At 40.7% G+C, this 143,600-nt stretch overlaps 3 protein-coding genes across 8 annotated transcripts; 1 reads left to right on the top strand and 2 right to left on the bottom strand.

Annotated features, from left to right (window-relative positions):
* Positions 1 to 33,408: 33,408 nt before the first annotated feature.
* Positions 33,409 to 53,423, bottom strand: ANAPC4 (anaphase promoting complex subunit 4). Its single transcript, XM_068402803.1, has 28 exons — positions 53,262 to 53,423; positions 52,464 to 52,569; positions 50,806 to 50,938; positions 49,461 to 49,535; positions 49,292 to 49,318; positions 49,140 to 49,184; positions 46,759 to 46,843; positions 46,299 to 46,409; positions 45,636 to 45,719; positions 45,296 to 45,382; positions 44,518 to 44,582; positions 44,382 to 44,424; positions 44,195 to 44,271; positions 43,650 to 43,750; positions 43,519 to 43,570; positions 43,177 to 43,232; positions 41,952 to 41,998; positions 40,958 to 41,014; positions 40,739 to 40,795; positions 40,505 to 40,598; positions 38,705 to 38,802; positions 38,126 to 38,187; positions 38,003 to 38,041; positions 37,816 to 37,917; positions 36,633 to 36,710; positions 35,705 to 35,875; positions 34,353 to 34,476; positions 33,409 to 33,964 (listed from the first exon to the last, which is right to left on the bottom strand). Exons 1-28 carry the CDS (start codon positions 53,367 to 53,369, stop codon positions 33,749 to 33,751), a joined length of 2,400 nt encoding a protein of 799 aa, XP_068258904.1. The 5' UTR covers positions 53,370 to 53,423; the 3' UTR covers positions 33,409 to 33,748.
* A 1,068-nt stretch (positions 53,424 to 54,491) lies between these two features.
* Positions 54,492 to 100,375, bottom strand: LOC137664733 (phosphatidylinositol 4-kinase type 2-beta). Of its 4 annotated transcripts, none has more exons than XM_068403129.1 (20): positions 99,997 to 100,375; positions 93,730 to 93,887; positions 87,539 to 87,739; positions 85,850 to 85,981; positions 84,373 to 84,526; positions 82,459 to 82,526; positions 81,863 to 81,962; positions 79,200 to 79,333; positions 78,046 to 78,105; positions 67,696 to 67,778; positions 66,704 to 66,979; positions 66,123 to 66,203; positions 65,736 to 65,808; positions 63,947 to 64,121; positions 63,355 to 63,455; positions 61,940 to 62,061; positions 61,158 to 61,233; positions 60,622 to 60,673; positions 59,738 to 59,882; positions 54,492 to 54,730 (listed from the first exon to the last, which is right to left on the bottom strand). In XM_068403129.1, the coding sequence occupies exons 2-20, from the start codon at positions 93,862 to 93,864 to the stop codon at positions 54,607 to 54,609; spliced, it is 2,292 nt and encodes a 763-aa protein (XP_068259230.1). In that variant the 5' UTR covers positions 93,865 to 93,887; positions 99,997 to 100,375; the 3' UTR covers positions 54,492 to 54,606. The 4 variants fall into 4 exon arrangements, with proteins under 4 accessions (XP_068259230.1, XP_068259232.1, XP_068259233.1 ...); XM_068403131.1 differs by having other exon boundaries at positions 100,137 to 100,375; XM_068403132.1 differs by lacking the exons at positions 78,046 to 78,105; positions 79,200 to 79,333; positions 81,863 to 81,962; ... (4 more) ...; positions 93,730 to 93,887; positions 99,997 to 100,375 and adding exons at positions 69,152 to 69,270; positions 69,583 to 69,697.
* Positions 100,376 to 100,460: 85 nt separating this feature from the next.
* On the top strand, positions 100,461 to 129,493 carry SEPSECS (Sep (O-phosphoserine) tRNA:Sec (selenocysteine) tRNA synthase). 3 transcript variants are annotated; one of them, XM_068404051.1, is made up of 11 exons: positions 100,461 to 100,707; positions 102,061 to 102,215; positions 104,504 to 104,622; positions 104,707 to 104,865; positions 107,470 to 107,623; positions 111,584 to 111,686; positions 113,842 to 113,971; positions 114,099 to 114,190; positions 122,519 to 122,612; positions 123,257 to 123,347; positions 126,540 to 129,493. In XM_068404051.1, exons 1-11 carry the CDS (start codon positions 100,594 to 100,596, stop codon positions 126,787 to 126,789), a joined length of 1,461 nt encoding a protein of 486 aa, XP_068260152.1. In that variant the 5' UTR covers positions 100,461 to 100,593; the 3' UTR covers positions 126,790 to 129,493. The 3 variants fall into 3 exon arrangements, with proteins under 3 accessions (XP_068260152.1, XP_068260153.1, XP_068260154.1); XM_068404052.1 differs by lacking the exon at positions 104,707 to 104,865; XM_068404053.1 differs by lacking the exons at positions 113,842 to 113,971; positions 114,099 to 114,190.
* The last annotated feature ends 14,107 nt before the right edge of the window (positions 129,494 to 143,600 follow it).

Below are 143,600 nucleotides of genomic sequence, written 5' to 3'. Positions count from 1 at the left end.
CAAGTAGGACTGTAAGAAAAATTGCTTCATGAGATTACAGTGAAAGTGCCAAGGAGCACATCTTGTTGAACAGCAGTGTGAGTCTCAGGCTCCTTGCTTGCTTACATTGGTCTCCATGAACTGCCAAAACAGAGCATGGATACCTCTGAGGAAGCAGAATTCAGAGGGATTAAGTGGTGCCCCCGCATCAGTGCTAAGCAGTGTCTGAACCACCAGGTGGTACGTGATAGGGTGCAGCATTTCTCTAATGCAACTACCTTGATTTTGAATCCAAGCACACAGTTCTGTGCAAAGGCACTGTTTAGGAATAGATGAGCTTCGGTTGGCACTACTTCAAGTCTTTCTTGTGCCATCTTCTAGTGGTTGGTGCAGACCTGTCGTCTGTGAATTAGAAGTCCAAATTCCACACACATCTAATGAGACTGTTTTTGACAATACCAAGGGGGCTTCATTTTACTGTGACAAACACTCCTCTTCTGGCCAACACAGTCAAGTTACAGGCACGCATGAGGAACCGCAATATCCCACATTCCAGGGTACTTCTTCAGTGTCCCTTATTCTCATAGCTGTTCGTATGTTTGATCACCAACAGCCTTCATGTCTCTGAGTATAATTAAAAATATACAATAAAACAGTATCATAACAATAATGTACATATAGCATAATAAAAAGAGTTTCATATTTAAAAAAGAATAAAAATAGATTCTAGCCTTGTAAGAGGAGAGACATGGATGGGACTGCAAGCCCCATGCCTCTGTTGCATGGGCAGCAGTACTCCAGAGTCACACTTTGCAGTTGTGCAGTTTCCAGAGCAACAGAGAGGATGCTCATAATTAGCTGATGAAAGGCTTAACCTTTGAGGTATTGGTGGTATTAAATACTAAAAACTAGCCTCCATACCTTTGCTTGCACTTCAGCACAAAAACCTTTGAGAACCATCCCTTTCCTTTTCTGTGGCCTGATAGCCCTGCTATTCCCTTGTTAAGCTTTTCACCAAACACAGATAATAAATTTTCTCCATCATTTATAACACTCATGTTTGGAGGGTTTTGCTAAGAGCTACTTGCTTTGCTCTTGTATTTTATCCTCTGTGCTAATAGCCTCGTAGCCAACATGTTAATGGATTCCCCCATTTCACAGAACGGGAGAAGAACAAAGGTCTGTCAGAATATATTTTTTTCACATCAGTTCTACTTCTATTCTATTTTGCAGTATCTGAATGACCAAATGCCTCCAGCTGGGGTGGCAATGAACCGCAGATAAAGACAGACAAAGAAGCTGAGAAGCCCAGATTTTTTCTGACCTCTGAAAAAGTCAAATTCTGCAGGCAAGCCTCTCTCGAACACTTAACATTGCTTCATTCCTGCAAAGTATCACAGAAGACAGATTTATGATGCAATTAAAAAAAAAGTGGTTTGTTTGAAAAGCTTGTTAGCCTTTCAGATAAAGTCAGCTTAGCTGTAAACCTGTCTATCAAAGTTTCATTTGATTATAAATAAAAAAATCCAAATAAAAAGGCCAAACAAACGACAGCCAAACCTGAAGACTTACATACTCAAGGCTCCCGGATTCTCTCTTGGTTTCCTTTGGCATTGTAGTCATGATTATTCGTTACTATTTTTAGCCCCAACAACGTGCTTCTCTGAATATTAACAAAACAAGCAGAGTCACATTCCTGCAATGAAAGGAAAGCCAAACAGACAATAGAGTGCCCCAGCCTGGTTCTAGGAAGGCTACAGACTATGGAAAGAGTAAGTAAGTCCAAGTAAATGAATAACACCCCCTGCGAAGTTCGCAAGTGCTATGCCTCGACCAGGCATGTGCAGGCCCAAGCTGGCATTTAACAGGGCCCAACCATCTTGATTCCTGGGCCAGCGATCAAAAGGCGTGTTTCCCTGTCAGCAATGCAGGCTCATCACCCACAGGCTTCTCAGGGAAGAGCTGAAGCTTCCGTCTTTGCAAACAAAAAGTAAACAACACCCAGAGAGACGGCTCTGGATAAAACAGCCATTGCAAGAGATGAGTTACAGAACAATAACAAGTGAACGCCGAGTTTTAAAGCTGCATGACGTCCAGAGCTGCAGGTATCCGCAACACTGACTGATTTAGCACTGCACGCTCTGGATGTCTATAGAATACGTCTTATTTTGGAAAACTGAGAAAGTTGAGAGAGTGCAAACCAGTGAGCACTGGTTGGTAGAGCACACATGGCAGGTAAGGGGGGCAAGGAATGGGCTGCATTTTCAAGTCCTCGCTCGCAGTAAGCAGCGCCTTCCGCACTACGGAAGGCCTGTTTAAATCACCTGGCCTATAGAAAAGACTTCTCAACATCAATATCAGAATCTAATGGATGTATTTTCCATTTATAGACCTGGACCTGCTCCAGAAAGACAAGAGAAAAGACTCCCCCCATAACTCAGAGAGGGAGAGCAAGCAAAACGTATTTAGGTGATTTGTCCCTGGTAGAGAAAGAAGCAACGGCACTGGCATCGGTTTAATAGGTTGGAGACTGCTGCCTGCTCTGCTTTCTCCTCCAAGCCAGAGACTGCAGCTGCTGTACCTTGTTGCTTAATTGTGATGTTAATTTTCATTGTTTCAGTACCTAAGAACATGCACTATATTCTTGAAATACATGCGAGAAAGAGTAGAGCTCTATAAAAGCAACAACCGAGGAAAAATTTTGTACCAATACAAGAGGGAATGATTATTTATCATCTCCTCTGATTTGCGCAACTGCAGTTTCTACATTTGACCAAATGACTTTGCATCAAACCCACAATTTTAGATTAAGTTGAAACATCTAGCTTACAGAAAACACTTAGTCTTGGTTTAAAGAGACCAGATGATGAGAAAGCCAATACATCCCTGAATTAACTGTTTCCAGGGTAAATGATCCTCACAGTTAAAAACGTGAACTGTATTCCAAGCCTCTCTCTGTCCACCCTTAAGATCTTAAATATTTTTCTTGAGGCAGTGAAATTAAACATCCGGTACTATTCAAGTTCTAGCTTGAGCATACTTAAAATTGTGTCTGCTGACCTGCCAAACCGAAAAATTCACAGAGGAGTTTAAAAATCAAGGATTTTAAGGGCTGAGCAAGCAATTTTTCCAAGATGATAACATTTTACTTCAGAACTGAGTATTATAGTCAAATTCATGCACAAACCAATTTTTCATTTTCTCTATTCGTCCTAACATGTTTATAATTAGAAGATAAATTTAAATGGGTTTAAAATGGCAAATAGACTTTCACATATAAGAAATATAAATTTTGCTATCATGTGGAAGAAAAAACATTGAAAAATTAAAGTATAATTTCTATGTCTATTTGTTTTGTTCTATGGTTTCTCCTCCATTATTTATTTACCTTGCATATTCTTACTACCAGACCTTTCCCATGTCAAGTAAAATTTTAATTAATCTTGGTCATGTATTTACATGGAAGACTACCACAGCAGTGGCTGAAAATCGGTATGTGTACTAACACACTTTTTCCACAGCTGGTAAAATTTTAATTAATCTTAACTGTGTATTTACATTTGAAACTGCATCACTTGGCACTGACTGACACCAGCTATGCTGGACACATTTCCCAGTGAGCAAGCAGCCAAATCAGAGAAACCTTATTCACATTCAGTTGTTTACCATCCCACCGAAAGACTACATTGTTCCTCACCTACAGAAGTGGTTCCTCCCAGAGACAGCAGATCAGTATCATGGCCATGGAGATAGTGCAGTCCCTCTGCCTAAGAGCAGATTGCTGTAAATCCACAGATGACAACCAAGCGTCTTTTTTTTGTTACTGTATTTCCTTTATTATTATCTTTGTTCTTTAAATAAAGTATTTACAGATATAAAAACAAAGGGGAGTTTAGTGAGTGCTGGGTTATGCACAGGTGCCCCAGAAAAGACAAAGGGTGTGAGAGGTCCCTCCCCTGTCCCCATGCAGGAGGGTGATGTGGCTGGAGACCTATGGGTGCTGCAGCTCTGTACCCACCAGCACAGCCCAAGGCAGGGACCCAGGCTCCACTGCACAGTGCCTGCCAAGGGCCGTGCACCCCCAGACATTGCAGTAGGAGAGACCAAAAAATCCCCACCACACACCACAGAGCAGCCATCCACTTCTAACCCCTGCGATGGGTGAGCAGGCCAAGGGTTTCTACAGGGGGTCCCGTCCTGCCAGCCCACGCCAGCCCAGGCTTGTGAAAGGTTGGCTATTTCAGAAGCAGGATTTCTCAAACTCATTGCTGCTTTGTCTATACTTACTAAACAAAAGGCATTGGGCCACACCCTATCTCATGCTAGGTGACATTCAGATATAATGCAATATTTAATTTCATGAAATCTGTCTTGCCAAAGTTCGCAATGATCTCAGCCTCGGGGCTGCATCCTCACCTTCCTTTGACACAGGTGCTTGCACTGTTCTGCATAGAGTGTTGCCTTCCTTTTGCTTCACTGCCAGCCTTCTGCTTTTTCTTTTCATTCGCTTACAGTTCTGAGGAAAGATGTTTGCTTTTCTGAGTCTTCTGCCGCTCTCCTTCACTTTGTATGAGCATCCTACACTCTTTGACCTTGGTTTCTTTCTCTTCACCTTCAAAATTTCCTCCTAGAATCTCAAGTGGAAACAAATTATTGCTACAATTTCCATGCCATTGAAGTGCTAAGGTAGAGAAGGTCTTATGATTTCTTTTCTTTAAAGTTAGACTCATTCACAAAATAAAAGTAGTGTCTTGTGTTAGAGAAGCTTCTCCAGTGTTTTGGTGACTGGTTTTGTATGTGACTTCCCTAAAACTTCATATATAGTACAAAAAATTAATCAAGCCAGAGCTACTACAGAGCTGAATTCATTCATGTTCAGTCTTAAAAGATGCACTTCAATTTCATAGAATCATAGAATATCTCAAGTTGGAAGGGACCCATAAGGATCATCAAGTCCAACTCCCAAAATACCTGGGGAAAAAAAACTGACGATGCATTATTTGAGAAATGGTATGTTCATAGAATGGTTTGGGTTGGAAGGGACCTTAAAGATCATCTAGTTCCAACCCTCCTGCCACAGGCAGGGACATCTTCCACTAGACCAGGTTGCTCAAAGCCCCATCCCAATCTGGCCTTAAACACTGCCGGGGAGGGGGCATCCACAACTTCTCTGGGCAACCTGTTCCAGTGTCTCACTACCCTCACAGTAAAGAATTTCTTCCTAATATCTAATCTAAATCTATCCTCTTTCAGTTTAAAACCTTTACCCCTCATCCTATCACTACATGCCCTTGTAAAAAGTCCCTCTCCAGCTTTCCTGTAGGCCCCCTTCAGGTACTGGAAGGCTTATGTTATATAACAAAGACTTACAAATAACAAGAGGCAGCATAAATTTTACACATGCGGGCTTACATGGCTATATTGTGACTTCTGAGCACTTGCTATGGGGTTTTTGTGCTTTCAGTGAATTCCTTGAGAAGCACACCCAGAGGTTACCTACAGAGATAACTGCAGTGTGAGATGCTTTGAGCGGTATGAGCGTGGGAACAAAAAGCTATGACTGTTGTGAGACAAATCTTGGCCCTTCTGAAACAAGTGTTAAAATCTCTCCTGACAGCTCCAGCTAGCCTTTCAGCGTCATGTTTAAAACCAACGTAGCCTATTTTTGACGCTTGATAGAATATGTACAGTGTGCACTAGATGAGAGTATTGCTATGCTTACAGTAACCATAAGCACTCCCAAAGTGAACAGAACAACACAAACAAAAAAATAAAAATACCAACAATAAAAAGAAGTAATGGGTTTTATACTGAAAGTCATCAGAGCTAGCTCCATCTCTGCACAGCTCTGGACTCTGTGAGCTCCAGCATTGCAAAGGACACATCAACCCCAAGGGGCAGGAGCTGACAGCAGGTGGAACCAATGATGGAGCTAGGACTGGGGAAGCCTGGTCTCCTATACCTGTGGTGGCCTCAGTGACACTGCCCACCACCGGGGCAGGGAGTGTTATTTAACCTGAGCAAAGGTGTGTAGAAACAGCAGATTGGGAGAGGAAACAAATTAGAGTCTGGCAAGAACTGATTATCTAATAGTGAGGAGTTGCACTCATAGCTGCTCATCAGGGTTGGAGAGATAAGGAGATTAGGGTTTAGAAATTAATGAATTGTCTAGGACAAGCAAGAAGGGAGACAGACGTGAGGAAGAGTACCTCCTGGTAAAGAGTGTGAGACAGAGCCAGGAAACAGGGAAGCTTGGAATGGAGGAGGACACTGGGGAAAGAAATTATGCTTGAGAGGGAAGGAAAGATTAGGAAAAAGGGCAGTTAGGTGCAACAGGAACCAGCTAAACAAGTGAAATGGGAAAAAGCTATTGGGGCGCTGACATGGGACAGGACCAGGGCACCCCAGAAAGGAGAGTGGTGTCTGGGGAGGGGGAGAGGTTTGCAGGTAGGAAGCTCAAAGATCTTGGGTAGTGATTTCCATAGCGAGCTCAAGGGGACATCTGGGACTGGCTGGAGAAGGAGACGGGTAGATGAGCAGAGGAGATGACAAAGCAACCAGGGTCCACAAGGGACAGGGCTAGGTCAGGCTCAGGTTGGAGAGGTGGCGAGAGCCGTGACCAGCTTGGGGAGAAGGGGGAGATGAAGGAGCAATTGAGTCTGTGCCACCAAGTACACACTTTTCTTCAATCTCTGGGATGCAATCCAGGGCTTAGGAGCCTTTTCAGCCTTTCCCACATCCCAGCTACAATGCCACTTTCTATCTTAAACAGCAGCACACTTGCTTTGAATGGGAGTGCCTGCAGGAGATAGGAGTTCATGCCGTGTTATTAACCACCACCTAGCCCAGAAGCAGTTATGGATCTGTTACAAGAAACTTGAGGTTTTTTGTATGTCACTTTCTGATCTTTGAGTTCGAGCAGTGTTTTTTAACCTAAGTATAATGCTGTTTATCATACTAATGCTTATTACAGCAGGTGAGAACACAGAACTTGAAAAATTATAAACAAGAACCATCAACATTATTTAATGATTCATCTAGCTTGGTGAAGTAAGCTGTGTAACTCATTACGTGTATTTTGGGAACTGGTTCATCATGAGAGATAACACCAGACAGTTGACTTCTACAAGGAACATTTTTTGTCATTATTTTAATCTTAGAAAAATATTAGAATTACAGAAAAGTGTGATTAATCAAATCTGTTTATTAATTTCATTAGTGTGGTAATGAATTAAATAAAGCACTTCTAAATCACTATTTATCAACAAAGATGAAGTTGAGCTCAGAAGAGATCATCTGGAACCAGACAATTAGACATTAGCTTGATGAATTTGTTGATTGTCTTTCTGGTCTAGCCACCAGCAGCTATCAACATCTAGCTACAGGGTGAGAACATACAGCCAGTGCAGTGGGAGGAGGACAGGGCTGCACCTTGGTGACAACCTATTCTCAGATCAGTTTACATCAGCAATGAAGACTGACCCTTTTGAATATATCAACCGACTGCAGACCTGTATTCCAATAACTCTTATTTGTGCTTCAGCGAGCAGGTGTTACATAAAACTGTTCCACTTGCAGAAGAAACCATTTCACTTGCATTTAGGAAAAAAAAATACAGCCTTTTTTAAGACCACACAATGACAATTTGAGGACCCAGTTTTCCTGTTATTCTTGGGATATATAACTTCTATCTAGCTGGCTGGCAAATAGGAACAGCGTTGACAAAAAAGCAATTAATTTTTTGGGGTGTGAATCAAATTCTTTTTGTTACGTGTATGCTTAGATATACATGTGCATACATTCTTTGCAAAAGGCAGCTTGACAGATGCATGTCCAGATTGTTATCTTTCACAAAGTACAAAAACAAACTGAACCTACAGCAACCATAAAAAAGCGTTTACTCACTAACCTGCACTGATATGTTTATGCCAAAACCCGATGAGGATCGTGCACTCCTCTCAAAGAAGGCATTCATTATTTCAGGATGCCCTGTAAAATTGCAAGTTGTATTTCCTACCTTATCTTCATGGACTTTCCTGCCCCTCCCCTACTTACCCCAATATTTAAAATGCCTTCCCCTCAAGTGGTGGTTTAAAGTTTCCCCCAGAGCAATGGGGAGTCACTCTCCTGCCTGTCCCTTGCAGGACAGGCATTCATTTTTGGTCTACCCCAGTGTTGTCCTTTGCGCTATGATCTAGAACTGCCTCAGGTCTTGCGTTCCCCATGCTTACCTGACCGTAGCCCTCTCACAGGGGTGTCTGAATATATCTTTTTTTTTTTTCTTCCCTGATCTGCTGCCCCTAAAGTTTTTTGATATCACCCTAAGAGTCCTTGTCCCCTGTGGTACCAAATGATCTTAAAGACAAAACAAACAAAAGCTTGTTTAGGAAGATTTCAGGTGGGGGTAGGGAGACTGAAAAAAGTATCACAAGTATGGAACACAGCCCAGCTGATATTTAGCTGGATACCTTCTGAGATGCTTTTGCTTCCCTTGCCTGAGAGTTCCCAGATGTATCTCATTAGCTGGAGCTGGGAACACAAGTTTTACAGCACCAACGTGTCAGCCAGGTGTGGGCTAAGTTCTGAAATTTTCTAAAGCAAGTTGGAGGAGAAGGGAAGGTTGGGTCCCATCTTCCTCTCCCTCTATCAATTTTACAATTAGCATTACAATTCTCATTTTCATTTAGTACCATCTTCTCAGTATAAGTGGCCTTAATATTGATAAAGCTTCTTGGCCACTAATTCTATGTCAGCTTTCAGTGTTCTCTTACTGTGTTTGGGGTTAACATCTTAAAAATAAGATAAACAAGTTGTTAGTTTTGCTTTGTGAGCAAGAAGAAACTCCTTAGGTAACACCCTATCTCTACTTTATGACTGTTAACTAATGCCTTATCATCACACTGAATTATCTGAAGACTGAACCCTGACCTCATGTAGAAGATATTATTAGACTTAGCTTCTGTTCTATGGGTCTGATCTTCTCATTTAATGGCAAAAATTCTGATATCCTAGATACACGGCTTCATCCTACACCATTTGGTCATCTCACAGCAGTTATGGGTTCAAAACATCAGTAAAATTATCTGTGAATTTTTCCATGTTTAACTATCTTCTTCCAGTGATGAAGTTTTCAAACTTGTATTTATTTATTTATTAAATTATGGCAATATTGTGAAAGTTTTCATAATCAGTCATTAAAAAAAATAATTTTCCTTCAAGGGAAACACCTGGGTTAGGATGTGTATTTCCAGCAGCAGAGTCTTTATAACAGCAAATAAAACAAATAGAAATTAGTAGTATAAATTCCTAATTCAGTTTCCTTCCTGCGACACGCCTCACTCCAGTCAAGTTCCTTCAGACTGAGACCTCGAAGTATGGGATAACGCATAGTGGCTTCCTCCCCAGAAGAGCCAGAAAACAAAAAATAAAAATTACTCTCATTTGTTCATTCTCCTCCTATTTGCAGCGCCCTCTTCTTCGGTAACAAAGCTCTTCTACCTTGTAGATAGGACCTTGCCATCATCTCTCCTACATACTGGAAGTCCCTACTCTTCCTCTGGTACCAGAGCTGCTAAAATCAAATCACATGTAAGGAGAAGACTAGGGAGCATTGGCCCAGACACAGAAATCTGAATAAAGTTTTGTGCTTGGGCTGTCCGTTTGACATGTACCAGGAAGTTGCTAAAACGTCCTAAGAAAGGTTAGCCACTTCTGGATGCTATTACAGGGAACCAAGGGCATGACTTTGTATTTTGACTGCTTTATAATTAATAGCAACTTCTTTTCAGCCTGCACTTGCACCCACCTGTAGGTATCTATGAGCAACCCAAAACCAGAGCTAAAGAACATTGTTAGCTTCATTCATGAATTCACCACTGTATCAACAGTGCTTACCAACTCTGGAAAATCACCTCTAGAACAAACGATTTATAAAACTCGTGGTGTTCGGAGCTCCATATTCAAAAGGACACACTGATTACTTTTATCAGTTACAGGAGGGACTCAGTGTATACACTTGCTGAAACACGCACCGTAAACTATACAAAACAGGCAGAAGGGACTCAAGTGCTGTGCTGACTGGCGTGCTGAGGCTTTTGTTTTTACCTCTATAAAATGAATTAATTTTGGTCTACTTCTCCAACACAGCTACATCACTTTCATGCACATGCTGTGTTTATGCTCACTCTCCTACCTTTTACTTCAGCAGCGCTTGCCTCCTTCGTGCCTGTGCTTCAGGGATGTTGCAGGGCTCAAGAACTTAAATACCAGCAGTTTAGTATTCTAAGGAAGCATCAGGAACTGAGGATACTCACTCAAGTAACATTATGCATCTTACTGTCTGCAGCCTCCTCTGGAGAACTGTCGTCCTCCACCTCTTCCTCTGGGACCACTTCAAGAAGATGAATTGACTCATAACTTGACACTCCTAATTATTACATGCTGCTAACATTCAAGGATGCTGTCAGATAACAAAGAGGGTGTAGCCTTCATGTGAACATGCTTTCCTGCTCACAAATCAAAGGCTTTCCTTTAGAGTCATCTAATTAATTTAGGTCCAAATGAAGCTTCACGGGCAAGGGCAATTCCAGATGAGGCATCATAAACAAGCAATACAAATCGCTCATTCATCCTATAATTATCAGATGTTTTCAAAACAAGCCTTACAAGGAGGCTAAGGTCCCCTATTGTTTCTATCAGGAAAGGAAGAAAGTTCTTTAATCACCTTACTTTGAAATATATTTATACAGAAGATGACTAAATGAATTTTTTAGTAGCCTAAAAAATTTAGAAAGCAATTAAGAGAGGTTTTAAAATTATTTTAAACAGCTAACGCTCTTAGAACATTGGACAATCAAATCCTTCCCCTTGAAACAGTTCTGGCAGTTAGCCTGTATTTCCTGATTTCCTGATTATGGAAAGATTGCCCATATTTTTAATTTAGGCATTTCTAACAGAGGGAATCATTCATCTACCCCAAACATCATATTTTACTGCATTCAGAGGTTTGTACTGGATAAGTTTACATGTTAAATGCAAAATTCAGTGGTATTCCGGTACCAAGTGATGGGTCGGCTGTCTAACCAATGTTTAGCTACCGGTTTCCCATTTGCTTTGGTCCAAACTACCCTTCAGTACACGCTACCCACTAATCCTGGCAGGAAAGGACTACAGAATGAGTCCAGCATTATTTTTCCAATCTTTCTTTTTTGGAGCAGCAAAGAGATGCAGCTGAAGGGTGCTTTATTCTTCCAGCTACACCAGTGACATAAGGCGAATGAGATGAGGAGAAAGAAAGAGCTGCAACAGCGTGGAATTTCTGCAACAGGAAAACTGCCTTGTCTCTTTCGCATATGACATGATTACTGACACTGGCCGACCTACACACCTTCGTATCAGAAGAGTCCCAAACAAAACCATGAAGTCAGTAGAGAAAGCGTAATGAGGCCTCTGGCAGGTCATTAAGCAGAAGACATTGGCATTTGAAGCACGCATCTGATATAAAGAAAAACATTGCTTGAAGGTTCCCAGGAATAAGTATTTACTTAAGATGAAGACAAACAGAAATTCAATAGCAGCTTTTACAGTTAGAGAACAATGAATGTTGTAAATATTTTCCACTCATTTAATTTAAAAAAAAATCCACTTAATCTGTGTTCTCATTTTCTGCATTTGCTCTCTCTTATTATTATTACAAACAATTTGAATAGGTGGAATATTCTTAGAAACTGACTTTTAAGCAATTACTACAAAAAGATCACTTTGAACATAGGGTAGTAAATATACACACTGAAGGCAGACTGAACAAGTGTAGCCTAAACAAGCAGAGGGGAAAAAAAAAAGAGAAGCAATTCTGTGTAGTCAAAATACATAAATAATAAAAGTAATTGGTAGAGTCGGCTTCCTAAGGCCCATATTCACGCCAGCCACATGCTCCCCCATCTCCTAATCTTCCCAGTAGCACAGTAAACCCACAGAATGTTTCTGAAATCAAACTTCACAATATAATTCCTCCTTTTACCCCCGCTCCTGTTTCATACAAAATAGTGGATCTCATAGCTTCTTAAACAGCTTCATCTACTCAAAGAGAAAAATGCTTCTGTCTTCCTTCTCCAGTTGAGCTCTCACATTCGTAACGATCCCAGATCTATTCCTAGCTGGGTCTAACAACTGAAGGACCAGCCAAGGCAGCAAAGTAATATTGAGGCCTTCTCCAGGCAGCTGAGAGCAGTCTCGCAATTACAGGGCCTGGTTGTCATGGGGGATTTCAACTACCCTGATATTTGCTGGGAGGCCTACTCAGCCAGCCATCCTCAGTCCAGGAGGTTCCTCCAGTGCATTGATGCTAACTTTCTGATGCAAATGGTGGATGAGCCAACTAGGAGAGGAGCGCTGCTGGATCTTATCCTCACTAACAAGGAGGGTCTGGTTGAAGCGGTGAAGGTTGAGGGCAGCCTTGGTTGTAGTGACCATGAGATGGTAGAGTTCAGGATCTCATGTGGCAGGAACAGAATAGCTAGCAGAATCGCAACCCTGAACTTCAGGAGGGCCAACTTTGGCCTTTTCAAGCAATTGCTAGGGGAAATCCCATGGGACAGGGTACTAGAAGGTAAGGGGGCCCAAGATAGTTGGTTAGCATTCAAGGACTGCTTCTTCCGAGCTCAAGATCAGAGCATCCCAACAAGTAGGAAGTCAAGGAAGGGTACCAGGAGACCTGCATGGTTAAACAGGGAACTGCTGGGCAAACTCAAGTGGAAGAAGAGGGTGTACAGTTCATGGAAGGAGGGGCTGGCCACTTGGGAGGAATATAAGTCTGTTGTCAGAGGATGTAGGGAGGCAACTAGGAAAGCTAAGGCCTCCTTGGAATTAAACCTTGCAAGAGAGGTCAAGGACAACAGAAAGGGCTTCTTCAAATACATTGCAGGTAAAGCCAACACTAGAGGCAATGTAGGCCCACTGATGAATGAGGTGGGGGCCCTGGAGACAGAGGATAAAAAGAAGACAGAGTTACTGAATGCCTTCTTTGCCTCTGTCTATACTGCTGGAGGCTGTCCTGAGGAGCCCTGGACCCCTGAGGCCCCAGAAGAAGTCAGGATAGAGGAGGAATCTGTCTTGGTAGATGAGGGCTGGGTCAGGGACCAATTAAGCAATCTGGACGTCCATAAATCCATGGGCCCTGATGGGACGCACCCGCGGGTGCTGAGGGAGCTGGCAGAAGTCATTGCTAGGCCACTCTCCATCATCTTTGCTAAGTCATGGGCAACGGGAGAGGTGCCTGAGGACTGGAGGAAAGCGAATGTCACTCCAGCCTTCAAAAAGGGCAAGAAGGAGGACCCGGGTAACTATAGACTGGTCAGCCTCACCTCCATCCCCGGAAAGGTGATGGAACAGCTTGTTCTTGGTGCTGTCTCTAGGCACATCAAGGATAAGGGGATCATTAGGGGCACTCAGCATGGCTTCACCAAGGGGAAGTCATGCTTAACCAACTTGATAGCCTTTTATGAGGACGTAACCCGGTGGATAGATGATGGTAAAGCTGTGGATGTGGTCTATCTCGATTTCAGTAAAGCGTTTGACACGGTCTCCCACAGCATCCTCGCAGCTAAACTGAGGAAGTGTGGTCTGGATGATCGGGTAGTGAGGTGGATTGTGAACTGGCTGAAGGAAAGAAGCCAGAGAGTGGTGGTCAATGGGACAGAGTCCAGTTGGAGGCCTGTGTCTAGCGGAGTCCTTCAAGGGTCGGTACTGGGACCAGTACTATTCAATATATTCATTAATGACTTGGATGAGGGAATAGAGTGCACTGTCAGCAAGTTCGCTGATGACACCAAACTGGGAGGAGTGGCTGACACACCAGAAGGCTGCGCAGCCATTCAGAGAGACCTGGACAGGCTGGAGAGTTGGGCGGGGAGAAATTTAATGAAATATAACAAGGGCAAGTGTAGAGTCCTGCATCTGGGCAAGAACAACCCCATGTACCAGTACAAGTTGGGGGCAGAGCTGTTGGAGAGCAGCGTAGGGGAAAGGGACCTGGGGGTCCTAGTGGACAGCAGGATGACCATGAGCCAGCAGTGTGCCCTTGTGGCCAAGAAGGCCAATGGCATCCTGGGGTGTATTAGAAGGGGTGTGGTTAACAGGTCAAGAGAGGTTCTCCTCCCCCTCTACTCTGCCCTGGTGAGGCCGCATCTGGAATATTGTGTCCAGTTCTGGGCCCCTCAGTTCAAGAAGGACAGGGAACTGCTAGAGAGAGTCCAGCGCAGAGCCACGAAGATGATTAAGGGAGTGGAACATCTCCCTTATGAGGAGAGGCTGAGGGAGCTGGGTCTCTTTAGCTTAGAGAAGAGGAGACTGAGGGGTGACCTCATTAATGTTTATAAATATGTAAAGGGCAAGTGTCATGAGGATGCAGCCAGGCTCTTCTCAGTGACATCCCTTGACAGGACAAGGGGCAATGGGTGCAAGCTGGAACACAGGAGGTTCCACATAAATATGAGGAAAAACTTCTTTACGGTGAGGGTGACTGAACACTGGAACAGGCTGCCCACAGAGGTTGTGGAGTCTCCTTCTCTGGAGACATTCAAAACCCGCCTGGACGCGTTCCTGTGTGATATGGTCTAGGCAATCCTGCTCCGGCAGGGGGATTGGACTAGATGATCTTTCGAGGTCCCTTCCAATCCCTAATATTCTGTGATTCTGTGATTCTGTGATTCCTTTAGCATCACATCACAAACAGTCAGAAATGGGAAAGTACAGGTTCAATCAGAAATCTTAAGTCACAAATACAGTCTTCAGCTGAAATAGAAATGACACAAAGGAAAAAGGACAGTATCAAAAGCCTTCCCTGGTTTCTGTCCCCTGGTACAAAGTCAAAGTTTGGCTTTGAGAAAGTCATGAATGTGCCAAACACCTGGATCTTTAAAATAATTGTAGTGCTTTATGTACTAAAACAAGCAAATTATCCAGCAGTCAGGAAGTAGCACCACCAAACTTCTAAGGGTTTCGCCCCACATAGACCCTCTTCTTCCCCTCTAGGTGTTTTGTTTGGCCATTTCTCCAGGTAACTCCTGCTCTAATGGGGCTATCAAGTATCTAGAAATCCTTGATAAAGGGCCACTCTGCATATATAGACCAACCCTACAATGTGTGCACAGTCACTACAGCAAGCAGGTTGAAAGTCGGCAATTTTTTATCCAGAGGCAGTAAAGATAAAAATCATACCTTTCACCGAAATCTACACCAATCTGTTGTGAGCATGCATCAGGTCCACATATATACCAGATGTGCTCGTGACAATAGGAGTACATGCCCAAACGCTTCATTCCCATTCTCAGGAAAACATTCCTGACTGAAGCCCAGATTTTTGGAGTTACCTGCCTGGTGTGCAGAACCTCTCACAGACACGTGAAACATGCAGTTAGTCCTGGTGAACCCAGGAATAGCTAGAACCACTGTAGATTTACATCATCCGACAAAACTTGAGCATTTTTTTCTGCACATACACTCCATGGGCTCATTAGAATTATATTAAAAAGAAGGTTCAGGTTGTTCTTTTACCAAAAACAATTCTATTTGAGAGAAAGATATGAAGCCATGAGTGTCCACATGAGTTGCTGTAAGCTAAGGTAGGGTGTGGATTTATGGCACAGTAGGCATTTCACAAAAACAGCCCTTGAGCATGCCCTTATCACCTGGTGCCAGTGAGCTGACTCCACTATCGCTGCACAGTAGCTACCTCACACGTGCTACCAAATGAGAGTTGTGTGCGTAGGCACTCGCCAGCCAGTAGCTTAGTTTTAGAAATCCGAACACTTCCACCACCATGCTGTATCTTGTTTATGGATCCATACACACTGGTCCAGATTTTTGAAGGAACATAGGCATTTAACTTGGCCATTAGGCATTTAACGGATTGGCACAAAGCAAGACTATGTTGAGTCACTGCATATACTACAACGAGGACAACTGTCTAGATTTTATTTTTTAACTAAGAGATGCAGCACAGGACTTTTTAAAGCACAGCCCCACCAGCCTATGTGAACTTTTTGAGTTACCCAGAGCTAAGCTAATACCAGATAGCCTTATTAGCATGCAGAAACAGTACTGGGCAGGTATTGGGAGACACAAAAAAGATGTGCTCTATTTTAATTCACATTTTTCCACATAGGCTAAAAAACTCAGTTAGATTTTCAAAAAGAGGCATTACATATTTGGCATTGCATTAGTATTATCAGCATTTGCCTACAACATTTTGAAAATAAACCTTTCATTATGTCCAAACATGATTTACGGATACACTCCTTCAAATAGAAACACTGTGTTAATTTTAAGACAAACCCTTTCTTATGTCCAGATCTGATTTACAGTTAATTTCCTTCAAATAAAAATGTATGACGCAGATTTCCATTTTCTTTCTGCCAAAACCTTCTATTTTTAGATGCAGGGCAACTTTATACCCCTTTAATGCGCCTACCACTCCTATATAGCAAATAGCGCACCTTAGTAAGGGCTGACACATTCCATTAGATAAATTCTGCAGAATTGCTGACAAAATTGTATCAACATTGATAAGAACAGCAGTGTGTTTGGACCTCCTACTTGATGGAAGTCTGCTAAAGAAAATTACTTAACTACTTTTTTTTCTTTCTTTTTTTTTTTCTTTTATTTTCTTTCCTTTTTTTTTTTTTTTTTAATTGTCATTTTTGTATGTGGAAATAAACCAGAAAAAGAAGTAGCTCTCCAGGTACACTTCATACTGGAACCAAATTGCTCTGACACAAAAAGTCCTTCTGCATCTGCCAAGTTGGGGCTGCTCTAGAAGTCTTCACTCACTTCCTTTTTCAAGGCACAAGGTCTCATGTCATCAGCTTTCCCCAATATTGTCTCCACCTATGTCTCTCCCATTTACTCCCACTCTCTGTGCTCTGCCCAAATTACTGGTGACTGACCCTTTTGGATTCTTTATCCACTCCCAACTCTGGACCGTCTTATATCCCACCCATGCTAACTAGAAACAAACTCTCAGACAGTATCTTCCAAATATTTTCCCTCCATCAAGAGCACCCAGAAAACTCCTGTTCTGAAAAACACTCCATTGTTAAAGATTACGGGGATATGTAGAAAACATTGAATGATACGTACCATACCTTGTGTGTGACTCTGTTTGGCGTATGTTTGGTAACATGCAGACAATACAGATAAATACTTTGTTAGCTAAAGGAAAGTACTGAAATAGTTTTCTTGGTTTGCTTTTCTTTTTCCCCAACTGACAAAGCTGGGTTTAGTTTTTCAATAAAAGTGAAAATTTGGCACACATTTGAAAAACACACATATGGGTTTTTCTTTTCCCTTCCCTATCTCAATATCAAGTCAAATGGAATTTTCCCAATTAGAAAAACAATTTTTCTATCTATCTTGTTTTTGTGATGGCCTGTGTTTTATATTTTATGAAATGATGACTTCAAAAACATGCATTTGAATGTATAATGCAAGAGGAACACGCATTTACTGCTCTTCCTGAAACTAAACAGCTTATTATCCAAAGTGCGAAAACACAAAAGAAAAGGACTTCGTTTACTAATTTCATTCTCCAGAAGGCCTCTGCAACATGCGTAATGGCAGAGTGGAGCGAAGATCATGCAACTCAAATACTGTGTTTCAGGGATCTGTGACACTCCTTGCTGCAAGCTTCTGGGAAAGAATCAGCTTCTGGTAAGAAGTCTGCCTTCTATTAATTAAATGATTTTGAGTTATTTTAAACTATGTGTATTTGTCCAAATGTTTACATTACTGAGCAAATGTTAGGTAAATTCCATCCAAACAATGAAGCAACTTCCAGCAACGAGTAACAGAAATAGTGCCTCCCTTACATATTTACTTCAGTACATGTCTAAAAGCAATCCCATAATCAGGTATTGCAATGAGAAATGAAAGATACAGGGAGGATAGCAACATTTGGAACAAAACCTCTTTCATCATAATGTAGATAATGCCTGTGTAGGAAGAGAGACTTTGTTCTCACTTTCATTTCTCATGGATGTTCTCACTTATCTACTCTTCTCAACATTTCCAAATTATTTCCTGCTTTGACAAAACAAAAATATTTTTAGAGAATTTCTCAACTCTGCAAAAATGTTTTAAAATAACACTTGGAAAGCCTACTAGAAAGAAAAAGACTTCCCCTGCCACTTAGTCTAACCAGCACTTTCAAATATTTCCCATTTTATTTAAAACACTTCCATAAACTGAGAAAACAACATCCTAGAAATAATTATACTTAAAATAACCCCCAATTCTGATTGAATAGGAAGTCCTACAAATGTAGTCTCCCTCGTGTTAATGACCAGCTCCTTCAAAATCATGGCGTTTAAAATTAAGCATTAAATTAAGAGTTTTGTCAAGGATACAGTTATATAAGCATGTCCTTACTATCACATGGGTTAAAATTGGAGAACATGAGTATGGAGTACGCAGAAAAAAATCAGAACTGAGTTTTACCTGTAACCAAAAGTTTAAGTTAACTAAGCAACCTATTAGATTACAAAAGTAGTTTACTTATTTTTGCCATATGACATTTTCTCAATTTTCTACAGAACTATTGAACAAAGTTGAAACAATAGTGTCACCTATGCAGCTTACAGAGCCATCTGCAACACTGTGAATATTTTTTTCTAAGTTAGTGCCTGAAATTTTTGCTGGCTACCTATGACTAATACATTCCCTCACATCTCAAAAAAGACCTCCAACTATCATGGAGCTACAGCACCTGGTGTCAGCCCCATATTTTCAGAGGGCTTCTAGATCTGCAGGATGAGCACTGAGATTTTAAATTAATGAAAGGTCTTCCTTCTCTAAAACAAACAATCACAGGCCATGATCTATGGCATTAACAGTAATGATATGTGGTATTTAGGAACATAACTGTAAATAGCTATGGAGTTTGCATTAGAATTAAATAAGGTTATGACAGACACAGTGGAAGCAGTGCCCAAAAATTAGATCAGAAAACAGCAACCCAGTGCCCTGATTGCAGAAACCAGTACAGGATTTCCACCACTGCTTGTTTCCCTATGGGCAAATCCCAGGCCCTTAGAGAAGGCAAATCCCCACCCCACATTAAGAGTTGGCTTGAGAAGCAGACTTTCACTGTAGAAGTCTGCTATACGAAAGCAGCAGTTGGAAGAATAGAAGACAACGAAGGTAACGTGAAGCGTGATCCGTGTCCTGCCACAGTTGTTTCTCATGCTGCAAAACATAATAATACTTCCTGACCTCAACGTGTTGCAGAGCAATGGTATTTTCAGATACTGCTAAAGCGCTGACACACAACGCTACTAACTCACACTGTATTTGGCAACGAGATTGAATTTAAAGCAAAACTCTCTCTTGGGAGAGGAAGCTTCAGGAAACAATCTCAACTGACATCACTTCCCAGTGCTGACACATTAGTGACATAATACCATGATGAAGCTTTATTTTACTGCCAAGTCTGGTATCCTCTTGTGAATCTAAATTCAGCAAAGAGGTCGTCTTCCCCACATGCTTACTACTACTCTTCAAGCACAGGCAGCAGCAAAGTTCTTGCGAGCAAAGACACCTGGATCAGCTTATGCTGGATAGAAAGTGGTATAAGCAATACTGGCTTTGCAATAGATCAGTTAAGGACCAGTCACAAAATCCATCCCAGCAGTGACGGTAACAAACAAGAGGGCAATAATGAAGAGCTTGGAAAGATAATATGGTTACCAAGGCAAACATATGTCCAACCTTTAGTGAGGACTCAGGTAAAAATACTATCACAGAATCATAGAATGTTAGGGATTGGAAGGGACCTCGAAAGATCATCTAGTCCAATCCCCCTGCCGGAGCAGGATTGCCTAGACCATATCACACAGGAACGCGTCCAGGCGGGTTTTGAATGTCTCCAGAGAAGGAGACTCCACAACCTCTCTGGGCAGCCTGTTCCAGTGTTCGGTCACCCTCACCGTAAAGAAGTTTTTCCTCATATTTAAGTGGAACCTCCTGTGTTCCAGCTTGCACCCATTGCCCCTTGTCCTGTCAAGGGATGTCACTGAGAAGAGCCTGGCTCCATCCTCATGACACTTGCCCTTTACATATTTATAAACATTAATGAGGTCACCCCTCAGTCTCCTCTTCTCTAAGCTAAAGAGACCCAGCTCCCTCAGCCTCTCCTCATAAGGGAGATGTTCCACTCCCTTAATCATCTTCGTGGCTCTGCGCTGGACTCTCTCTAGCAGTTCCCTGTCCTTCTTGAACCGAGGGGCCCAGAACTGGACACAATACTCCAGATGCGGCCTCACCAGGGCAGAGTAGAGGGGGAGGAGAACCTCTCTCGACCTGCTAACCACACCCCTTCTAATACACCCCAGGATGCCATTGGCCTTCTTGGCCACAAGGGCACACTGCTGGCTCATGGTCATCCTGCTGTCCACTAGGACCCCCAGGTCCCTTTCCCCTACGCTGCTCTCCAACAGCTCTGCCCCCAACTTGTACTGGTACATGGGGTTGTTCTTGCCCAGATGCAGGACTCTACACTTGCCCTTGTTATATTTCATTAAATTTCTCCCTGCCCAACTCTCCAGCCTGTCCAGGTCTCTCTGAATGGCTGCGCAGCCTTCCGTTGTGTCAGCCACTCCTCCCAGTTTTGTGTCATCAGTGAACTTGCTGACAGTGCACTCTATTCCCTCATCCAAGTCATTAATGAATATATTGAATAGTACTGGTCCCAGTACCGACCCTTGAGGGACTCCGCTAGACACAGGCCTCCAACTGGACTCTGTCCCATTGACCACCACTCTCTGGCTTCTTTCCTTCAGCCAGTTCACAATCCACCTCACTACCCGATCATCCAGACCACACTTCCTCAGTTTAGCTGCGAGGATGCTGTGGGAGACCGTGTCAAACGCTTTACTGAAATCGAGATAGACCACATCCACAGCTTTACCATCATCTATCCACCGGGTTACATCCTCATAAAAGGCTATCAAGTTGGTTAAGCATGACTTCCCCTTGGTGAAGCCATGCTGAGTGCCCCTAATGATCCCCTTATCCTTGATGTGCCTAGAGACAGCACCAAGAACAAGCTGTTCCATCACCTTTCCGGGGATGGAGGTGAGGCTGACCAGTCTATAGTTACCCGGGTCCTCCTTCTTGCCCTTTTTGAAGGCTGGAGTGACATTCGCTTTCCTCCAGTCCTCAGGCACCTCTCCCGTTGCCCATGACTTAGCAAAGATGATGGAGAGTGGCCTAGCAATGACTTCCGCCAGCTCCCTCAGCACCCGCGGGTGCATCCCATCAGGGCCCATGGATTTATGGACATCCAGGTTGCTTAATTGGTCCCTGACCCAGCCCTCATCTACCAAGACAGATTCCTCCTCTATCCTGACTTCTTCTGGGGCCTCAGGGGTCCAGGGCTCCTCAGGACAGCCTCCAGCAGTATAGACAGAGGCAAAGAAGGCATTCAGTAACTCCGCCTTCTTTTTATCCTCTGTCTCCAGGGCCCCCACCTCATTCATCAGTGGGCCTACATTGCCTCTAGTGTTGGTTTTACCTGCAATGTATTTGAAGAAGCCCTTTCTGTTGTCCTTGACCTCTCTTGCAAGGTTTAATTCCAAGGAGGCCTTAGCTTTCCTAGTTGCCTCCCTACATCCTCTGACAACAGACTTATATTCCTCCCAAGTGGCCAGCCCCTCCTTCCATGAACTGTACACCCTCTTCTTCCACTTGAGTTTGCCCAGCAGTTCCCTGTTTAACTATGCAGGTCTCCTGGTACCCTTCCTTGACTTCCTACCTGTTGGGATGCTCTGATCTTGAGCTCGGAAGAAGCAGTCCTTGAATGCTAACCAACTATCTTGGGCCCCCTTACCTTCTAGTACCCTGTCCCATGGGATTTCCCCTAGCAATTGCTTGAAAAGGCCAAAGTTGGCCCTCCTGAAGTTCAGGGTTGCGATTCTGCTAGCTATTCTGTTCCTGCCACATGAGATCCTGAACTCTACCATCTCATGGTCACTACAACCAAGGCTGCCCTCAACCTTCACCGCTTCAACCAGACCCTCCTTGTTAGTGAGGATAAGATCCAGCAGCGCTCCTCTCCTAGTTGGCTCATCCACCATTTGCATCAGAAAGTTAGCATCAATGCACTGGAGGAACCTCCTGGACTGAGGATGGCTGGCTGAGTAGGCCTCCCAGCAAATATCAGGGTAGTTGAAATCCCCCATGACAACCAGGCCTTGTAATTGCGAGACTGCTCTCAGCTGCCTGTAGAAGGCCTCATCACCCTCCTCATCCTGATCTGGTGGCCTGTAATAGACACCCACAACAGTATCACCCCTGCCAGCCTGCCCCTTATTTCGCACCCACAAACTCTCAACTCGCTCCTGATCCGCCCCTGGACAGAACTCAATACATTCTAGCTGCTCACTCACATAAAGAGCAATTCCACCACCTCTCCTTAGTGGCCTGTCTTTCCTGAACAGGACATAGCCATCCATGACCACATTCCAGTCATGCGAGGCATCCCACCAAGTCTCTGTAATTGCCACTAGATCATAGCCCCCCGACCGAACACGGATTTCCAGCTCCTCCTGTCTATTGCCCATGCTGCGTGCATTGGTGTACAGGCATTTCAGGGAGCGAGCTGAGCACACCGATTTCACCCCAGGGGGATGGGAGGCCTCCTGGTCTACCTCAACACTAGAGCGTTGCCCCAGTGGTGCAAGCCCAGCTACTACCCCATCCCCCTTCGAATCTAGTTTAAAGCTCTCCGAATGAGCCCTGCTAATTCCTGTCCCAGAACCCTTTTGCCCCTACGACATAAACCTTTCCCATGTATTACCGTCACGCCTGGTGTCTTATAAAACCAGCCATTATCAAAGAACCCAAAGCCCTGCCTGTAGCACCAGTCTCGTAGCCAGGCGTTAATAGAGAGAATCCTACTATTCCATCCCACGTCATCACCTGAAAATGGAAGGAGGGAGGAGAAAACAACTTGTGCCCCAGACTCTTTCACCAACCGTCCTAGGGCCTTGTAGTCTTTCTTCATCCCCCTCAGACTACGGGATGCAGCTTCTTCCCCACCTGTCTGGAAGATCAGCAGGGGGTAGTAGTCTGTGGCCTGCACCAGGTTGGGGAGTTTCCTGGTGATATCCCTGATTCGGGCTCCAGGCAGGCTGCAGACCTCCCTGTGATGCTCCTACAGAGCATTGACGATAACTTTTTGACACAGGTGGTGGAGGAGCCAACGCGGAGAGGTGCTCTGCTAGACCTTGTGTTAACAAATAATGAAGATCTGGTTGGAGATGTGAAAGTTGGGGGCAGCCTGGGTTTTAACAACCACGAGATAATGGAGTTCAGGATTCTGCGTGGACGAAGCAGGGCAATAAGTAGGACCACAACCCTGGACTTCAGGAGAGCTGACTTTGGCCTCTTCAAGGACCTCCTTGGGGGTATCCCGTGGGTTAGGGCTCTAGAGGGCAGGGAAGTCCATGAGAGCTGGTCAATATTCAAACATCACTTCCTCCAAGCTCAAGATTGGTGCATCCCTATGAGTAAGAAATCAAGCAAAGGGGGCAGGAGACCTGCATGGATGAGCAAAGAGCTTCTGACAAAACTGAAATGGAAGAAGGAAGTCTACAGAATGTGGAAAAAGGGACAGGCTACTTGGGAGTAATACAGGAAGGTTGTCAGAGTATGCAGGGAAGTGACAAGGAAGGCCAAGGCCCGCTTAGAATTAAATCTGGCAAGGGACATAAAAGACAAGAAGGGCTTCTTCAAGTACATCAGCAGCAAAAGGAAGACTAGGGAAAAGGTGGGCCCGCTGCTGAATGAGGAGGGTACCCTGGTGATGAAGGATGCAGAGAAGGCGGAGTTACTGAATGCCTTCTTTGCCACAGTCTTTACTACTAAGGCCAGCCCTCAAGAATCCCAGACCCTGGAGGTACAAGAGAAAGTCTGGAGAAAGGAAGACTTTCCCTTGGTTGAGGAGGATCAAGTTAGAGATCACTTAGACAAACTGGACACCCACAAATCTATGGGCCCCGATGGGATGCACCCACGAATGTTGAGGGAACTGGCAGATGTTATTGCCCAGCCACTCTCTATCATCTTTGAAAGGTCATGGAGAACAGGAGAGGTTCCTGAAGACTGGAGGAAGGCCAGTGTCACTCCAGTCTTTAAAAAGGGTAAGAAGGAGGACCCAGGCAACTACAGGCCGGTCAGCCTCACCTCCATCCCTGGAAAGGTGATGGAACAGCTCATTCTGGATGCCATCTCTAAGCACATGGAGAAGGTCATCAGAAGTAGTCAACATGGATTCATCAAGGGGAAGTCATGCTTGACCAATCTGATAGCCTTCTATGACGACATGAGTGGCTGGGTTGATGAGGGGAGAGCAGTGGATGTTATCTACCTTGACTTCAGCAAGGCTTTTGACACTGTCTCCCATAACATCCTCATAGGAAAGCTCAAGAAGCATGGCTTAGATGAATGCACAGTGAGGTGGATCGAGAACTGGCTGAACGACAGAGCCCAGAGGGTTGTGATCAGCGGTGCTCAGTCTAGTTGGAGGCCTGTGGCTAGTGGAGTTCCCCAGGGGTCAGTACTGGGCCCGGTCCTGTTTATCTTATTCATCAATGACCTGGATGAAGGAACAGAGTGTACACTCAGCGAATTTGCTGATGACACAAAACTGGGAGGGGTGGCCGATACACCAGAAGGCTGTGCTGCCATTCAGCGAGACCTGGACAGGCTGGAGAGCTGGGCGGAGAGAAACCTCATAAAGTTCAACAAAGGCAAGTGTAGGGTCCTGCACCTTGGGAGGAATAACCCCATGCACGAGTACAGGTTGGGGGCTGATCTACTGGAGAGCAGCTCTGCAGCGAAGGACTTGGGAGTTCTGGTGTACAAGAAGTTCACCATGAGCCAGCAATGTGCCTTTGTGGCCAGGAAGGCCAATGGTGTCCTGGGGTGCATTAGGAAGAGTGTGGCCAACAGGTCAAGGGAGGTTATCCTGCCCCTCTACACGGCCCTGGTGAGGCCACACCAGGAGTACTGTGTGCAGTTCTGGGCCACCCAGTTCAAGAAAGATAAGGAACTGCTGGAGAGAGTCCAGCGAAGGGCTACAAAGATGATCAAAGGACTGGAGCACCTCTCTTATGAGGAGAGGCTGAGGGAGCTGGGTCTGTTCAGCTTGGAGAAGAGAAGACTGAGAAGGGATCTTGTCAACACTTACACATACCTTAGGGGTGGGTGTCGAGAGGAGGGGACCAGACTCTTCTCAGTGGTGCCCAGTGACAGGACAAGGGGCAATGGGCACAAACTGAAACATGGCAAGTTCCATCTGAATATGGGGAGGAACTTCTTTACTTTGAGGGTAGCAGAGCACTGGAACAGGCTGCCCAGGGAGGTTGTGGAGTCTCTTTCTCTGGAGATATTCAAAACCCACCTGGATGCAACCCTGTGCAACATGCTCTAGGTGAACCTGCTTTGGCAGGGGGTTGGAGTAGATGATCTCCAGACATCCCTTCCAACCCTTAACCATTCTGTGATTCTGTGTAAATCCACAGACCTAGACCACAAATGAAAATATAATGGCCAACAAAAAGTGATTTGAGTTTAAAACCAACAAAACACACACCAAAAAAAAAATGACACACAACATTCACAGAACAGCTCCATAAAGTCGAGTTGCTCTCATTCTGTACTTCAAGCTTCCTATGTTCAAAACCACATGACATCCAAAGGTAAGAAAAAATATTGACATAAATGGTAATACTCAAATGAAGGCCTGAGTCTGGACCTTGCCGAACACCCATCAAGTGCTGGTTTTGCAAAAGTCAAGCTGATTCAGTCTGAATGTGCATGTTCTCCTTGAAGCCCTGTGGAAGGGAGGCAAGTAGTTTCCATGTTTAAACCTTTCTCTGATTTCAACTCAATGGCTTGTTTTAAAATATCATCACTTGAATACAAACTTTGGCTACCTCCCCAAGGCACAAAGTGTGCAGAAATAGAAGTATGTGTCCATTCTCCAGTTGTGGAAGGATCCCAGCCTGCGAGAGAATTAAGAACAGTGAAGACAAGTTTCTGTTAAAAGCATTTGCAGATGTAAGTGGGCTACTTCATTCACTAAAAGTGACCTGCAGCTTCTCAGAAGATCAAGATATAACACTCGAGAACAGTCTGAGGATACAAGAGCTCCCTTGTGAGTTCAGGCTGTTGCTAGCACAACTTCGGAGCTGCAGGGCAGAGGACAGCAGTTTAGCTGCAGCTACACAAGTCTCACCCATGAACCAGAGCTTAGGACCACATATATGGTGAACAAAGGATGAGCAAGAGAAACACTGACTGAAGGATAAAGTTGTTCAGTTAAAATAGGCTTCGCCTTGCACAACTTGGAACATAATATGACCTAAGGAGCAAGCAATGCCACTTCCAGCAGATGACTGCACTGAGAACTATTCTTCCTATATAAATAATCCTTGTCTAGACTTTGTGTAGTAGAAAGGGGACGCAACCACAGCAAACTGAATTAACCTTGCTGGTATTTTATCGAAAGTGGCTCACTGCAAACTGGACAATCCCACTCTAGGAAGTCAAGTTCAACTCAGATTACAAATTCAATGCAGCAACAACTGAGCCGCATGTGCTGTTGTCATGAGTACATGCATGTTAGCATGTCTGAGGGACGTTATGGAATAAAAAGTATATATAATGCAAGCAGAAAACTGAAAGGGAAGTTTGGGTCTGTTACAGAACCTTTAATCTGAAAGTCTCTAGCTGTAACACAGAAAAAGAAAAAAAAAGTCAATAAACATTGTGGGAAAATAGAAGGTGTAAATCTCACCTACACTTGTTCAGGACTCCCTGTCAGATTATAACTAGCAGGGATGCACTTGTTTTGAAGTTCTGCCTTGGTTCACTTTGAGATAACTTAATTCCAACATGCCTACAGGGACTTTGGCACAGCTTCACATCAGTAAGAGACAGCTTTTGCAATCAGAGCTCCTGATGGATTTTGTTCTACAAAATGTGTAATTGGTGTTTTTGTTAATGCACTTTATTTCAACAAATTGTAAACATTTTTTCTTGTATTTATTTACTACTCCTCTTTGACTCCTATTGACTGTAAAGACTTGCATATTTCTGCTAATGTTATGAAGTGAATCAGATGAGGGTGTTCACTGACATCTTCTAAGCTCTGCTTTTGTAGCTGTTCAGTATTAAGATAGGAGGGAGGAGAGGAGGGAAGCACTCTCCCCTTGTTGGGACCAGGACTTTAGAACCAAAGGCTGACCCTGGAGCAGCTTTGCTGGGTTAAGGACAGGGTGGCACAGGACTTTGGCTAGAGCTGAGATTGTGCCAGTAAAATGTCAATATACTTGACCATGACAGATAAGGTTGATCCTTCACTCAGTACTGAGCAATCAAGCTTCAGGTCAAGGAATTACCACTAATATACAAAGATAAAGTATACTGGGGAGACAGGAAAGAGGGAACAAGAGTGTCTCTTCGCTCTCCTCCAGCTGCAATTTGTTTAAAATCCCTTACACTGTGGTCATCTCAATCTATCATCTCCCTGAAAACCAACTCAAATCAACTCTCAGAGTGTCATTCTTCCCAAGTGAGCCATCAGATCCCTTGATTTAAATCAGATCCTACTTTCTCGCAACCTTCAGTAACTTCAAACTTCTCCAAAATACAGACAGCATCTTTATAAGAACATATCACATCTGTTATTTGACATGTGATCATTTCAATACTTCTGCCAACTACAGTGATTCTTCACATAAAATATTCAATTTTTTTAACGTATTTTCAAATTTAATAGGTAGGAAAAGGCAGAAAACCAAGACACTTTGTAACTAGCCATGTATTTATGGACCACCAGAAAAAGTCCTTAAACGTGAATCTCCAGGTACAAACCATGTCTTCTTGTTTGGGAGCACAGCACACCTAGCATAGTAGATCTCCCTGCAGTTGAAATAATTCTCAAAATTTGTAAGCAACAAAGTCATCTGGGTGTGAAGTAACTGAAAAGTGAAAGCCCAGTCATGTAGTCATTTCTGATTTCAGATTAGTGGCTGCTTTTATTAGAAGGCAGTGATCAACTCTGACACTTATCTACTAAGCAGGGAGCTTCAACTTATAATATAGGTAGAAGTGAAATGTGCAGTTGGAAAACTGAAAGCTTTTGTCACTTGTTACTTGTAGGGTACCATTTTAGGAACAACAGTGTCTTTTTAAATTCATTTGAAGCACTCAGCTCTGCTGGTTTTATCTTTTTCTACCGTAGTATGGACATCAATACCAAGTACAAGGAACTCTATGCATTTATTGTAAGTTGTGATATCATTGACCCTGCATGACCACCAATCTCTGTCATAAGTTCTGGTGAGAAACCAGACCAAGAAGTAGGTCTGATCTAACTGTTGCCATAAACATAGTAGGAATTTAACAAAAAATTCTGCTTTTAATTGTGTCCAGGAGTCTCCAGTGACCTTTTACAGGGATAATCAAAGGTGGAATTTGGCCCAGAGCAATTTGCTTTTAAGTTGCATTCAAACATCAAGATGATTAATAGATACCACAGAGAAATAAACATACCCCTAAACTCTGGACTGGTATTTTAAGTCTTCCAAAATGATCTCTGATATCAGATACATTGCTGAAAATCTTTCCATCCAGTTCTTGCTCTCCACTTTCTCTTCATGCTCTCTTTAGACCAGATTCATCCTTTCAACCTTTAAAAAACACCTGGCTTCATCCATCCCTCCTCTTCGCCATTATTTCTTATGTAATCAACACTGCAGCAGCAGCATAGCAAACCATAAAGCCAGGAAGTGTAAGAAGGAAAGCTGATTTCATTTTAAAACAAAACTGATTTCATTCACTCACACCCTCATATCCACATACTCACAAGCACCTGGATGTGTGTGTTCAAGTAGCCTGGGCAAAATTCAGCTGCCAAGACTCCTGAATACAGGAGGTCTGTCTAGGACTCCTTATGACAACACAGGGAAAAAGGGACACCAGCTATTGAGTTCTTACCACTTTGGGCTTTTCTTAGGCTGGCAACCATGTGCTGGTCTTGGATAGCCTTTTTGTACCCTTTAGGAACTGTCAATAATCAGTCTGTCCATCTTGTCCTGCCTCCAAGAGTCATCAGGATTTGCTCACTTGCTCAGGTCCTTTGCCTCCTGACCACGTAGACACATGCTAGGATTTTGATGACCTGCTAATCTAAGCAACTTCAACACATGCCATTCTTACAGCCCTTCTGCTGTTGTTATTCATTCTGGTACCTCTACTCCCAGACATCCTCATTCATACCAGTCTTAATGTGTTTATTACAATTCTCCAAAATTTCAGTGACCACCAGCTATGGAAGAGAACTACAGAAATTATAAGCCTCTGCAGAACAAAGCAGAGAAATTGTTTCAGTGCACAGCAGAACTGCACAGTATTTTAATGAAAGAAGTGAACTAACCATAATTTGGCCATAGGTTATTAACAAGTTTTCTTCTAATATTAGTTTCTTCAACAGTCTTCTAATAAGACCATATGCATTCCATGTTATCTCTCAAGGCATTACTATACATTGAAAAACATTCTAGAAAATAAACTAAATTTAGAAGAGATTTATTTCTGGGTACCACAAAAAAATCCACCACTCTCATCTGCTTTACTCACTAGTTCATCTTCCTGCCATACTACTACTTTTAGAAAAAATAAAATAACTAGAAATTAGGGCAAATAGTACTTTGTTTCTCATGCAACTGACAAAAATAAAATCACCTCAAAATTAATATATACTATCTGGAAACCACAGTGCCCAATGATGCCTTCCATCCTCCTTCTGCATTTCAATATTCTGAACATTAGCTAAGTAGTTGGAGCGTTGAGCCTAGTATAGATTAGCTGCAAGAGAGGGGACATCACAAATACCACACATTTCTAAAATAGAAAGCAAAAAGCATTATCCATTTGCTTCTAGTCTAGTAGGATTCCACTATGAAGGGAATACTGTTTATTCAACATATGGAAAGATACAGTTTATTGTTCTTTAGATGACTGCAACATTTGAAAGCACTGGTCTTTGTGCTATCCTCAGGAAACCATAGGTTACCTCAACAGTCTAAAATAAATATATGACCAGATGAACAAATTCCTTACCCTTGCCCCTGTGGGTCTTATCTGTAGTGGCTGTTTTAAGAGACGATTTTCAGTGCACCTGAGGGCAAGTCTTCATCTTCATTACAGAATTTATATATGAATTCTCTTGAGAATTACAAGAAGCAAAATCAATCTCTGAAGACTTTATTTTAATAACTAATTTAAGAAAAAAATATACAGGGGAAAAATGATTGCACTGCTAAATCTGTAAAAGAATCACTAGGGTAAGAAAAAGAAGGGTTTTTTCAAATGCTATTTTCTGGCCACTTTGGAAGAAGGCCTTGAACCTCACCATCTCAGGTGGCTAGCACGTACTCTAATCTTCAAACTGTAGAATCAAATATTTTTACAACTCCAAGAGCAACAGCTAGTTTAAGAAGCAAGAGAGATCTTCTCAGATATTACTGCAGTATGTAACAAGACACATGAGCCAACTCTGACTACAGATATTAACACAAGCCACAGAAACTTACCAAAGAACTTAAGTACTTACATAAATGGCTTTCCCATTCTGTCAAGGTTTACATGGAGGCTTAAAGCTTTTTTAAGTAGGTTTTTCAAAGCCAAGCAGCATTAGGACAAACTGTAGGTACTATTACAAAAATACACCTCCCTCCTCCCCTCTGCAAAAAGAAACAGTTAAGTAAAGCAAGCTTTTGTTCACTATTTCTCTCCATCCACCTCCTGTCTTTTTGAGAAGCTGAAGTGGTTGTTTATGCAGCCAGATTTGAGTGTGAAATGAAATCCATACAAGTGGGAGGCAACAGTACCACAGCATGCCCAGGTTGTGGAGCAGAACAGCACCAACTGGTGAGAGACTGAAGCAGAAAAGTTGGCAATGTGGCAAGTTTTCACATCATGGAGATCAGGCAGAAAAGGCCTGGACAAAAGGTCTAGAAAAGGGATTACACAATGTAAACAGCAGGAAAAAAAAAAGCTTCCCAAGATCTTTAAAAAATTAGAAATGCCACATACAAAATCGGTAGATATTAAAGAAAGAGGCAGCAGTAAATGATTCTTAGAGACTTAAAGATTAGTATTACAAAGAGCGGATTGTGTGCACACTTGCTGAGAATATACAAGTTCTTTTGACTACAAAACTATCAAGAAAGAATGAGAACTCACAGCAGAAGAAGGTTGAACGAGCCTTCAATTAGCATAAAAAAAAGGATGACGAAGAAGGGATCAAAGTGGCAAGTGAGATCAACACATCCAGACACCACCAAAATCCTGAAAAACTTCTAAATCAAGTATTTCCTATCACTCTTTTAAAAACTGATGCATAAGCACAGTACTGACACATTTATTATTACAGAAATCTCGTAGCAAAATAAAAGTAAGTTTGACATAAGGCATCAGCAATGCATTCAGAAGCACTAACCTAAACTGGTGCATTCATATCGTGTCACTGTGAAATGTAAAAAGTGCACATGTACTTACGCAAGCCAGAAACAAAACTCCCCTTGACTCAAGTATACTCAAGATTGGACTAGAAAGATGCACAGAATAACCTCAGGAAGATTTCTGAAGGGCATGCCCCTGTGACATGGGACACACCTGCTATGAACACAAATTTAGAAACAATTATGGTCAGGAGAGATCAGATTTCCATACGGCCATGGATTAAAACTACTTAGCAGAAAGCACAGCAAAACAATTGTTTCCAAGCTCTCTAGTGTGACTCTACTGATGACACCAAACTGGGAGGAGTGGCTGACACAACGGAAGGCTGCGCAGCCATTCAGAGAGACCTGGACAGGCTGGAGAGTTGGGCAGGGAGAAATTTAATGAAATATAACAAGGGCAAGTGTAGAGTCCTGCATCTGGGTAAGAACAACCCCATGTACCAGTACAAGTTGGGGGCAGAGCTGTTGGAGAGCAGCGTAGGGGAAAGGGACCTGGGGGTCCTAGTGGACAACAGGATGACCATGAGCCAGCAGTGTGCCCTTGTGGCCAAGAAGGCCAATGGCATCCTGGGGTGTATTAGAAGGGGTGTGGTCAGCAGGTCGAGAGAGGTTCTCCTCCCCCTCTACTCTGCCCTGGTGAGGCCGCATCTGGAGTATTGTGTCCAGTTCTGGGCCCCTCAGTTCAAGAAGGACAGGGAACTGCTAGAGAGAGTCCAGCGCAGAGCCACGAAGATGATTAAGGGAGTGGAACATCTCCCTTATGAGGAGAGGCTGAGGGAGCTGGGTCTCTTTAGCTTGGAGAAGAGGAGACTGAGGGGTGACCTCATTAATGTTTATAAATATGTAAAGGGCAAGTGTCAAGAGGATGGAGCCAGGCTCTTCTCAGTGACATCCCTTGCCAGGACAAGGGGCAATGGGTGCAAGCTGGAACACAGGAGGTTCCACTTAAATTTGAGGAAAAACTTCTTTACGGTGAGGGTGACCGAACACTGGAACAGGCTGCCCAGAGAGGTTGTGGAGTCTCCTTCTCTGGAGACATTCAAAACCCGCCTGGACGCGTTCCTGTGTGATATGGTCTAGGCAATCCTGCCCCGGCAGGGGGATTGGACTAGATGATCTTTCGAGGTCCCTTCCAATCCCTGACATTCTGTGATTCTTAAAGTTAGATCAGAAGCAAAAGTTTCCTGGAACACAAGGCCAGGCTTAAGCTGAGTGGGTTCTGTTGTAGCAGCGATTTCTCATCAAGAGTAACTGCTGTACACAGAAAATCCACAGCACTTTTCAATAGGCATTTCTGCCCCTCCTGTCCTGCAGCCTCATTGTGCCTTCAACTGTTAGCATTTGTTAGAACACTGAACAGCAGGCAGCTTTCAAGGAGGTTGGTACGGAAGGGGAAAAAATAAGAAGTCTCCCCCAAACAGTCCAAAAACTTCAGAAGTCCATTTTAAAAAACAGTTACTTAAAAATTGCATATTTCAAAACAAGAGAAAGAGGATAAATCTAGTATTTGATTTTTGCAATGCCAAATAGCAATTTCAGAAGATTTATTTATTTTTGAAGTACAGAATGGGGTACATGCATAAGACCTCGTCCTCTTCACAAACACAAGGTACGCTCACTGTTCTGAAGGAAGAGATCATGCATTTAGCTGCACAGACTGAAATACCGTGTTACTGAGGACAGATGTTATCAAAAGAGTTTTTAAAAGTATGTATTTAAGTAATAATTGCTAAATTTTGTTGATCTGCAAGCTTGTTGTTGGCCATAGACACTCTTAAATTTTGCCTCTGTACCCATTACTAGAACACAAAGTCTGAGAAAAAAAGAATTCGGTCCAGAGTTTTGTTGTTTTCACACACAAGTTCATTTTATCTTAACAACAGTAGTCAGAACTGAACAGGTTAACTACAAAAACGTCAGTTGGTATTTTTTTTTTCTCCTCACCTATAAAAAATTGCAAATGAAAAAGTTCTCAAGGAAATTCAGTTCATACCAAACCACATGCCAGACAAAAAAGGGTCAAATAAATGTACTCTAGATCACAGTCTTAGCTGAGAAGCAATACAGAATTCTGACATACAACATCCTCCTACAGCTCCATGAGTAGGTACAGGACACATCACCTCAGCAGCCTGACATTCGATCACAGTCTTGTCCCTTTACCGGTATAAAAGCCTATGTCAAGGATCCAGACTTGATTCATGTTCTTCAGTTTCATCAGGTAGCTCTTCAGCAGATGCACCGCACACATTGTCCTGGTTATCTGCAGCCTGATTTAGCTCATTAGGTTCCCCAGATGCAATCTGAGTTGTTTCTTCTTCCTCTTCTTCCTCAGCTTCCCCATCATCCTCTACATCCATCTCAAACACCCTCACATGACGGAGATTTGAACTTAGCTACGGAGACATTAAGACATTTCTGTTAATAAGTAAATAAATAAAAGTACCAATACCATTTTACACGTCGGCCAACAGCTTTGAAAATAGTCTTTATCTTTGAAATGGAGGTATCAAGGAAATTAGCAACTTTTTTTATTGCTCTGCAGGCTGAAAAGTAAAGCAAGTAGATCTATTAACTTCTGTTAAAGTTTTTCCATGTTGTGTTACGAGAGGTATGACTGTATCCTGACACACTTATAACAGATTATGAGAGAATAATCTATTTGTTAAAAAAAAAAAGTTTTGCTAAATCTCACTAAATTAGCAGAAACAGGTTATCACTCTCTCAAATCATAGCATGTTTTCTTTAATGGTTTACAGGTTTGTTCACAGATACTGTACTTACCACACAGGAAACTTTTCTAATGCCATTTACAGCAACATACTGAGCTTTCATATTCTCCAGCACTCTCCACTGATTCTCCAAGAAGACGGTACGTGTGGATATCTCACCAATTTGCTCATCCAGCCTGCATATAGCCAAGAAGAAAAGCACAATACCAGTACAGAAGAAACAATTTCAGTACTAAGAAAAACCTGTCAGTCCATTTTTTTATGTCTAAGTTTTATTATATCATATGCAATGAGCAGATAAGCATTTGAAACCACCATAACTCTACTACAGATAATTCTAGAGCAAGGGATCCAACGGTGGAGATACAGCACGTTTCAACTTAAGACAAAAGATTACAGCAGGTGAGAAGTGCATTGTAAAGCCTGATCTTCCCCCAAGTAACAGCTACAGCAGGAGGATGAGGATGGCCTTCCTGCAAATCTCTCCTCTGCAAGAAGACTTTCTGAACAAAGTCCTGGAGATGATGCCTCCACTCACACAGAAGTTTGGCCTCCATGACCTTTCAAAGATGTATCACTCCAGTTCACCCCCACTCATAGGGTCCATATGAAGGAACTCCCTGTCTATTACAGCGGCCAGGATTAGTTTGAATTCGTTTTTAATATTTTCTGTTCATTCTTCAATACACAATTTGTGTCATTGAAAAAAAAATATTTACAATTCAGTATGGCTCTTTATTTTGAAGTAAAAATACATCTTAAGCATTCCAACAGAGAGGCATAGGGAGAAAAAAAAGAAAAAGCAAGTGAGGCAAAACAACTAAAAGACTGGATTTCCCTGCTTGAGCTACACTGGCCTTTTTTGTGCGTGTGTTCACTTCCCTCAGATGCTCTGCTCTCATCTCCCTATGCCAACAAAGAGAGAGGTACCAATTCTGACGTTTCAACACTAAGTTGACAGCAGTTGTGTGACTACCATGGGAAAGATGAAGAAATATCCGTGTACTCTTACCACAAGGCAGAAGTGTATGAGCAAATACGCTGAAAACATCCTAAATTCAAGTATTCTGACCAGCAAAGTTAGCATCCTCTAAAGAAAAGATTTCTGATTGAACAGGATGTCTTGAATTGGTCCTCCCATTTCACAAAAGCCATGTACACAGGTAGTACTCAGTATCCAAAAAGCAAAACCAACCCCAACCCAACCCCCAAAAAAACACAAAACAAACTGTTTAGGAAGCTTCCATCTCCACACCCCACTCTCCCTGGCACAAAAAAGAGTTTTTGTCTTTAAAACATTTAAACACACACACACAAAGCATGAGTAACTGTACACAATTAGAATATTTGCTTAATCTGCTTTTCAGTTCTGCATTTTCAGACTTGCTCAAAGTTTGTCAGTACCTTTTACTAGAATCCCAGATGAATTCCCTGTCTTGGTCCTCATCTGTGTATACAGAAGATAAAGGCAGCTGAGCCAAGACTCTCTCCTTGCCCTCTTGTTCCACACTCTCCTTCAGAACTACAGTTACAGTTTCATCATCATAGAAGTGTGCATCTAAACAACTGTAGCATCTACAGGAAAAAAATTTAGAATGCATCAAGGAATAAAAGTGAATACAAAACTAAAATATTTTTAAGTTGCACAGCATTCATGCTAAAAAGTATTCAGTAGTTAACAGTGAGCTTCACTGCAAATGATAAGAAAGGTCAGTCATGCAGCTAAGACACTGAAAGACAGCCATAACCATGGCAGACTGCCGTATCATGCAGGAAAAATTATTCTGAAGAAAAAAAACCCAACTTATTAGCAATCTTACTGTTTCCCATTTCAGGTGAAATGAAAGAAACAGGAAACAAACTCCAAAGAAAATTTAGAAACACAACCAAAGGTACTGAAAGCAATCACATCTGGCCTTCCTACATGAAAAGGATGAGCTTAGTCTGCCAAGCCTTCTAAGATGCCTTCATTCAGGCATATCGAGTCTCACTCCATCTTACTTAAAGAATATCATAGAAATAAGCAAGAGCTGTTGTTCCTTGCATGTCTGCTAAAGCTCTAATTTTCAACAAGAAAACTAACATTTACTTGACCTTGAGATGGAGTGCAAAATAAGACTCCCACAACCCTGCAGCTTCACTTGCTTGTGCCATTTCTTACAGCCTGACTCACTTGGGGACTTCAAACCGCTCCAGCATCTGAAGTAGAACTTGTAGGATAAAAGCCAAACTACAATGCCCGAGAAGTTAATCTAATGTAAAACAAACACTAGAAAACACAGTCTTCAATTCAGCAATCTGCAATTCTGGAAGAAAAATCAGATATACCAACCTGGAGTCTGAGCTCTCATTCACACTGTTGTTCAAGAAGTTCCCAAACTCTACTGCAAGAATTCCATTACTGACAGACCTAGAAGAACAGTGTTCATTATCTCAGTGACTAATTTCTTTTCCATTCATAGAGAATCCCAAATCTCTAATGGCAACTGTGGTAAGAGACGGTGTAAGCCTGTCTAAGCTTAGCACAGCACACAGCTACATCCCAAGATGATGTAACTGGTGGATGGGAGCCTTTTGATTTCTTCTCGCCCTCAGTAAAACGTGACTAATGGAGTCAAATGGAAAATGGAGTCTGGCTTGTGGGATACAGCTTGTCTTTGCTGAACTCTTGGCTCAATTGTCCTCATCTCAGGTCTCCTAAATTTCTTGCTACTCAAATCTACAGAAAATGAGTTTAGACTATTTTAGATATCAATGAGGGATGCAATAAGATAATTTTGTTAACAGTAGCTCGCAACTGTAAACACAAAAGATAGTTTCACCATGTGTTTTATTAAGCAGTAAAACCGCTTTAAAAATTCCCACCCCTATCACAGTTATCTCCTCAAATTAAATGAAACATTATAAAAATCAGTACTTTACAGAGAAGAGGAGTTTTTGTTGTTTTCTAAACCCAGGTCATTTCAGTGATCCCACTGAAAGAATGCATCTTAAACAGTTGTATCAGCAGAACCGGACAGTGACAAACTGCATCTTGGACACAGAAGCTCCTGAAGGTACAGAAAACTACACCCCAAAGAGATGTATTCTATTTGTTGCACCTATGAGTCCACCTCTCATTTTTCCTTAGAGTATTAAATTACAGGCTGCAAGGCGTTAATCGAAGAATAGTACTTACAGTAAGACAAAACACTGAAAGCATGACTCCCTGTAATTTTTCACAAGTTTGCACAAGCAAATAATTCTGTGAAGAGCAAAACTAAGGGAGTCTTATTTTTTTCTGAAGCCTAAAACCATCTTGGGTCTTGTGATTAGATTTTCTGAGTCTAATACAACACAAACTCCTGCTGCAGTTTCCTACCACACTTCCTAATGTCCTCCTCATTTTCTCTAGTATCCAAGAAATACTGTATTCATGCTTCTCGTTACTTCTTTTTACAAAAAGATTCAAATTGTATTTGTCTCTCGACATGTGCCGAAGCTCACAAATCACTTTTTCCCCCTTTTTGTCTTACCTGGAAGTATCAGTATGTCTCTTCAAAATGTGTATTTTACAAATTGAATTTTCTAATATGGTGAAGAGAACATAATGTATATTGGATGTTTTGTCATTCCACCTGTAACATGGAAGGAGGAAACGAAAATTTAGGTCAAGTTTTAATAATTGGTAAATGATAGAACAAGGAATAGCAGCATACTTACAGAAATGGTAGTTTAAATAAATGAGGTGTGGAATCTTCACTGAAAAGGAAAAATTCAAGCCAGTTTATAAAATGCTACTGCAATTTTGTGCAACTGAGCTTTAGAAATAATGTAAAGAAATACCTTTGAGAAGTTTTGTAGAGAGACATGCAGACTGCTTGATGCACTGACTTTCCAATTACATCCTAACAAATATAATGAAAATAGGCCAAAAAATGCAGGCAGTTATTCATAATTATATACCTTTTTAAGATTAAAAAACTCCAACAAACAAACAAAACCACCTGAGTACATCTGAAAGAAAAATCCACCAATATTTATGCTGGAATAAACATCCCTATTGCAAACATTACTGTCACTTGATACACTTGTCTAATGTTTCTTCATAATATACAGACTAATATATTGCCAACTAACACAGTTATCTAGTACATAGTGCATATACCAAGCTAATGAACGTTAAAAATAGATCCCAATAATGTGGGAACAGAAGATGCAAAACAAAAAAATCCCCCCTCACACTCTCCCTAGCCAAAGGCTTGAGACATCCCAGCAGTGGTGAAGCTGGGCTACATGTTACCACCTAAGTTGTAAGCACTCAAAGGGAAAGATTAAAACTTCAGGCCTTACTAAGCATGACTGCTATCTTCAGTTGACTGCTACCCCTAAAAGAAAGTTATCATTTACATAAATTGAACTCACCGCTGGCTTTTGCAAACACTGATCAATTACTCCTTCCATTTGCCTTTTGACAAAATGCAGTGATTTCTCAGGATAGTAGGGAAACAAAAGTGGACTTTCTGTAAACAGATAAAGTTCATTTTAAAAATGCTTGTATCTCTATAAAAACATACTGCACTGTTATTACAGTGACAAATTGGAATAAGTCCAGTGGACGGTCAAGACGATGGTCACAGGGCTAGAGCACAGGCTTTACAAGGAGAAGTTGCAGGGCTGGGTTTGTTCAGCCTAGAGAAGCGAGGGCTAATATGGAGGAACCTATTGGTCTCTTCAGCTGCCTAAAGAAGGAGTTACAGAAGACATCCCTTTCAAAGCTGCACACAAGGACAGGAGAAAATGTAACAGTCATAAGCTCCAGCAAGGGAAATTCCAATCAGACGTAAGGAAAAAAGTTTTCACAAGGACTGGTTAGTCACAAGCAGGGTGCCCAGAGAGGCTGCAGGGTCTCTATCCTTGCAGGCACAGAGGACTCAGCTGCACAAAGTCTTGAGCAACCCAGCCTAGCTTCAAAATTAGCCCTGCTTTGGCTGGATTAGGTGACTGCCTAAATTATTCCCCAATTATAAATTCTAACTCAAGTAACCAACTGGATTACAATATGAAACGAGATAGATGAATGAGAAATGGAGCCCTGCCTCCCCCTTCAGCTTTTCTTCATAGCCCATTCAAAATTGCAATGAGGTGGAATTGCATTTACCCAAGAGCTAGAAAGACAGTTGTCGTAAAATATCTTGTTTAGGCAAAACAATTTCCATAGTAGCTATGATTTGGCTTCAATAGGACTGATTGGTTCTCATGAAATTAACTACTCTGTAAGAAGACATTTAGCTTTTGAGATAAATCTCACTACTTATTTTAAGTAGATAACCTGTTTGTTTTCCAATGTTTAGCTGGAAAAATGATAAAAATTACAACAACCAACAAAGCAATATAAAAAAACAAAGGGTAGAAAGTGTCAATGACAGAAGCATTATTTGTCCTATAAACCTTACAGTTCTGAGAGTGAGATAAACATCTCAATACTTACAAAATTAATACCAAAACCACTTACAAATCTACAACAGATTCTACAATCACAAATCTTGGGTAGTAACAGAAATGACCAGTCAAGTAGTCTACACATTTACAGTATCAAACATATTTTCAAAGTATGTTTAAAAACACATTTTCTAAATATTACTTTGCCAAACAAAAATGCTACCACTTCCCCCTTTTTATTGAATTAAATAGAAAAGGGCAGCTATAGCAAATTCTACTGCAAGACAGCTTATACTGTAGAAGTTTTACAGTCTATGGCTTCTAAAGTGAAACAAGAATAATTTTCACCATCAGCCTGTTATAGTCTCTTATTTCTTTTTCACCACTAATTAACAAAATGATCTGACTCCAGTCAAAGAGAACAAGTTAGGACACTTCCCCCAGGTATGATCTAAGCATAATTATTACTTCCTTGAACTGGAATTAAGATCTCCTAAAATAGACGTCTCTTGGGATTCCTTCCAAGCCAACATTTCTGAGACTGGTACATAAAAGGTGGGAAACTCCTAATACCCAGGAAATGGTAATTGACTGGGTAAACAGCTGCATAAAAAAATGTGTAAAATAACAAGACCCATTTATTTTATTCTACTGTGGTGGAAACCCATGACTAACACTATGGAAATAACTCGTAAGCATGAAAAAACAGATTACTCTTCTACATTTATTACCTTCTATGTATATGTTAGTAAACAGTAAAAGTGAATCAAAAGCACGCGTTACCTTTAAGATGAGTACTATTTTTAAGAAAGTTAAACCACTGGTTTCCCTCTGTATTAGGTGGTGATACGAGGTCATCATCTTCATCTTTCAAGTACTAGAAAAGAAACAGACATTCGTAAGATTGTGTTTTAAGAATAAGGGACATTAGAATTCACCTCCAACAACTGCCCCTCACAAGTCTGTTAACCATTTCTTTTTAATTTCTTCTTTTCCATGTATTCCCTAGTTCTTTACCTGGCCAACTCTCTCCACATTGAAGTATTTTCCTTTACGATTGTAAAGTTCTGGTGCCTGAAAAAATAATGCAAACAAAACAATTATTTAAAAACAAAGTTAATTAGAAGTAGTGTACAAAAAGATGAACAAATTATTTTATTACAAGATTTTTCAGATTCAGTTCTTGGCAGTAAAAATACAGTCAGATGCTGTACTTGGCAAACCTCTATAACTTACCTCATTGAAGTGTTCAGTAAGAAAATCAGCAACAAACGTGATATCTTTTTGAGTCATCTAAAAGAAAAAAGAAACAGTGAGAAAAACAAAGGATAAGAAATACATTTCAATGAGCACAGAACACATGTTCTGTAGGCTGAAGAAGCACAGCTCCCTCAGCCTGTCCTCACAGGGCAAGTGCTCCAGCCTCCAAGCTGCTTGGGAGCCCTCTGCTGAACTCAATCCAGTTTATTCATGTCTGTCTTGTATAGGAGGACCCCGAACTGGAGCAAGTATTCTAGATGTGATCTGATGAGTGCTAAATAAGGAGGGTAACTACTTCCCTTGACTTCCTGGCCGTGCTTCTGTTAGTACAGCCCTGGTTACTCTTGGCCACCTTTGCTGTCAGAGTGCACTGCTGGCTCATGCCCAGCTTGCATCCACCGACATCCCCAAGTCCATCTCAGCAGAGCTGCTCCCCAGCCAGCTGGGGCCCTGCTGTGCAATTGCAGGAGGTTACTCTTCCCCAGGACAGAACCTTGCATTTGTCCTTGTTGAACTTTAGGAAGTCCCTATCTGTCCATTTCTCCAGCCCATCTATTTACCTCTGGAAGGCACCTCTGTCCTTGACCATATTAACTGGTTCGCCCAGTGTGATGGTGTCTGCAAATCTGATGCAGGTGTATTCCATCTCCACTACCAGGGGCACTGGTAAAGATGTTAAAATCCCATTCTGGTTAACTTAAGCTGTTTAGGGCATATAAAGAGCTGCTATGCACAGAGGTCTCGCATTCACATGCAGTGTAGTAAAAAGAGCAATATTAACAAAGAAAACAGAAAAAGTAATTCATGCGAGACAGCATATTAGTGTGAATCTGCAGGCATCAACTTTCTCAAAGAAATTACACAGATGCTATCCTTTAAGTTTTGGAACAAAAAATAAACCTTTAATCTTACGCTCAAGTCAAGCAGAATACAGAATGTACCACCATTTATTAGAAAACGTTACTACTACCTTGTTCAGCTCTGGAAGCACGTGATCTTCTGACATCCTCAACATGGCTGAGGGAAAAATTATATTCTTACTGCATTAATATTAATATGTTTTCCTAATATTCTTAATTTTCCATGGCTATGTAATAAGACACTGCTGATAAGACTGGAAAGATTAATTTGTCAGAAGCAAGAGAGTCTGGAATGAAGAATTATGAATTGAGACTGAAATTAAGCTTCACTTGCCCCATTAGCTTATAATACAAATCTTGGAGAATTTTTATATTTATTTTTTTCCAGCTGCATTGTACCCTGTACAAGACTGAGATAAGATTATTATAAAAAGTGTTCATAAGAATTTATTCATGTACATACTAAGAGTAGTAAAATAGATATATATAAAATACAGTAATACTGTCATGCCCAGAACAATATGTTTTAAGAGAACTGCACAGAAGTAATTTTAAATCAGTGAGGCTTAGATACACAGTTCTCTGTTTAGTCTCAACACAATCAAACACAGTGAACATTTAAATAACTAAAGTTCTAATGTTATGATAGACAACTCTGACAGTTAGGCTTTCTGTAATTTTTAATTTTAAAGTTATTATACTCCTGATAGTAAGTGCTGACACTGCATTTCTGGTGCTTTTACAGTATCTGGCAAGACTGCTTACTTTTTTGCAAAATAGTTCTAAAAAGATCAATTAAAAATTATAAACCTATTCATAACCACTTATAAAAACAAGCAGGCTAAAATATAGCATTCTGCACTTCCTGCTAACACTTTTCCTACAGCTACCCAGCTACAGTGGGAGGTGGCTACTAAGTGCATCCAGACAGAGGCTGTTTACATCTGTGCATAACCTTACAGCTAACTAGGTCTCCACAGGAAAAAAAAACCAAGCGACAGAGTAAAGGAGAGCTAGACTATACTTCACCTTTGGTGTAAACAAAATAAAGTCCTTTAATTTCTCCAAGCAGACAACAGTTTGGAATAACATTACAGTATAAGTATACACACTACCCACTGTACACACACTAAGTTTAATTGAGAACTATCAAATTTATGATCTGTGTGTTTAATATTATAATTATTCTTGCCTGTAATCTTTTAGATGTCCAGAAATTTTCTATGACAGAAATAAATAGATGGTTGTAACTAAGACTGGCTTAATTACTTGCCAACATTTCAATGCTTAGAATACAAAACAGATAGTGGATGCTTACTATGTCATCAAGCTTACCAACATACAGCCATCGAAAAAATGCTTTGAAGTTTTTCATACTACTGTCGATAACTCTGAGCAAGAAACAAGAAAAGAAATTACCAGATCTAAATGTCACAAGCTGCTCTAAGCTTAAGTCCCATCTTTACTACAGAAAGGTCTGCAAGCACTATCAATGCAACCTTTCAAGTAAGACTATTCCTGGGGTATGAGTCTATGAGATGCAGTGAGACAAGATAAAAGCTCACCATCAACAGAGGAGCCTTGCTCTCCCAACCTCCTCTTTCCCAGCCACATGCTCCCCCTTGGAATGAGACTCAATAGGCACGTTTTTTTAAACTCTCCAGACTTCATACTTACTGAAGCAGTTCATTTGCTTTCAGGATGAAAGAACCAACAGCAGTAATAGCCTCTGCAAAAAGAGCTAACCATTATTATTAAGCTTCCAAAAGTGAAATCAGAGTGGTTAAGTAGCACACAAACTACCATACCTTCAATTCCAGATGCATCTAATCCCAGAGACTCGTATTTTTGTTTCCATAAAGCCATTCCTTTCAATTCACTCAAGTGGTATAACAGTGCCTCAGAGCCACTAGGAAGGCAGAGCAAAGAAGTATAATCTTTTAGTCACCTTTTAGAAATTCACTGCTTCACTACATGCTACATTTTTATCATTCAATGCGCAAAGTGAAGGGCGTTATTAAGGTGGTCTGGCATATAAGGGTTAAAGTGTCACTTCACAGAAAAGTAAATATTGTCCTAATGATTTTAACGACCACACAAAGTTGGTGTGAATATTTTGCATATATCCTATAAACACACCAGGCAGTGATATATAGGTGATGTGTCATGGAGATTGTTCAAAATACTTCAATAGTTCTCCATTACCAAAAGTAAAATAGTACATTTTGCCATCATCACGGTCTCTGCATCAGCACATCTATATGCGAAGAACCACCAATACAGCATGCTGTCTTTTAGCAAAGCATATAATATGCCATTTTATCTATAATTCATTGGACATTCTGTGACTTACCTCTGCAAATGACTTATGACCAACTTTTGTATACTGGAATAGGAAGACTCTATGGACTGACCGAGTTTTTTCAAACCCTGTTAAAAAAGAAATACAAACATATAATAATGTTCTGTTAACTTAACAGAACAGTGATTAAAAGATATTGAAACAGATTATTATAATATGTTAAAACATATTAACATACCTTTACCGTCAGTTGGTTCATTAGTAATGCCTGAAGTTCCGGACTAAAGGGGGTGGGGGAGAGAACCAAATAAGCGTTCATTTTGTGTTTCAATATCAAATGCAAACACATACTCAGATAAAACAACAGTAACTACCTTGCTTTGCCCCATAACAACAGCTGCATAAACTCATCCTGAACAGAAGTGGTTGTATTCTTTTCCTGTCAGTCAAAATGATTGAAATAGATTGGTAAAGAGATTAAATCCAGGCTACCAAATAATCTCACAAACACTTCAATTAAAGCATATCTGAAAACCCACCCATATCCTTGAATGCTGAAATCAGACTATTGATCGCTGGAAATTTTCTAGTATTTTAAGTTATTTTCAATTGTATTACCCAGTAAAAATTCTAAGCAGTTTGCCATCAGCAAGCATCTATTTAAAAAAAAAAAAATAAATTACTTGATTCAGTTAACTTCTAGCCATGGTCAATGGACACAAAATTTAAGCAAATCCAAGAGCATCTTAATCATGGCTGTTATACATGCTCTATTGAATTAGGCTGTAAGTGCTGGTGGGCTGTTACTCAACAATTACAGTATTCAGTTTATTGATGACTGAAGTACAAAGAGCACAACCTTAAAAAGAAAGCAACTAATCAATAGCCATGCAAGCTGAAACAATCATTTTTTTAATAACTTCGAATAACAAAAATAACGAAGTATCACAATACAATCATGCTTGACTGTACTCAGATATCTTCAGCGTCCAAGCACTTGACACACAACAGCTTCCAGGCTGCCTCTGAATTTAGAGATTGTTATCTGGAGGCATTATGCTTAAACAACATTAAGATACGCAGCATGTTAACATGAACAACAGAACTACTGCAAAAAATGTTTTTCCAAAAGAATGGTTAATACTACAGTACCTGAACGAACTTTGTTAGCCGTGAGTCCATCTGCATCAATATTTCTTCCCACGCTTCACACATACACGTCAATGACAACTTTATATACTGTAATACAGACATTAGCGTTATTCCCTTTTTCCCTTCTTCAAAACACACTCAAAAACTGTATGTTACAATACAAAGGGAAGACATATTGTAGATATTATGTAAAATTTATTATCAAATTCCAAGTTAGAGCTCTACATTTACTTAAAACCAACTTAAGCTTTCTACTAGAAAACATTTATTTTACTTGCATTAAGAATATCGAAGCCTGTAAGAACTGTGATATTAAAAAGATGTCATAACACAACTGTACCTGTAACAGAGTTGAAATGTGAGTAAACTTTCGGGCCATTCGAGTCACCTCGGGTAAGTAACTTGATAATAGACTAGTGTCAAGCTATAACAAATGAAACAAGCAACAGTTAAAAGATGATTTGTCTTTTAAGAAATATTAGATTACAGAAATAAAAAGACAGATTGGGAGGACCCACAGAAAAACGGTCATTTCTCATTTCCTTAAAGTTGATTTTAAGAGGGAAATACATTTAATTCAAAGGGGCAGTAAATATTTTTAATACAGCTATAAAAACTCCTGATAAAGTTCCTCTTTTTGGAGTTCTAACAGTAATAGTTTTAAAGATGACTGTTCTGGATAGACTCAATCAACAGCATTGCCACTATGCCTTTGTGTGCAGAATGAAGAAAATCTGAATAACTGTAACTGTAATTGAATAAACAAATGTTACATTTAAAGTAGTATTTTAAAAGAATGCCTCAGATCATCATTATCAGTTACATCAGTGAAACTGCATGTTAACGTGATAAATCCAAAAGCTAACTCAGGGTCAATTTCAGAAAGGCTGGAAATAGTAGTTTGTAGTTTTTCTGAAAATAATGGGAAAGCAATAAAGCTACCAGAAATTAATTTAAAAAGTAGCTTTACTTTTAAAGAACATTTTAAAATTACTTTACTTGCCTGAAAAAATGTGATCTCTGCTTCACTGTCTGAAGAGTCTTGTATCTCTGTAATAACCGATAGTGATTTCAAATCACTAGACAAACATAGTCCACGACAAGAACCTGCCACCTGAAGGATTCCAGTTTAAAAGTTAATGAAATATTGCAGTTCCTTTAAGATACATTTACCACTCTAGCACATTCACATGCAAACAAGGTTGCAGTCAACAACACGAAAAAACAAAGTGGAATTTTCAGCTACTGTTCAGGAACAAAAGCACCTTTTTTACTGTGGATTAGTGCTGAACATTGTTTCATTTGAAAAAAGATGTTAAAATTGCCAGAGTTAGAATGTCTTTCCAACAATAACCACACAACCCAATCGACAGAAACAACTATTCCTTTCTTTAAACTTCAACAACCCAGTTTCACTTATGTGGTGTATTATGAAAAAAAATGTGGAAAGTAACAGAACGTACCCCAGTTACTGTAGCAATCTTGAACATTCCATAAGCATAAATCTCAATAAATCCTGAGCTGCCACCAAGGACAAGAGCATTAAGCCTTTAAAAATAGAAGAATATGTGTTGATGAGCATACTGAAACAAATTCTAATGCATATAAATATAATTCTTAATACTTAAATTCCATTCCTTTATTAAAGATCCTCTAAAGAATCACTGAACAAAAAGAAACACTGTGCTACTCTCTACGATTCAAGAAATATAAAAAAAAATATTAGCTTGGATTTCATTGATAAGACCTGCCTCTAACATTTACAGAAAGAGTATCAATTAGTAAATTAACAGAGAATAGTAAAAAAATAACACAATTTAGGCATGGAAGTCCTTCCTCACTAACTTTACACCTCTGGAAAAAATAGGTGACAGTTTCTAGCAACAGCCCACCTACCAATACAGGCTAAAAAGCATTCTTACAAAGCTACTTTTGTATTCCCCTGAGTTTATCCTAACTACGTGCAGAGTAAGTTTGTCGCAGTCACTCAGTGGCACCCCTCAGCAAAACCTCAAAGGAATTAAACATTTGAAATGGATGCAGCAGCAAAGAACAGCCACAAGTAACAACAGCATCAGAAAGAGCAACACAGTTCAAAGAATAGGGTCTGGGACAGACAGGTCTGTGTTTTACTCACTTATTAAACCCAACTTGCTACAATGACTTGGGGAAAAAGCTTCTCTGTGAGCCCTCCCTTTTTGTCTATGTTTAAAACATCAAACTTTGAACAGGAAGACTGTCTACTGCTGTCATAGACCCATACATCTCCAACTACACAATTTGCTTACATTACAGTGAGCAGTAATGCTCTCCAACATAAAACATGAGAATGTTTTACATGTCCCTTTATAAATACATGAAAATTAACTGCAACTTCTGGCTGTTATACACCCAAATCTATGTTAAATTACAGAATGGTAAGGGTTGGAAGGGACCTCTGGAGATCATCTAGTCCAACCCCCTGACAAAGCAGGTTCACCTAGAGCATGTTGCACAGGGTTGTGTCCAGGTGGGTTTTGAATATCTCCAGAGAAGGAGACTCCACAACCTCCCTGGGCAGCCTGTTGCAGTGCTCTGTCACCCTTAAAGGAAAGAACTTTCCTCATATTCAGATGGAACTTGCCATGTTTCAGTTTGTGCCCATTGCCCCTTGTCCTATCGCTGGGCACCACTGAGAAGAGTCTGGTCCCCTCCTCTTGACACCCGCCCCTAAGGTATTTGTAAGTGTTGGTAAGATCCCCCCTCAGTCTTCTCTTCTCCAAGCTGAACAGACCCAGCTCTCTCAGCCTCTCCTCATAAGAGAGATGCTCCAGTCCTCTGATCATCTTTGTAGCCCTTCGCTGCACTCTCTCCAGTGGTTCCTTATCTTTCTTGAACTGGGGGGCCCAGAACTGGAGACAGGACTTCAGATGTAGCCTCACTAGGGCAGTGTAGAGGGGGGGATAACCTCCCTCGACCCGCTGGCCACACTCTTCCTAATTAAAGGATAACGTTTCTGTTAAAACCAAGACAGAACTTAACAAAACAGTATCTAGAAAACTTTTGGTTTGATTAATCGAATGGATGAAGAAGCACAGAATCCAGACAGCTCCTATACCACCATCAGCCACCACATGTCTCTTCCTAGCAAGGAAGTCCTACTGTAAGAAGAGACATCAAGTCTTCAAAAGGAATAACTGCTGATAGACAGAGATGCAAATTTTGAAATAGGGAGGATGACTCTCAGTGGTGAGACTGTAAGGAACAGTGAAAGAAAGCAAATGGAAAAACAAGGCAGAGGTTAAGCGTCCTCCTCCAAAATGCACCACAAGCACTCCACAAAACCAGTCTCAGCCTGCTAAACTATACCTCCTCCAGCTGCTCCTCCTGTGTTTCCTAATAGGAGATGTTTACTTTATTTTAAAGTAAGCCTAATACAGCTGATTTCAGAGCTAATTTTAAGTTTAGCTTTGTCACACTCATGCAAATCCACAGGGACTCCATGCCTATAACAGGCACCCACAAATGTGTCCAAGACCAGCTTAAGTAACACATACAACATAGCCTTCAAATGCAGCCCAAGAAATCTTCTTCTAAGGAAAAGAAGATACAGCATCAACAGCAGTTGCTGATAAAGTGCCTTATAATGCCTCTAAATTGAGCAAAAAAGTTATAAACTGATGGAGACTTTAACATATTCTTTGAACTTTATACATGAAATAAGAGACATTCCATATCCTTTCTCCAGATTATGAATAACTTAAAAGTAAACCCACTTATCCATTATTTTATAGCTTTAAAATAAACCACCAACAAAAAAAACACCAAACAAAAAACACTACAACAATCCACATACAGAATTTACCTTACATCACCCAGAAGCTTCATAATCTCATCTGACTTTTCTTCACTGAAAACACAAAACATGATTGGGGTTTACGTAGCTTGTCTCAATACCAGAAAAAAAAAATAAACCAAAAAAAAAAAAGAGACAGACAGAAAATGACAATTTCTTACCTGAAAATTCTTGCAGTGGTACTGTAACTGAAAACAAAATAATTATTCTCAATAACAATGACCAGACATCTAATCCAAAGCATCTGTAGAGCATTGAAGATGAATAACTGAAACAATGACAACAAATGACAAATTGTATCTTCTCGAGCTTACTGGTTATAATGCTTACTTTTTTGGTAACGCCGGTAATTTAGGCAAAAGGAGATTAGATTCATCCTCAGCATTATAAAAGGAAGTGAGAACACTGAAAAAGAAATAAGACTGTTTTTACCACCCAGGCTGTAAAAACGGGGCGGGGGGAAGAGAATTTCTTCCTAACATCAAAGTTACAATATAGACTCAATATGTCATGTATATTAAAGAGTTACAAATATCAGAGGGTAATCCTTTATGGGGCCTTTAATAATTTATCAAATGATCACATTAATAAAAGAAGTCTGAAAATATTTTTTTATTTCCACCAAAAGACAATATAAAGTTTGTCTCTGCTGGCTCAGTAGCTTGCCACCAAATCCCTCATTATCTGTAATGCAGTTACTGACTGAGGCTGTTTAAACCCTGTACAACCCTGCAGTACAGCCTACCTACACCTCAAAAAAAAGCTTCACTCTAAAGACACATTACAGTGAGAGGAAGACTGAAGTGCAATACTTAACACCATGCCTTAGACATACAAGAAGGATAAGATTCCCCATAAGGAGATGTCTATCTCTATAAGGAGAAGAATGCTAGAGTGATTTAAGATGCAGTTATTTTCTTGCTATTTCAAGACTGGTGTTTTCTGTGGGGGGTGGGGAAATCCCCAAGTCAGGCTTACCCTACCTCCCTTTTTTAAGTACATGTTTTATTTAATTATTGTCTTGCACTGCAATAAGGTCCATATCAGAGGGTTTTGCAAGACCACAGAAACAGGGACCACGATGTCCTCCAGCTCATAAGTGCTGCCGAGAATTGTCTAATGCTGCAGAGCTCATGGTCACTAGTGGCAACCTGACTTCCTGAAGCAAGTACGCCCACAACAGAACTGCCACTGGGGTTGGTTGTAACACCAAAGGCACGATGTGAAAAACGTAAGCACCAAACTAAAGATCTCAAAAACAGAAGTGAAGAAAGTTTTAAATATAATACTTATTCTGACTAACAAAATAGATTAACATAATAACATTATTATAACCAGTTTAATAAATTAATTGGTATTGAAGTAAACTGGATAAGAAGATAGGCTGTACAGGCTAGCACTAGATTAAGCAGCTCTTAAGTGGTGGGCGCTCAAGCTCATGCTGAAACTTTTGTGTATAACCTAAAGAACCACAAAACTAAGATACCAGCACTCAAAATAAGCATATGAAAAGTGCCTATTATAAAAAGGAAAATTCTAGCCAAGTGGCAAGAAAAGCCACAGCTACATAATATTATATTATTTTATACAACTGCTTGTTACATACGAAGTATAAATTATTAGTAAGGTGGGACTATGTAGCCCATAATTTACTTCTAAAGTTTTTCGGACTCACCTGCTTTCCTCAGTTACTTCCATCCAATGCATGTATGTAATAGATGAGTCCACAGAGAAGGAGTGCAAGCTTTCAGGTTTTTCTACATCACACAGAATAATCCGCTTGGTATCAGTAAGGCCAAAAGCCAAAACTAGAGAAAGATGAGTAAAATGTATAAATAACCAATGTGCAAAACTTTGTACTTTATAATAAACTAGAAAATAATGTGTCTTCAAATCCAACTACTGGACAGAACTTTGTCTATTTACAGTCCTTCCAAATTCTCACTTGAAATCTACTTATTAGAATTAAAGTTTGAACTCCTATCATATTTTAAGTGATAAACTTAAATCAAAGGCCTGATTTCACAGCTATTTATCTACATGTTGAACTGAACATGCTTCTAACACTTCTAACAACAGTTCTGATAAAGTGGAGGCTTCAGTTTTTGCAAGTTTGAGGCCAAAATTATATATAAGGACTGTCCACCAGGAAGGTTTGGGTTTTATTACAAACTACAATTTAAGACTGGCTGAACAACTTTTGCATCACTGCCTTCTTAACTTTATTCATCTATAAAAGTATATGGCAGGCATAGGTTTCCGTGCTTACTTCCTTGTAATCACAGGCAATCAGCTTAAAAAGAAATTTCTTAAACTCCTCAGATGCCATCATATAACAATATAGGTAGTTTTCACCCATATGTCATGGAACAAGATTGTTCTCCCACCTCTAACAAGTCAAAAAAATTGAGTAATTTCCAGCCTAGGTTTATTAAGCTACTAATTTCAACATTATTTCTGTTGATAAGTGTCTACATTTAGCCCACACCCAGGGCTAACCAATAACAGTTTTTCTCTTACCCAATGTCCCCTCCCCAACCGAAGAAGGAAACTGGGAAAAAGAGGGAGACTCGTGGGTTAAAATTAAACAGATTTAACACAATAAAGAAACAAATATAAATGATAATACAAAACACACAAAATTATACTTAGCTATAAATTTGCAACAACCTGCTCCAGGAAGAGCAATCCTTAGGAATGAGAAAAAGGGAGGCTAGAAGAGAGGAGAGCACAAACAGCCCCATCTCACCCTAGCAAGCCCTCCCTTTTATAGTGAACTTGATGTTAATGATATAGAATACACCCGTGGGCCAGCCTGGGTCAGCTGCCCTGGGTTTACCTGCTAAGGGCCTTGATCACCATAGTTGGCCACAAACTGAAACAAAATCCCAGTGAAACCACTACAATAAGGAAAAGGCTTTTTTTTTTTTTCCTGGTGTATTATCAGAGCAACTTTAGCCTCTGAAGTTCAGCCTATGCTAAATAGGCTAAGCTCTTCAGTCAATCCTGATCACACAGCCTCTTTCTCTCCCAATAAATTTTGTAGTTCATACAAAAATATTCTGCTTAGTTAGGAACTTGAAGTTTCGCTATACCTTGAAAAGCGGTATTTTGGACATAAATCTGCCTTGCAAATCTTTCCTGCAATTGCTCTAAACAGTGTAAATCTCTCTATTTCTTTGAATACACCTACATAAAATTAAGCCACCCTTCTCTTCAAACACAGTTTACTTGAAAATTTCCTTCACAGATAAGAGGTATCATCACCACAACTTTTGCTGTTTTCTCATGGGATTTTTATTGCACCGTATCACCTCATATACTTGACATTACTTTTGCCATCTGGTCTCCAAGCAAGAGCAGTCACTTCTTTTCCTGTACTTTCATTTGGAGGCAAACTCCACACTCGTTGAAAGTTTGCAAGCCGATGAAGTAAAACCTACAAAGCAAACACATCAAAGACAAAAATAAATCGCACTCCCCCATTAATACCACTTTGGAAATCAGTTTAAGATGCATTTTTTTTACCATTCTTTAAATAACTCCTGAGTCTTAAATATCACCCGCTCCTCTAGCAGATGATTCGCTCCTATGTCTTTTTAGAGGACAATATACTGTGTACTATACAGCAATACAGAGAAATAAGTCGTGCCTTGTACAAGCCTAGAAGCCTGTAACCAACAGGGGCTACCCATGCTTCTCCAGCAAAGATGGCCTGAAAAACAACAGTCTGTCTTCATGCGTGATCACATACAGCGGTTCCAGGAAAAAAAACACCTGAAAATAGATTTAATAGGAAATTTCACACGCTTTAAAATCCTACAGATGCAGGCACTGAGAGTAGCATCAGTGAATTTGTTCGGAAATTACAAAGTAAAAAGGGAAGGGGCAATAAATATTGAGAAGCTTGATAAAAAAATTTGCTATTCCCAAACGCTTGGGTGAGCTTACAAGAATTACACCACTGATGACAGCAAAGGCATCTCGGCGACCGCACAGAACGGGCAGCGTTTCGCTGCCAGCAGCAGCCGCTCTTCTCTGCGGAGTCCTTCCCGTCAGCCCACCGATGCGACCCAGCACCGCGCCGGGCTCCCGCTGCCGAGACCTGCGGCTGTACAGCCCCGCACTCACCTCCCCCGCTCTGTTGGCCAGGGCGATGAGGTCCCTTTTAGGGGACCAGGCCATGAAGACAACCTCCTGGGGCAGCTGCTTCTCGCCCACCTGCCGGAAGGCGGGCATGGCGGCGGCGCGCTCCGGCCGGGCGCCGGCGCTGCTGCAAGCGGGTGCCGGGGGGGGCTCTTTCCTCCCACCAGGCACCGCCTACCCCACAACGCCGCCAGCCTCCCGCCCTCCGCTCCCGGCTTCCGGAGGCGGCGCCTTCCGCCGCGGCGCGGACCGGGCCTCGTGGGGAGCGGGGCCGCTGCGGCCTCCTACGCCTCGGCGCCGGGCCTGCGGAGCGGGGCGGCGGGTAAGGCTCTTCCCGCCCTGCCCGCTAGGACACGGGCTCCCCCCGGCGGGGACGGCTCCCTCCCCTCTGCCCCACACGGGGCCGAGAGCAATGCCCGCGGCCGTGAGGGCCTGGCGGAAGGGAGGCGGCGGGGCCCGGGAGGCGGCGGGCTGGCCCTAGCGCCCCTGGCAAGGCCCGGCCGCAGCTGGGGGTGGCCACGTTTGACAGCTGGTGCCGGTGGAGAGCCCGGGCTCGCCTACCTGCCGTGCAAAGCAATGCTGCTTTAGCGGCAGCCTAACAATTCAGAAGGGTCAGCCCCTCCGACGGCAATGCAAACCTTCGTTTTCCTTATGCTTACACCCACGAATACACTGCACCGATGCTCGGCTCCCATTTTTACAATATAACACATCTCTGTCAGCAGTGCTAGTCCAAAATATTAAAACTAATCATTTTTTTAAGTTAACTCATGGAAGTAGTTTAAAAATAAATTTAAACATACTTACAAGGTCACTTTTTTTCACTTACTAAACTTCTGAAGTACCTTCATTTTTTTGTCTTTAGGCCTTTTTCCATTTGGAAAGAAAATTAAAAAAAAAATCCCCAAACCCATACTGTGATAGGACTGGAACTACCAGAGCCTGGATTCCTATGAATTTGTGCCTTCCCATCACCTAACCTCACTTTGTCCCTTGCCCCAAAGTCCCCCAGTACCTACCACAAAACCACAGCGTCCACCAACACCTCACCTCTCAGCAGCACTCCTGCCTTCACTTCAGACTCCTGCTAAACCAGACCAATAGCTGATCCTAAAACACACAGAATTGCTACACTATACAAATACATGATAAGTGTGTGGTCTACTCAGCTAATTTTTTTTTTTGTGCCAGTAATGATGTAAAGTAAAAGAACTGTCACTTTTAATTCATTCAGGTTTTATTTTGGATGTTAATATTAACATTTTTGGAAAACGGAATCAAAGGTTGGCCATAAAAAAAAAAATGAACAACTATTTATCAGCAAGCAAAGTCACGTCTTTTTTTTCTTATTCTTTACTTTCTTCCTGGAGAATATGGCATGCTTCATAGCTGATCTTTTACAGATCCCCATCTTTACCCTCTTTAGAGTCTTCTGCCTTTGCTTTTTGTCAGCTCTGTAAAGCAAAAAAAAGGAATATATAGATTAGAATAAAACAGAGAACGTACTTCTACATTTGCTGGCATTTTAAATAATCTGTCCAGGTAAGTATATGAACTCAAAAGTACTGTCCCAAAAAGTACAAGGAACATTCCATCTTACAATGTTAAGACATTTAATCTTCCTAAAACTGTTTTTCCACTTTATTGCCATTAATTATTTTTCATTTATGTACTTATTCGGCATTTACCTTTAAACGGATGTAGAAAACTTAAGAAATGCCACTCACCAAGTACAAAAAAGCGCATACAGACTTTCCTGCTCATATATACTGCACAAATATGTAACAGAAAGGCTTAGAAGAAAGTATATAAAGTTTAACAACATTATGAAGACTCCTGCAAATACAGGACCTAAATATAACTAGCAAGTGGATTGTTTTCTGTCTCTGACAAAGGATGTATTTCATAACACAAAACACTGAATAATTTTAACAAATAAAACATACAGATGTGTTTATTAGAAAAAGAAACATAAGTTATCTTCTGCAGCAAAAGAAAGAACTGATGGCCTGAAAGGACTAAACCATTCCTGAAAGGACTAAACCATTCCAGTACAATGGACAGAATAGTATCTTACTTGACAGAAGAAACAGATGAGGTTTCATGAATTAACTATCAGAATCTCACTATGCAACAGAGGTACAGAATCACAGAATCACAGAATGTTAGGGATTGGAAGGGACCTCGAAAGATCATCTAGTCCAATCCCCCTGCCGGAGCAGGATTCCCTAGACCATATCACACAGGAACGCGTCCAGGCGGGTTTTGAATGTCTCCAGAGAAGGAGACTCCACAACCTCTCTGGGCAGCCTGTTCCAGTGTTCGGTCACCCTCACCGTAAACATGTTTTTCCTCAAATTTAAGTGGAACCTCCTGTGCTCCAGCTTGCACCCATTGCCCCTTGTCCTGTCAAGGGATGTCACTGAGAAGAGCCTGGCTCCATCCTCATGACACTTGCCCTTTACATATTTATAAACATTAATGAGGTCACCCCTCAGTCTCCTCTTCTCCAAGCTAAAGAGACCCAGCTCCCTCAGCCTCTCCTCATAAGGGAGATGTTCCACTCCCTTAATCATCTTCGTGGCTCTGCGCTGGACTCTCTCTAGCAGTTCCCTGTCCTTCTTGAACTGAGGGGCCCAGAACTGGACACAATACTCCAGATGCGGCCTCACCAGGGCAGAGTAGAGGGGGAGGAGAACCTCTCTCGACCTGCTGACCACACCCCTTCTAATACACCCCAGGATGCCATTGGCCTTCTTGGCCACAAGGGCACACTGCTGGCTCATGGTCATCCTGTTGTCCACTAGGACCCCCAGGTCCCTTTCCCCTACGCTGCTCTCCAACAGCTCTGTCCCCAACTTGTACTCATACATGGGGTTGTTCTTGCCCAGATGCAGGACTCTACACTTGCCCTTGTTATATTTCATTAAATTTCTCCCCGCCCAACTCTCCAGCCTGTCCAGGTCTCTCTGAATGGCTGCGCAGCCTTCTGGTGTGTCAGCCACTCCTCCCAGTTTGGTGTCATCAGCGAACTTGCTGACAGCGCACTCTAATCCCTCATCCAAGTCATTAATGAATATATTGAATAGAACTGGTCCCAGAACCGACCCTTGAGGGACTCCGCTAGACACAGGCCTCCAACTGGACTCTGTCCCGCTGACCACCACTCTCTGGCTTCTTTCCTTCAGCCAGTTCACAATCCACCTCACTACCCGATCATCCAGACCACACTTCCTCAGTTTAGCTGCGAGGATGCTGTGGGAGACCGTGTCAAACGCTTTACTGAAATCGAGATAGACCACATCCACAGCTTTACCATCATCTATCCACTGGGTAACATCCTCATAAAAGGCTATCAAGTTGGTTGAGCAAGACTTCCCCTTGGTGAAGCCATGCTGAGTGCCCCTAATGATCCCCCTATCCTTGATGTGCCTAGAGATAGCACCAAGAACAAGTTGCTCCATCACCTTTCCGGGGATGGAGGTGAGGCTGACCGGTGTATAGTTACCCGGGTCCTCCTTCCTGCCCTTTTTGAAGACTGGAGTGACATTCGCTTTCCTCCAGTCCTCAGGCACCTCTCCCGTTGCCCATGACTTAGCAAAGATGATGGAGAGTGGCCTAGCGATGACTTCCGCCAGCTCCCTCAGCACCCGCGGGTGCATCCCATCAGGGCCCATGGATTTATGGACATCCAGGTTGCTTAATTGGACCCTGACCCAGCCCTCATCAACCAAGACAGATTCCTCCTCTATCCTGACTTCTTCTGGGGCCTCAGGGGTCCGGGGCTCCTCAGGACAGCCTCCAGCAGTATAGACAGAGGCGAAGAAGGCATTCAGTAACTCCGCCTTCTTTTTATCCTCTGTCTCCAGGACCCCCACCTCATTCATCAGTGGGCCTACATTGCCTCTAGTGTTGGCTTTACCTGCAATGTATTTGAAGAAGCCCTTTCTCTTGTCCTTGACCTCTCTTGCAAGGTTTAATTCCAAGGAGGCCTTAGCTTTCCTAGTTGCCTCCCTACATCCTCTGACAACAGATTTATATTCCTCCCAAGTGGCCAGCCCCTCCTTCCATGATCTGTACACTCTTTTCTTCCACTTGAGTTTGCCCAGCAGTTCCCTGTTTAACCATGCAGGTCTCCTGGTACCCTTCCTTGACTTCCTACCTGTTGGGATGCTCTGATCTTGAGCTCGGAAGAAGCAGTCCTTGAATGCTAACCAACTATCTTGGGCCCCCTTACCTTCTAGTACCCTGTCCCATGGGATTTCCCCTAGCAATTGCTTGAAAAGGCCAAAGTTGGCCCTCCTGAAGTTCAGGGTTGTGATTCTGCTAGCTATTCTGTTCCTGCCATATGAGATCCTGAACTCTACCATCTCATGGTCACTACAACCAAGGCTGCCCTCAACCTTCACCTCTTCAACCAGACCCTCCTTGTTAGTGAGGATAAGATCCAGCAGCGCTCCTCTCCTAGTCGGCTCATCCACCATTTGCATCAGAAAGTTATCATCAACGCACTGGAGGAACCTCCTGGACTGGGGATGGCTGGCTGAGTAGGCCTCCCAGCAAATATCAGGGTAGTTGAAATCCCCCACAACAACCAGGCCCTGTAATTGCGAGACTGCTCTCAGATGCCTGTAGAAGGCCTCATCACCCTCCTCATCCTGATCCGGTGGCCTGTAATAGACACCCACAACAGTATCACCCCTGCCAGCCTGCCCCTTAATTCGCACCCACAAACTCTCAACTCGCTCCTGATCCGCCTCTGGACAGAACTCAATACATTCTAGCTGCTCACTCACATAAAGAGCAACTCCACCACCTCTCCTTAGCGGCCTGTCTTTCCTGAAGAGGACACAGCCATCCATGACCACATTCCAGTCATGCGAGGCGTCCCACCAAGTCTCTGTAATTGCCACTAGATCATAGCCCCCCGACCGAACATGGATTTCTAACTCCTCCTGCTTATTCCCCATGCTGTGTGCATTGGTGTACAGGCATTTCAGGGAGCGAGCTGGGCACACCGATTTCATCCCAGATTCACCCCCTGATTTCACACCAGGGGGATGGGGGGCCTCCTGGTCTACCTCAACACTAGAGCGTTGCCCCAGTGGTGCAAGCCCAGCTACTACCCCATCCCCCTTCGAATCTAGTTTAAAGCTCTCCGAATGAGCCCTGCTAATTCCTGTCCCAGAACCCTTTTGCCCCTATGACATAAACCTTTCCCATGTATCACTGTCACGCCTGGTGTCTTATAAAACCAGCCATTATCAAAGAACCCAAAGCCATGCCTGTAGCACCAGTCTCGTAGCCAGGCGTTAATAGAGAGAATCCTACTATTCCATCCCACGTCATCACCTGAAAATGGAAATAGGGAGGAGAAAACAACTTGTGCTCCAGACTCTTTCACCAACCGTCCTAGGGCCTTGTAGTCTTTCTTCATCCCCCTCAGACTATGGGATGCAGCTTCTTCCCCACCTGTCTGGAAGATCAGCAGGGGGTAGTAGTCTGTGGCCTTCACCAGGTTGGGGAGTTTCCTGCTGATATCCCTGATCCGGGCTCCAGGCAGGCTGCAGACCTCCCTGTGATGGGGGTCAGCTCTGCATATTGGGCCCTCAGATCCCTTTAGGAAGGAGTCTCCAACCACTAAAACTCTCCTCCTCTTCCTTGTGGAGGAGGTAGCTGTACATCTTTTGGGAGGGGAGATATGCATTTCCACTGCTACAGCCATTCAAGTCGAGAATCACAAACCTTCCCACACACTCTGGAGAGGAAGTTAACAGAAGTGTGGGCCAACTATCCCAAACTGGAAAGACAGAGCCAACTGCTGGATCATCTCTCAGCAAATCTCCTTTCCTCTTTTCACTTCATTCCATCTGAAGACCATCACACACAATTTTTTTTTGTCTTTTGATACATACAAGTATGTACCTGCTTATGGTATAGAAGCACAATCATAGCAGAAAATAAGTACTTAATGTGATCCTCATTAATACAGATCTTACATCATGGAGATTTAGACCGTACTACAGAGAGCACCTGAAATACCAGAAGGAAAAAGAAAAAGATGCCACAACAAAGCAAGAGAGACAGGAAGCAATAAAAACAGTGTCATGACTCTTTTCTCTGCCCTTTCATGAGGAATCTGAAGGGGATAAAAGTGTTTCATTACTTTAATTTTGTATCTTCTTGACAGAGCTATACCATGCACTATTAACCACATTTGGGATCCATACGAATCAGTTTTGAAAGAAAAGCCACAGTTAAGGAATCGGGAGGCAGAGTAAGTGACCTGCCTGTTTTTTATCATATCCTCCTTCAGTACATACTCCCCAGCAAGTGGACAACAGTGAAAGCTGGCATCAGCACCCAAAGCCAAAAATCACCTCTTTCTAAATCGTTTCCATGAAAGATCTAATCTCATCTGAATGCTCTCTTTTATTATATTAATGCAATATCACACTTACTGGCAAGCTGTTCTGGTGCGGGAGAGACTGGGACAGGTACTGCGTTTGTGACCTGCCTTGCCACAAACAAAACAGCCAGCATCAGTCTTCTCACAAGTGTGGTTCTGAAGAGCGCAGCAGTTGCAGTTGTTACAGTGAAACCAAGCTGCAAAATAAGTAACATGATTTATGATCTTGAAAAGGTTTAGAATGATCATTCTGAAACTAAGCTTTAAATACAGGCTATATTACCAGGTTTTTAATTTTGTTTTAGTTTTACAGAGATGCATGTAGTCAGCTTCTGGTCCCTTATCACATTTCAGAAGGCAGCCAGGTACTTCTTCATAGATGTAACTATTTCAATATAACTGAACTATTTTGCCATTAGAACTATTATCATGCATGCACTTTTAACATGAAAAATAGTCCAGATGTTAAAACAGAATTACAAATTACAATTTCTGTATTGGTAACAAAAATGATTGTGTCAGCTATTTAAACACAGCTATAAACACACTGCATTTGTGTATGAAACATAACTTGATCATGCTCTCACAAACATTTTAGTAATTGCCCATGTGTTTATAAAATTCTAATGAAAGAGTTTACAAAATCAGGAAACACTTATATAACAATCAAAATATTTAAGTTTTTCCATAACAAATATAAATGGGATTTACTACCCCTTGGCAAGAATTTATCACATTTCCACACAGTGCAAATATACCTAAGTTATCGAATGGCAACTTGTGTGAAACTGAGATTTTTCCTTTATGCTTCTGAGTGATCACATTTTATTTCTTTTACAGAATGTTTTCTCTTCTGGTTTTTCATCTCAGCTTCTTTGGACTATAGCTTAAACAGTAAGCGTACTTTTATTTAGAAAAGTATTTTTCTGTACTTACACGGTTTTACACATTTTTTGCAAAGAACACAATGTTTCCATCGTCTACCATCCTACAAAAGATGAATAAATTTGTTTGTTTAAAAAAAACCCCACTGATTCTATCTTAAAACTGAACTACTGAGATATGGTCCCTATTATTTACAGAAACAGGTCTTCTGTAGGAAGGACTGTAACTTAAAAACAACAGTCTTGAGAATTTGAGACAACTGCAGCAAAATGGCTGCATTTTGAAATTGGCAAGTTCTACAACTTCTGAAACATAAGAAGACGTGTATGTATCAACAGATCACTGATGAATAAGGTATGGTGTAAGTGGCAAGTCCTCTTTCCTGTCCTCTTTCCAACACAAAGGAATTGGGGGAAACAGAAATTAATTCCCAGTGGGTTATGAATGATGTCCTGTGAAGGTAATAAGTAGTCTACAAAACTGGACTGTCTCGGGTTTCCCAAGGAAATCAATATCAGAATAGGTTTTTACTAGAGCAAAAACTACGGAAGTTATTCTTCTATCCAGAAAGAAGCCCAAATACTTACTTTTGACATACATGAATTGCATATGTCACAGTGCTGGTTACCAGAACTAACATATCGCTGACATATAGTGCAAAACCTGGAAAAAAAATTATAAATGTACTAATACATTACAGAATACATTACAGAATCAGTCAGGTTGGAAGAGACCTCTGGGATCATCGAGTCCAACCATTGCCCTGACACCACCATGTCAACTAGACCATGGCACTAAGTGCCACTAGTACCAGTACTAGTCCACTATTTGCTCATGAAGCTATATAAATTAATTTTATACAAGCTCAACAATAAATATAAGGACTGAAAAATCAGAGGCCCAGAGCCTCATAATCATTTAAACACAGTACCTCCAAATAGTAAAATTCAGGTGCTTGAATTCAAATTAGCAACACTATCAGCAGTACATCAAACCAAATCCATTCCTTTGTCCTTGATGCTTCTCTTAGTGTTCATTTTATTAACTCTCTCAACCAAGCTGATTATCAGGGATAGCTGTAAATCTCTGTCTCTCATAGGCACACACAACCTTTCCTATGGACTAGCTGAGGAATCTCATCATTCCACACTGGAAAACATAAACCTCTTTTTAGTGCCCGGCTCGCCTACACATTGTTTATAGAACATGCTACCTTGGAACGAGACAGAGAAATGTGCTCTTGAGCCTGACAACCAAAAGTCAGGCAAGACAATACCGAACAGCACCATCTCAAAGTCCTTTAGAGACCTTATGCCCTAATTAATAACAAGCACACTCTTTCAGTCACTTGAGCATTAACACATCTTACCTATAACCCTCTTCTACAGGAAGTACAATCATACTTGGGGTGAGGTTCGTGAAGATACGGACAGGGGACTGTCTACGACCTGTCTTGCCGTGTTTATAAAGTGCATGATTATCATAGTCTACCTAGAAAAATAAAACCATAGAAAGAGAGTCTTAAAACTGAATGCTAAGCACAGGCAGAATTATTTACATATTTATTATCTTTGTATGTGCCTTATGAAATTTTCATCTTTATATAACAGACTGTAACCCCAAATTAGGTTACAAATTCTAGAGCAAGTATTTTGTCTCATGTATTTTTAAATTTGTGCAACCATAATATCAGGCTAGACTCAGGAAACTAAGTTCCCAACACTACAAGAATCCTATTTTACTTATCCCTTTTTGCTCTTTTGCATGGGATACCCGAGATAACATTCCAGTTGTTCGTTCTACAACCCATGAGCAACCCATTAAAAAAACCAGAACTATACCGTTTGGTCTACCTGGCAGTACAAGAGTTGACATGCATCTTAACCTATCTCAGAATAATTACAAAGTTGCAAATCCAATCAGCACAGCTTTCTTCAGCACCGCTTTTTTCAGCACTGCCTTCAGAGACTTCTCACAAAAATTCTCATCTCTGAACACTAGCAGGAACGCAGAGTCTAGCCTAGCACGAGTTTCCAATTTTCTTCCACAAATTTCCATTCTACAAGATACAAATATGTTGTCTGGAACAGGCACGTCAAATATTATGTAGAGTCGTTATATGAGAAAACAAAACTTTAACATCATGAATACCCATGATTGGTCTCTCAGAAGTCACTGAAGTATGTGTTCTTAAACAACTTACAGAATGGATACAATATTGGAGAAGCTGATGCCAGATTATTGCTTTGTCACTGACAACTTCATTTATTACGTAATTCCAAAAATTTCCATTGCTGTTGTTCTACTCTGGTCCCAGCAGTTTTGGAGATGAAAGATCTTAATTTTTTGGGTTTTTTTTTGATGAGGGCTGGGCATTACCCATCAAGCTACTGACATTTCAACATCTGGGAAAAATGAAACACTCTTCCTCAAGTTACCTCTCAGCTCTGCAATATGCACCTGTTGAAATTAGTGGCAATTCTGTCACACTGAAAACGTAGCAGAAGAAATGAGTTAAGGGACAGATGACAGATGAGTTAAAGGTACGTAATAAACTGTAGGAGTGTGACAAAGTTATCAAAGGTATGACTAATACAAATACAGAATCTGCGGTTCACCTAATGAGCACCACAGTGTTTGCAGTGCCTCCAACGCAGTCAAAATTAAAGTTCAAGGCGGTGGCCCATCTACAGACTACTGCTACCATTGTGTCTGCTTTCATTCACATTCCTGTTCGCATTGCACACAACTGACATTTAGCAGATTCACTGGGTTCCATCATACCTGGTAATCCATCATACTGAAGCTTGGGAAAAATTCAAGAATACGAGACTCAAAGAAGTATGGAAATATCCAGAACATGGGCATCTCTTGGTTGTTACGACCTAGTAATGAAAATACTTAGATGTACATTAAAGAAAAACAAGGTACATGAAGCATGAAAGATTTACCATAAATGTTCTGAATACATAAACAAGTATATGTATGTCATGCTGGGCATAACAACTAGTTCCTTTAGGCAACAAAGTTTTGGCATATTTTATATATGTGGAGCTGTAAGGTCCACTTAACTAATAACTCTTGCCACCTGCCTAGGTCAGTAAGAATGGTACTGGTTTGATAGCTTATTCTTCTCTACCTTTAAAGTCCATTTCAATTGCAAAGTAGATTTGTAAAAAATTTATAAAAATTTTTTAAAGACTTGGACAATTGGGTCTTATTAAACTAAACGTAACAGGACAGTAGATTACATATATTGTAGCTCATCTTTAGAAATTATGACACACATTCATGTGAAGGAATAGCAAGTAGTAGCAAGAATAACAGCCTTTTAAACAGGTACTTTTTCTTGCAGTGCTGTTACAGCTCAACCCACCTATCTGGTTGTAATACGTAGCTGCTTCTTTTTCTGTCTCCTTCCACACTGCCATCAGTTTTTTAAAACTAGAAGCCAGTGCTTCCACTAAACCTCCAAATGGGGGATCAGTTACCATAATGACTCTTTCACCATGGTCTTGACACAAGAATTTCCTACAAGTTTCACGTGCAGCCTGTAAGAAAGAGAGGTTAATTTCCACAAATATAGATTCAAGAACTGTAAAAATACTGTCTCTGGCAACAAAATGATTATTTTAGAATTTTCAACTTTGAAGATGGAAGTTATTTCCTCTTGAGGAGGTGAATTTCCTCTTGTGTAGCATTTAAAAAAAACACAACTAGATTAGAAGAACTGGAGTGCCCTGTTCAGTTAGAGAAAACGTATCAAGGGCAGATGCAGTTAAAGCTTCAAAGCTTCTTCCTAAGCGTACTAAATTTAACTTGGAAAAAAATGCTACTCATAGCAAGAAAGCAAAGTTCAGGCTCAGAATACATTTTATTCATGCCCTTTAACATTAGTTTTATTCTGTAAAGCATTATCAAAGTAATTGAAAAAAAATCAGTCCACTGAAAACTGATTCAATCCATACTGGTTATAAATATACATAGTGTTCATATTTTAGCAATCCAACCTGGACTCTACTATTAAAGGAGATGTAAAAAGCTATGTATTCACTGCCATCTTGCAGTGTTCTCTCATCTATTACTTAGATTCTATTGCACTCCAAAATCAGATTTTTAACACTAACATGCATTCAAAAGTGCTGCAATTCAGTCCTAGAATACACTACAATACAGTGTCATTACAGGTGTCACTTTTTCACACCTTGAAAAGAACACTACAGTGTTTATAACAGAGATGAAGAGTCTTTTGTTTTAACTGAAAAATATAAAACTTGAATACAGTAATGGATTAAAAAAACCCCAAAGGTAAGGCTTTCAGACCAGCCTCCCATTTCATTCTAGATGATTCTTCTTATTTTCAAGATCCCATTCAAAATTAGGCTTCAGAATGGAAAAAATGTGAAAATTATCTACGTAGTGTGAAAGGTATTGCAATAAACATGTTTATGCAAATCAGTGGTGGCTTACTAATAATGGCAGAGGAAGAGTAAAGAGTGAGCGAGTATACTATTGGGATAAATGTTTGAAATTAATGTTTGGAATTGAATTACACTGTGATTCTCTGTACAAAGCTACAATAAATGTTCTACTGCAGCTGCAGGTTTCCTAATAAACTCAAAATTAAGCACTTAATGTGACATTTAAAATGAAACAAGAAATTCAGCAATTTTTTTTAACCATGACACTAATTCAGCCTCATTTTATGAGAACAAGGTTAACCTTCTGACCTTGCTTGCCTGGAATAAAGCAGAAAAACCTCCTCTTCCCTCCCACCTCAAGTACCAGTGAACAAGTCCCACGGCATCCATTGGGCTTGTAAAGGCTGGGAGTAAAACAATTAATTCTCTTGTAGCAACACAAGAACAGGGCTAATGAATATTCATGTACGGTGACAACTCACTTCAAATTGTCATTTTTAAAAAAACAGCAGTTAACGTTTTAAAGTAACATTAGCTAGCACAAATTTAATAGGCAACTTTATGTTTCAACCAAATGGGACAGAATTACTGAAGAGGCACTGTTATTCTTTGACTTCCCGTACTGTTGACCATTTCTAGCTCATGATAGTTATTTTCTACTACACTAGTCATGACTTTCTTACAAAATTCTGCATCAACAACATGTACTTCTTTACAAAGCACTCAAGAAATAGTTGGCCTTACCTCTCCACCAAAAAAATAATGATTAAACATGTTGTAGTGGCAGAATTCATCCTCTGTGTAAAACTGTGAATACCTGTAAAATAAGTTTTAATAGTAGTAGGAAAACATAAACAACTTCTTGCCTGCCCTAAGGGGCATTTACAGTGAAAACAAGGCCTTAAGAAAAACAACATCTTTGGGTTCTGATTACTGACAACACATACCAATACTGGGAATTATTAAGTATAATTACTTTTCTCATAAACTGGATGTCATTTCTGTATGTGTGCAGGAACAGAGATGCAGAGACAGGAAAGGGAAAACCACCACCAGTTTATCCTTTAAAGCAGTAAGAACACAAATCTTTGTACATACTCTTCAGACAGATAAACGTTTACCAAAACCTACCTGAAATCAATATCTAGCAGAAGGCTTCTAACCCTGAAATCTTCTTCTTGTGATGCTTTTGACTGGATCATTTCATGAAGCCTGAAGTATAATTGGAGCAAAGAAATTTAACACATAATTATTGGCTTCAGAAATTATCTTGCAAGACAAGAATGCCTGGTACTTTACTAAACCTAAAACCAAACAGATACAGAAAATGGAGTAATCTGAATTTGGATGATTCCATTTGGCTAATATTCAAAGTCACAAAAATCTGTTAGTATTAAAAGATGAGAAGCCACTGGACCCTACTGGATCACCATGAAAAAACCCCAAACATAAGCAAAGAAACTCATTGTCACTTCTGTAAGAAGCAAAGCAGGACATTTAAAGTGTGTATGTGTGTGTGTGTTATTTGCAGTCTTCTCCTGTATCTTACGAGCTCAAAGCAAGACCCCAATAGATGCTTGGATAATACCAACCAATTAAAGCATAGTGAACCTCTTATTATGGGAGAATCCTTGATTATTTAAATTTTAAAAAGCTGCACAGTTTTGAGACAGAAATACTATTTGAAAGTGTAACAATTCTCACTGACGTACCTGGGTGTTCCAACAGAAAGCACTCGTCTGAATCCTAAATCAATAATTAGATCCAGTAGGAACTGGCAACTTCTGTCTGCAAATAAATACTGTGCATTTGTTTTTTTATTCTCCAGTGGATACAGAAGTTGACTGGGACTTTTTAGCTGGGCAGTAGAGATATCACACAGGAACTGGTGATCCGAGTGTTTTTCCCATTCAGCTGGCAAAAGCAATTGCTGGCATTCCTGGCAAAACCTCCTCTTTGATAACGGCAACAGAACAAAATTCTTGTACCTTTAAATACAAAAGACAATAGGGAACAAACTTTGAAAAAGCCTCTATAAAAGATATGAAGGGGAGCTATGAAGGGGGTTTCATATTTTGTAAGAGCTCAGACACTTGAACAGGCAATGTAGCTTAAGCTGCTCTTGCAAAACTCTGCTACCTACCTGTGAATGAAGTAATATTTATGAAAAAATATTCAAAGGACACTTTGAAAAGGCCTCCCCTGAAAGCAAGCATATAAGACGCTGGCCAAATACATTGAAAGTCCCCATAAAATAACTGGATTACAGAGTGAAGACTCTATAACAACTACCAGCAAGCAGTCCTGTATGTTTATGCACAAAACTCGGAGATTATTTGTTACTGTATTACTTTTGCTTCTTTTCCCAGTGTTAAGCCTGTTACTTTTGCACATGAAAGTCAGGAATAATTTTTTGAACTGAAACTGCTACTGACCTGTTATGAGCATGTTACGAGCACTAACGTAAGGCGCTATACATAAAAAAAATAATCAAAAAAAAAAGATACAGTTCCTGGGTTGAAAATACTGTGCTCTAATTAGATGTTTTATGCTATTCTCCCATTGCAATCAACCAGTTCTTATTTTTGCAAATCCCTCTGGCATGTTTTCGTATTTTAAAGAATCCTGAAATATTATCTCTACATTCAGAGTACTTAAACTTGTATTCCTTGTTTTTTACTGAAGAAAATATACATAACAATACCTTTCCACATTCTGTCTGTGTGTAAAAGAAGGCTGATGATTTCTATTATGTTCTTCACGTGCTGCAAGCCTAGTTTCTGACACCTGTAAAATTTATGTACACAAAAAGTTACAAAATGAACAGATGATGCTCTGCATTGTAGATTAAATCTCAATATTAAACAAAACGAGTGCATCAAAGGTCTCATGCTTTAGTTACTCTGCACAGAAAAAATGATCACATTCTTTGGGTGGTTGTTTCAGAAGAACAAGCATGACTGCATCACAGAGGCATGCTGCATAACAGCATGAGTCTCTCTTTGTGAATTTAAACTGTCAAATAAAAAAATAGAAGCATTTCATTCTTCTACCACATCTAATACTCAGGGAAAAATTCAAAACATTATTATGACAAAGATAGAAAGAGCTATGCTTTCCACTAATGCATGCCAGCAGTTGCATTCCCTCTGAAGAACTGTGAGCTGATCCTGCACACCTGATGACAGTGGAAATGTTGCCCAGGTCTTGTGTGTGTGATTATTTTAAAAGCATGACAGCTCTGCTCTGAGTCTTCTACTTGGTTCCCACAAAACACACTTAATGGTTTCACAGTTAAGAGAGTTTCAAGACATTTGCACAAAACTTATGGAACTGGTTTGTTTAAAGAGGAAGACGGTAAAATTCAATAGAACAAAAGACCCCATGATACAAGTGACATTCAAAATGACATTTCACTAAGAATACCATTTAAATTTACACAACCGACTGATTAACCACCTCATTTTCTCTTTATATAACTTTTCAGTAGTAACCAGCACAGCAACAAAATGCTTAAAAACCCCATTAAATCCCATTCTGCCAACCTGCTGAGGACAATGACCACAACAGAAGGTACTCATTTAGGAAACAGAAAAAGTAACACAAAATGTAGCAGACCAAAACTGCAGCAAGCTCTCCGTGAATACGTATCAATCCCAATTTTGCTACCTTACAATTATCTGAACAAAATTCTTTAGACAAAGAGAAATTGCTGCAGATATTCTGAGACTATGGAGCATCACACTGATCCCCACCATCACACTATTTTGTATATCTCACTGTTTGCTTGTATCCACCAGATTTTCTCTGTCTTAACCATGGAAGATGAGGACATCTTGGGATCAGAACTATCCTATTTTGTTCAATATTGCATAGTAGTGGCAAACTTCATAACCTGAATCCCTAAGTGTTTTGGCAACACAATAACAAACGCCCCTTTTGCTCAAAACGTACACAGCCTTCCTTGACAGTTATAATTGAAACTTGGTCTCCTGACAGAAGTGCTCCACTAAATACAAACTGTTAGACAAAGTTTACAAAACAGCAATTGCCACAGATTTCCCGAAGAGAATATACTTTTTTTTTTTTTTTAATTTACTGTTAAATAGAGGGAAAAAAATCCCCAATATTTACCATAGTCTTAAGAAGTGCTCTCTTACCTTTTCATCTTCCCACTGGAAAAAGTTACAATCTTTTCTATCCCTACAAGCTGAACACGCATAAAATCTTCTTCCCTCCTCTTTACCTTGGCTGGTCTTTACAAACAGAAGAGCAGGCCCTAAAGGACAAACGTAACGATACGATGACACGGGGGACACCAACCGATCTGTTTTAATGCCTCCACTGCAAGTGCCAGGCTTCCAGAACAAAGCATTAACAACGGCTGCTGTAAAACACAACCCCTCGCAGGAAACCGAGGAAGCAGCTAGAGACGAGCCACACAGGCGCCCGGGGGGTGCCAAACCCGTCAGCCCCGGGAACCGCGGCCACCTCAGCCAGGGCGTCAGAGCCCGCGGCCGGCCCCGCTCCTCGCCTCGGCGGGGCCCGCGCCCCCATCCCGCCCGAGCAGCCCCCTCGCCGCCCGGCTCACCGTGCGGGCAGCTGGGCGCGCCGGGCGCCAGGCCGAGCAGGGCCAGGCCGCCCGTCCCCGGACCGCACAATCCCTCCGCTTCAGCCTCGCCCGTGGCCGCCATGTTACCGCCCCCTTCCCGGCAGCCCTCGCCACCAGCCGGGCACCGCCGCTGCCGGCAGAGTGAGGCAGGAGCGGCACAGGCGGCGCGGCGGCGCCCCCCAGCGGCGCGGCGGCCCCACCGCCAAGGGAGTAATTGGTACCCCACAGTAACCGGGATGGAACCGACCCAGGGAGGGGCTCCTGACTGCAGGACAAACAAGACAGCCCAGCCTACAACACGTGCGTTTTACACTATGACTTTTATTTTCCTCAGTAGGCATGTCTGGTACATAAACACCATCTTTCATTTTATAATAAACTTGTTTGGATAAAAACAATCATGGAAAGTTTATAAAGGTGGGCATCTCAATCTTATTTTGAACTGCAGCGTACAGTGAGTTTCACACTTAAGGCTTAAACGTTTCAGTTAATCATGTGAATTGTTGACATGCTACATTAATATTTACATCCACTCAAAATTATAAAAAATAAAAGCATTTTATTATTTTTGAGTTCAACACTATTGCTTAGAATTACAAAATACAGCAATGTCCAAAATACTGAAGGTTTCATGAAAGCAGCAATTTTTCTGCCATTCCTAGTCTTAACGGTCCAGAAAATTACTAAAATAAAAGTATTTACCATGTTACATAAGCCACAGATCTAGGAACATGACCATCAAGTCTTAAATCCGGCAACTTAAACATAAATGGCAACTGGCAGATGAGCACGACATTGCTAAGGGCACGACCATAAGTCTCTGTGCTCTATGTATTACAGTCTGGGTTTTTTTTTTCCCCCGTTAAAAAAATAACAGTGTGTGTTTAGATAGAAATTTGGAAGGCAGACTGGCTCTGTGATGAACTCATCAGTGCAGATAACAGTACAGAACCACTTTGGTGACTATTGATGAACACATTTATATGCATATGGCAAAACAAACCTGTAACAACATGGTGCAGTTCTTTCCTTGTGATAGGTCTCTAAAGAAATATCACAATTTCCCACACATGTGCTTAAATACACAAGTTCTAAAAGCTACAGGTGAAATTTCAACCTCTGAAATGTACACACAGTTTATTTTGTCACAGAAGGAACTGTATGTACTTACTTGGGTTGAATTTTGCTGTAATAATTCAACTATTCAACTATTTTTGGTCCCCACGTGCAAAAAACCTACTTGGAGCATTTTTTCCCTTCTCCCTTTCTTTCATTTGTTTGTCAAGGACAGATTGATTTTTTTTTTAATTTTTTTTTTTTAGCGCATGACTTTTCAAGTAAGTAGCCTATGAAAAATCTATAAACAGCTAAAATATCAGGAAGAAATTCCAAGGAAAAGCATTTTCACAATTGAAGATAACATTCTGCACTTTTCTTTCAAAGATCATATAAAAAGAAATCGATAGTGTATAGCTTCTCACATTTATATTAAACAAAAAGAATTCCTGTTGTATTCAAAAGTTTCTCAGCATATGCAAACTGTGTATCTTCCCTTATTCAGAATATTATTCAGAATACATTAATTTAGCCTATAAAAATACAATATGGACAAGTTGTTCTCATTCCCTGACATAAGAACTCACAATTTTGACACAAAAATTGTAAACTTTTATTACATTCAAAATACATTTCTTAAGTCTTTAGAATTTAAGTTCTGAGGTGTCGGCAGTCAGAGCTCTTGGTATACAGCAGAACTACATTATTGCAGAGCCTTTACACAGAAGCAGCTTTCTGAAGTTAAGAGAAACCTACTCTTCCCACATGTTTTTGTTGCTACCAGGAGGAAAAGAAAGGCTTCCTGCTATGAAAGGTCTGTGTGAACGCATTACTCAGCTGCACAATCCGGCCCTGACTTCCAGAGCTACTTCGCTCCACAATCACACGTGGCATCTGAACAAGCTGAATGGGACTTTTTTCATCCTTTAATGCCTGAGTAAGGTTTAGGATCTAAAAGAGTAAAAGCAGGTAAGGTGAGGATGCACAAATAAAATGTGGCTAGCAGGCTTATAAATTTAGATGCTACTCTTAAATGCACACTGTAGAAGACTGCACTGTCAAATAATTTTTAAAAGATACTCTATTGCAAGCAGAAATATTTTATTTATTTCGTAACATTATGACATCCTACTGCTATCTGACTACCCTTCTATTATTTTCTTGACTATTTCATGCAATCCTCTCTGAATTTTTGGAAGATGTTAGAGACAAAAAACTAAGAGCATTTTAAATTTAGCAGGTCTCTTAAGAGCACTGCACCTTTAGTGAAAAAAACCCTACAAGACAGCAATCAACTGTATTTAACACAGGATCTACCAGGAGTTTAGCTACAAATTATTTTCCTATCAGAAGATATGAAGCCATATTATCAACCCATGCCAAACCCAGTGCTAAGATCAAAATTCAGCCCTCAGCTCCCAGGAGTCTTATCTTCCTCGAAAAACTTCAGTGCTCAGTAACCACCCTGGTAATTTACTCCACTTTCAATGTTAACCTGCTGAAAACTGAGGCAAGTATTCAGTTTAGTTCTGGTGACACACTTGCATTATCCTTAATATCAAGCCTTTTTCTCCCTTGCACAATGCCCCTTTCTTCCTTGGGCAACTTACTGATCCCCTGCTCATTCTGCACTTTCATAGCTGAAGAACCCTGACAGATCAAGTCCTTCGCATGGTTTACTGCAACTTGGCTCTTCTGGCAACTCCATCTGACATTTACATTTTCACAGAATCACAGAATGTTAGGGATTGGAAGGGACCTCGAAAGATCATCTAGTCCAATCCCCCTGCCGGAGCAGGATTACCTAGACCATATCACACAGGAATGCGTCCAGGCGGGTTCTGAATATCTCCAGAGAAGGAGACTCCACAACCTCTCTGGGCAGCCTGTTCCAGTGTTCGGTCACCCTCACCGTAAAGAACTTTTTCCTCATATTTATGTGGAACCTCCTGTGTTCCAGCTTGCACCCATTGCCCCTTGTCCTGTCAAGGGATGTCACTGAGAAGAGCCTGGCTCCATCCTCTTGACACTTGCCCTTTACATATTTATAAACATTAATGAGGTCACCCCTCAGTCTCCTCTTCTCTAAGCTAAAGAGACCCAGCTCCCTCAGCCTCTCCTCATAAGGGAGATGTTCCACTCCCTTAATCATCTTCGTGGCTCTGCGCTGGACTCTCTCTAGCAGTTCCCTGTCCTTCTTGAACTGAGGGGCCCAGAACTGGACACAATATTCCAGATGCGGCCTCACCAGGGCAGAGTAGAGGGGGAGGAGAACCTCTCTGGACCTGCTAGCCACACCCCTTCTAATACACCCCAGGATGCCATTGGCCTTCTTGGCCACAAGGGCACATTGCTGGCTCATGGTCATCCTGCTGTCCACTAGGACCCCCAGGTCCCTTTCCCCTACGCTGCTCTCCAACAGCTCTGTCCCCAACTTGTACTGGTACATGGGGTTGTTCTTGCCCAGATGCAGGACTCTACACTTGACCTTGTTATATTTCATTAAGTTTCTCCCCGCCCAACTCTCCAGCCTGTCCAGGTCTCTCTGAATGGCTGCGCAGCCTTCTGGTGTGTCAGCCACTCCTCCCAGTTTGGTGTCATCAGCGAACTTGCTGACAGTGCACTCTATTCCCTCATCCAAGTCATTAATGAATATATTGAATAGTACTGGTCCCAGTACCGACCCTTGAGGGACTCCGCTAGACACAGGCCTCCAACTGGACTCTGTCCCATTGACCACCACTCTCTGGCTTCTTTCCTTCAGCCAGTTCACAATCCACCTCACTACCCGATCATCCAGACCACACTTCCTCAGTTTAGCTGCGAGGATGCTGTGGGAGACCGTGTCAAACGCTTTACTGAAATCGAGATAGACCACATCCACAGCTTTACCATCATCTATCCACCGGGTTACGTCCTCATAAAAGGCTATCAAGTTGGTTAAGCATGACTTCCCGTTGGTGAAGCCATGCTGAGTGCCCCTAATGATCCCCTTATCCTTGATGTGCCTAGAGACAGCACCAAGAACAAGTTGTTCCATCACCTTTCCGGGGATGGAGGTGAGGCTGACCGGTCTATAGTTACGCGGGTCCTCCTTCTTACCCTTTTTGAAGACTGGAGTGACATTCGCTTTCCTCCAGTCCTCAGGCACCTCTCCCGTTGCCCACGACTTAGCAAAGATGATGGAGAGTGGCCTAGCGATGACTTCTGCCAGCTCCCTCAGCACCCGCGGGTGCGTCCCATCAGGGCCCATGGATTTATGGACATCCAGGTTGCTTAATTGGACCCTGACCCAGCCCTCATCAACCAAGACAGATTCCTCCTCTATCCTGACTTCTTCTGGGGCCTCAGGGGTCCAGGGCTCCTCAGGACAGCCTCCAGCAGTATAGACAGAGGCAAAGAAGGCATTCAGTAACTCCGCCTTCTTTTTATCCTCTGTCTCCAGGGCCCCCACCTCATTCATCAGTGGGCCTACATTGCCTCTAGTGTTGGCTTTACCTGCAATGTATTTGAAGAAGCCCTTTCTGTTGTCCTTGACCTCTCTTGCAAGGTTTAATTCCAAGGAGGCCTTAGCTTTCCTAGTTGCCTCCCTACATCCTCTGACAACAGACTTATATTCCTCCCAAGTGGCCAGCCCCTCCTTCCATGATCTGTACACCCTCTTCTTCCACTTGAGTTTGCCCAGCAGTTCCCTGTTTAACCATGCAGGTCTCCTGGTACCCTTCCTTGACTTCCTACCTGCTGGGATGCTCCGATCTTGAGCTCGGAAGAAGCAGTCCTTGAATGCTAACCAACTATCTTGGGCCCCCTTACCTTCTAGTACCCTGTCCCATGGGATTTCCCCTAGCAATTGCTTGAAAAGGCCAAAGTTGGCCCTCCTGAAGTCCAGGGTTGCGATTCTGCTAGCTATTCTGTTCCTGCCACATGAGATCCTGAACTCCACCATCTCATGGTCACTACAACCAAGGCTGCCCTCAACCTTCACCTCTTCAACCAGACCCTCCTTGTTAGTGAGGATAAGATCCAGCAGCGCTCCTCTCCTAGTTGGCTCATCCACCATTTGCATCAGAAAGTTATCATCAATGCACTGGAGGAACCTCCTGGACTGAGGATGGCTGGCTGAGTAGGCCTCCCAGCAAATATCAGGGTAGTTGAAATCCCCCATGACAACCAGGCCCTGTAATTGAGAGACTGCTCTCAGCTGCCTGTAGAAGGCCTCATCACCCTCCTCATCCTGATCCGGTGGCCTGTAATAGACACCCACAACAGTATCACCCCTGCCAGCCTGCCCCTTATTTCGCACCCACAAACTCTCAACTCGCTCCTGATCCGCCCCTGGACAGAACTCAATACATTCTAGCTGCTCACTCACATAAAGAGCAATTCCACCACCTCTCCTTAGTGGCCTGTCTTTCCTGAAGAGGACATAGCCATCCATGACCACATTCCAGTCATGCAAGGCGTCCCACCAAGTCTCTGTAATTGCCACTAGATCATAGCCCCCCGACCGAACACGGATTTCCAACTCCTCCTGTCTATTGCCCATGCTGCGTGCATTGGTGTACAGGCATTTCAGGGAGCGAGCTGAGCACACCGATCTCACCCCAGGGGGATGGGAGGCCTCCTGGTCTACCTCAACACTAGAGCGTTGCCCCAGTGGTGCAAGCCCAGCTACTACCCCATCCCCCTTCGAATCTAGTTTAAAGCTCTCCGAATGAGCCCTGCTAATTCCTGTCCCAGAACCCTTTTGCCCCTACGACATAAACCTTTCCCATGTATTACCGTCACGCCTGGTGTCTTATAAAACCTGCCATTATCAAAGAACCCAAAGCCCTGCCTGTAGCACCAGTCTTGTAGCCAGGCATTTATAGAGAGAATCCTACTATTCCATCTCACGTCATCACCTGAAAATGGAAATAGGGAGGAGAAAACAACTTGTGCCCCAGACTCTTTCACCAACCGTCCTAGGGCCTTGTAGTCTTTCTTCATCCCCCTCGGACTATGGGATGCAGCTTCTTTCCCACCTGTCTGGAAGATCAGCAGGGGGTAGTAGTCTGTGGCCTTCACCAGGTTGGGGAGTTTCCTGCTGATATCCCTGATTCGGGCTCCAGGTAGACTGCAGACCTCCCTGTGATGGGGGTCAGCTCTGCATATTGGGCCCTCAGTTCCCTTTAGGAAGGAGTCTCCAACCACTAAAACTCTTCTCTTCTTCCTTGTGGAGGAGGTAGCTATACGCCTGTCAGGTTTTTCTGACTGTGGTGGGACCTCTGATATAGGTTGCCTCTCCACCACATCCCCATTGGACCGGCTGTATTCCACTAGGGCTTCATATCTATTGCTCAGAGGCACCTGTGGAGGCAAGGTAGGCAAGGAGGCACTCGCCTTTTGCCACGGCCATAGACTTGCCTCCACTCACTCCTCTCCTCTAGGTTATTGTTTTCCACCTGAGAGGGGCAGAGTACAGGGGTCCCTCGATCCTGGGAGCTCTCCGGCAGGTGCTCCCATTTTTGTTGCAGGGAGGGCAGAGCCTGGCTCCACGAGTCTATCTCCATTTCAGCCTCCCGAATGCTCCTAAGCCTTTCTACTTTGGCTTGAAGCCTTTTCTAAGTTCTAACGCAATCCTTTGTAGATCTGTGTTACCTGGTTGCTTAGTCTCTATAGTCTTGAGAGAACTGTTTATCTTGGGTTTGAAATCCTTCAGAATACTTTTTCCCCTGCTTTACAAAACTATGCTTCGAACTACTTCTGGTACCTTAGATTTAAAGATCTCGCCCCTTACATGTAAAATACATTTCTCTTCAGCCTCCTTATCTTTGTCAACTAGATTCTTCATTTTCTAATTCTTAGAGTTTTCATTTTTAAGGAGGTATTTAGAGATGTTTTGGCTATCCTGCAAATTCGTCTTAACTGAATGAACCCATTATCATGTGGTCCAGATATCAAACTCTTCTATAACGCCCTTGTAACATACTTTGGTTTTACACCAAAAGCAAGTCTATAATCAGTGCTAAAAGGCATAATTCGCTGATGTTATTTCCAATCACATCCAAGAATAACTCATTATCTGCTTTTCTTCCCTAAATTCATGTCTGAAAAGCTGACATCTCCAGTGAAGCACATTCCTGTATAGCTAGAGATAGATTTAAAAAAAACTAAACCAAACAAGTCTCTGCTGAAATCCACCTCAGCGAAAGGGTGTGGAAAAAAGTGTCCAGATGCAGCCTTTATAGTGGGAGATATCTCTCAGTCATATAGATATTTTTTTTTCCTTAAGCCTTTTGTTAAATAACAGATTCCCTATAGCCAATTGTCTCATCACACAAAAGCTACTTAACACAGTTTAAGATGGATGAATACTTCACAAGTGACCTTCCAGTGACTGCACAAACTTCTCAGAAAAGTTATTTCAGAAGTAAATCCTATAATTCAGTTTAATAACTAAGTTTTGCTGGCTTTTAGCCACCACACATAGCTAATGTTAACTGGGGTTATGTTTGACTAAGCAGAGCTGCAGTCTTGTGCAAGGCACTTCTTACTATAGGAAACTCCATAGAGAAAAGGTCGGCTTAAGCCACTCTAGGAATTGAGTGCCTGGCTTTCAAGTATCCATGGTGAATTTATGAACACAGAGAAGTCAGTTTCAATAAATTCAGGGCAACTAGGACTATTAATTTATCTAGTCCAATTCCCTTACATTTTCACAAATCACTAGTTTATGCCTACAATGAATAAAATAATTTGTTCTTAGTTAAAGCTTGTTTGCTGGTATATCACACCAGTCTTAAATTTTAAAACAGCAAGAAGATGAAGAAACCCTTCTCCTCTCTTGTTTCAGTCTTAAAAGAAAAAAAAAAAACAACACAACAAAAAACCCCACTTTATTACCAAATTTCTAATATGAAAATGTCTGGATTACTTTGCTAATCATTGGTTCCAAGTATGGTTTTGACATTTGCTAGGATTATTACCTAATACTGCTTTCATGTGAGAGGTATTTCAATAATCAAGCATTTATTTTAATAACATAATGAAATTACGCACCAAATTCTCCATCCAAGTTTATGACTCTTCTCCAGTGTTTCAACTTTGAAATACCTTCTAACATATATAGGTATTAAGTCCTCCCCTGTCCCCCACAAAAACAATAAAACCCAACTACATTATTTAAGAAAATAGTTTTCTATAAAAAAAAAAGTCAGTATACACTTTCTGCTGTCTCATCTATACACAGATAAGAACAAACTCTAGAAAGAAATTTAGTCTTCTCAGATGAAAATACCTTCAAGTGTCTTTCAATTCGAGTGGGTTTTTGTAGCTCTAAAAAAACAGCTGAGAAGTGATGACAAATTAAATACATAAATACAAATGTAAAAAAGCAAGTCTTACCTGTCCCCTCATAACGGACATTTGGTTTTCAAAAGTAGCCTTGTCAAATCCTTTATCAGTCTTTAGTAAAGAAAACAAACAGTTATTATAGGAAATGACCCATTTATTTTTAGCTATATATTTAGCACGCAAATTCATCAATTTCATAACACCCATAGTCATATTTAGCAACATTATAATAACTTTTGGAAGCTTCAAATAGTCATAGTATGACCCACAAAAAGGTCTATTTATTGCAGCAAGCTTACATATGTGAAAATGAAGGATGTTCCACACCATAAAAGTAAAATACATCCGTGGATACCACTTTAGGGCATTGGTAGGTAGGCTTAATACCATCGCATAATGTTACACTCCTCTGTCTCTCACCTTTACTCTGGCAAAAGAATACTTCCTCCTTCAGATTTATTAAATACTTCAGCTTCCACTGGGTTTAACAGACAACCCACAGTCACTTTGAACACAACTGAGTCAACAATGCAAATATTGCAAATGTGTTTCAGGGTCTAGTTTTGATGTTACAGCTGCATTTTCACTAAAAGTTTGAAACTTCCATTTCTTTCCATCCTGATCATTCAGCTGATTTCACTTGAACATCTGACACAATTGTTTATGGAATGTTTCAGAGAAGGACCCTTCTTTACATGTCAATATTGTAGCACAGTTTCAGTATCTTTAAAATAAGTTTGACTTACTTTAAACATGGTCAAGATTTCAGCATCAACCTCACACGACATATGTATGTAAAATTAAGTATATGAAAGGTATGCAGGTACTTTTAAGTTACATTAAATACATGATTTCCTCAGGTTGCTACAGTTTATCTTAAGTGTATGCATACCACACAGGTAGTTAAATGGAGTTTTTACACAGATTTGTGCTATAAAAGTTAACTAGCTTTAACTGATTATGTGAAACATATATATAAGGTAATTATGTTTTCAGATGAGCTGATTACTATCAATTAGTCACATTAGTAAAACAGTTTCCTCTTAATTGTATAAACCCTTTCTACCATACCAGTTTTAAAGCTAAAATAGCACAGTACCATGACATACAGAAGTTAAATTCATAAAAAGAAAAACCATCTAACTGTTCCATTACAGGTATTAGCTATTTCAGTAACGCTCAGTTCAAAGAAGCACTCAATTCACCTTAAATAGTTCATAAAGATCTTCACAAAGATCCTGTACGAAGTTCATGTCAGAAATGCGAGGAAGAACTAAGTCTCTGGTCTCCTGAGAGAAAGGAACTTTTGCTTGAGGAAGCCAAGCCCAGTGAAAGGGATCTAATGCAGGAAAACAGTACACTTAATGATTAACAACAGGCAAAAATGAAATTCTCAAGTGCTTACCATTGATACAGTACTCTGCTGCCTACTGGAAGTTCTCAGTAACACACCATTTTTCACAACATTGTTACCCCATATACCGCTTTTGGCTACAGTTACAAAAGCAGCTTTACAGCTACTTAGCCTTTTTCTCCAAATAGTGAAAATACATTTTAAGTAATAAATATTTAGTTGAAGCAGTAAGTAAAAAAGGTATATAAAGTAAATACTGTAAGCAACAGTAGAGGCCTTCTCCTAGTTTAGTAATACAGTTTCCTTTGAAGTAAAATAATGGCTGCAATCAAATAATATCCTTCAGACGTTTGACTCCTCCTGAAGAATTAACAAAAAAGTAGCTACTATTTTTAAATAAAATTTTCAGTTCATTAAAATGCCTTCTAAGCACGCTGAGAAAGACATTCTTAACTTTTCACATAATTGCTATTAAACAGCTTTGTCAAGAGATATTGTAAGAGTAATTAATATTACCAGATGTTAAACAAGACACCAAACGGTATCAGTTGGAGGAACTGAGGAACATCACTAGTTGCAGGTCACCCATTGAACTTCCTGACACTGCTCACAGTCTGTTTGTCCAGTTCATATCTCAGGTTTGACTACAAGAATACGAGAGACCATGCAGAAGGCCTTGTAAGAGTCAAGGAAAATCAGTATTCACTGCCCTCCCCTCATCCACTGAACCAGTCATCTTGTCATTAAAAGCTGTCTAGTCAGTCAAGCACAATCTGTCCTTGGTAAATCCATGCTGGCTTCCCCATCATCTTCTTGTTCTTCATGTGCTTGAGCATGGCTTCCAGAAGGATTCATTCCACAATCTTCATGGGGACTGAGGTTAGGCTGGCTACCCCGTCATTCCTTGTACCTTGCGTCTTGCCCTTCTTGAAGATGGAGGTGATACTTACCTTTTGCTAGTAATCAGCAATCTCCCGCATTACTACAGTCTTTCAAGAGTGATAAGAAAAGCGCCTCACAACATCAGCCAGCTCCCACCATGTTTCCAGTGCATCCCCATCTACTCCTATGAACTTATGTATGTCCATTTTGCTTAAGTGCTCCCTTTCTTCTGCTTTGGGTAATGATTCATTCCCAGAGGCTCTGCTTATGAGCTCCAAGACCTAAGAGCCTGAGAGCAAACCTTACAAATGAAAATTGAGGCAAAGTCAGCATTTAATAACTTGTTCTTTCTTATGCCTTTTGCCTTTAGGTCCTTGCTACACTTCTCTTCAGTCCCACTCTCACTTCTAATTTACTTAAGCCTTTCTTGTTGCCCTTCACGTCCTCTGCTAGCTTTACTCCAGTTGAGCTTTGACTTTCCAGACTCCATTCTTCCGCTTTTGGACGAAGTCTCTATTTTTCCAGGGGATTCTCCACATCCCTTTTTTTTCTTTTTTAAATGTACTTAATTTTTGTGTCCCAGTTCAGTCAGGAGTTCCCTGTTCCTCCATGCTGGACCAACTTCCTGCCTTCTGGAGAAGCTGTTCTCTGTCTTTGAGGAGGTCATCCTTGACAATCAGGCTGCTCTAGTCATCAAGGAAACATGATCTACCCTCCAAGAGCCTATGATTTTAAACAACATTATGCTACAAGTTACAGAATTGTCACACACTTGTGCAACTGCAAAAGAATTCTAAAGGACCATCCAAGTTTATTACTTTTGATGCTGAAATAAAAGATGGTATAAAATAAGCAATAATTGCCATGTCTCTAGAACAGCTGCAGAAGTGACTGTAGCCAAGAGATGTGTAGGACAGTAACTATTGAGTATCAAGATGTCTGGGACTATACAGACCCCTGGGTGGGGTAATTAACTAGCCTTTTGACAGCAAAACTAGCCCACACTTAACTGCCATAATTATCCGATTGACTAATAGTCCACAGGAATAATTGTGAGCCCTCTTGGGCTCTTCCCTCTAAACTATAAGTACTCAGAGATGTGGTCAGAAGCAATCTAGCTTTAAGAGTAATATCAATTTTCAGTCTGCTCAAAAATACTAAAGATTAACTTCTACAACGTAAGCTAAAGCTGAGGACAAGTAAAAATAACATGTAACTTGTCTACAACAGTACGCTTGGTTTTGAAAGAGAAATTCATCCATTAGAGAGACAACTTGCATATCCTTGCACTCAAGTTAACTTTCCACCTTAGTTTTCAAGAAAACACATGAGAAACGTGTTGCTAATTTTTTCCAATTCCACCATCAGTCAGTTTACACACGGTAGTATGCTTATAAATATCCATGCATTAATATTGTTTAAAGGTAAAAAAATATGAACAAGGACTAAATCACGTATGCCATTGCAAAAATGGCATTTGTTGCTAACTTTCTGAAGAAAAGTACATTATTTAAAAATTCAATACATAACTACAGTGATTTCTTAGTTTCTTGCTACAACAACCCAAACAAAAAATACTTATTTAGAAGTTATTCTCCCAAAAGGAAGATGACTGAAGAATACAATACTTACATGCCCTCCACTCATCAGGATGCTTAAAAGGAAATGCTAAACCATTGTCAATTGCAGCAATTTTAATAGTAGATTCTTTAGTTACAGTCCATTGGCTATCCTACAGAAGGAAGATTTCACAAATAAGTGATACCTATGTGCTTATAAAAATAGTGAAATGCATTAAAAATACTAAATAAAATACTTTTTAGCTTCACTGCTTAAAGTCAACTTAAACAATATAAAGGAGTATCCAAATAAACTCCAGCACATACAATTCTTACTCTACCACCATTAAAAAGGAGCCCTTCCCCAAATACAAGATAAGCAGAGCACATAAATAGCTGAAGAAATGTGCTTGAGCAACAGTGGGTAGTTTTATTATCATTGCCCAAGCTAGTAAAGAAAAAAAACAGATCAATAACTTCTAGCATTGCTCTATCCAGACTAGTCTAATCCAAGTAGTTTTTCCATTCATTTCGCCTAAAATAATTTGCAGTTATCATATTTCTTGACACCATGCACCAGGATTAAAGCCATGCACTTAATCCCCTGCAAGACCAAGTTATAAAACTAACAATTTAAAAAACAGAAGTTTCAGAGTACAATTTTCTTACCTTATCTGACAGATCAAGTCCATCATCTTGTTTTTCATACCTGACTAACCAGTTATCGTTACCTCTGTCTTTAAACAGGAAAATGCATGTCACAACACATCATTTATAAAGAAATCATCACCTAAAGTGATATACAATGACTAATATTGTAAATTGAGAATTTACCAAAGGAGTCAGGCAAAACTGTTCAAAAAGTTTTTTCCATCACAACACACGTGTTTTAGCTTTACTGAAATGTTTGAGGCAACTGATTTACTGGAAAGACCACAAATTTACCAAGTGTTCTTAGGTATGTATTACTGCTTTAGTTTCCCCAGCTGGCTGAATATACAGCAAAATATTAAGAAAGTTAAGAGAAACTATTTTCATCCATTTTATGCAGAAAGACTGGCTGTAGTGTGCACTTCTCCTGTGGAAAAGACTGTCAGCAGCAGCAACCACAATGACTTGATTTTTAAGCTTGTTTTAATGCTGATGGGGAAAGCGAGAGGCCCTCTAAAATTATAGATAGTGTGATGTTTGATTACATGGAGAAAACAGACTCTTCAAAGATGGAGGGGGGAAAAAACTGAAGAGCCTTTCAGAAGCTGAAAACATCTGCACTGTTCAGACAAAACTGAGACATTGAAGGCTTGGACAAGGTCTTTCAGACAGAGGATGATTGCATGGATTTGTCGGTCCTTCGATCATCTTCAGGTCCTCCCTTAAGTTTAGTTAAAAATCCATCAGAAAATTTTCATGTTCTATCGTGATTAGATATATTAGATGAAGGTAAACTCATCCATGTAGTGAGGTTTTGCACGGTGAGTATTTTCCTTACAATTTTAAGAACATCACAGGACACAGTAATTGTTTGGAAACACTGGGATCTATTTGATAAAGCTGACAGACCATAGCAGCAGCTAGAAAGTATTACATTCTTACAAAACTTTCTTCTTTTAGTTTGCTTCTAAAAAGCCACAGGTTAGAGTGACTTATTTTCAGCTAGATTTCTTTCACAGAATCAATCAGGTTGGAAGAGACCTCTGGGATCATCGAGTCCAACCATTGCCCTGACACCACCATGTCAACTAGACCATGGCACTAAGTGCCATGTCCAGTCTTTTCTTAAACACCTCCAGAGATGGTGACTCCACCACCTCCCTGGGCAGCCCGTTCCAATGTCTAATAACCCTTTCTGAAAAGAAATTCTTCCTAATGAAAGAATTCACTTTCTAATGAAAGAATTCACTTCTAATAAGTGAATTTAAGAAAAAGAAAATTAATTAGAGCTGGTACGTCTGAAGAAGAGTGAAGATGCCCACCTCTGACAAAGCAGCAAAGGAAGTATTTTAAATATAAAACTGCCTTTGGATTCTTGAGGAAATAAATCCCCTACATAGTAAACAGAAGAATCCCAGCTTCTGAGTGAAAGAAACAAGAATGCAGGAGAACTGAGAGATACACATCACAGTTGTATTTCAGTGCCTAGTCACAATGAATATGAACTATTTTGCACTGATGTGAAACTGTGCTGTTACCGGCTCCAGCTTAGCATAAAAGGAATGGTGGTCATGAACCTTCTTATTCTTCCTGAAACCCCAACATCCCTTATCCTAATCGGGGGAAACAGATAGTTAATAACCTACTGACAGAATTAAAGCATAATGAAAATATTTGTTCTTGAGTTCTTACATTGCTTAAAAATATCAAATAACAGTCAAAAAGGATTGTTTGGATTTTGTCACATTGCAATATTTAATGTTTGAATCCAAAGTATTTTTTTTTTAAGTTTAAAAAACAACATTCTGGCCTTCAACTGTGAGAAAAGCATCTGAAATGTATTAAAAGCCTTCATCAACAGCTTTCAGCCAGCATTGCTTACCATTTCTGCCTCACAAAAGTAGATAGATACTGAGAGACACTAACAAATACCTGTATTTCTGATGACATAATCCAAGATAACCAATCTTTCAAACTGTGACTGAAATTCTTTCCTTGTGTTCTCAGGTAAAGGATCAGTTTCAAACTTCCTGAGCCAGTAGTCAGCTTCCTTATATCCTTCAACAAATAGCTGGAAGGAGCCAACCTGAAACATTAAGAAACTGGGTAGTCACACAACTAATCTTAGTATTAACAGAAAAATTGATTATATACTTTCAAAGTTCAGAACACAGGAAGTATGACATTAATAAAAAAAAAAAAGTGGTTTCTCTTTCATTCCTAAATTCTAAAAAAATGTAAGACTCAAATAATGAGGTTTTTTCCTGGTTTTTTTTGGTGATTTTTTTTTTTTAATATTTGTTTAAGCACTCACTGAGTTTACCAGGAATAAAATGTAGCCAGACAGCTCAACATAAATGAAAACTCAGTATTATGAGCAATGTTTGAAACAAAGAGAAAAAAAACAACATCTATTCTCTTTTTCATTGAAAACACTTGGTTCAGTAGTTCATAGGAAACTCATCAAAAATTATAGGAGAAAAATCTTCCTCTCTGAAAAGCTTGTATGCTTCATTGATGAGAACAGCAGCATTAACCATTTTTTCAAGACAGACACTTTTTGCACAAAAATGGCTGAAATAAAATTTCCCAACAGAGTCCAAGGAAGAAAACTACAGACAGCATAGGCTCCACATATGTGGGCAACAGGAAAGGTGCCCAAGATTAAAATTCAAAAGAGAACTTGTATTTGAGAAGTAAAATGCCAACAGATGCACACGTGCAGAGACATGGATAAACACATAGCATGTGGAATAACCATGCTGACACAAGCTTATGTAACATATGTCACATGGATCAAAATTGCTGGGAACTGACACAAGTGGATTACCCAAGCTGTACAGAACCTGTGTTTTAAAAGTTTAGGAGTAGAACACTGTGGTGATATTTTGGGGGTATAATAAGGCTCGTTAGGCAAGAAAGATGTGAGATTTTAGTCAGTGGAGTACTGCACACAAGATGAAAGGAAGGTAGGATGAACACAACAATAGGATATCTAAAAGAATAAAACAAATAATAGAAGGGAAAAAAAATATTTAGGAAAAATGAAATAACTAGATAAACTGCAGGGGAGAAGCAATTAGACAATATAGAAACATGACACTCAAGAAAAAAAGTGAGATATACAACATTTTAACATGCTACTCCACCAGCAGAAAGCTAGACTGATACAAGAACTGATAGAAGAAGTGGCAAGATTATTAAAGTAGTTCAAATCAAGGAATGATGTAACAGAGAGGACAGATTTTGCATAGAAAAAGCCATATTTATCAAACTTCACTCATTCAGAGGTAGTTTTCAACAAGCAACAAGGTTGAAGTTGAAATTACCTATAAATATTCTTTTTTTCAAAATTCAAAGTTTTGTGTAAGAATCAGAAAACGCACAAATTACTTATTTTTCATCTTACCTTAGGAGGTAGTCCAATTCGATTAAATTTTTTAGCGACTTTTGGCACTTTCTCTAAAGCATATTTTTTTCCTCTTGACTTTGCACGATCTATTGCACTGTAATTAAAGGTCTCACTGACAAGCCAGACAACCTTAAAAAAGAAAGTTAAAAACACAGCTCCGAATTCCTTATTATTTCAATTATAAATTTACAGTAAATGTTATGCTTATTTGTCAAAAAAGCAAAAAGGAAGCATCAGGCATTTCCAACAAATTTTATACGAAAAGGTGAATATTTGCTTATTGTTTGGGATATTTACATGTCATAGAATCATAGAATGGTTTGGGTTGGAAGGGACCTTGAAGATCATCTAGTTCCAAGCCCCCTGACACAGGCAGGGACACCTTTCCTCTAGACCAGGTTGCTCAAAGCCTCATCCAACCTGGCCTTAAACACTGCCAGGGTGGGGGCATCCACAACTTCTCTGGCAACATGTTCCAGTGTCTCACCACACAGTAAAGAATTTCTTCCTAATATCTAATCTAAATCTACCCTCCTTCAGTTTAAAACCATTCCCCCTCATCCTGTCACTACTTGCCCTTGTAAACAGTTGCTCTCCAGCTTTCCTGTGGGCCCCCTTCAGGTACTGGAAGGCTGCTATGAGGTCTCCCTGGAGCCTTCTCTTCTCCAAGCTGAAGAGCCCCAGCTCTCTCAGCCTGTCTTCATAGGAGAGGTGCTCCAGCCCTCTGATCATCTTCGTGGCCCTCCTCTGGACTCACTCCAACAGCTCCATGTCCTTCTTATGTTGGGGGCCCCAGAGCTGGACGCAGTACTCCAGGTGGGGTCTCGTGAGAGCAGAGTAAAGGGGCAGAACCCCCTCCCTCGACCTGCTGGCCACGCTTCTTTTGCTGCAGCCCAGGATACGGTTGGCTGCCTGGGCTGCAAGCGCACATTGCCGGCTCATGTTGAGCTTCTTGTCAACCATCACCCCCAAGTCCTTCTCCTCAGGGCTGCTCTCAATCCATTCTCCACCCAGCCTGTATTTGTGCTTGGGATTGCCCCGACCCACATGCAGGACCTTGCACTTGGCCTTGTTGAACTTCATGTGGTTCACACAGGCCCAGCTCTCAAGCCTGTCAAGGTCCCTCTGGATGGCATCCCTTCCCTACAGCATGTCAACCATACCACACAGCTTGGTGTCGTTGGCAAACTTGCTGAGGGCGCACTCAATCCCACGGTCCATGTTGCCGACAAAGATGTTAAACAGGACCAGTCCCAATACCGACCCCTGAGGAACACCACTTGTCACTGGTGTCCACTTGGACATCGAGCCATTGACCGTAACTCTTTGAGTGTGACCACCAAACATCTCTTTCAGTGCGACCATCTCAAACAGAAATGTGGTAGAAGACTTATAAGTGGGAATCTTTATAGCCTGCTTTCTGCAATTCTGATGCATCTCACCAAAACATAAGGCACAAAAATGTCAGAATGCTAGAAACTGAAGTGGTTCCAAAGAAGAGATTCAAACTTATCCATTAAAACAAAAATCACAGGCACTATTTCTACACCAAACCTTTGGACTTGCAGTAGTTTATAAATGACTAAGGGATAACGCATGATATACAACGATGTCTCCACAACTACAGTCCAGAGACTGACAAATCTGTCACTATTCATTCAATAATTTATGTATTTTAACTTTTACCTTAGTTTTAGGTACAACTCCCAGCCCCAGCTTGTTATCCACAAGATAGGCACCAGCTTCAGAGAGGTATCCCTGATTTGGAACGAGGCACCCTCTGCCAAAGCAGCAAGGACAACAAACTTTGTGAAAATATTTGGTCCATTTTGGATTGAGATGTCCATAAGGCTCTTCAGATTTTGGTTTGAACACTCCAATAATTTTCTAGGATAAATAATATAAAATTGAAGTATGAATGCTTTGAGTTGCAAAAGATCAAAATGATTTTGAAAATTAGTTATTTAAAAGTACTGGTTAGATACTATACATTTGCATTTTACAGTTGCTCTTTTTAGATGATGAAATAATAAAACTAACAAAATGGTATTCCAAATAAATTTATCATCAAATGCTTGCCTAGAAGTAGTACAAATGCAAAATAAGCTCTTCATAAGAAAAAAATCAAAACCAGCTAACATTTACTAGTTTTTCAAAATTAAAGAGGACTGCATTTTACAAGATACCTTTTTATATTATAATTTTTTTTAAAAAAAGAAGGTTTTAAAAGTAGTTTTAAAAAAATCACTTTCAGCCAACCAATTAACTCATTGACAAGGTATTTCAGACAGAGACATAATGGTTCCAGGAAAGTGACAAACATACAGAATGCTAATAATCAAATGTTACCTTTTATCTTTTGTATCTATTTTATTTATTGCTTTAAGTTAGAATGGATCAAAATGTTCTGCACTTTGCAATTCCAAAGAGTGGTGTCATTCACCACTGCTCTAGATTCCTCAACTCAAAGCTGACAATGGTTCACACTATCAGCCACCATTTACATTGGAAACGTGTAGTAAAGCATAAAATTATTCAGAGTACTGTGTCCAATTTTGGACACTATGCTTCAAGGAATCTGTTAACAAACTGAATAAAATTGAAAAACCAATGAGAACAAGCACAAAAAGTGTGAATAATGAAAGACTGTATGAACAGGGATTGTTTAGCCTAAGAGAAAATGGGGCACAATGAACTATGTAATAGGTTGCCATAGAGAAAAAAGGAACAACACATTTACTGTTAATGAGCCAAGAAATGACAGGCTTAAATCCCAGCAGGTAAGTTGAAAAGAAAAAACCCTTTTGAACCTTAAAGGTGGCTCAAGACTGGAACAGACTGCCACGTTGTGGAGTCTCCAAAACAGGATCACCCTAACAACAGGTTAGTTAGACATTCATCAGGAATCATGTTAAGATGATGATCCTGCTCCACAACACAGGCATTAAAGAGATGATTTCTCAAGGTGCCTCCTACACGTGATTCTATATTTGTTGACCTCAAACCACAAGATTATTACCACACTAAAGTATATAACCTTCCAATTGCCTGTGATAAACTTTAGCCTAGTGCATAAAGTCCATGTAATGACTCTTCTATAGCTCAAGTGAAATGCTGTTAACTTCATTCCTTCTCACAGGACCATGGTAAGTAAATGAAATTTTTATCTAATAAATATTTAAGAACAACTGTTTAAGAAGCATTTTCACATACTAGTACTTTCCTGAATCCTTATAAAAAAAAACCGAGTATCTCAATAAGCTAAACACTGCCTGTTGTTGCACCAACACTCATAGCTGATTTACACACTTAAGTCATGAACAAGTTTGCTGGCAGTCGGAAACTAGCATGCTGCTTCAGTAACTGCTGATTCAGCTAGATTAGGGAGAGGAGCTGACTAATTGCTCCAACTTCTACAGAATTTTCACCCATTTTGTCCAAGACAATCTAACTAGACCAAGATTGTCCAAGACAAACTAACTACACAAACTTATTTCATTCAGTTTGTAAACAGATTACACAAGACACCAGGCATTAGTAGCATCACCTGCCTTGTCCATCTATTTTGATTCATTCCCATTGACTACCAGAAGAAATAAGTTATGAAATATCACTGTTTGCATTCATCCTATAAACTAAGTTTCCTATCAACAGGGGCAGGAAACAAACTGACAAAAGTTCTCGTTTTCGGCATGTTGTTATCTCTGATTCTAAGGTTACATTCAAAATCACGAGCAAGTTCTATGCAACTGCACAGACACAATTCTATTTAGACCTACACAAAAGGTTACGCTTACAATAAATATTCTATGCAATGTGAAAGGCCAGAAGGTTCTCTGAACACTTTACTTTTTTTTTGTTAAATCACAACACTGGAAACTGAATTTACTTTGTATACTAGTTTACTCAAAATTCTAATGTTAGCTTTAGAATTGTTCAAAAGTTATTTAATTTTTTCCTATTGAATCACAGGTATCTACCTGCTCAAAAAAAAAGCTGGCTGCTTTTTATTTCCCAGAAACATAGTGGTATACTTGATAGTATGTGCCAAGCCGTTAATTATCTCTTTTTTTTGAATCACTCTTTGGACAACACTTACTACAAACTGCTCATTTTAAAAAGGAGCTTAGCTCATTCCATTACTTTCCATTATTGGACTGTACTGTGCTATACTATGAAATCCAGATACGGTTTTCAAGGTTTCACTGAAGTTAGAACCTTGCTACATTTTGCTGTTGAGGACCAGAGTAGAACCAAAAAGTTCAATACGCAGACAACCTACCAAGGCCAGTCTTCATTTTGCAAGTCAAAATTAATTTCTAGGCTGACTCCATTGGCATTACCCATTAGCCAATAGCTAAACTGTCAAAAACATGTTGCAGAACAGTTTGTAACAGACACAATGTCTTTTACTTTATTGGTTACACAATGAACAAGTGCAGAAATATTCAACACTTCAGCAACAGTGCTGCTTAAGTACTGAACTGCTTCATATCAGTACACAACTATACCAACAGGAATATAGTTCCCTTAGGGGAAAGGGACCTGGGGGTCCTAGTGGACAGCAGGATGACCATGAGCCAGCAGTGTGCCCTTGTGGCCAAGAAGGCCAATGGCATCCTGGGGTGTATTAGAAGGGGTGTGGTTAACAGGTCAAGAGAGGTTCTCCTCCCCCTCTACTCTGCCCTGGTGAGGCCGCATCTGGAATACTGTGTCCAGTTCTGGGCCCCTCAGTTCAAGAAGTACAGGGAACTGCTAGAGAGAGTCCAGCGCAGAGCCACGAAGATGATTAAGGGAGTGGAACATCTCCCTTATGAGGAGAGGCTGAGGGAGCTGGGTCTCTTTAGCTTAGAGAAGAGGAGACTGAGGGGTGACCTCATTAATGTTTATAAATATGTTAAGGGCAAGTGTCATGAGGATGGAGCCAGGCTCTTTTCAGTGACATCCCTTGACAGGACAAGGGGCAATGGGTGCAAGCTGGAACACAGGAGGTTCCACATAAATATGAGAAAAAACTTCTTTACAGTGAGGGTAACTGAACACTGGAACGGGCTGCCCAGAGAGGTTGTGGAGTCTCCTTCTCTGGAGACATTCAAAACCCGCCTGGACGCGTTCCTGTGTGATATGGTCTAGGTAATCCTGCTCCGGCAGGGGGATTGGACTAGATGATCTTTCGAGGTCCCTTCCAATCCCTAACATTCTGTGATTCTGTGATTCAATAAATGCAAAAAGTTAATTACACAATTTTAGTTCTATCTTTCTGATAGACCCAAATCAGCGAATAAGATGACCTAGTGGAAACAGGTTATTTTACCTGTAACTTGGTATTAGTGTGGGTAAACACTTCAGAAGCTGACCAGTAAGAAGGCTTAGCATGTCTTTAATAAGCTCTTTCCCAGCATAAGGAAGAGGAGATTACTCAAGAGGAATAGGAGAAAGCAAGTCACAAAACTGGTTTGAACAACATGATGCAATACTCTGTTGAACAGGATGTGAAATCCATTCTACAACTGGGAGTTGCACTATGGACAAAATGAAGTTTTATCAGACCTTTAATATGGATAACAGATTTAGATAAGCTCTAAATTTAGTGCAAAGAATAAAAGCAAAATTGAAAGTCAGCTAGTATCATTATTCTCACAGTCCCATGTTGGCAAATACTTTCATATTCGGCAATGCAATTTTTCTGGCCCGCATAAAAAAATAGGTGTTTTTTTAGTCTTCATTTCTCCTAAATACTTACATTCAAATCAATGACCTGCATGAAGGGGGAGGGCAAGTCACTACTAGTAACTTAACTATGAACAAAACCAACACTTCACTGCAAAACAGAAGTAAAACCAACAAGAAAATCACGTAAGAAACAGGGAAATAAGGTGCTCCATCCAAAATACTATGGTTACAAAAATGATGTGTAAGCACTCTCTCATTAGCCCCAGGGCACAGCGAGGGTCTCAGGCATTTGCTAGTCACCAAAAAACTGCAAAATCAGTCTGGAGAGGCTTCAGACAAAACAGATTTGCACATATGGAAATCCAGAACAAGTATGATTTCTCCTAGTAATTTCTCTACTAACTAACTTCCGAAGAATAAACAACCTTGATTGCACAGCATCAAGAAAAACTCCAAAAAAACACTTAACCAGTTTTAAAGCATTTTTAGCATAACACTGTAGAATACTCCTTAGACATGTCATGCATTGCATTTTTTAAAAAGTATTGACTTAAACCAGTATTTGGTTACTCAAATTTTTCCTATTGCGCATAAAATAAGATACAATCCTAATTTAAAATACCTCTTTAATATGAAGTTTGAATACATATATACAAAAGCATACAACTTGGAAACCTTTAAAGGACTGAACTATCGAAGCAGGGAAGTGACCTGAAGTTTTAAAAGTCTGCTGAAACTTTGAACAGGTTTTCATATTAACAGCATTGTACGCAATGGCAAGAATCCCACAAAGCAATTAGAGAAAGAATTTTTTTTTTCTTCTAGTTTCAAAGAGAGGCCCTCCTTCCCAACCTACTTTGGCTCTCCTCCACCAGAATGAAGGGGGTGATTACTAAGAAATGCCCCTGGAACACCACAGTATGAACTGCAATGTGCAGTTCTTAGAAGATTTTGAAGGTGTAGTTCTGCCACTTTCCATCTTAGAAATAAATTCATAAATTCGTATATTTATTTGTATTAAGTCAGGTAACTATTCTAAAAATCACTCATTCAATAAAGTGTAAAAACTATCACCAGAGAAGTGGCATTAAAACAAACCAAACATCTATGCAAATTAAGTGGCAAAACAGCAATACATTCTGTACTGACCAATGATATAAACAAAAGCTCAACAAAAAAAAATAACGCTTCCTAAACGAATGGAAAATGACCATTTTGGGGATGCAGGGAAGAACAACAGTCTTGAATATGTTCTGAAAACCTAGGCACTTAAACTGTTACAACTTCCACATTCAACACAACTGGGATCTTCAGGATTTATGAACACCTACATCTACCTAAGACCAGAACACTGCTCATTGAGTTTAAAGTAAAATCAGACATGACAAATCAACAAAGGTGCGGAGGTCGGGAGTCCTCTTTTTTGGAACAGGTAAGTAAGCAGACAAAGTATTTCTGTTTTAAAGAAAACAATGTAAAAGTATGCCTGAAACATAATTTTCTCTTGCTAAATGCTGCTAACCAAATGTTACTTTTCAAGCAAGATATTCAGGTAACTTATTTTTCTGTCTCAAAGTAACCTTAGGACACCTCTTTGATGACCACTACTGAAGGTACCATTTAACACTGAAGAAAGGGAAAACAAATCTTCAAGTTAAGATTCCGCAGACAAGCACAAGTAAAAAGGTAGATTTGTTTATATCACTCCTCTTGCCCATCTACCAATCATACAGGAGGAAGGAGATAAAACCTAAATAAAAGACTATCTAAAAAGAACAGAGATAAAAATATAGGTGGCTTGGCTAAAGAAATCTCAACAGCACCGAAAACAGAAGCTCAGTTGTGTCAAAAATCAATTAAAACATACAAAGAACAAAATGTTAGATTCTGCACAAAGGAATCTCTGAATTATTTTGAGATGTTAAAGAGGCCCTTTTATTTTCTCCGTATTTCTTTGTTGCACATCATTCAAGACATGGTAAAACTGCAACAGAGAAATAATAGTTAGTTTGGCTCAGCATATGCTGCAAGACATAACCAGAAATCTAAATATTGCTTGCATTGATTTTTCCAACATAGATTTTGGCATACCATAAATTATTAAACAAATTCTTTAAATGGATTTTCATTTAAATATAATTTTTAAATTTCCATTTTAAACTCGTTGCTGACAGTGTCTCTTGACTTTGCAGTAACATGCTCACCCCTTTTGGATCCTTAGCAAAGTAACTCCCACTGGATCCTTGAGAAATTCTTTCTGGAAAAACTCCACACTCTATAGCTTGCTCTGCTCTCAGAATAATTTCTGCAAATTCTGGATCATCTAAAAATATATTCATATCAGCAGAATGTCCTGTATGCCCTGAAAAATAAGAAAACATGCAACCTTAAGTGTAATTTGTACTACGAATTAACAACAACATAAATAAACACACTGAAAAGCTAACAGCCTTCCCTGTTAATGCCCATTCAATAGCAGGCTGAAAAATCTGGTCCAAAATCCGTGCAAGTTTTCCCACTGATTTACCAACATCTAATCAACCTTTTGTTTGACGTAAAGCAGCCAAATCTGCAACAACCAATTTGAGACTACCACTGCAAAGTGTTTCTACTTTTCAAGGATTTTTTTAAATTTTTACTTATGTAAGGTAGCCTATAAGAAAAAAATCCCTTCCAAAATCATCTGTAAAAAAAAATGCTAAAGATTTTACATACAATTTTTATTAAGATTTTTGTGTCCTTTTGTAGAGAAAGCTATCTGAAAGTAAACTGATTTTCAGGGACAATCAATAAATTGCATTTCATAGAGTCAGGCACCAAGAGAGAGGGAAAGGGTTCTAAGATTTCCCTGCCACAAAGTACTTTAGTGAGTTAGGGAAATAAAACCCCCACAATACACTTATTTTTATTGAAAAAGTCACTTTGAATGCGTAGTTCTTATTCCATATTCAAGCCTCAGCTACCTCTACACAAGAAATAGCACACCATACAGCTGAGCTACTGCTACTACATATTTATGTCAGTGAAAGTAAAATCAGGGTTCTGCATTATACTGTTACCAAACGAAATGCAACATCCGTATTAAGTTGCTTTGCACATTAATTTTCCAGATGAAGAGGACCTACAAATCAACTTTCTATCCCAGGGATTCAAGTTGTCTATGCAGAATACAACTTTCTCAGAGGTCAGTTTTTACTTTCTGTGCATTCATTCCAGAATCCAAAACTATAGGAAGTCTCACTGTCTCAAGGAAATTTTTCAACCATGGCTTTTCTATGTCAAAGATAACTGCAGGAAAAATATATTCAATTAAAAATCAAATTAAAAACAAACAAAACACATTATGCTGTATGCTCAAGGAAGAAGAGAAAAATAATTTTTGAAACTTATTATTTGTTCATTATTGGTACAGTGCTACTAGAAAGCCTTCTGTTACCACAGTGATGTGGCCATACAAAGACATATAGGCTGAAAACAAGGGAACTGGCAGTTTTAAGTTTCCTTTTTGTTTATCAACACTCTCCATATGAAAATAAGCCATTTTAATTGAAGCCAGTATTTGCTGAATGTGGCAGGGTTTTCCGAGCTGGTTTCTTCTTCAAAAATTATTTTAATCCAATTTTCCACTGTGAAAGCATATTATGGTCACAACTTACTCCCAGTACAATCTCTAAACTTATAACTAATCAAGTTTTTTTTCTTGCAGCCGCTCTTGAAAACTACTCTTCTCATTAAACTTCCACTCAGGAGACCAAGGCTCAGACACAGTCTAATTACCAAACTCAATAACTTTTTTCAGATTAATTTGGACAAGGCCTAAGGCTTTGAAGCTGCTATACTTGAATGATAAGGATGCACCAAGATATGAATGCTATCATCCATGTATACACCTCAACCTGTTCTTTTGTCAACATGACGTAAGATAAACTAATACATTTTGCAAGAGTAACGTGTATGAACTCCTTCAATACTAAACTAGCTTTATACTATTTCAACAGTAACATAATTAATTGTAGTCCCTTCAATCAATTCCATCTTTTTCTACACAGAGTCTCATATTCTGACCATAATTCCATTATGAAAACACTCTCCGTGTTGCAATAACACGCATGAGTAACATCTGTTGCATGTTTGTTCCACCTGACACGTGAAACAATCCTGTACCTTCAAGTGTTAGACATACAGAAAAGGCAAGGACAAGGAAACAAGAGCAAGAGATGAGATGCTGCTACCAGTCACAGTTCTGAGATTTTCTTACATACTCTCGGGGCAGATCCCAAAAGTACTCTGCATTCACCAACCTAATTGCCCCAGTGGCCAAGACCCAGTCTCCACTCTGAAGCATTAACTAGTATGTTTTGCTGCAAGCGCTGTCTCATTAACACATCTTAAGTCTTGTGGGAACAAGATAAGAGAACTCTAACATTTTAATGGCATATTCACATTACAGGTCTGGTCTACACTTGGGACCGATGGTTAAAAGACAAGATTTTTTTTCTTATGCTTACACACAGCACACTAGCAAAAGCTCTCCATTGCTACTAAAACAGTTACTAGCATAACTTGTTTTGCTCAAATTGATGGGGTTTTTGTTTGTTTGTTTGTTTTTTTAATGTGCTATTGTTGCAAAAGAAACAATATTTACCAGTCTCTGGCAAGAAATCCTATGGTATAATTACAACGGCAAACACTATTAAGTGATAGAAGTCCACAGATTTCTGTCAGCAAACCCTTCCTACTTGTACACCTATTTACAAAGTTGCATAGAATAAGAAAGCTTGAAAGTCTAAAGAAAAAAAGCAATAAATATTGTGTAGTTTATCAAGTTGCATTTATGAATTTTCACATCACATTTCCTTCTCCCTTCATGACCGGATTTCAAAACATGTAAAGCAGATAAATTTTTATAAAAAAAAAACCAAAATAAGACAGAAGAATTCGCATTTAAAACTCTTAATACATGTGATGGTATGAAGAAGTGAACAGATGATTGGAGCAAAGAACAGAAACAGAGTATAATTTTTTTACAGGATGAAAAGACGGGGGTCACAAGCAGGTAATTGCTGGAATAGGCGAGACAAACAGAAAACTTGACAGGGTTCACCAAGTGTTCAGAAAGCACCAGCCAGTCCTAGCACAGAACAGACTGTAAAACGTGCAAAGCCAGGAGTTTAAAAAAATATTACAGAAACAAACAATGTAAAGCCCAACAAAACAGATGATAAAGAACAAGAAGTAACAGTGGAGACACTCATGAAGGTGTAAAGGAGCTCGTGCAGCCCTGCACATAAAGACAAAGCATTTGAATCTCGAGCCATTCGCAGCACCTTCCCTCCAAAGACTATTCGTGAGCGAGCTCACATGGCGCGTAAGGGCAGCGCACCCCGCCTCTCGCTGGCACTACCCCTCCCCATGAGCGCTCGTAATAAGCTGCCTACAAGACAGGGACCCCTCCGGGAGGCATCGGACACGGCACATCAAGCGCCCTTGAGTCCCTACAGGTATTTTCCTCGCCTCGCTGGCAGGACGGGGCAGGGGCTACCTCTCCCCGGAGACACCCGGCAGCCCTCCCGGGGCAAAGCCACCCCGCTCTTAGCCGTGCCGCCGCACCCCCTGCAGCTCCCCTCCGCGTTCGGCCGCGTCCGCCGGGGGAGGCGGCGGCCCCGGGCCGTACCTGCGGCGGTGCGGGGCTCCTTGTCCCAGGCGGCGCCCGCTCGGCGGCCGCGGCCGGCGCCCGACGCCCGCAGAAGAGGCTCGTCCTCTCCCTCCCCCTCGGGCCCCGAGTCCTCCTCACCCGAGTCCTCCTCCTCAAGCCCCAGCTCCCCACACAGCCTCACAGCCCCGCCGGGGGCGGCTTTCGCCCCTGGCGGCCCCCGCCAGGGCGGCCCTCCCTGAGGCGCCGGCTCCGCGAAGAGGAGCAGCAGCTGCTCATCGGGCTCCTCAGCACCCGGCTCCGCCATGGGCGGCCGGGGGCTGAGCGCGGCGAGAGAAGGAGGAGGCGCCGCCGGGCGGCTCAGGGCCCTCCGCCGCAGCCCATGGCGCTGCCGGCCGCCACAGCCAGCTCCGCGGCCACGGCGACGCTCAGGGCCCTGCGCATGCGCGGGGCACAGGCACCCCGCCCGCGCGCCGCTACCTGCCTTAAAGGGGCCGCAGCCAGCTGCTCTCCCTCCCCATACTTAAGACATTGTTCTACATCATCACGGTAATTTCCAAAACAAAGTCTAAAAACAATGTCAGTGAAAGCAATATGAATATATTGCCGTTATTTCCATGTTACCACAACCATCCTCACGTTATTAAGTAGAAAGAGAATACAACTATAACCCTAACATGCTGTGTCAGACTGATGTGGACGCCTTCTCTCACACCTCCCCATAGCCGAGGGGTTTTCCTCAATGCAGTACTCAAAGATTTTGGTGAAATATGGGAGAAAGATACACACATGAAGTACCTGTATAGAACTGGGATTCTGGATTATACTGGGAGCAAATCAGTTCTCAGCTGAAAAGTAATTGCACTTATTTATTATTCATTATTCTCATAATTATTCATGACATAAGGATTCATTCTGTACATTACCTGGATCACGGAAAGAAAATTACTTTGCTTGGTTACTGACAAAATAAAGCCTTACTGAAATGCTTGACTTGTGTTTGTTTTGTTTCAGGTTACCTGTCAGCCAGTGGACTTTGGAACTAAGCTGAGTGTCATTCACTCATGTAACTGTTAATGTCTGGAACATTTGACAAAATCCGTTCACACTTGCATTTGTTTCCATTCCTTTCTGTTAAAAGTGAACATGTTCAGTCAGCTGTGGCTCCAGATTAACCATTTTATGCCTGTATATAAGGAGGTTACAGCAACTGGATGTAATTTTCTGTACAGAAAATTATACTAATGTTAATTCCTGTGTGAAGCAAACAGAAAGATCAGACTAAAACGGGAGAAGTCAGACATTTTGCCCAGCACACCATTAAGGAAGACTTCATCTCCCTTTAGCCACATTAGTTGTGAGCAAGTTGTGGCTCACATTGAATAACCTTCTGTCAAACAGTTCATCCATGGGTTTCTAAAAAGTTTGAAAGCTCTTTCTTTTGAATAAAATGAACAACTCATTAGTTAATTATTTCTTCTGGTTGAGGGATTCATCTACACATGCTAGTGTATGTCTAAACGCAGTTAACTGTTAGTTTTCATCTTCTACTACAATGAGAATTCTCTAACTTGCTCACAGGTCTTGATCTAACAAAGTCTTTACATTGCCTCAATCTTCAGTAGTGCAAAGTTCAAACACTATGACAGCTCATAATTAAACAAAATTGTTTAATACACATCACCATCATAGTTATTAACAAACGATTCATTTTAGTTCTGAGTAGCTAATACTCTCAATTAGCCACCTGGATTAAAATTACTAACAATTAAATCATGCAAATAAGTTGGATCATTTTCCTCACGCTAACACTTTTGTCTCTATCCTTCCAATCCACAGAGCATACTTTGTCATCTGTTGATAATATACATCCGAGCACTATGTTCAAACATTGCAGTGGGAAAAACAGAAGGGGAAAAAAAAGGGAATAAATGCACAATCGTGAACTTTTAGCTTTAGGTGAGCGCCCTCTTGTGATGCTTTAAAATAAAGAACAAGATGAATAGCTGCTCAGTATTTCTAAAGTAACAGCAACACAACACATCGTAACAATCCAGATGCAGCATGACTGCGGGGACTAAGAAGCGGGACAACTCAACTTGCAAAGCTCTTTTCTGTTCAAAAGAACTAAGAAACTATGTTAATTATAGTCTGAGCCAACAATTCAAACAGGTGTGTAAGATTACCCAGTCAGAACGCCTGAAAGATCCTATCAGGCTAAAACCTACAGAAGCAGGATGGTCACTATGTACTTTTCACATGTTAATTAGCCATCTGAGCTTAAAACTATAAAACAGAAGAATCAGACAAGACTTCATAAACCAATTCAGTTGACCAGGTACAGGCTGGTTAAAACTAAACATGGGAACAAACACACTGTGTACTTAATGCACCTCTTCAGTTTTTGCACACCTGCCAGTGGTTATTTTAGGAAGGCAAATGGCAACCTGCCAGCCCCCACGGCTGCCTGAGTGCAAGGACAGTGGAGGCAGCCGGTGCTCCAGTGCCCTGATGAGCCCCTGTGCTCCAGGTAAGCTTCCACTTGCTGAGGCTTCACTGGCAGCTCCTGGTAAAGGTGCTGTGCCTGTCCCATCTTTCCTACTGTATTTTCCCAAATAACATGAGAAGAAAGCAAATTAGATCTCTCCTAGTAGCGTGTCTCTCTACCTGTAATGCAATTTTTCGCCTTGCCTCCACAGCCCTGGCAGGTAGGCCGGGCTGCAGTTGCACCATGCGAGCAGATCGCTGTTATTCCCTGCGGACAGTTACACAACCACCTCTGCTCACAGAAACCTCGTGAGGAGCGAAAGGCTCTTACCCTGACAGGAACCTGGACCGGCGTTACGTGCCTGTTCTCAACAGCCTGATGCTAAACTTCGGGGGGAGGGAAAAAACAACGCAGGAACGGGCTCTTCACGGACAAGAGGTCTAGTTTCTGGTGGGCTTCCCCCCCCTCACCTCACGGCGGGCCGCCGCCGGCTGCGGGAGCCCGCGCTGGCAGAGGGCCGACCCCGACCGCGGAACATGGAGGCACCCAACGGCGGCTCCGGGCGAAGGCCGTCGAGGGCCCTCGCAGCCTCGGTACCTCTAGCAGGGGGCGGCCCAGCGCTCCTCCCACAGGCCGGACCTCCCGCTGCCTGCGCCGGACGGCGACGGCCCGTGAGAGCGCGTTCCCTCACCGCGGGAGCCCGCGGCGGGGCGGGCGCGGCCCAGCCTCCGTGAGGGGAGGGGCCCCGGCGCCTCTCGGCGGCGCATGCGCAACACCCCCACCCGTCCCTGTCCGGCGGGAACCGAGGAGCTGGCGGGTGGCCCGTTCGGCGGCCCCGCAGGCAGCGCAGCGCGGCTCCGGCGCTGAGGGGGAGCGGTGGCAGGAGCCCGCGCTGCCACCCGCGGGGTCGCCGCCCGCCCCTCGGCCATGAACGCGGAGAACTTCGGCTGCAGTGAGCGGCTGGTGACGGCGTCCTACGTGCGCCAGGGGGCGCAGGGCCGCCGCGCGCACGAGCTGCGCCTGCGGGCGCTGCTGGAGCAGGTAACCGGGGCCGCCCCGCCAGGCCGCCCCCCTCCAGGCGGCGTTCGGGACACCGACACCCTGGAGCCAAGCGGCGCAGGCGGCAGTGCGGGAGAGCAGCCCTGAGCCGCCCCTGGGCGGGGGTCCGGCCCGGGGCCCCGCGAGGGATCCGCCTCCCGCCGTTCTCCGTCCGGCTCGGGCACGGCCGGCGCGCCCCCGCGCAGCCAGGCCTGCCGGGCCCCGCGGGGTCCCGGGCCGTTCAGCCCCAGCAGCTCCCACGCTCGTTTTCCGGCCCTCTTTAACCCGCCGTGCCGGTGGGCAGGGGCACGGCGCGCCCACGGTGTCGGGCACAGTTCGGGAGAGCTGGGCTCGCTTCGCCGTAGCGGCAGAGACCTTACGGAGCCCCAGGATGAAAGGCCACATCTGGGAGTAAAAAAGGTTGCTGAGAAAGGCCCAGCAAACAAACAGTTACTGTTTTAAAACAATAAGATACTAACATATTGTTAAATGAGGTAAAAAGTGATACTTGCAAGGTGCCAGAACAATGTATGTACAAAATTATTATCAATGAATTCTCAAATGTTTCAGTTCTTGGAACATCCTTAGTCACATCATCCACTGTTTCACACTGAACGTTCATACCACGCTTAAGAAATGGATTAGTTTTACTGAATTCATTTTACTGTTATTGGGACATGTAAAAAAAGCCTCTGGACTGTTGAGCTGCTATGGTAATACTTTATGGGTTTGTGGGTGCCTCTCCTCTGAGGATCTTCTCTGCAGACGAGTGCAGTTCTTAACGCATTAAAGAGCACAAGAAAGAGCACGTCTCTGGTTGCAGGTTTTGACATGTTATATTCTGTAAGTAGTTTCCTTGCCTATTAGATAATAACTGAGAAGGAAAACATCCAGATAGGAAGATGTGTTACAAGTGAAACTATATTTCCCTTCTTCTCATAATTAATATTTTTGGTTCTATAATACCCAATTATCTTACTTTTATCCAGTTTTCTCTGTTGAATTCCTGTAGTAGTAGATTCTTGTCTAGAGAATACATCAAATAATCTATAGTCTTCTAGGGAGTAATTAACATGTGGTGCAGTGGTTTTGTGTGTACCTTAAAGAACACTTGAAAGTGAAAAATATCTTGTATCTTGACTATTTTAATGTCAGGGTATGCACATAATATATGGAAAAATCATTATTTAACTTTTCTCTGAATATGGGTTCATAACATTAGATAATATAAAACAGCGTAATGAAAATACCAACCTGTTCAGCATGGGAAAGAAGGGTAATCAAACAAGTTGCATAAAGTTTTGGTCATTTTTAGTTTCCAAGTTTCATAGTTACCTTTATATTATTATTATTAAGGGAAAATGTCCTGAAGATGGATGGGATGAAAGCACCATTGAACTGTTTCTTCATGAACTTGCTATAATGGATAGCAATAACTTCCTGGGCAACTGTGGTGTGGGTGAGAGAGAAGGAAGAGTGGCGTCAGGACTTGTTGCCCGAAGGCATTACAGGTACAAATTATTGGCAATTTGGATTATTTAGATTTATTATTAATGCTTTCAAATGGCATATTTTGTCGTGTCTTGTTATCTGACACCTTGATAACATTTGAGAAAATATAACAAGATATTGAATTGATAAATTTTCTGTATTGAATTTTCATTAATAACGCATTGGAAAGTCTTGAATGAAACAAAAATGTTTTGTCAGGATTATGTCCTGTATGCTGAACTGGTAGAAGCTTAAGATGTTGAATTGACTGCCTGCAAGGGAAGCAGCAATCTTCCTGTTTTAAAATAATCCATGCATTACTTGCCTTTTTTAACACTGGCCAGGTTTTTATCTGTATATTACTAAAAACTACTGTGTATTGTAGTTGTAAAGTATGGAACATTCCTAGTGAATAGCTATTTGTGTTTTGTTATATTCATTAGTAACTTTATAGTGTGATTAGTTGATATGCACATGAAAACCCAGTCCATCTATAATAGATTTTATATGAAGTAAGGAGATCTGTGAAGACAATAAGAGCTTTTAATAGCTTGTAGCCCTTCTGACACTTGATGGGTATGTTGGATGCTAGAATTCTAGAGGCTCTGCATTAATTTATGAATATACTTTTTTTTTTTGCATAGAGTTCTGTGCCAAGTACCTTGCTGTGATGCTTTATCTAACAGGGATGAAACAAAGTGAAATTTCCTGGAGTGTTTCTCCTTAAAAGATTAACACAAAAGCATATTAAAGACCAGAAATTTAGTAAGCTTTATCATATGGAAGTTGAATTACTTAGGTTTAGTGGCTTTCATGAGCCCTACAGTACTGTGAAAAATCAATGAAGCAAGCCAGTAATACATCAATTTGGCTTTTTTTGTTTTCTGTACTGCGCTCTAGTCTAGGATATGTGTGGTGAGGGAGGTAGAGGGTCACGCTGGGGAGAGCATCCGAGGAAGTATTGCTTTCTGACAATGCTGGAGAAAGCATGTCTAGCTTCTCGACAGGGAGAGCCTGGGTGCTGATCTGATGCTTGGTCTGATGCAGCTCTGTCACCTGGCATCTTGCCTTCACCTATGAGTGTCAGCAATAGCAAGGAAAGGCGTAGAAGCATCCTCCGCTCCACTTATTTCTGCAGTAAGTTTTACAGGTGACGTTGGGAGTGGTGGAGGTAGCAGGAGATGATTCTCAAGCTGTCTTTTCTTTCAGTTTAATAAATTCTAAGGGCCAGTCTTAGGGAGGATTGCTCCTTAGGAAGGAGTAAGTATGTGCAGAAGTAGTAGTAGTATGAGAAAGTTATTAAGAACGTAATAGCAGGAATGAGGGAAGAAAATATTTTTGATGGAGTGAGGATTATGTGCAAGTTTCAATTAATTATCAAGCTATTGTTGATTTCAACCTATAGCTTGAAATAGGGAAAAAAAATAAAGCTGCAAAACTATGCTTCAAGAAATTCTGAATTCTGTACACTCATCAGACTGTGCTTTACTTTATTCCCAAGACAAAAACAGAATTAAAGCCATAAATAGATGTGTATTGTTACTAGCTTACTTGAGCAGCTGTTGCGTTTCAGCCATGGGTAAAGTTAGTTCTGTAAGCTTATATTTTGTAAACAATTTCAGGATCCTCCACTCCTGAAAGGTGCTAAATAATATCCAACATTTATAAACGCATTTTATAAACATAATTTATAAACAGAATGCAGAGAGAGATGCTATTGCATGATACATAATATTGAATAGTAGAATGAGGTAGATGAAGTGAAGAGGTAGAAAAAGATGGGCAAAGTGATACATTAACCTAGCTGTTTTTCAGGACATTTTGTCACAGTATATGTTATTTCTTTGCCCTATGGAGATGAAGCATTTGTCAGGGGAGTATCTGTATAATACCACTGTGCCTGTGGTATGGTACACTATAGGCAACTGATTTTTGTTTTCCTTGGAGTTGTGTGTCTGAACATGTCAGTGTTTATAATGCTAATTCAACAGACATCAAGAAGTGCTGAGGTGCACTTAAAAGGAAGCCTGTCAGATGCTGAAGGTGTTGCCACTATGGGTCTTCTCAAAGTTTTTACTTGCATACTGGAACATTGTTAATCTACTGTTAAAAAAAATTAAAAAATGACAGTTTCATACAAATATATGTAGTTTGTTGTAGTGGAATTCATTATGGCAAATATTGATGTTGCATTGGATACAGCATTTTCCATAATTCTTTATCAAATTAAATTCTTTTTAGTCAGCAAAAATTATTGCTTCGGGATGTGAAAAAAACTTGATGTATGTTTTCAACCTTTTTTGTTTAGGTTGATCCATGGAATTGGAAGGTCAGGTGATATTTCTGCAGTCCAGCCTAAAGCTGCAGGGTCTAGCCTTTTGAACAAGCTCACTAATTCAGTAGTTCTGGATATTATAAAGCTGGCTGGTAGGTGTAAATCTGAAAGTATCTCTCATTTGTGCAGGCATGTCATGCGTTCAGGTTAATGTCTGACTTGCTTTTTATGTGCAGGTGTCCGGACAGTGACCAATTGCTTTGTGGTTCCTATGGCAACTGGCATGAGTCTAACTCTGTGTTTTTTAACATTGCGACACAAGAGACCAAAGGCCAAATACATTATCTGGCCACGTATAGACCAGAAGTCTTGCTTTAAATCAATGATAACTGCAGGTAAGAAGGAGCTGACGGATTACGCAGTGTGTTCTTCTAACAGATATAAAACTAGCAGAGTGATCAATTGATACGCTTGCAGTAAGATCTGGAAAAGGCCTGATGCATAGTAGTTCTAAATGTTTTGTTTCTATGCTCCTGATTTCTAACATGCAATCACACGTATGAGTTGTCTTCTTAATGCCTTGTAAAATGTAGGCATATGCTGAGGTACGGAGGTGTATGAAGTAGTCAATAGGGAACATGATACTAAGGAAGTTACAGTTCACTCTCTGAGTTAGATGCCTAGTTTACTGTCCTAAGAATTATGTAAAACCAAGGCTCGTGGTTCAAATCTCTCTCTTAGATTTATGCAAAAAGCATATGTGTCCTAGGAACTGTGATCAGAAGGTGACAAGCTGTCTGATTTGCACATTCTTTTCTTTTAGAACATGGGAAGTGTTAGCTGCCCTATTTGGTTTTAATCTTGCGGTGTCACCCAGCTCACTCAGGAAATGAGTTTGGTGCCTTTCTTAGTTCAAACCTTCATTTCTCTCAAATAGAATTCCTTGGTTACCAGACTATAAGTAAGCTAAGGGTAGAAGTCTGTCCCTCCGCTGAAGCTCTCCTCTCCTGTAGCAGATGCATGGGATCAAAGAAAGGGCAAGTAAGGGAGACCATAATTTTCCAGCTCAGTGCACATATCTGCAGGTGATGGCATAGATTTTGGTCCTAGTTCCTAGGACACATTTATTTTTTTGCATAAAAGACTCATTAGATAAAAATGACTAAACAATTGGAAGCAGGGACTGGATTCTGTCCAGGTAAGATGCAGAAGTGTTTAAAAGGAATCAGATCATAACAGGTAGAACATGTATATAAGAAAAGTGGGAGTGTTTTTGGAATATTATGCTCAATTTAGAACATCAAGCTCAGGAAATTAAATTTATAATGGAGAAGGTTGTGAGGAAATATAATTGATCTGTTAATATTTTGAATAGTTAAGATAGCTATCATAATTAATTAGAAGAATTATCAACTACAAGTAAGAGAGATGCAGGTATCAGATATGTAACAACAATCTATTAAATGCAATCTCTGTCTTCTAGTTCACTAATTGAAAACCAGACTAGGGCTAACAATCTCAATAAATCATTCTAGTCTCAGTTCTTCTGTAGAGTTTGAGCCTTATGTGTCAGTGTTAAGGCGTGGTGTTGAGCCATGATGGAAAAATTCACATCACTGCTGCCATGTTACACTGCTTTGGAAATCGCTTTTTCCCTTTTCCCCTCCTCTTCTCCTTTACTTTCATTCAGTAAACTGAACACCTCTCTGATTTTTAAGAAAGTAACAATTGCTTCAGCTGGCATGATGTTGCTGCCATGCCACACCTGTTTTGGGAAGGGAATATGTGGTTTCCAGTGTTTATTCTGTAAACAAAACCTTTCTGATTTATTTATAAGCTAGAAATTCGAGCAACTACCATGACAGGCTTCCCCCTTTAAGAAAGAAAACTCTTTAAGCGCTAGGTTAGGTCGACCATGCCTTCATCTAGCTGAATCTTGACAACCTTTGAGACTGCAGATTCCACAACCTCTCTGGATAGCAGTTCCAGTGCTGTGCTGTCCTCTGAATGAAGAAAAGTTTTTCTTGCTGTTTATTCTGAACCTCTCAAAATTTGTTGCTGTTGCCTCTTACTATATACTACCAAGGAGAGTTCGGTTCTCTTCTCTTTGTAATTCCCTGTCACATGGTTGGGGGCTGCTATTAGATATTCTCCTTAGCCTCTTCAGGCTTGAAAAGTCTAGCTCTTACAGCCTTTCTTTCTGAACTGTGTGCTATACCGCAGCCATCTTGGTAGCCCTCTGATGGACCCTCTCTGGTTTTCAACATCCCTCCTGAGCAGCCTGTTCCAAAACTGGAAACATTCCAGCACTTAGAAGAAGGGGATAACTTCTTTTTTTCAAGCGTTTTTCATACGTGTCCTTGAGAAACAACCTTATGAGGTTCGGCTGTTTTACATCTTAAATACAAACTTAAACTGGAAGCTTAGAAAAATAAAATAAAATACTTGAGAAATAGATTAGATTTTATGATATGACAAAGTTCACTTTCAAACTGAGGTGTCTATGTCAAACGTGGACATTTTTATCTTTTAAAAAGTAATTTGGAAGTTTATAGATTGAATAAGGCAGAGGCTTATGATGAAAGCCAATTCATAATCATTATTGCATTGCCACATCTAATGACACCCTTTTTTAGAGAGGCTGTTTTAGTGTGCTGTCGTTTTACAAGAATGACACTCAAACACTTACTTTTTAATTGGGAGGGAAAAGGTTAATCTGTTTTGAAAACAATCTTCAAACCTGTTGCTGTTGCATGCAAAGAATGTAAGGTAAGCTTTTGTGTGGAGTCCAGTATTTAACAAGAATATTATTGTAGTTTTTAGCTGTATGAGCATTGTACAATAAAACAGTTTATGCATCTGTGTTCTTAAACCAAGTCTGAAAGAATCTGTTAAAACAACAGAAGCCAGAAGATTTTTCAGATTTATACTGGAACTAAAAACCCACAAGTAGTCAGAGATTTGATGATACACATTCAGGTCTTGCTTTTTTTGGTCAGGTTTTGAGCCTGTGGTGATAGAAAATGTATTAGAAGGCGATGAGCTACGGACAGACATCGAAGCAGTGGAGGCTAAAGTCAAGGCTCTTGGTGCTGAAAATATTCTTTGTGTGCATTCTACAACGTCTTGCTTTGCTCCAAGGGTACCTGATAGGTGAGTAGTCTTTGTATGAAGTGTGTTATTTGTTACTGGGAAAAAAAAAACAACAAACCTCCATGTTTTGAATGTCCATCTTCCTAAAATTGCTTAATTACTGCCAACAGTTAGTAAAGATACTTTAATCCCCTTGCTTAAGGAAAATGGCAGCTTGAAACAATGTTCCGCTTTCAGAAAAGTGTATTAAAAATGTGAGAATCATGCAGGAGGTCTTCCTTCTGTCGTCTAACTGAGGTTGATGATCTCTTGCGGTGAAATTAATGCCATTTTGGCAGTGGTTTCCTTATAATTTCATGGAATTAGTAAAAGTAGACTTTCATAGAAACATAGTCCAGGAAATGTAGTTCCATAGCTAATGCCACATTTTACTATTACTGTTGCCTTTTCTACTCTTCTCTAGCCAATGATGAATTTTCCTAGTTTGTTAATACAGTTAAAGAAAAAAAAAGCTAAAGCTAAATTTAAAATCTTTGCTTGAGTTACTTTCTCCTCTATTATACTGATGTTTATAGGGCTAATTAAGATACACTGATACGAGGAAACTCTTGGAAGCATCTAGGGCAGATGTGCTGTATGAGTATAACATATGATTTGCCCTGCTGTAGCTTACCTTGGTTTGAGCATTTGCTGCCTGATTGCATGATGCGACTTCTTATAATTTCCAGCTGTTAAATCACCATTAAAAGAAGCTTAAAATACATTGCATTCTTTCCTAATATTATGTGTCCATATGCATAATTTCTGTAGTTGCTACAAAGATGTCGTTCAAGCACTAGCTGAAGCTGAGATGAACATTATGGCTATGGATGGGAAATAGAGTATCTGAGACATTATTTCAATGTGTAGCTTAGTTATGAAATATTTGAAAAACTCCTCAATCTGAAAATGACATGTTGGAGCAGAGGTGGCTAAAGCACGTGGTGTATTGAGTCATTTGTCCAAAATGAGCACCATTGTTACTCGCAAAACCTGCTTTCTCTATTTGCTTACAAAAATGAGTATCAAGAAGCAAATTCGTTAGGTTTTGCAATTGAACAGGTATATTTTTATGGGCTTGTATGTAGTACGCTGAAGTATGAGATATTAGTAAGATGTCTTTTTTGACATGGTTTTAAATGTAGTGTCTCAGTTGTTCCACTTTAATTGTTTTTAATTTATCAGAATATTGCCAAGACATGCTTAGAGTTCCTCTGCAGTGCATGCTTTTTTGTTAATTACTTTGTTATCTTGAAAATTTAGTTGAGTATTTGCAAGTGTTGGAAAGAAACATGACTGACTCTGAAACATGGCAAGTAAAGATACGTTTCGCTCTGTTTTCCTACCTTTAAAAAAACCAGTATTTATCATAGGTTAACCCAGTTGCTAGAGGGAAGTTAAAACCATATAATTTTGTCAGAATCCTATGAACATTGCTTGAAGTTGACTTGAGGATTTATTTGGTAACTTAAATCACAGCTATCAAAATTGAATGGTCTATTTTATAGCTTGGGTAAATGAATCTTTTCCTTATCTGCCTCCTCTTTTTGACATGCGATTGTTTTGTCCTCTGCAACTAAGAGATGAATTATTAGGTAGTGGCACTGTGTTATGATATACCACAGATATAGAGGATTTGAATGCACTTTCTATTTAAAGGATACTGTCAACTGTTGAAGGCCATAACATTCATCTTCCTACAGGAAGGAAAATCCTGTACAGCATTTCTGGAGGGTACCATTTTAAATGTCTGTTTTTAAATATCTTGCATTTGTAAGGCTTTGTTTAGTTGTGGTGGTGGTGTTTTATAATTTTAAGTGGCTTAGGATTGTTAAAAGGTCAGGGTAAGAATTTTATGCCTGGGTACCTATAGCTTTCCTTTGAAGTATTATTTAACTTCATGGGAATAATTCGCTAGTGTATAAACCCCCTTCCTCAGAGAGCCGTCAGTTCTCAGCCTTTTACCTGATGTTGCTGTGAGTTGTCTCTAAAGCTACCGTATTTAAGAGAACTAAAGGAAAAAAAAGTGTCTTTTTCAGTTTAGCAGAACCCTGTATCTTGTTACTTTCATTAATATTGAAGAAAGAGCAAAGCTATCTTTTTTTATGAACTTTCACAAGCAGGAGAGAAGGAAAGAATAAGGTGGAAAATATTTCTCTAAGTCCTATTTATGACTTTCAAGAACTCAAGTGGTAGCCGAACTTACATTAATGCTTTATTTTTCTGATATGACTAGTGCCTCATTTAATGATTCATTTTAAGCCTTGGAAGCAGACAAGTGGTGTACATCATTGTTTGCTTCCCTTGCATAATCACATATTCTTTTCAAACTGTAGCACTCTCATCCTGTATTGTAATATGGATCTAATTGTTCAATAAAATAATTTTAGGAAATGTAAAGAGACTTTTCTGTTTTCAGTACTTGTAGAAGCTAGCTTATTGCTCCTTTAAGTCTCAGGAGGTGAGAAAGGCAAACATACATAGCAGTACACCCTCTATGTTTCCAGTTTGGTGAAATTCTCTACCTGCACTTGAAAAGAAGCCTGTAAAAGGGGATCTGTTTTCCTTTGAGTCTCTGTGGAAGGTGAGGAATGAGTCTGATTAAGACCAGCAGATCAGAAGGCAAAAACTTTGCCCTGTGTAGTATTATGTTTCCTGAAGTATTCCATTAATGTTACATAGTTCAGAATGTTGATGTAGAAAATTATTGGACATGCAGCTCCTGCTGAATATCTTGACTGTAGAAGATCAATACATACATTATACTACTGGTGTTTCCTAATCATTAAATACTTGTGATTTCTTTAGGGATAACACAGTGATGATGATGTTTTTCTAAGGACTGAGGTTTAGAAAATTTAATCTGAGGTTTGCAGCTGAGTTTTGTGTTACAAAACGACACTAGGCAATGTAATAGAAATAGAATGCAAAGGAATGTCACCTCTTGGAAAATGTTTTCACACTCTGTCACATATTATATGAATGTCAGTAAATTACAGTGAGAGGCTGTACAGAAGGAGATAGAGTAAAAATGCATTGAAGGTTTAGAGTTTCCTGATATTTTAAAAATAATATTACCTTTATCATCACTTTAAATTATTGTCTGTTACCTTATTTTTTCAAATCTATTTTATTTCTAAAATATATTCAGAAGTTTGGGGGAAATCAAGAGGTTTTTTAAAAAATAGAGCATGATTGGAGTGCTTAAAAAAGGGTACTGAGTACGTGTATGTTTAAAGTGCTGAAGGCTGTTACCCAAAATGACCTGTGCACCCACATAAATCCTAGTTTGACTGAGGAATCAATCCAGGCTGAGCTCGCAGTGATTTCAGGGATTTCTAAAGGCAAGTGAAGAATTGTCTTTATTTCTGAGTAAACAGTTAAAGTTCTAATTTGTTGATTTCCACATTCAGACATTTTAAGGCTCTACATTCCTTTGAAGAATATCTTTTCTGTTAATCAGCTTATCTGAAATACGCAAGTGAGATTTCAGTCAGGGTTGAAATATTAGTTCTTTGAAATAAACAGGAGCATGTAAAGACTTGCTGTTATATGATGCTTTTGATTCCCAAGACACATCTTGAAACTTCCATTAGGCCATTTTCAGGTTGAATATTAGAAGAAAATGAAATAAAGTGTGAATAGCTAAAGCTCTGTTAGTTATCATCAAAAGCAGTATAAAAGTTGCTTGTATCTGAAGCAGAATGATTTGGGATCTATATACTGTGTTCCAGGCAAAACTTTCAGTGAAACATGAAAAATTTCAGCTCAGGTCAACAACTTGTAGTATATGTAAAAGCTAACAGAATTTTCTTCTTAACTTTTATAGCTTAAGGTGACAAGTGCTACCTTGAGATACTAATCAAAAAAGTTTCTTTTCTCATTCTGACCTCCTTGTAGACCTTTCAGTCTTTTAATGGTCTGATTTGTAACGAGTTACAGTTATCAATGCTTCTCTAAATTACAATTTTATGCTTATAGACTGGAGGAACTGGCTGTGATTTGTGCTAGTTATGACATTCCCCATATTGTCAACAATGCATATGGAGTTCAGTCTTCAAAATGTATGCATCTTATCCAGCAGGTAGGAACTGTGTATTTCAAATAATAATTGTTTTAACAAGTACAGGTAAATCTCTGATTGTACACAACACTAGCAAATTTTATGGGATGTTTCACAGCTTTGAGACTAATCCCGTGCGTGTCTGATATTTGAACAATTTTCTGAGAAAGCGGAGCAGAGGGAAATAGAACTTAAAAATAGCATTTGTTATTTCTATTATGTGCTTTTTATGTAATAAACCGAAATTTATTTAGGTTTTGTTTATGTTCAAGTGTCTTCCATAATGGAAAAATGTCCTTCATGAGCTTCCCTAAACTTGTTGACTAAAAATAAAATAACGGATCATGCCTGAATAGGGATTAAGCCTTCAAGAGAATGTGAATTACAGATTTCAATTGAAGGTACAAGATTCTATGGCAATACTTTATAGATATTGTCACTGTTAAAATATTGTTGGCACAGAGAACGGCTGAGTAAACTGGGTTAAGTTCGATGGTATGTTTGAAAACGTTGAATTTCTGTTGCTGTGGAGTTTGAAGAGGAGGTTGCTTAATATCTAAGATCAGCCATGAAACTTAGAATTCTTGCATTTTTGCTCATTGCAATGTACGTGCACTGTTTCTTCAATATTTCTCTTTTCTCTCTGTTGGCCATATCAAAAGAATAGGGGGATTTTTTTTTTTGACAGGATCCAGGGGATCCTGAACTATTAGGAATTTAAAATATGCTGGTCATTTTTTTTCTAATTAAGGCAGCATTCTGTTATTAACTGGGCACAGACTAGCTTGATATATGACAGGAAGGTCGTGTTAGCATTTCTAAATCTTGAGAGACTGAAGGAATTCGACAAAACTTGAAGTGATATGTGAAATAGAAAATGGCATATGCTTTATTTGTAATGTACTTGATACATGTTTATTGTATTTAATTTGCACAAGTTTGGTGAAATTCTAACATGAAGGGGGCTGTGGAATTGCTGAGTTTTACTGCGTGAAATGTATCTGATGATGATCTTTTCAGACTATAAAGCTACAAATAGAACTGTTATTGTGTTGGTTTCTGTGTTTTTTCTTGGCTTGATAGGTTGTTTGGGGTTGGTTTGTTCTTTGGTTATGCGAATGTATACATTTGAGCTCTGATTTGTTTTACATTTATTTACAAAAATATATTTCCTGTAAAAGAAAATGTACTGTCTATGTGGAAGTAGTTGTTAATGAATACTTAAGAATATGTACGTGCTGAGCACAGTGTGAACAGAACTTGCAAGAGTATCACAGGAAAGAGCTTTTGAGACCATTTCATTTGTCATGCGCTTCCTCTGGTGGTCTCCTGTCAAATTAAATGAAATTATAGCTGCTGGCATTCATCTTCCCATCAAAAAGCTGACAAACTCTGAGTGTGTCTTCCCATCTCCCATGCACTAAGCTATTAAAACACAGGAATAATAACTGTGCTTTAGTTGGATCGGCTTTTTTTACGCTTTTTGCCATAGCTATTCACTCTGTTTGTGTTTCTTGGTTTTAGTTTGTATAATATGTAATATATTTTAATATACTTTAATATGTATATATTTTAGTATACTTTAATATATATGTTCTTTAATATACTTTTCAGGTTCTGTTATGCTGCATACTTTTTAATTGTACAGTTCCCAGTAGCATATTACTCAAATTGAAGATGTGCTGCAGAATCTACATTTTTGCCTTTAAGAACATCTGAGTGGCTAGCTATAAGGACGTTTTGTTTTCTGGGAAGTGGGGAAATCTGCTATAGGAAGTTATAAGGCATTCAGCACTTTACTGTGAGAATCTGTGAAATGTTTTGGGTTGTACAGTTTTAACTGTATAATTCCCATTAAATTCCAGGGATTTTCTTTTTGTTTGTTGTTGAAAATAAGCTACACTTAGACTTGCAGGAACTAAAATCAATATTTTAAATCATAGCAAAATAGGAATTTGTAAGGTACTATGTAAGCAGACAATGGTAATAATAGTGAGCAACGCTAAGAAAAAGTAATACTGTGGTTTTTTGATTTTTTATCACAAATACAATATCAGAGAGTTTCAGGAATTATATTTATTTCAGTTACATTGCTGTATAATTATGATGCAATCATGTGTTTCCTTTTTCCTAATGTATGCTGTGGATTTATATTTTTTGTTCCTTTTTGATAAAGGGTGCTCGAGTAGGCAGAATAGATGCTTTTGTTCAGAGCTTGGACAAAAATTTTATGGTTCCAGTAGGTGGTGCCATCATTGCTGGCTTCAGCGAGTCCTTCATTCAGGAGATCAGCAAAATGTATCCAGGTAACTAGTTCAAGGACTGATTTCATCCCTATGAAATAACTGTAGAAAACTCGATGATCAGCTTTCTTTCACATGAAATTTATTTTTGCCAATTTAATCTGTTTGTTTGTTTGGTTTTTTTTTTCAGGAAGAGCATCTGCGTCTCCATCCTTAGATGTCCTCATTACACTTCTGTCTCTAGGTGCCAGTGGCTACAAACAGTTACTGAAAGAGAGGAAGGTAAGCTTTTTAGCAAGCAGCACTTTCTTGAAGTCAGCTGTTAACAAAGTCTTCTTGCAAAACTGCTTTGTGTAGTAAATCCAGTTTCTGTCTAGAAAGCCAGTGAATTTCTTCTGAGCTCACAGCTCTGAATCTGGAAAGGCAGTATGATATAATTACTTCTTGGACAAATGGTGCTAATAAATAAGCATGATTCCTTATCAGAACTTGAAATTTGTGAAAAATCATTCCTGTTTTTCAGAGCCATTTGTAAATCAGTGATTTTATGGTTTCAATTCGTCAGAGTTCACCTACAGTTTGCTTGCAGAAGTTGAAAAACATTTATGTTTCAAATGGTCAGACACTTTTGCCTGCCTTCTGGTCCCTCACTGAATGGAAACACATTCCTCATCTGTTATTTGCTTTCCACAATGAGCATCACCAATGTGTTAGCCGTTTAATTAGTATATTTTTGGACTCCAAATCATAAATTAATTTGTGCTCTCTCTGCTGGCTATTTACTTCTACAACTGAAGCAAAGTACTATGGCAGGATATGTAAATGGTGTCTACTATGGAGATATGATTGGTGAAAGTAGTACTGAGAAAAACCTCTCCTGGAACAGGAAGAAATTCCCAAGTAATTAATTGTTGTGTGTTGTAACTAGGAAATTCTTTATTGCATCTCTCACAGTATTTATTACTGAGAGGACTGCAAGTTGGTATACCCAGTTACCCACTGTATAAATGTATTAAATTAAATTAAATACCTAGGTTACTAGATGAGCCTTTACCTACACAGGAATTTGTTAAAACAAGGGAGAATGGAAAGATGGAAAAAAAAAAATCCCAGTATGTATTTTCATCAGTTTGACTGAAGCTACCTGAACACAAATTCAGAACTTCTTATTTTTATGAACGACACTATTCTACATCTTTCCATTGGAAGCCCTCTAGATATTTTATAGTTTCAGAAGTTAAGCAATTTGTTGCAAAATAGATTAACAGCCTTTCCAAAAAAAAAGAAAAAAGCAATATTTTTGTGAGGTCAAGTCCATAACCAACCTCTATTATAAAATATTTCTGTTATGTAGAAAATTTATAAGCACCCTAAGCAATTATATACAAATGTGCTCTTACATAATTGATTTTCTGTGGTAGGCACTCAAGTTTTTTCCAGTGAAGCTAACTATTATGCTGACGTGGCATTGAACATCCCAAGCAGTAAATGCCAGTTAAGTTTCATTATTTAATTCACTCTTTCCCATTAGAAACTTATTGCAAACCTCACCACGCTAGTGAAATGAATGCTAAACTATGTGAAAATGTCTTGCACTTTTGCTGGTCTTTCTAGCACCTAAACCAATAAAATATCTCAAAAAAGACGAAGAATAAGTCAACAGTGGTCTAAGTGTCAAATGTGCCAAATGACTCAATTATTTTACCAAAATGGCCTACTTCCACATACGTATACAAGTATATTTTCAAGAATTTTTGTTAACAATTATTAAAAATATTTGAATCATACTGTATTTACATTATAAAACTATATTTTAATAGCACCTATGCTAATACGGGTGACTCTTCATTTGTTGCTCCCTTGTCATAGGCACTGTTCTTCTTCCAAATGAAAATAACTAGAGGGAAACAAGTAAGGAAAGAGCCAGTAACTCCAGAGAAAAAGCAGAAGATGGGGGTACTAAATATGCCATTAGTCCCATATCAGGCGACAGAGAGAAAACTGATGAAGGGCAGAAAACTTTTCATGTGTGGTTGAAACTATCCTAGCTGGTTTTAACCACCCAGCTCGCATATGCTCCAAGTCTGTAACACTCTGCCTTCCTTCCTGTTTCACTCTCATCTGAAAAGATGAGTTGTCCTCAGAGAACATCCATATAGCTGTTTATGGCACTGAAGAACACACTGCAGAAGAGTAATTTTACAATCTCTTTGCACTAGATATGGACTGCCAGCTCTCATATACTGTACCTGAGACTGATCTGGTCCCATCTTAAATTACTTTGCAGCAGCAGCTGTTTATAATGCAACCGTCATAGCTTCTCTTCTGCTTTGCATATCCAACTGACCAGGTGCATCTGATCTGTGATCTGATCAGACCACTTGGCACACCAGTTCATGCAGACAAAGAGAGGCTGCAGTGCTGAGTGTGGAGGCCTGTTAGTACATGCCCCAGAGAGCCCCAGCAGAAGGCTTGCTTTCTTGAAATACAGCCAAACACAATAGAAACAGTACGTGCATGTGTGTGATACCTACATATACCACATACCCTCACATATAGATTCTCTTGCACTGCAAGATCAAGAATTTTGTTCTGAATTTATAATATACTGGAAAGTTTTAAAAATATGAAATTAATTACAGAACCTTTAAATCTTCATAGCATGTAAAAGTAATCTAACAGAAATAGCCCAGTAGGTCTTGCCAACCTGATATGGTAACACTAATGCTGACAATCACCATACTCATATCTTTCCTAACAACACTGATAAACACATGTTATTTTCAGCACTTCCAGGACCCCAAGATCAGGCTCCTTGTGGGCTGTACCTCTCCAATACATGCTTTGAGTACGTATGCCTCTTTGAAGCTTCCATTCATACTTGGCACTTATTTAACTACACAACACCATTTAGGATAATGATTATATTCAGTTAAACTATCTTGCTTCCAGCCACTCTAAAATTTGAATATAGTTCACGTATTTCACATGAGGAAAATCCTACAATATTGCCACACATTTGACAAATTACAGTGTAGCAAACTGACTAGACGAAAAAAAAGAGGAGTAACAAATGTCTGTCTTGTTGTAAGAATATTTGGGTTTTTACATTTTTAATATCCAGCACTAAATGGCTTTTCTCTTATTCTTAAATTCAATCATAAGTAGAGCAGCAATATAAACTTACACTGAACTGTACAAATAATTTATTCCTATCAGAATAATTACATAAATGATAAACGATGAAACGTAAACCCAGTATTTTACCGAATTGTAAAAACCCAACAATTTCCTCTCACTTGGTGTGATTTTAAATATTTTAGATACATACTCCATAAGGACATAAAAATGACTCCAGTTAATCACTCTGAGAAGGTATAGACAGATGGATACAGATATGAAAAGTTCCATCACGTCCAAAGCAACACACAAATACATTTTAGAAAATCAGAATTATCTTGATTGTTAGATTGTTAAGGAAGGTCTAATGAGGAAGTCCATGACTGCTGAAAACAAAATGAAGCCATACCAGTGTAATAATTAATTAAATTGATTAAATGGACCACAGTGTCCATATTAAACCTGATATGTAGGGTGCTGAATATAAACCCTGAATGTAGGGTCCTTGCTCTCCATCAGTTCTGGGGTGACAATTGAAGTCTACTGTTTATGGTATTACACAGTGTAACCGCTATATTTGCTATATGTGGCCTCGTTCAGACACACAAATATGTACATGAGAACAGAGAGTTTTAAGACCTGGCAATGCAGAATATGGGACACAACATAACCTGTACTGAGGAAAGAAGGAGTCGCTACAAAAGCGTAAGCTTTACATAACATTATGAGTTCTTTAAAAGCAAAGATATTAACAAATTTGACTACGGATCAGCTGTCATCTGCATTACAAAAGGACCTAGAATCCCCTACTGAGATCAGGAAACCACTGTTCTAAACACCACATAAACATATAAAAAGGAATACTGAAAATTTAGAACAAGTGAGAAAACGTTACTATTGGTGGGTCTTCTTCCATCCTTTCTCTGGAAACATCAAGGCTACATCCGACTGTTGAAAACATTCCTTATTAAGCTTTCATATATGGCCACTTTCATTCAGACACTTGGACAGCATGTGTGTGTTACACCCTTGCTCTTCTGTCCTCAGATCCATTGCACCATTTTACTCCTTCATATCATAACATATAATCTCATACTCTTGGACAATTGCACACTCCATGACTGCCAGCTTGTCAGAAAATCCCACTCCATGTACATGCTCCTCTCCCTCTTATAATCTCTTTCCTTCCTATATTAAACAGTTAATCCATGTAAAAGAAAAACTGGGCAGACTATTTCTTTCCTTAGTTGTGCAAGATTAATCTCTTCTCAGTAATATTCTGTTTTTTCTGGCTTGAGCTCAAATAACCTGAAGTAACACCCATGTGAATAAGGATAAGGTAAAAAGAGAAAGAAAAAAAAAATACTTGAAGTTTTTTATAGCTGACTTTTTGGTGAGTAGGTGTCACTGCACCGATATAGAAAGGAGTACTCAATGTCAAGCTATAAATAGCTCTTGCTGGGAGCCTGATAGCTCTGCCTCCGCTTTCACCGAGCACAGGCAATAAGCTATCACTATTACATTTTTACAATTCAGGAACAAACAGATTTAAGCAAAAATGTGTTTCTATTTCTACAGCAAATCCAATAAAATAAACATTTATGCTATATATAAGGCTGTGTTTATAGAGTATACTCAGTTTAAAATAAAAAGACCTGAAGTTGTAAAAATATAGTGCTTTATTCACTTTAGAATTCTGCTTCCAAGAAAATGACATGATTCAAAATATACAGTTATTCATTAAGACATTTTATTTATGAAAGAATTATTATTTATGACTTGGAGCATATTTATATTACCCATATGTATCTGCTACCAGTGTAAATCTAACATCAAAATCAGCTTTGCAGAAGACACGATAAATTCAATTGATACTTCTGGAAATGAGAGTGAAGGGGGAAAAAATACAATTTGCTTTTAATGAAGACACAAATGATACATGGCAATACATACAACAGTCCAAAATAAAAGGTTAGAAACTGTATTGCAATAGTGGCAAAAGTGGTAACTGCTTTCAGTGTTTCACAAGCCGTATTTTCTCTTTAGTTGCACAAATCACTCTTACTTGTCATAAGGCCACTAAGTTGGTTTGGTTTTCTATAGTCTAGCTATTCCTATGGGATCTGAATTCCAGTACAGAATTCCTGGATGCCTCTACACACAACTAGAAACAAGTTGCAGCATCCAGCACTACTGCCCTGCCAGGTGATCAGAGGCACCAGCAAGCTGTCAGCAGGAAACAATTGGAACATAGCGTCTAAATAAAGTAATGGAACAGATCATGCACGGTTTAAAACTATTAACAGTACTTAATTCACAGCATTTCCTTACCTAAAACCCTTGACAAAAAGAATCCTCTATGTTAATAGATAAAGACAGCAAAATCAGGCCTGTATTATGCCCAGAATGAAGGACAACTCAAAATGTACAAGTTCCAACCTAATCCACTTGAATGTTTGTGCGATGCAGTTATACCCAACATAAAACATATAGTCTGTGAGAGGCAGAGAAGAAACCTATCTCTGTAGCTAGATGAATACCTTAAATGACAGTGTTTTTCTCTTTTTGTGGCCATGCACAATATTTATAACCTAACCAGAAGCTGTGATTCTCCGGAGAATGTGGTAAACAAACATTTAATTAAACACTGTCATAGCACAAAGGCACAATAGGGCCAAATGAAGAAGAGCAGAGACCCCTGGGTTATCTCTGAGTGGCCAATCTCATGCTTTAGTCCTGGGAGCAGTGTGACCATAGTAACACAGCACAGTACTTCTCAGATTAAGCTTTTGTGGGCAAAATTCTACTGTATTAGTCACACTTGAGAACAACAAATATGAATACTGTACAAGATAGTACAGGACCTCTATTTAGCTTTCTGATTTGGAAAACAACATGGAAATCATGCTTACTCATGAGCACTATTTGGCCATGAGTAATTATGTCATACTGCCTTTGCAGCTTCAGAGCTGTGAGCCCAGAAGAAATGCAGCAGCTTTCTAGACAGAAACTGGATTTATGACACAAAGCAGTTTTGCAACAAGACTTCGTTAACAGAAATATTTTATAATAGAGGTTGGTTATAGATCTGACCTCACAAATATATTGCTTTTTTCTTTTTTTTTGGAAAGGCTGTTAATCTATTTTGCAACAAATTGCTTAACTTCTGAAACTATAAAATATCTAGAGGGCTTCCAATGGAAAGATGTAGAATAGTGTCGTTCATAAAAATAAGAAGTTCTGAATTTGTGTTCAGGTAGCTTCAGTCAAACTGATGAAGATACATACTGGGATTTTTTTTTTTCCATCTTTCCATTCTCCCTTGTTTTAACAAATTCCTGTGTAGGTAAAGGCTCATCTAGTAACCTAGGTATTTAATCTTAATTTAATTTAATACATTTATACAGTGGGTAACTGGGTATACCAACTTGCAGTCCTCTCAGTAATAAATACTGTGAGAGATGCAATAAAGAATTTCCTAGTTACAACACACAACAATTAATTACTTGGGAATTTCTTCCTGTTCCAGGAGAGGTTTTTCTCAGTACTACTTTCACCAATCATATCTCCATAGTAGACACCATTTACATATCCTGCCATAGTACTTTGCTTCAGTTGTAGAAGTAAATAGCCAGCAGAGAGAGCACAAATTAATTTATGATTTGGAGTCCAAAAATATACTAATTAAACGGCTAACACATTGGTGATGCTCATTGTGGAAAGCAAATAACAGATGAGGAATGTGTTTCCATTCAGTGAGGGACCAGAAGGCAGGCAAAAGTGTCTGACCATTTGAAACATAAATGTTTTTCAACTTCTGCAAGCAAACTGTAGGTGAACTCTGACGAATTGAAACCATAAAATCACTGATTTACAAATGGCTCTGAAAAACAGGAATGATTTTTCACAAATTTCAAGTTCTGATAACTAACCATAGATGCCTCCCAAAATTTTTGTTGTTGTTCCAAGTATTACAGAAGCTTTATGCTCTTGTTGATAGTTGAATCAAGAGCCTAATTCATTTAGACAGTAACATAGTACTTTTTCTTCTGTGGCTGAATTCATTCTATGGTATTAGGAAGGACATGTCAGGAGCTGTGTTCATTTGATCACTCATGAAGTGAGATTGGGTTCACTGCAGTGGCTCAAGAAAAGCAGCTGTAACGTTCTTCTAACTTGGCTACCACAAAGCTCGTTTGGTTTCGTAAGACCTTTGGGAGGCTCTGCTCAAAAACATAATTTTGATCACGAGCTATAATTTGTATCTGTCAGAGTGCACGGGTCAGAACAGGATACTGTCTACAAATAGAAGAGGCAACTCTATTTAAAGAATGAAAAATCACTTGTCAGGTCCAGAAATTGATGAGGATGCTTAAACAGGCAGTCACATTGAAGCAGATGAGCAGCACAAGCTTTATGGCCAGAAAGAGGAAAAATCTGGTGTTTATTATCTTTTAAAAAGACTACCCAGTATCTGTATCTTTTTGCTATTTTTTATGAGAGCCTAAGCATTAAAAAGGATGGAAAAGAAGCCAAAGGATACAATAAGAAGAATGGTGTTTATTCTCACTCTGTCCATAAGTGTTTTGAGCTGAAATGTGAAGAGGAAGATATTAAACTGAGGAAGACCATGAGCAATTATCATCTTCTACTGGGGAAGAGGGAGGAAATAAAATAGGGGTGAAGTAAGAGAAGCAGCCTTTTACATGCAGTGTGACTTGTATCTGAGCCAAAACATTTATGAATCTCAATTTTATGACACTTTCACAATAAAGGTGCAAGCTAATTAAGTGATAGCAGAAATTCAGATATCTCCATTCGTTTAGTAGGCTTGAACAGGAGGGGCTGGTCCCAGGAAGAGGACTGGCTACACGATAGAGCTGAGTATTCAGGAGAGTATATATTGTGTGAAAGAAAATACATTCAAGTGTGTACTCATAGCCTTTTCTTTTAGAGACTCTATTGCCATTCTCATACAGAAAAAGAAGACTCTGCACTAGTGTTAATTGTGATTGTGTGATACATGGTAGCAAAATGCACTACTTTTGGTCTGGAATGTATTAATAGAGAGAAAATAAAGTAAGGAGCAATTTGCCATAACATAGCCATCTGTGATGGTAACAGTTCCTTCCCTGTGGCTCAGGGGGCTAGGGTGGGCTGGGGTAAGTCCTGCTGTGCAGTGGAAATCTCTTCAAGATTTTACCGCCCTAGGTTTCAGGGCCACAGAGAGAATTACTGACATCCCAAGCACATCTATTATACCAGATAGAGAGCTTTGTACCAGCTTGAGTGGGGAGAACAGTGTTCAGGAAGTGGAGCTGTTCCTTTATAGATTTCAGGGAATTGTCTGGTGCACTTACTTTGTACACATGAAAAGAGGATCGGCTGGGCACCTGTAGGATATAATGGAGACTCAACAGTTTTGTGAAATAGGTACTATTTTCTCTGTTTGATAACTGATAACAAAAATACTGCATCTTTTTTTTCCAGGAGATGTTTTCCTATCTTTCAAGTGAGCTGAAGAAGCTGGCAGATATCCACAATGAGAGACTGTTGGACACACCGCATAATCCCATTTCCTTAGGTAACTGTTGTTTTTTATCTTTTAAAACAAATTGTAATATACCATGCATTCATAATTCACTTTCACATACAGTTCCTATATATTAAACATTGTTCACTACACTCCATTAAATTGTTCTTAGGCTGAGGTGAAACCATTGAACCTAATAAGGTAACCAACTATAAAAGTAGAGTAGTGACTTGGGCCCTTTATTTTTTTACAAAATTGCTCCTGTCCAACGTACCCATTTATTGTAATCACGGCAGGAAGAAGGTGTTAGCATGTAGTAATACTTCATAAATAAGTAGATTTAAAAATAACTTAGGGTATAATTCTTTTACCCATCATCTTATAGTGCTGTAAAAGAGAATATGGAATTCCTACTCAAGATATTTGTTCTAACCAAAAATTCTGCTGAACACCAAAGTAACATTGCCTGCCTGTGCATAATCTCTGCCTTAAATATGCAGTCTAACCAAAGAAGTAATCTATGGCAGCTTGTGGGAAAATGAAAAATGATGAAATGTAGTATTCTTATTTCTTTTTTCCTTTGTATCTGAACTTGGCTAGATTTTTATTGTTGGAAAACAGCTTGTCCTCTGTGGTTCTTCTTTGTAGAAAAAGAAGCTTTGTAGTAGTTTTAACCTGGCCTTTTGTTACTTTAGCCATGTCACTGAAGAATCTAGATGAAAATAATGATGCTGCTGTTACCCAGCTTGGATCTATGCTTTTCACAAGACAGGTTTCTGGAGCAAGGTGAGGACGCTATGAATTTGAAAAATTTGGGGGGGCTTGTATTAGCCTATACTTTATGAAATCCTATAATATTTGTTTTGTACCAATTGTCTCATGATTACAGTCTGACAATAATGAGTCAGAGAGCAATACACCCTTCTTTGTCACTGTTATCTACTAATAATGTCTACCTGCCTGAGTTAGCAATGAGGCCCTCTTTGTTAGCTTTGGTAGGCTAAATAGATAATCTATGCCCGTTTGATTCAGTGTCATTATTCCATAGTACCCCTTGGTTTCATTTAGTTTCCAGCTGTTTCTAATCTTATAGTCAAGTTGTAAGCTACTTAGGGAAGATCTTTGTTTTGTTTATTGCAGCACGAATTTGGTTGTGCTGGATGTCAGGGGAATAAGCTTTTAATACCCTACATAGCTTTTTGTCATATGGAAGAAAAACCTGCTTTCTGGAACTAACTGTGTTTAAAAAAAAATTTTTTTAAACTGTAAAAATCTACAACGTGAGCCAGTCTGAGTTGAATTTGTTCTTAGAGACACTGGTATGTGGAAATGCAAGCAAATAATTTTTAATTATTTTGGTTTAAACCTTTTAGAAGAAGAGGATTATTTAAAATTTGTTTTGGCAGGATTCCTTAATCTGAATATTACTGCTGTCATGCTAACTTCTGCCATAGACTTAATGTCATTTTTTGGTAGCAGAGCTGAATGTTTCCAGAGCAGAAGGTATGCTTCATTAGCTTGGATTATTCCACTTCCTGCACAGATGAATGACAGTAAATCTATATGTACTGTAGCTAGATATTCTTGTTAATTTGCCTATCCTAAGCTTGGTTTGTCGTGCAATTTCAGCCATCTTTGCTGAAATGATTCAAGAGGTTCAATTTTTGAAAAGTTAAAACTCTCCAATTCTTTGCCTGATACAAAGGTTTCAGGTTTTTAATTTCTTTTTTTAATGTAAGCGAGTAATTATTTTGCAATATATACACTGTTTGACCCAGCATTTCAACAGATTTTACATGTTACCCTTGTGCCAGTGGTAGGAATAGCAACTCACTACTTCACTAGCTTACAGGCTTTTGCATAACCTGTGGTCAGAGCACTTGGACAGTGGATCTGCTAATCCTAGTGGTGTTTGTCTGAATGCAGTTTCTTTTATGAACTGCAGGGAATGTCTCTGTAGAGGTAGTAAATTATTACCAGTTGATTGGTGTTAACTGCTTTTGTAGGCTTTAACTATAGCCACAGGGCGAGTTGTTCCTTTAAGAAGTAAGCATGTGGATTAGGGTCTTGGTTTATCAGGGATCGGATATGTACTGAAAGTGATGAGAAATAGGGCGTAATAGATAGAGGTTCTTCGTATGAGGAAGAGGTAGAAGCAGTGGCAAAGAGTATCCACGACAAGGAGGGAATGAATATGAGGTTAACATCATAGGATGGGGGAAAAGGGAGATACAGTAGAGGGGAATGGATGGGAGGAGGTTGGGCTCCTGAGCCCTCTGAATCACTTGAACCCAGACATTTTCACAGAATCACAGAATGTTAGGGATTGGAAGGGACCTCGAAAGATCATCTAGTCCAATCCCCCTGCCAGAGCAGGATTACCTGGATCATGTCACACAGGAACGCGTCCAGGCGGGTTTTGAATGTCTCCAGAGAAGGAGACTCCACAACCTCTCTGGGCAGCCTGTTCCAGTGTCCGGTTACCCTCACTGTAAAGAAGTTTTTCCTCATACTTATGTGGAACCTCCTGTGTTCCAGCTTGCACCCATTGCCCCTTGTCCTGTCAATGGATGTCACTGAGAAGAGCCTGGCTCCATCCTCATGACACTTGCCCTTTACATATTTATAAACATTAATGAGGTCACCCCTCAGTCTCCTCTTCTCTAAGCTAAAGAGACCCAGCTCCCTCAGCCTCTCCTCATAAGGGAGATGTTCCACTCCCTTAATCATCTTCGTGGCTCTGCGCTGGACTCTCCCTAGCAGTTCCCTGTCCTTCTTGAACTGAGGGGCCCAGAACTGGACACAATACTCCAGATGCGGCCTCACCAGGGCAGAGTAGAGGGGGAGGAGAACCTCTCTTGACCTGCTAACCACACCCCTTCTAATACACCCCAGGATGCCATTGGCCTTCTTGGCCACAAGGGCACACTGCTGGCTCATGGTCATCCTGCTGTCTACTAGGACCCCCAGGTCCCTTTCCCCGACGCTGCTCTCCAACAGGTCTGTCCCCAACTTGTACTGGTACATGGCGTTGTTCTTGCCCAGATGCAGGACTCTACACTTGCCCTTGTTATATTTCATTAAATTTCTCCCCACCCAACTCTCCAGCCTGTCCAGGTCTCTCTGAATGGCTGCGCAGCCTTCTGGTGTGTCAGCCACTCCTCCCAGTTTGGTGTCATCAGCGAACTTGCTGACTGTGCACTCTATTCCCTCATCCAAGTCATTAATGAATATATTGAATAGTACTGGTCCCAGTACCGACCCTTGAGGGACTCCGCTAGACACAGGCCTCCGACTGGACTCTGTCCCATTGACCACCACTCTCTGGCTTCTTTCCTTCAGCCAGTTCACAATCCACCTCACTACCCGATCATCCAGACCACACTTCCTCAGTTTAGCTGCGAGGATGCTGTGGGAGACCGTGTCAAACGCTTTACTGAAATCGAGATAGACCACATCCACAGCTTTACCAGCCACATCCACTGCTTTTGGACTGCAGTACACTATGCCAGACAGATGTCTGCGCTAAGGCTGCTGTCAATATGGTGATCCTGGGGAGGTCAGGGTCACCAGGTTGCCTAAGGAGGGGTGAACTGACCCAGGTCAGAGACAGAGCAGGTCAGATAGTTAGGGCTTGTTATGGAATAGGAAAGTTTTCTGCAGATGTCTTTTCCTCTCACACTGGGGAGTTCATAAATACTAGTAGTAAAGACATTAATAATTTCACTGAAGAAGGGAAGGAACATGCGCATACGCACACAGACTTGAGCTAATTCAGGATCTGCTACTACTGTCACTCATAGTGATGCTTGAGCACTAACTTGGAAAATGCCTGATCTAAGCCTGCTTACATTAATTTGTTTAGAGTTAGGAGATATCACACTGTATAAGAACTTGTGTAAATGTGTTCATCACAGGGTATCACATAAAATATCCAGGGCATCTTAACTGAATCACAATTTTGTTTGTTTGTTTCAGGGTTGTTCCCTGTGGGACTGTACAAACAGTGAATAACTACACTTTTAAAGGCTTTATGTCACATGCAAATGACTATCCCTGTGCTTACCTCAATGCTGCCTCAGCGATTGGAATTAAAAAGCAAGATGTAGATGTATTCCTAAAAAGACTTGACAAGTGTTTGAAGACTGCTAGAAAAGAAGCAAAGAAAGAAAAAAGTGTAAATGAAATAAGTAATTCTAAAACAGGCACAGAACAACTTGAAGACTAGAAGATACAGATTTAGTAACACAGGAAGATGCACCTTTGTTTGAAGTATGTCAGGTTTGTATTGGGTTAGCATTGCGAATCTGCAGTGTAGAAAATTTGTTCCTGAACACAACAACAAAAAGTTGGGTGAAATTCAGCTTTAAAGAAGGTAGGTGATACTCTCTGCAAGACAGAGGGCCAGGCACAAGTTTTTTGCAGCATATAAATGCGCTTAATATAGAATCATAGCATGATTCTATAATATCTGCCAAAGTAAAGCTTTACATTCATAAAGACCTTGAGCTGGCCTTTCAGTCTGTGGGTGACTATTTGGGCTGGTGTTCAGCAAATCACAGAATGCCTATTCACATGTTTTTGATTAACAAGATTTTCTGTGGCAGTGATTGAATTCCTTCCGAGGTAGAGACCATCCAGCAAAAAATGTTTCACTGTTCTCAAAATATCTCATTTCTCATCAGCATACTTGCCACTTTTCATTTCTTTCTGAAGATTTATATAAGTGTTGGGATAGCCCTTACTAAATACAGTGTTGAAACTGCATGAGGAAAAGGTAAGAGTTGGAATAGTTGTGCTTTTCAGGTGTTCTCACCTCTCATGGACTGTCTAGAACAAAGCAGCCCTCAGTGGCAAAGAAGAACCTGGAATACCTCATATCCTGTCAGTGCTCAGCTCTTGGAAACATTTGTGTAGCTCAGCAACCCAAAGGAATTCTAATAATGAAAGCAAGGGTTGTGGAGTGGAGAGGTACAGTCGTCTTTTTTTTTCCTTTTTTCCATTTCATCTTTTCTGGGATAGGGCAATACAGTCAGAGAACCACTGAAAAGGAGGAATGCCTTGTGGGTTTAATGCAGCAGTTTCAAGAGCCAGTGAGACCTGCGGGTATTTTGGCATTTTTAGTCCATTGTTGTTAAAATTTATAGACTTCCATTTCTGAAGTGTCTCTTGCCATTGGCACTGTTGCTTCTGTGGCTGTGCGCAGTTGCTGATTTGAATTCATTAAGCAAACAGTAGATTCAGAGTCTGTTCCTGAAACAAAGGTTCCATATCACTGGAGTGACAGTGCCGTAGGTTGCAAAACTTTTAGTTATTCTTTAATGCAATTACTACATTGTATGTAGTTTTTATGTCATTTACTGTTCAAAGTGAGCTTAATGTTCAAAGACATTTTCTTTGTCTGTAATGTTGTAATACTTGGGACACCACAATTAATGAGTTCTAAATGTTAGGGAATACTCTAGCTACTTTATTTGGTGGGATCTGAGACACGTATCCTTCAGAGCCCTCTGTAAATTGCTTAATCAAAATAGTGCTTTTGAAAGGATTGTCTATCCAGCGTGTTCAAATGAATGGATACAAGAGGTGATGTTAATGTGCAGAAGTTAATAGTATGCTAATCATCATGAAGGTGCTCTCACTTAGTGAGGTCCATTGTATCTTAAGATTAAATTGAACTGCTGCCTCTACATTGCTATTGCTACAGTTACATGGTAGATTGATTAAAGCTTGTGAAGGTATGGCTCCCCGGACTACAGTCACAGTTATTTGCTGCACAGACACATCCTAGGAGAAATGTAATATAACTTGGCCACTGAGTCCTTGTGGCTATAAGGAGATGTAAATTTCTTTTCTTTTCTTTCTCTCTCTTCCCCTCCACCCTGTTTTTTACTGAGAGCATGCTATACCTCAGTTTTCCCAGTCAGTAAAGCTCTTCCACAAGCTTGGGAGCCAAAGCTCTGCGGCTCACTGCCTCCTATATTGGAGCAGCCAGTGAAATCCCCAAGGCCTTAGTGGTACCTTTCTTCCTGGTTTTCAATATTGCTGTTCTGTGCCTGAATTGAGTATAAATTATTGATGTAGATGACTAGTCACAGAATGCAAACATTAGAACTATTGTTATGAGAGTTTAGGGAGGTGCATGGTAGCAGCTAAAATAAGAATTTGATGAATAATATCCTGAAACTGAATAAAGAAAACAGCAGGTGCCTTCACTGAGAGGAACAAACCTCTGCTTTTTATGGTCTCGTAATAAATTGTCTGTTGCTGCAAATAATTCACTCACTTCTACTGTGGATTGAACTGCTTTCTTAGGTAGTGTTTTTGCTGTCTTCAAAATGTTTCCCATTTGAAATCAAAGCTGAAAATTTCAACAAATCTCTATAAACAAGTATCCAGAGAAAGAATTAAGTGGTTTGTTTTGATTTTGAGCTTTTAAACCTCTTTTTATTAAAAAATAAATTAAGATGACAGCTTTAATTGGAAAAAAATAATTTGTTTGTCGTTAAAGTTCTTCACAAATCTTAGTGATGCCACCTGAAGTCAGGAAATTTAAAATATTTGGAGAAATGTTCCCCACAATGATGTATAAACTCTTGAACTAAATATTCATGTTATGTTACTTTGGTAAGCTGTTGTACCAGTTTGCAGTTTTGTTTGCTTGCTCTGGCCCCGTAAATGTCTTCAGTTTTAATTAATATTAATTTTTTAGAGACAGAAGCAATATATAATGTCACTATATATATAATGAAATTTAAAGTAGTTCAAATGGCAATATACCTTCAACTAAATGGAGAAGACAGTTATTTACGTCATATTTGAAATGGGAGATTCAGTAGATGATAAAAAGTATTTTTCAAGGAAAAGCATAAATCACTTATCCTCTATTCACTAATATTGACAATAAAGTAGTGAAATAATATTGGAACATACACCCATGAGTAGAGTTTTCATTTCCTTTGTATAACAGATACGGGAAGATTTCATGCCTATGGCAGGTCTCACCCCCTAAGAGAAGTACTGTGAAAAATGGTAGTAGTATGGGCATAGGTTTGTCAAACTATGCAGAGTAAAACAAATATATTAACAATATTTGCCTTCTGTGAAGATCTTTCGAAGATTGTACAGTGAAGTAAGAAGCTTCTTAACTTAATTAACTGTGCAGCCCTTTTCCTAATCGCTACATAGGCACATGTCACTAAAGGCTTCCACGTACCTCAAAAATCTGCAAGAGCCAAGTTGGCGTCTCCAGCATCCACATTACCAGTGAGACATCTCAGAAGGCTGCCTGGGCTTCAGAACATACTTGGGGTTCATACAGCAAGAATCCTTAGTAGAAACACCAAGAACAGATGGCCATTTATCAAGGCTATCTCACAGCTACTATTTCTGTAGCTACCTATCTCCATCATCTTCTAGGTCACAGCATGTGGTTATCAGCTGTGAAATAGGAATGGGGAAGCACTTGAAATAATCCAGAAGAGCTGAGGATTCAGAAAGAGAAGTTTAAGAGGTTACCATTCGTGCCACCTAGTCTGCTGCTCTGAGTTACTGCCCTGTAGCAGACGTAGCAAACTCACCTGTCTGCTTGGCAGCTACCACAATTCATACAGTGTATTAACAAATATTGAAACTGGGGTGTGTTTGATCATTGCAAGTGTGAGAAGCAGTGGCTGTAGAGCTAGCACATTTCCCATTCTGCTTCTGCAGAACATGTATTCTATGGATACTAGCTTACTGAAGACCTTTAGCAACAGGGCAGGGTACATGAGTAGGCAGGGATCCCTCAAATTGCTGCAGTGTGAATCGCTAAAGTGACTTTCCTCCCTTATGGTGCCTGTAACTGTTCTGTGAGATGCTTCTCTTTCCCTCTGGTGTTGCATCTTGTGCTGTCTGGATCTATATAGGTGGAAGAAACAAAGGAGCAGATGGACGTGCCTTGTAAAAATAGCACTGGGATAATATAGTGCAAGCAAACTGACACTGAACGACCCATCTCACAGGCCCACTCTTAGTTTACTTCTTTTGTAGTATCTGAGATAATGAACAAAACGAAGGACTGTTTGAGCAATAATACTGCCTGTTAACACTTTGTTCGTAACGATTGCCTAAGATGATACAAAGCAAATAAAATCTACCAGATGCAGCAAATTCTCTTGAGCCTAAGAAAGCAAAATTGTAATGTGGCAAATGTAAATGCTGGCATTGCAGCTTAATACACATATAAACCGAGCAATCTATATTGTGCGATCATCATTTTTTAAGAAAGGCTGGAGCCCAGAGACTAGCAAATGTTCTCATCTGCAGTGTATCAGCAGTTCTCAGTCTTCAGCTGCTGTATAGATAATAATTCTAATTGAAGAATCATTACATGAATCCATATGTGAATGATAGATGGGCTATAGCCTTTTGTACGCGATGCTTTAAAAATTGAGTTGCTGTTTTCACTTTTATGAGGGGTGATTAGATTGCCTTCCCCCCCCCCCTTTTTATTTTAAGTGCAACGTTTTAATCAACCTGGCCTGACAGGATTTGGAATCTGAAGGAAAAACAATTTCTGTAGCTGACAATTTTTTTAAACAATAGCTATTTAAAGGCTTGAATTGGTTACAAAGTGACTCGCCACAGAGAGAACCTTAGTTCAGATGTTTTTAATTCTGAAACCAGTGCTTGAAAAATTGTGCTCTATGTGCTCTGTAATAATTGTTTTTCATATATTATCCTTTTTTCCCCTCAAAGATAACAGCACACACTTTAGTGCAGTTTAATCATTCTTTTTCAAAATCATAGTTAAAAAGGCATTTGCTCTGTCACTCATCAAGCATCTGTCATATCAAAGTCCTAGTAATATATTTATCTTGATGGATAAGCTTCAGTGTTCTGGACCAGTTCAGTGTAACTGGACCAAGCTTTCACTACTCCTTTGGGGATCCTAAAGTCAAGTTCATGATCTAATTAAGATCGATGTGATAATTATATCTGCTGTTGAACGGGAGTCTTTCATCATACCACATTTCAGCTAAATTCTTTAGTGTGGCATCAAAGCTGATCCAGTTCAGAAGCTGAATTGCTTTCTTAACGTGGATGGTGAAATTTAATTTGCCTTTAGATCCTGGATTCAAATCCAGGCTGAGTCAGCCACAGCAAAATTGTAACTGCTTTTTTTTTAACCTAATGTGAATAGAAGGAATATGGTGGTTCCAGCTGGGTGCTACATTTCCTATTACTTGTTCTCAGAGAGCTGCAAACATTAAGCTACCATCTTAGACCTACTGCTGGTTGGCGGGGAAGCTGGTCTTGTACAAATAGCAGGACAGCAACAGAGGTGTGTGCATTACTAATCTTTCTCTAGGCATCCCAAGTAGGAGCTCACCACTTCACTGGGAATTCAAGACGAACATGTAAGTGTTTCTACTGATCCGTACTCTCCAAAAGCTGTATCTCAAGCACGTTTCTTGTGATCAAAGGGTGCCTGAGGAGCACATGGCCAAAATAAGGGGAAAAGGAACAAGGTCTCCCAACATTTTGGAAGGTTTCTAGATTGGTTATGTGTGTTTGGCTTTTGCTACATACAAACAGAAATACTGTTGAGCAGTTAGTTAATCCTATAACTAGTCTTTGGAGCCTGAGGAACTGCAGATGGAAAGAATGCTTAGTTTGGTCTGTAATATGTCAAACAAGGAATGTAGCTATTGAGGGAAGAAGAATCTGTCAAATGTAACTAAGATAAAAAACCTGCCGCATATTGTATAAACTCTTGATTAAATACAAGTTGTCTTACTACTCATTGTTTTCTTCTGGTTCTCTCTGTAATGAAGCTATAATGCAGATTCTGGCTTGTGTTTTTATACAACATCTGTTTCAATAGTGGTAGAGAAATTGCAAATGGCTTAGTGGGTGGAGGGGCTTGGGATATGGTTCAAGATACATTTTTTTTAATGGAAGATGAAGAAAGTGTCTAGGAAGTTTATAAAAACAGCAATAGCCTGAGATGCTTGCTGTGCAGCTTAGGAGGCAGCAAGTCAGCAGGATCTGAGTAGGCATAGTAAAGTCTTGACCTGCTGCACAGTGCAAGCACCAGAGAATACCATCAAAATACAGCTCTCCTTTCATTGCAGTAGTAGCCTGCCCTCTAATAGTATTAATTTCTAGTACTCTGTTCTCCCCTCACCCCACTGAGTATTTTTGGGTGGTTTTTTTTAGCAGACTCTGCTGTACTAGTGCGTCAGAAACAGGATGGGGCGGGGGGAAGGATGCCAACCAGTGTATCATCACCATCCCCACTGATGCAGAACTTCCTATGCAAGAAGTTGACTGGAGCACACGAAGGCAGCAGGTGCAAGTACACATGCTGCTGGCTTTTTTTGTTGAAGGGTTTATAATCAGTAAATGGATTTGAATATAAAAATGTTTTTTAATAATGATATAACTGATGCTATTAAAACTCAAGCTCGTATTCCATGCAGATGGCACAAACTGTCATGCTCTGGTTTTCTCTTTGGTTTTGTTCCTAAAAATTTCAGCTGAATGTTAAATCTGTGTCAGGGCAGCACTTCAGGTTTCAGAAAAGATGCACACCGTGTCAATCTTCTAGCAGTAGATGGTCATGTCGGGCTCCCCACAGTTCTTCTCCCCTCTCTGAAGGCATGCTTAGGAATTTCAGCCTCATTGGTTCCAAGGCCTTTTGAAGTGAGATCTCTCTCTGTGACTCTGTGTCTTCAGAAAGAGTCTGTTGTGGCTGCTGGAGGTCTTTGTAGGCTACATATACTCTTCCCGGTGCCTTGTGGTGACTTCACGCAGTGACTTCTGGATCCATGTGCTCATTTACAGGTAAATAGCTTTTGATCTCTTTTCGCACTGAGATGGGCAGGACCAACGCTTCTTTATTGCTCGTACACCCTTATCAGTATTAAAAGTTGTGGCGAGTGAAACATGACTGCTGCCTTCAGCAAGGCTGTAAGGCATGTGTGGGTTTGCTAATGGCGTCAAGCGGGGCTGAGGGTGTTTCAGCCCCGGTGATGGTGCGCTTTGTGCTCCAATTAATGAAACGCCCATTGCACCACCAAGTGCGGCAGGGGCTGCGGTGGCCCTTCTGCAGGTATAAGCTCAGCAGGAGTGAACAGTGCAGCTGGCCTCGGGTTATTCGGTCTGCTCATCCAGAAGGGAGTTGTGTTTTCTCTTTTCTAGATGTGATGGCTGTGCAGCGGGCTCAGGAAGAAGAGGCAATAACAATGTATTTTTGTCATGGAAGCAAGTAGCTGTGACTCACAAGGCTCCTGGCGCACCGTTTAGCGGAGTTAGAAGATGCTGTTTTCATTTAGTCGCTATATAACTGCATTTCTGAGTCTCTGTTCACTTTGTTCTTGCATAAGCCCCTCTTCCTGCATTTACAGGCCCTAATTTTTCCCTACCTTGCGCTTTCTGTAGATTTTTACATCCGTGCAAGCGGTGGTAAAACTCAGCTCTTCTTACGCGACAGCATTTAGCATATATGCTGCATTTGGCACAAGCACAGAAGGCCGTAGCAGGGGCAAGGCAGCGGGGAATCAAGCCAGTTGTTTACATCTTCCTCCAAAGGCCTGGTGGGTCAAACATCCTTCTCCTTGTCCACAACACTCTGCCATTAACAGCTGTTAGTGAGTGTTAGCGCATCATATTTTTTAACCCTTGAGGCTGAGCACATTATCTCTACAACACTCCAGCACCTTGCTGGGAACATGCCACAATTCTGTTTTCAGTGTGTTTTGTTAATGCAGGTGACCTTGGCGGTGTGACCACAACACCTGCTTTACCTGATAAGATCATTAATTTTTTTTTCTCCACAGCCTTTGTGTTGAGCATAAGCAAATCTTCATTTGTACCTGGAAAACACTGCACAAACATCAGCTTACTGGAGCACTGACCTGTATCTCCCAGTATTTTTTAAGGCACTAAATAGGCAATTAGAAGAAATCACTTCAATAAAAGCGGAATGAAGACAAGCCTCTTCTTAGCAGCAACGGAGCAGGACAGTATTGGAGTCAATCGCGCAGCTTTTCAGCTGTCACTCTGCTGCAGCAGCAGCTGTCTGTCAGGCGAGGTGACAGTGGAGAGATGATCTATACTCTTCTCTGAGCTACAGAGATAAGCTGCACATGCACAATGAATGTGTTCCCAAAATAAATACATCGGGAAGAGCAGGGTATTTTTTTAATGGTAAATCTTCTCGCCCTGCTAACAGTTCCTCCTGCCTCCTCCTTTGTTAGTTTACCAGGTTGCTGTCACCCCCTGCCTTTTTTCTTGCAGTGGCTGTGTGTTCTCCTTATGCCTTTTACCTTGCAGGTTTGTTTTTCTGCATGCTGCTGCTTTGTATTTCTGTGGCCACACCCACCTTCTGCATCCCACCTTCCGCAGCATCCCACCTTCTGCTGCATCCCACCTTCAGTCTAGGTGGGGCCTGACCGCAAAGGAGACGCAGGCAGTGCTGCCCCCCAGGCAGTGCCACGGCTGCTGCTGGTGTCCGTAAAGTGCTGATGGGAATTGCCCAGAAAAGGTTTAAATGGGTCTGAAACTTGGTGTGGAGTAGAGCTGTAACTCCAGAGCTTCTGAAGGAGCCAGCCCTAATGCAAGCCTTATCCCAGTCCTTTGTGCTGGCAGGACTCCAGGGTTTTTGTATTTGCTTTTGCTTCTTTATTGATCAGGCATGAGTTTAGTAAATGATAAGGTGGCTTCAGCTTTCCCCTGCCCACTGTTTGCTCCAGTTTTGTTGTTCCACCACAGCAGTGCTGATGTTTGCACGTATGGGGCAGTCCTGAAGCTCTTCTCTCTCTTCCTCACCCCTGTGTTGGATGTAGAGAAACAGATTTCCTTGGCAGAAATTCTATGCTATGGGACTTGCTACATGGCCCCATGCACAAGTATATCCTGGTCGTATGTCCTGCGTGACAGGGCTGTTCGGGCGGCTTTGCTCTCCAGTCACGCTGGGGTTGAGATTGCTGCTGTTTTTCTGCCTTACTCTGCAGTAACAGGCATTTGTATTTAGGAGTCTGTGAGTCCTGGGTGACCTCATTTCCTCGGTAAAATACAGCAGTGTAAGCATTGTATTGTGGAAGTGCACGGGATGACAGTGGCTCAGAAGATTGATCATGTCACTGGTCCAGACCAAGAGCACATACATCATGAGGGACTTGCTTCAAGGCCTTCCGAAAAGACCACTAGAAACTAGCAGCTGGCATAAAAAGAGGAAAAGCTGATCTCAAAGAAACCTTTACACGTACAAAAAAACCCTTAATCTTTTCATTTGAAAATGTAATTTAATTCTTTATTCTATGATCTTCGTTGTACAACACTTACGTGTATTTTTCAGTTTTGCCTGAGGTCTACAAAGCCTGAAATGACAAGCATGGATTTCTCCATCATTCTGTGAGGCAGAGCCAAGTAAGTATCCTTCCCATTTCACAGATGAGAAAGTAAAGACAGAAGGATCGCCTCCGAGTGCTGATTGCCTTTCGTGTAGCTGTGCTGGTTGATGCTGGTGATGCCCTTTGGTTCCATCTCAGAGAGCCCAGAGTAGCAGGTCAAAGGCTGATGCCCAACACAGGTAGCTCAGGACACATGCTGTCCTTGTCCTTGTGGCTCTTTAAGATGCAGATTACTTCAACTCTTCAATTTTTAACTGTTTTCTACTTAAACAAGGATGAATACATTTTTGCCTGAATAAGGTTTGCTATAGGATTCATGAGACCAAATACCACGTTATGGCATATATGGGGGTAAAATCAGCAGCTCCCATTTTCCAGGCTGGTGGCTTTGAATAGCTGACTCCTTTGATAATTTCAAAGGGCCTACGATAAAAGGAGCTTAGAAAATACAAAGACCTCTGATTTACTTCCAGAGGTGCGGTGGAGGAGCAGGGAAGTGACACTGAGCCATCACCATTCCTATAGCTCTCAGTTCACTGAATATGCACTGCCAGAAAATGCCAGTTTTCAGGCCTGTCAACAGATATTTTTCTGAAGTATTTGAAGTACCTCAGCAATGATATTTACAGAGCCTCTTGCACTCTGCCAATCCTACCTTTCAAGTCTATGGTTTTAGGAAAGTTTAATACAGCTTGCTTAAAGTTAAGCCAATAACTTATCCACATGCAATGGAAGTCTGGTCATATTATCAAACTTTTTTTTAAGCTGTTACTTGTAGATTTCCAGAAAACAATGTGTCTAAAATATGATTTTGACAGCAAAAATTTCAGCACAGTCAGTTTGAAACATTAATTTTCTTTCTGGTTTTATCTCAGAGTAGATCTTTTTCTTTGAATTTTAACAGACAGAGAGTGCAGAACAGCAGCAGCATGTGCTGCGTCTATACATAGAGATGTGGTTTGTTTTCTAATGAGGTTATAATTTCTGTCCAAATTTAGGGCATTGCTGAGCTCTGGTTTCAATTTTACTGCAAAGTCTCAACAATAAAATAAAGATAAGGTATACAAAAATACCTAGAACTAAAGGCAAAAATTAACAAAATGAGTAATTTCTGAGATATACTTTAAAAAAATCCTAATAGTTTAATATAAACTATTCTCTGAATAAAAAAATAGGTGCCATAAATCCTGATTAAGTAAGCTACACTTAATCCATACCTACACAAAATTTCCCTTAAGATTTCACATTTTACATGAACGCTTTCAGTACAGAAATACCTTTCCAAGATTTTTGTGAAATCCTGGTATTTTTAATAGTTAATGGAAGTAACAACTGCATTCAGAAATGTCAAACATAAAAGAATTAAGTAACATGCACATGCAGTAGACAGAGACATAAACTGTGCGCTCTGCGTTTCAGGCCAACTTGTGTTTGTACGAGGGCTGGAACACGAGCAGGTTATTGATCACTACCACGTGGCTGGGCCAAGCACAGGCAGGTCCCAGCAGAACTGTTCGCTCTTGCCCGTGCCCTCTATTTAACCAACTGTTAAATGCACGAAAGATAACCAAGGCGTGAGATAAAACAACGCTGTTTGGGAATACCTTTGAACGAATCCTATTAGATGTTACCAGCACTTGCAGGAGCGGGGCCTGATCCTACCAGCTGTTGACAACCAGCAAAAGAGGTTGCTGGCTGAGGCTCTCGCTGGTGCTTGGCACCAGCCTGGGCAACGACCGCAGGTCCTCATGGACCTTAATCAAGTCTCTCCACATAGGCTTTTCCCACTAACGTTTCACCTGTCTGAACTCCAGATTGGTCTGATTCCTCTGAGCAGAGGTTTCTAGCTAACATGCTAGCAATAAAAGCAAAAAAAAAAAGGAGGAAAAAAAAAAAAACAAACAAAAAAAGGGCATTTAAAAGAAGACGGGCACAGGGAATAGACAAATTAAGGCATTTAAACTGTAGGCTTACTATGGCAGCAACTGTATTGCGCCATGTCCAAGTTATATGTGCCGTTATAGAAACCCCTTCCTTGTTGGTAACCATTCAGTAACCCTTCCTATAACAATGACAATTTTTAACTGAAAGCCCCCAGAACACTTAACCCAAGAAGCCCTAACTTATTTCTGAACAACTCCTAAGAGCGTGGATGCTATGATGGATGGCGTCTTTCTTGAAATCTCCTTTCCCGAAAAGCACAAGGCTGCCAATATTTGTAAGCTTTACCTACACAGGTCAGCAAATATAATAGGGAAATATGCACAGCAAAATACATTTTGATTGATTAGACCGACTTTGGAGAGAAGGCACCTAGTTCTTTATTACAGATATTTACCACGTAGTCTTTCCACTCTGCCGCTTGTTAGTGCATATGGAATTTTTGCATGTATTTTTAAATATTAATAAGTGAGAGAGACATGGGAAAGGCTTTTCAGTGGATTTTCTCTTATTCTAATTGAAATGAAGTCAGAAATTATGCTGGCCTAATCATATCTTGTTAAGCTCAAAAATATGTATTTTCATAGAATCATAGAATCACAGAATCAACCAGGTTGGAAGAGACCTCTGGGATCATCGAGTCCAACCATTGCCCTGACAACACCATGTCAAATAGACCATGGCACTAAGTGCCATGTCCAGTCTTTTCTTAAACACATCCAGAGATGGTGACTCCACCACCTCCCTGGGCAGCCCGTTCCAATGTCTAATAACCCTTTCTGAAAAGAAATTCTTCCTAATGTCCAACCTGAACCTCCCCTGGCGAAGCTTGAGGCTGTGCCCTCTTGTCCTATCGCTAGTTGCCCGGGAAAAGAGGCTGACTCCCACTTCACTACAACCTCCCTTCAGGTAGTTGTAGACTGCAATAAGGTCACCTCTGAGCCTCCTCTTCTCCAGGCTAAACAACCCCAGTACCCTCAGCCGTTCCTTGTAGGACAGACCCTCCAGACCCTTCAGCAGCTTGGTCGCCCTCCTCTGGACTCGCTCCAACACCTCAACATCTTTCTTGAAGTGCGGGGCCCAGAACTGGACACAGGATTCAAGGTGCGGCCTCACCAGTGCCGAGTACAGAGGGACGATCACTTCCCTAGACCGGCTGGCTACACTGTTCCTAATAGAGGCCAGGATGCCATTGGCCTTCTTGGCCACCTGGGCACACTGCTGGCTCATGTTTAGCCGGCTGTCGATCAGCACCCCCAGGTCTCTTTCCACCGGGCCGCTTTCTAACCACTCTTCCCCCAGCCTGTAGCGCTGCATGGGGTTGTTGTGGCCGAAGTGTAAGACCCGGCACTTGTTCTTGTTGAACCTCATGCCGTTGGTCTCGGCCCATCTATCTAACCTGTCCAAATCCCTCTGTAGGGCCTTCCTACCCTCCAGCAGATCGACACTGCCACCCAGCTTGGTGTCATCTGCAAATTTGCTGAGGGTGCACTCAACCCCTACATCTAGATCATCTATAAAGATATTGAACAGCACCGGCCCCAGAACTGAGCCCTGGGGAACACCGCTAGTGACCGGCTGCCAGTTGGACTTTGCCCCATTCACCACCACTCTCTGGGCTCGGCCATCCAGCCAGTTTTTAACCCATTTAAGAGTCCACCCATCCAAGCCCCGGGCAGCCAGTTTGTCTAGGAGGATGCTGTGGGAGACAGTGTCGAATGCCTTACTGAAGTCTAGATAGACTACATCCACAGCCCTGCCCTCATCTACTAAGCGGGTCACTTGGTCATAGAAGGAGATCAGGTTGGTCGAGCAGGACCTGCCTTTCATGAATCCATGTTGGCTGGCCCCGATGCCCCCATTGTCCTGCATGTGCCGTGTAATGGCACTCAGGATGATCTGTTCCATCACCTTGCCTGGCACCGAGGTCAGGCTGACAGGCCTATAGTTCCCTGGATCATCCTTCCGGCCCTTCTTGTAGATGGGCGTTACGTTTGCTGATTTCCAGTCAGCTGGAACTTCTCCAGTTAACCAGGACTGCTGGTAGATAATAGAGAGTGGTTTGGCAAGTTCATTTGCCAGTTCCTTCATTACTCTAGGGTGAATCCCCTCCGGGCCCATAGCCTTGTGGGTGTCCAACTGGCACAGCAGGTCACTAACCGTCTCCTCCTGGATTACGGGAGGTTCACACAGCCCCCCGTCCCTAACTTCAGGCTGTGGGGGCCGAGTCTCCTGAGGACAACCGGTCTTGACATTAAAAGACCGAGGCAAAGAAGGCATTGAGCACCTCTGCCTTTTCCTCATCCCCTGACACTACACTACCCTCCTCATTCAGCAAGTGGTGGAGGCTCTCCTTGACCCTCCTTTTGCTGTTGATGTATTTGTAAAAGCTTTTTTTATTATCTTTGACTGTAGCAGCCAAATCAAGCTCTAATTGAGCTTTGGCCCTTCTAATCTCTCCCTACACGACCTGGCCACGTCCCTATAGACCTCCCATGTTACCCGACCCTTCTTCCAGACCAAATAGGCTCTCTTTTTTTCCTTAAGTTCTAGCCCAAGTTCTCTGTTTAACCAGGCTGGTCTTTTTCCCTGACGGCTTGTCTTCCTACAGACTGGGACAGCCTGCTCCTGAATATTTAGCAATTCCCTTTTGAAGCATGTCCAGCCTTCCTGGACTCCTTTGCCCTTCAGGACCGATTCCCAAGGGACTCGGTCCACCAGCCTCTTAAACAGGCTAAAGTCTGCCCGCCGGAAATCTAAGGCAGAAGTTCTGCTCTTGCCCCTCCTTACTTCCCCCACTATCGAAAACACTAACATTTCGTGGTCGCTACTCCCAAGACGGCCACCGACCCTCACATCTCCCACTAGTCCTTCTCTGTTCACAAACAACAGGTCAAGCAGGGCCCCTCCTCTAGTGGGCTCATTTACCACTTGCATGAGGAAGTTGTCCTCCACACATTCGAGGAACCTCCTAGATTGCAGTTTGGGTTGGAAGAGACCTTAAAGATCATCTAGTTCCAACCCCCCTGTCACAGGCAGGGACACCTTTCCTCTAGACCTCGTTGCTCAAAGGCCATATCCAATCTGGCCTTAAACACTGCCAGGGAGGGGACATCCATAACTTCTCTGGGCAACCAAATTTTCCAAGTCCTTAGTGCATTATGGAGAATCATCCTATGTCACAAGAAGTGCAACTATGAATCCCATCCTTATAAATATTTCCAGTGTCTGTTATAAAAACAAACACCATTCTAGCAATGGCTCTTCTCTTTTATCTGCATAAGAACACTTGGGAATACACCAGCATTTTCCTATCTAAAATGATCGCCAATAGGTGGTGCAAACTATTTCCAAAAATACAAGCTTCTTCCCATTTGCTCCTCAAGCAAGTTCTCCTGCCTGCCTGATCTTCCTGGCAGATCTTTCTCAAAGCCTATTCTTGATAAATAAACAATTCCCAACAGATTAATCTCATCTTTTCATATTCCTTCTTAGCTGCTATGACCTTTAGTTGCTCTTGCATGCTAGTCTTTTGATTTTCTCAATGCTCCGGTTGCTTGCAGCCAACTGTCAAGCAGGAACTTCTGGGAACGTGATTCCTGCGCCCAGAGCTTTGGCTGCACTCCCAAAGAGCTTACCTTTGTCTTTGTTCAGAGTTCTTTGATCTTGACTGCATTTTTCCATTCTTTCTCGAAATAGGTCCTAGCATTGCTCCAAAACAAATACATCATTTTCACTTAAAATCATCTTTAATACAACTTCTTTAAAATTCTGCTTTTGAAAGCAAAAGGGAAAATGTAAAGAAAGGAAAAGGTCATATAAATATAAAGCAAAGTCAGTCGAATGGTATAGAATAACTCTGGTGACTTCAGTCTTTTATCTTAAGCAAGGATATTCTTTTAGCTTATTGATTCAGAACTCAAACTGATAGGTGTTTTCTGTTTTCAGTGACTGTCTGGTTCAGAGCAATATCCCATTACTCCACCTAGCAGATATTGTGGTGCTAATTCTCCTGATGCAAGTTATGACGTTAGATTTACATCGATGGGGAGAACCAGGCTCGTCACTATTCAGCTGTCAGCATTGGAGATTACGTTGTCCTGAGCCCCGTGCAGGAGTCAAGAAGTGCCAGTGACTGCTGGACCAGAGAGGGACTGCATGAGCTGAGCCTCCACACCCGAGACCAACATTTGTAGCTGTGATACTCAGGGTATGTATTCGCATTTGTAATGATTTTGTTAAGCCTCTTTTTTCCAGCGCTGCGTGTAAAAAGCCATAGAGTTAATGCTGAGGATATGCTGACTGGGGTACCTCTGGGTTGTGTCTGTGAGCCTGGGTCTGGAGCGGGGCATAACCTCTAAGAGGAGGAAAGCTGCCTTCTCCAGCACCCCTGCAGTACAGTATGGCAAGTCCACGTCCCTCAGCTCCCTCTTGATTCCTGCTAGAGGGTATGTCTAGGCCAGAACACTTCTGGTAAGAGGCTGCCTCCCTGGAGGCTTATTTCTTAACAGTCAGAAACAAAAAAGGCATGGGTACCTCAAAGTGCGATGCTGCACTCCCTAACCCCTTTGAATGGCATCCACAGCCTCCAGAGTATTCATAAAGAAGCTGCCAGAAGTCTTTTTGACCTAAAAACTTAGAAACTCTGAGCCCTCTGACTTGTCCAAAGGCACTCGGAGGTGCGGGCAGCCACAGGAACTCCCCGGCCAGGCCTCAGATGGGGCACCTACACTGCTCACTCAAAGAGCGGTGGCATCCTTGGAGCACTGCCCCCTCCTTCCTGAGTCATGAGGCCACAGGTCACTAACCTGTTCATTTCTCCTGCTCAGTTTAATGAACATTGAGAGCATTATTTTTTTTCCCCTTCTTGGCACACCTGGAAGGATGAAGTACGTGCCTGCTCTTCCTCCAGAGGAGACCCTAAGCCTCAGGCTAAGACTCTTCCCTCGAGGCTTAGAGAATTGCCAGGGGCAAAACTGAGAATAGATTTGTCATTTCCTTGACAAATGGTGATCAGAAAGCTGTGGAGGGAAGGTGGGAGGAGGCACTTATAATAGTATTTCAAAAGTAGTGGCTGGAACTGTATTTCATGAGGGCCTTGGACCCGTGATATGTTAAGGTGCTCTAAGAAAACACAGTGGCTCAAGGCTTTCATGGGGACAGAGGCAAAGAAATGTCCAGTTTCTGCATCTCCTCAGAATTTAAGTACCCCTCATCTGGAGCTCTAGGTCTTGGGCAGTTTTGGGCATGGGCACCTGTTGAACTTGGTACCACCAGAGAGAGGCAACAACCAAGCCATTTGAGAAGTGGCCACCTCGCTACTGAAAACCATGTTCTGTAGGTGACGCCCAAATTCCCAAGCTGTGCAGCCTGCTTGACTTCAGACATGGTCATTTTTCTCTGAAAGGTCAAGGCACAAGAAGAAATGCCTCAATCATTTAATCTAGGACCTCTACATCAGATTTTCTTTATTTTTTTTTTTAACCTCCAGCCTACCCTGAGTTAGTTGTTTGTTACTGATCCATCCTCCTGCCTGTGGGAGGGAAGAGTCTTGTGCCCTCCCTTATGTGGCCTTCAAGGTCTGTCTGATACTTTGCTGAGCTTTCAGTGTTCTGCACCTGGACCTTGTACAGAGAGCTATTAGCTTACTTTCCCAGCCTGTGTTTTTTTTCTTTAACTGAAAGGTACAACTCCTGAA

This window comes from Nyctibius grandis, chromosome 6 (genome assembly GCF_013368605.1).
Source record: "Nyctibius grandis isolate bNycGra1 chromosome 6, bNycGra1.pri, whole genome shotgun sequence".
NCBI lineage: Eukaryota > Metazoa > Chordata > Aves > Nyctibiiformes > Nyctibiidae > Nyctibius > Nyctibius grandis.
The sequence above is the reverse complement of the archived record's forward strand: the minus strand, read 5'-3'. Positions and strand labels throughout refer to the sequence as shown.

Bases quoted from the DNA above. Each gene is read 5' to 3' on its own strand.
- LOC137664733 (XM_068403129.1), bottom strand. From the start codon at position 93,864: ATGAATATATTTTTAGATGATCCAGAATTTGCAGAAATTATTCTGAGA. The intron at 66,980-67,695 runs GTATTGTTATGT...TTGTATTTAAAG, and splicing joins CACAGACAGAATGTGGAAAG to GTACAAGAATTTTGTTCTGT. The intron at 64,122-65,735 runs GTAAGGCCAACT...TCTTTCTTACAG, and splicing joins ATTATTTTTTTGGTGGAGAG to GCTGCACGTGAAACTTGTAG.
- ANAPC4 (XM_068402803.1), bottom strand. From the start codon at position 53,369: ATGCCCGCCTTCCGGCAGGTGGGCGAGAAGCAGCTGCCCCAGGAGGTT. The intron at 44,425-44,517 runs GTAGTTACTGTT...CACCCCCTTTAG, and splicing joins TTGTTATGGGGCAAAGCAAG to TCCGGAACTTCAGGCATTAC. The intron at 43,233-43,518 runs GTAAGTATGAAG...TTTCTTGCTCAG, and splicing joins AAAGCAAATGAACTGCTTCA to AGTTATCGACAGTAGTATGA.
- SEPSECS (XM_068404051.1), top strand. From the start codon at position 100,594: ATGAACGCGGAGAACTTCGGCTGCAGTGAGCGGCTGGTGACGGCGTCC. The intron at 114,191-122,518 runs GTAAGCTTTTTA...TTTTTTTTCCAG, and splicing joins AGTTACTGAAAGAGAGGAAG to GAGATGTTTTCCTATCTTTC. The intron at 123,348-126,539 runs GTGAGGACGCTA...TGTTTGTTTCAG, and splicing joins AGACAGGTTTCTGGAGCAAG to GGTTGTTCCCTGTGGGACTG.